Here is a 139,223-nt window from a genome sequence, read left to right as displayed (position 1 = left end):
CCCAGCAAGCTACCCAGGGGTCCACTTGTATCCCAGGACTTGCAGTATAGGCCCCAGGGTGTCCCCTGGCCCTCTACCTAGGGGCCTCTGACACCATCAAGCTACAAAGGGGTCCACCTCTCTCCCTGGACTTGCAGTATAGGCCCCAGGGTGCCCCATGGCCCTCCACCTAAGGGCCTCTGACCCCTGCAAGCTACCCAGGGGTCCACCTCTCTCCCTGGACTTGCAGCACAGGCCCCAGGGTGAGCCCTGGCCCTCCACATAGGGGCCCCTGACCCCAGCAAGCTACCCAGGGGTCCACCTGTCTCCCTGGACTTGCAGTAGAGAGCCCAGGGTGCCCCCCTGGAGCTCCACCTAGGGGCTTAAGACCCCTGCAAGCTACCCAGGTGTCCACCTTTCTCCCTGGACTTGCAATGGAGGCCCCAGGGTGCTCCCTTGCCCTCCACCTAGGGGCCTCTGACCCCAGCAAGCTACCCAGGTGTCCACATCTCTCCCTGGACTTGCAGTATAGGCCCCAGGGTGCCCCTTGGCCTTCCACCTAGGGGCCTCTGACCCCAGCAAGCTACCCACGGGTCCACCTCTCTCCCTGGACTTGCAGGATAGCCCCAAGGGTGCCCCCTGGAGCTTCACCTAGGGGCCTAAGTCCCCAGCAAGCTACCCAGGGGTCCACCTCTCTCCCTGGTCATGCAGTATAGGTCCCAAGTTGCCCCCTTGCCCTCCACCCAGGGGCCTCCGACCCCAGCAAGCTACCCAGGGGTCCATCTCTCTCCCTGGACTTGCAGTGTAGGCTCCAGGGTGCCTTTTGCCCCTCCACCTAGGGACCTAAGACCCCAGCAAGCTACCCAGGGGTCCGCATCTCTCCCTGGACTTGCAGTAGAGGCCCCAGGGTGCCCCCTGGCCCTCCACCTAGGGGCCTCTGACCCCAGCAATTTACTCAGGGGTCCACCTTTCTACCTGGACTTGCAGTATTGGCCCTAGGGTGCCCCCTGGCACTACACCTAGGGGCCTCTGACCCCAGCAAGCTACCCAGGGGTTCACTTGTATCCCTGGATTTGCAGTATAGGCCCCAGGGTGCCTCCTGGCCCTCTACCCAGGGGCCTCTGACCCTATCAAGCTACCAAGGGGTCCACCTCTCTCCCTGGACTTGCAGTATAGGCCACAGGGTGCCCCATGGCCCTCCACCTAAGGGCCTCTGACCCCTGCAAGCTACCCAGGGGTCCACCTCTCTCCCTGGACTTGCAGCACAGGCCCCAGGGTGAGCCCTGGCCCTCCACATAGGGGCCCCTGACCCAAGCAAGCTACCCAGGGGTCCACCTTTCTCCCTGGACTTGCAGTAGAGAGCCCAGGGTGCCCCCTTTAGCTCCACCTAGGGGCCTTAGACCCCTGAAAGCTACCCAGGTGTCCACGTTTCTCATTGGACTTGCAATAGAGGCCCCAGGGTGCTCCCTTGCCCTCCACCTAAGGGCGTCTGACCCCAGCAAGCTACCCAGGGGTCCACATCTATCCCTGGACTTGCAGTATAGGCCCCAACGGTGCCCCTTGGCCCTCCACCTAGGGGCATCTGACCCCAGCAAGCTACCCACGGGTCCACCTCTCTCCCTGGACTTGCAGGATAGCCCCAAGGGTGCCCCCTGGAGCTTCACCTAGGGGCCTAAGTCCCCAGCAAGCTACCCAGGGGTCCACCTCTCTCCCTGGTCATGCAGTATAGGTCCCAGGGTGCCCCCTTGCCCTCCACCCAGGGGCCTCTGACCCCAGCAAGCTACCCATGGGTCCATCTCTCTCCCTGGACATTCAGTATAGGCTCCAGGGTGCCTTTTGCCCCTCCACCTAGGGGCCTAAGACCCCAGCAAGCTACCCAGGGGTCCGCATCTCTCCCTGGACTTGCAGTGGAGGCCCCAAGGTGCCCACAAGCTCTCCTCCACCTAGGGGCCTCTGACGCCTGCAAGTTACCCAGGGCTCCACAACTCTCCCTGTACTTGCAGTAGAGGCCCCAGGGTGCCCCCTGACCCTCCAACCAGGGGCCTCTGTTCCCTGCAAGCTACCCAGGGGTCCAAGTCTCTCCCTGGACTTGCAGTATAGGTCCCAGGGTGCCCCCTTGCCCTCCACCCAGGGGCCTCTGACCCCAGCAAGCTACCCAGGGGTCCACCTCTCTCCCCGGACTTGCAGTATAGGTCCAAAGGTGCCCTCTGGCCCTCCAACTAGGGGCCTCTGACCCCTGCAAGCTACCCAGGGGTCCACCTTTCTACCTGGACTTGCAGTATAGGCTCCAGGGTGGCTTCTGCCCCTCTACCTAGGGGCCTAAGACCCCAGCAAGCTACCCAAGAGTCCACATCTCTCCCTTGACTTGCAGTAGAGGCCCCAGGGTGCCCACAGGCCCTCCACCTAGGGGCCTATGACCCCTGCAAGCTACCCAGGGTGCCACCTCTCTACTTGGACTTGCATTAGAGGCCCCAGGGTGCCCCCTGGCCCTCCACCTAGGGGCCTCTGACCCCTGCAATTTACCCAGGGCTCCACAACTCTCCCTGGACTTGCAGTAGAGGCCCCAGGGTGCACCCTGGCCCTCCACCTAGGGGCCTCTGACCCCAGCAGGCTACCCACGGGTCCACCTCTCTCCCTGGACTTGCAGGATAGGCCCCAGGGTGCCCCCTGGCCCTACACCTAGGGGCCTCTGACCCCAGCAAGCTACCCAGGGGTCCACCTCTCTCCCTGGACTTGCAGTATAGGCCCCTGGGTGCCCCCTGGCCCTCTACCTAGGGACCTCTGATCCCATCAAGCTACCAAGGGGTCCACCTCTCTTCCTGGACTTGCAGTATAGGCCCAGGGTGCCCCATGGCCCTCCATCTAACGGCCTCTGACCCCTGCAAGCTACCCAGGGTTCCACCTCTCTCCCTGGACTTGCAGTAGAGGCCCCAGTGTGCCCCCTTGCCCTCCACCTAGAGGCCTCTGACCCCAGCAAGCCACCCAGGGGTCCACCTCTCTCCCTGGACTTGCAGTAGAGGCCCCAGGGTGTGCCCTGGCCCTCTACCTAGGGGCCTCTGACCCCAGCAAGCTACCCAGGGGTCTACCTCTCTCCCTGGACTTGCAGTGTAGGCCCCAGGGTGCCCCATGGCCCTCAACCTAAGGGCCTCTGACCCCTGCAAGCTACCCAGGGGTCCACCTCTCTCCCTGGACTTGCAGTTGAGGCCCCAGGGTGCCCCCTTGCCCTCCACATAGGGGCCTCTGACCCCAGCAAGACACCCAGGGGTCCGCCTCTCTCCCTGGACTTGCAAGAGAGGCCCCAGGGTACCCCCTGGCTTTCTACCTAGGGGCCTCTGACCCCAGCAAGCTACCCAGGGGTCTACCTTTTTCGCTGGACATAAAGTATAGGCCTTAGGGTGCCCCCTGGCCCTCCACCTAGTGGCCTCTGACCCCAGCATGCTACCCAGGGGTCCACCTCTTTCCCTGGACTTGCAAGAGAGGCCCCAGGGTGCCCCCTGGCCCTCCACCTAGGGGCCTCTGACCCCTGCAAGTTACCCAGGGCTCCACAACTCTCCCTGGACTTGCAGTAGAGGCCCCAGGGTGCCCCCTGGCCCTCCACCTAGGGGACTCTGACCTCAGCAAGTTACTCAGGGGTCCACCTATCTCCCTGGACTTGCAGTATAGGCCCTGAGGTGCCCCCTGGCCCTCCACCTAGGGGCCTCTGACCCCAGCAGGCTACCCACGGGTCCACCTCTCTCCTTGGACTTGCAGGATAGGCCCCAGGGTGCCCCCTGGCCTTCTACCTAGGGGCATCTGACCCCAGCAAGCTACCCAGGGGTCTACCTCTTTCCCTGGACATAAAGTATAGGCCTAGGGGTGCCCCCTTGCCCTCCACCTAGGGGACTCTGACCTTAGCAAGTTACTCAGGGGTCCATCTCTCTCCCTGGACTTGCAGTATAGGCCCTGGGGTGCCCCCTGGCCCTCTACCTAGGGGCCTATGACCCCATCAAGCTACCAAGGTGTCCACCTCTCTCCCTGGACTTGCAGTAGAGGCCCCAGGGTGCCCCTGGCCTTCTACCTAAGGGCCTCTGACCCCAGCAAGCTACCCAGCGGTCTACCTCTCTCCCTGGACTTGCGGTATAGGCCCCAGGGTGCCCCATGGCCCTCCACCTAAGGGCCTCTGACCCCTGCAAGCAACCCAGGGGTCCACCTCTCTCCCTGGACTTGCAGTAGAGGCCCCAGGGTGCCCCCTGACCTTCTACCTAGGGGCATCTGACCCCAGCAAGCTACCCAGGGGTCTACCTCTTTCCCTGGACATAAAGTATAGGCCTTAGGGTGCCCCCTTGCCCTCCACCTAGTGACCTCTGACCCCAGCATGCTACCCAGGGGTCCACCTCTCTCCCTGGACTTGCAGCACAGGCCACAGAGTGAGCCCTGGCCCTCCACATAGGGGCCCTTGACCCCAGCAAGCTACCCAGGGGTCCACCTGTCTCCCTGGACTTACAGTATAGGCCCCAGGGTGCCCCCTGGCCCTCTACCTAGGGGCCTCTGACCCAAGCAAGCTACCCAGGGGTCCACCTCTCTCCCTGGACTTGCAGTAGAGGCCCCATGGTGCCCCCTTGCCCTCCACCTAGAGGCCTCTGACCCCAGCAAGCCACCCAGGGGTCCACCTCTCTCCCTGGACTTGCAGTAGAGGCCCCAGGGTGCCCCCTGGCCCTCTACCTAGGGGCCTCTGACCCCAGCAAGCTACCCAGGGGTCTACCTCTCTCCCTGGACTTGCAGTATAGGCCCCAGGGTGCCCCATGGCCCTCCACCCAAGGGCCTCTGACCACTGCAAGCTACCCAGGGGTCCACCTCTCTCCCTGGACTTGCAGTTGAGGCCCCAGGGTGCCCCCTTGCCCTCCACATAGGGGCCTCTGACCCCAGCAAGACACCCAGGGGTCCGCCTTTCTCCCTGGACTTGCAGTAGAGGCCCCAGGGTACCCCCTGGCTTTCTACCTAGGGGCCTCTGACCCCAGCAAGCTACCCAGGGGTCTACCTCTTTCGCTGGACATAAAGTATAGGCCTTAGGGTGCCCCCTGGCCCTCCACCTAGTGGCCTCTGACCCCAGCATGCTACTCAGGGGTCCACCTCTTTCCCTGGACTTGCAAGAGAGGCCCCAGGGTGCCCCCTGGCCCTCCACCTAGGGGCCTCTGACCCCTGCAAGTTACCCAGGGCTCCACAACTCTCCCTGGACTTGCAGTAGAGGCCCAAGGGTGCCCCCCTGGCCCTCCACCTAGGGGATTCTGACCTCAGCAAGTTACTCAGGGGTCCATCTCTCTCCCTGGACTTGCAGTATAGGCCCTGAGGTGCCCCCTGGCCCTCCACCTAGGGGCCTCTGACCCCAGCAGGCTACCCACGGGTCCACCTCTCTCCTTGGACTTGCAGGATAGGCCCCAGGGTGCCCCCTGGCCTTCTACCTAGGGGCATCTGACCCCAGCAAGCTACCCAGGGGTCTACCTCTTTCCCTGGACATAAAGTATAGGCCTAAGGGTGCCCCCTTGCCCTCCACCTAGGGGACTCTGACCTCAGCAAGTTACTCATGGGTCCACCTCTCTCCCTCGACTTGCGGTATAGGCCCAAGGGTGCGCCATGGCCCTCCACCTAAGGGCCTCTGACCCCTGCAAGCCACCCAGGGGTCCACCTCTCTCCCTGGACTTGCAGTAGAGGCCCCAGGGTGCCCCCTGACCTTCTACCTAGGGGCATCTGACCCCAGCAAGCTACCCAGGGGTCTACCTCTTTCCCTGGACATAAAGTATAGGCCTTAGGGTGCCCCCTTGCCCTCCACCTAGTGACCTCTGACCCCAGCATGCTACCCAGGGGTCCACCTCTCTCCCTGGACTTGCAGCACAGGCCACAGAGTGAGCCCTGGCCCTCCACATAGGGGCCCTTGACCCCAGCAAGCTACCCAGGGGTCCACCTGTCTCCCTGGACTTACAGTATAGGCCCCAGGGTGCCCCCTGGCCCTCTACCTAGGGGCCTCTGACCCAAGCAAGCTACCCAGGGGTCCACCTCTCTCCCTGGACTTGCAGGATAGGCCACAGGGTGCCCCCTGGCCCTACACCTAGGGGCCTCTGACCCCAGCAAGCTACCCAGGGGTCCACTTGTATCCCTGGACTTGCAGTATAGGCCCCAGGGTGCCCCCTGGCCCTCTACCTAGGGGCCTCTGACCACAGCAAGCTACCAAGGGGTCCACATCTCTCCCTGGACTTGCAGTATAGGCCCCAGGGTGCCCCCTGGCCCTCCACCTAGGGGCCTCTGACCCCAGCAAGCTACCCAATGGTCCACTTGTATCCCTGGACTTGCAGTATAGGCCCCAGGGTGCCCCCTGGCCTTCTACCTAGGGTTCCCTGACCCCATCAAGCTACCAAGCGGTCCACCTCTCTCCCTGGACTTGCAGTAGAGGCCCCAGGGTGCCCCCTCACCCTCCACCTAGGGGCCTCTGACCCCAGCAAGTTACTCAGGGGTCCACCTCTCTCCCTGGACTTGCAGTATAGGCCCTAGGGTGCCCCCTGGCCCTCCACCTAGGGGCCTCTGACCCCAGCAGGCTACCCAGGGGTCCACCTCTCTCCCTGGACTTGGAGTAGAAGCCCCAGGGTGCCCCCTTGCCCCCCACCTAGGGGCCTCTCACCCCTACAAGCTACCAAGGGGTCCACATCTCTCCCTGGACTTGCAGTAGAGGCCCCAGGGTGCCTCCTGGCCCTCCACCTGTGGGCCTCTGACCCCAGCATGCTACCCAGGGGTCCACCTCTCTCCCTGGACTTGCAGTAGAGGCCCCAGGGTGCCCCCTTGCCCTCCACCTAGGGGCCTCTGACCCCTGCAAGTTACCCAGGGCTCCAAAACTCTCCCTGGACTTGCAGTAGAGGCCCCAGGTTGCCCCCTGGCCCTCCACCTAGGGGCCTTTGACCCCAGCAAGTTACTCAGGGGTCCACCTCTATCCCTGGACTTGCAGTATAGGCCCTAGGGTGTCCCCTGGCCCTCCACCTAGGGGCCTCTGACCCCAGCAGGCTACCCTTGGGTCCACCTCTCTCCCTGGACTTGCAGGAAAGGCCCCAGGGTGCCCCCTGGCCCTACACCTAGGGGCCTCTGACCCCAGCAAGCTACCCAGGGGTCCACCTCTCTCCCTGGACTTGCAGTATAGGCCCCAGGGTGCCCCCTGGCCCTCTACCTAGGGGCCTCTGACCCCATCAAGCTACCTAGGGGTCCACCTCTTTCCCTGAACTTGCAGTATAGGCCCCAGGGTGCCCCATGGCCCTCCACCCAAGGGCCTCACCCCTGCAAGCTACACAGGGGTCCACCTCTCTCCCTGTACCTGCAGTAGAGGCTCCAGGGTGCCCACATGCCCTCCACCTAGGGGCCTCAGACCCCAGCAAACCACCCTGGGGTCTACCTCTTTCCTAGACTTAAATTATAGGCCTTAGGGTGCCTACAGGCCCTCCACCTAGGGGCCTCTGACCTCTGCAAGCTACCCAGGGGTCCACCTTTCTCATTGGACTTGCAATAGAGGCCCCAGGGTGCTCCCTGGTCCTCCACCTAGGGGCCTCTGACCCCAGCAATTTACTCAGGGGTCCACCTCTCTCCCTGGACTTGCAGTATAGGTCCAGGGTGCCCCCTGGCCCTTCACCTAGGGGCCTCTGACCCCAGCAGGCTACCCACGGGTCCACCTCTCTCCTTGAACTTGCAGGTTAGGCCCCAGGGTGCCCCCTGGCCATACACCTAGGGGCCTCTGACTACAGCAAGCTACCCAGGGGTCCATTTGTATCCCTGGACTTGCAGTATAGGCCCCTGGGTGTCTCCTGGCCCTCTACCTAGGGGCCTCTGACCCCATCAAGCTACCCAGGGGTCCACCTCTCTCCCTGGACTTGCAGTAGAGGCCCCAGGGTTCCCCCTGGCCTTATACCTAGGGGCCTCTGACCCCAGCAAGCTACCCAGGGGTCTACCTCTCTCCTTGGACTTGCAGTATAGAACCCAGGGTGCCCCATGGCCCTCCACCTAAGGGCCTGTGACCCCTGCAAGCTTCCCAGGGGTCCACTTCTCTCCCTGGACTTGCAGTAGAGGCCCCAGGGTGCCCCCTTGCCCTCCACCTAGGTGCCTCTGACCCCAGCAAGCCACCCAGGGGTCCACCTCTCTCCCTGGACTTGCAGTAGAGGCCCCTGGGTGCCCCCTGGCCTTCTACCTAAGGGCCTCTGACCCCAGCAAGCTACCCAGGGGTCTACCTCTTGCTTTGGACATAAAGTATAGGCCTTAGGGTGCCCCCTTGCCCTCTACCTAGTGGCCTCTGACCCCAGCAAGTTACCCAGGGGTCCACCTATCACCCTGGACTTGCAGTATAGGCCCTAGGGTGCTCCCTGGAGCTCCACCTAGGGGCCTAAGTCCCCTGCAAGCTACCCAGGTGTCCACCTCTCTCCCCGAACTTGCAGTGGAGGCCCTGGGGTGCTCCCATGCCCTACACCTACTGGCCTCTGACCCCAGCAAGCTACCCAGGGGTCCACTTGTATCCCTGGACTTGCAGTATAGGCCCAAGGGTGAGCCCTGGCCCTCCACATAGGGGCCCCTGACCCCAGCAAGCTACCCAGGGGTCCACCTGTCTCCCTGGACTTGCAGTAGAGATCCCAGGGTGCCCGCTGTCCCTCCACCTAGGGGCCTCTGACCCCAGCAAGTTACCCAGGGGTCCACCTCTCTCCCTGGACTTGCAGTATAGTCCCTAGGGTGCCCCCTGGAGCTCCACCTAGGGGCCTAAGACCCCTGCAAGCTACCCAGGTGTCCACCTCTCTCCCTGGACTTGCAATGGAGGCCCCAGGGTGCTCCCTTGCCCTCCACCTAGGGGCCTCTGACCCCAGCAAGCTACCCAGGGGTCCACCTCTCTCCCTGGACTTGCAGTTTAGGCCCCAGGGTGCCCCTTGGCCCTCCACCTAGGGGCCTCTGACCCCAGCAAGCTACCCAGGGGTCTACCTGTCTCCCTGGACTTGCAGTAGAGAGCCCAGGGTGCCCCCTGTCCCTCCACCTAGGGGCCTCTGACCCCAGCAATCTACCCAGGGGTCTACCTCTTTCCCTGGACTTGCAGTAGAGGCCCCAGGGTGCCCCCTTGCCCTCCACCTAGGGGCCCCTGACCCCAGCAAGCCACCCAGGGGTTCACCTCTCTCCTTGGACTTGCAGTAGAGGCCCCAGGGTGCCCCCTGGCCTTCTACCTAGGGGCCTCTGACCCCAGCAAGCTACCCAGGGGTCTACCTCTTTCCCTGGACATAAAGTATAGGCCTTAGGGTGCCCCCTGGCCCTCCACCTAGTGTCGTCTGACGCCAGCATGCTACCCAGGGGTCCACCTCTCTCCCTGGACTTGCAGTACAAGCCCCAGGATGAGCCCTGGCCCTCCGCATAGGGGCCCCTGACCCCAGCAAGCTACCCAGGAGTCCAACTATCTCCCTGGACTTGCAATAGAGAGCCCATGGTGCCCCCTGTCCCTCCACCTAGGGGCCTCTGACCCCAGCAAGTTACCCAGGGGTCCACCTCTCTCCCTGGACTTGCAGGATAGGCCCCAGGGTGCCCCCTGGCCCTACACCTAGGGGCCTCTGACCCCAGCAAGCTACCCAGTGGTCCACCTCTTACCCTGGACTTGCAGTATAGGCCTTAGGGTTCCCCCTGGAGCTCCACCTAGAGGCCTCTGACCCCAGCAAGCCACCCAGGGGTCCACCTCTCTCCCTGGACTTGCAGTAGAGGCCCCAGGGTGCGCCCTGGCCCTCTACCTAGGGGCCTCTGACCCCAGCAAGCTACCCAGGGGTCTACCTCTCTCCCTGGACTTGCAGTGTAGGCCCCAGGGTGCCCCATGGCCCTCCACCTAAGGGCCTCTGACCCCTGCAAGCTACCCAGGGGTCCACCTCTCTCCCTGGACTTGCAGTTGAGGCCCCAGTGTGCCCCCTTGCCCTCCACATAGGGGCCTCTGACCCCAGCAAGACACCCAGGGGTCCGCCTCTCTCCCTGGACTTGCAAGAGAGGCCCCAGGGTACCCCCTGGCTTTCTACCTAGGGGCCTCTGACCCCAGCAAGCTACCCAGGGGTCTACCTCTTTCGCTGGACATAAAGTATAGGCCTTAGGGTGCCCCCTGGCCCTCCACCTAGTGGCCTCTGACCCCAGCATGCTACCCAGGGGTCCACCTCTTTCCCTGGACTTGCAAGAGAGGCCCCAGGGTGCCTCCTGGCCCTCCACCTAGGGGCCTCTGACCCCTGCAAGTTACCCAGGGCTCCACAACTCTCCCTGGACTTGCAGTAGAGGCCCCAGGGTGCCCCCTGGCCCTCCACCTAGGGGACTCTGACCTCAGCAAGTTACTCAGGGGTCCACCTATCTCCCTGGACTTGCAATATAGGCCCTGGGGTGCCCCCTGGCCCTCCACCTAGGGGCCACTGACCCCAGCAGGCTACCCACGGGTCCACCTCTCTCCTTGGACTTGCAGGATAGGCCCCAGGGTGCCCCCTGGCCTTCTACCTAGGGGCATCTGACCCCAGCAAGCTACCCAGGGGTCTACCTCTTTCCCTGGACATAAAGTATAGGCCTAGGGGTGCCCCCTTGCCCTCCACCTAGGGGACTCTTACCTTAGCAAGTTACTCAGTGGTCCACCTCTCTCCCTGGACTTGCAGTATAGGCCCTGGGGTGCCCCCTGGCCCTCTACCTAGGGGCCTATGACCCCATCAAGCTACCAAGGTGTCCACCTCTCTCCCTGGACTTGCAGTAGAGGCCCCAGGGTGCCCCTGGCCTTCTACCTAAGGGCCTCTGACCCCAGCAAGCTACCCAGCGGTCTACCTCTCTCCCTGGACTTGTGGTATAGGCCCCAGGGTGAACCATGGCCCTCCACCTAAGGGCCTCTGACCCCTGCAAGCAACCCAGGGGTCCACCTCTCTCCCTGGACTTGCAATATAGGCCCAATGGTGCCCCCTGGAGCACCACCCAGGGGCCTAAGACCCCAGCAAGCTACCCTGTGGTCCACCTCTCACCCTGGACTTGCAGTATAGGCCTTAGGGTGCCCCCTGGAGCTTCACCTAGGGGCCTCTGACCCTAGCAAGCTACCCAGGGGTCCACCTCTCTCCCTGGACTTGCAGTATAGGCCCCAGGGTGCCCCTTGGCCTTCCACCTAGGGGCCTCTGACCCCAGCAAGCTACCCAGGGGTCCACCTGTCTCCCTTGACTTGCAGTGGAGAGCCCAGGGTGCCCCCTGTCCCTCCACCTAGGGGCCTCTGACCCCAGCAAGCCACCCAGGGGTCAACCTCTCTCCCTGGACTTGCAGTAGAAGCCCCAGGGTTCCCCCTTGCCTTCTACCTAAGTGCCTCTGATCCCAGCAAGCTACCCAGGGTTCTACGTCTCACCCTGGACTTGCAGTATAGGCCCTAGGGTGCCCCCTGGAGCTCCATATAGGGGCCTAAGACCCCAGCAAGCTACCCAGGGGTCCACCTCTCTCCCTGGACTTGCAGTAGAGGCCCCAGGGTGCCCCCTGGCCCTCCACCTAGGGGCCTCTGACCCCAGCATGCTACCCAGGGGTCCACCTCTCTTCTTGGACTTGCAGTAGAGGCCCCAGGGTGCCCCCTTGCCCTCCACCTAGGGGCCTCTGACCCCAGCAAGCCACCCAGGGGTCCACCTCTCTCCCTGGACTTGCAGTAGAGGCCTCAGTGTGCCCCCTGGCCTTCTACCTTGGGGCCTCTGACCCCAGCAAGCTACCCAGTGGTCTACCTCTCTCCCTGGACTTGCAGTATAGGCCCCAGTGTGCCCCATGGCCCTCCACCTAAGGGCCTCTGACCCCTGCAAGCTACCCAGGGGTCCACCTCTCTCCCTGGACTTGCAGTAGAGGCCCCAGGGTGACCCCTTGCCCTCCACCTAGTTGCCTCTGACCCCATCAAGCCACCCAGGGGTCCACCTCTCTCCATGGACTTGAAGTAGAGGCCCCAGGGTGCCCCCTGGCCTTCTACCTAAGGGCCTCTGACCCCCGCAAGCTACCCAGGGGTCTACCTCTTTCCCTGGACATAAAGAATAGGTATTAGGGTGCCCCCTGGCACTCCACCTAGTGGCCTCTGACCCCAGCATGCTACCCAGGGGTCCACCTGTCTCCCTGGACTTGCAGTAGAGAGCCCAGGGTGCCCCCTGTCCCTCCATCTAGGGGCCTCTGACCCCAGCAAGTTACCTAGGGGTCCACCTTTCTCCCTGGACTTGCAGTATAGGCCCCAGGGTGCCCCTTGACCCTCCACCTAGGGGCCTCTGACCCCAGCAAGCCACCCAGGGGTCCATCTTTCTCCCTGGACTTGCAGGAAAGGGGCCCAGGGTGCCCCCTGGCCTTCTACCTAGGAGACTCTGACCCCAGCAAACTACCCAGGGGTCCACCTCTCTCCCTGGACTTGCAGCATAGGCCCCAGTGTGAGCCCTGGCCCTCTACTTAGGGGCCTCTGACCCCAGCAAGCTACCCAGGGGTCCACCTGTCTCCCTGGACTTGCAGTAGAGAGCCCAGGGTGTCCCCTGTCCCTCCACCTAGGGGCCTCTGACCCCAGCAAGTTACCCAGGGGTCCACCTCTAACCCTGGACTTGCAGTATAGGCCCTAGGGTGCCCCCTGGAGCTCCACCTAGGGGCCTAAGACCCCTGCAAGCTACCCAGTTGTCCACCTCTCTCTCTGGACTTGCAGTAGAGGCCACAGGGTGCTCCCTTGCCCTCCAACTAGGGGCCTCTGACCCCAGCAGGCTACCCAGTGGTCCATCTCTCACCCTGGACTTGCAGTGTAGGCCCTAGGGTGCCCCCTGCAGCTCCACCTTGGGGCCTTAGACCCCTGCAAGCTACCCAGGTGTCCACCTCTCTCCCTGGACTTACAGTAGAGGACCCATTGTGCTCCCTTGCCCTCCACCTAGGGACCTCTGACCCCAGAAAGCTACCCAGGGGTCAACCTCTCTCCTTGCACTTGCAGTATAGGCCCCAGGGTGCCCCCTGGCCCTCCACCTATGGGCCTCTGACCCCTGCAAGCTACCAAGGGGTCAACCTCTCTCCTTGCACTTGCAGTATAGGCCCCAGGGTGCCCCTTGGCCCTCCACCTATGGGCCTCTGACCCCTGCAAGCTACCAAGGGGTCCACCTCTCTCCCTGGACTTGCAGTAGAGGCCCCAGGGTGCCCCCTTGCGCTCCACCTAGGGGCCTCTTACCCCAGCAAGCCACCCAGGGGTCCACCTCTCTCAATGGACTTGCAGTAGAGGCCCCAGGGTGCCCCCTGGTCTTCTTCCTAAGGGCCTCTGACCCCAGCAAGCTACCCAGGGGTCTACCTCTTTCCCTGGACTTAAAGTAAAGGCCTTAGGGTACCCCTGGCCCTCCACCTAGGGGCCTCTGACACCAGCATGCTACCCAGGGGTCCACCTCTCTCCCTAGACTTGCAGCATAGGCCCCAGGGTAAGCCCTGGCTCTCCACCTAGGGGCCTCTGACCCCTCAAGCTACCCAGGGGTCTACCTGTCTCCCTGGACTTGCAGCACAGGCCACAGAGTGAGCCCTGGCCCTCCACATAGGGGCCCTTGACCCCAGCAAGCTACCCAGGGGTCCACCTGTCTCCCTGGACTTACAGTATAGGCCCCAGGGTGCCCCCTGGCCCTCTACCTAGGGGCCTCTGACCCAAGCAAGCTACCCAGGGGTCCACCTCTCTCCCTGGACTTGCAGTAGAGGCCCCAGGGTGCCCCCTGGCCCTCTACCTAGGGGCCTCTGACCCCAGCAAGCTACCCAGGGGTCTACCTCTCTCCCTGGACTTGCAGTATAGGCCCCAGGGTGCCCCATGGCCCTCCACCCAAGGGCCTCTGACCACTGCAAGCTACCCAGGGGTCCACCTCTCTCCCTGGACTTGCAGTTGAGGCCCCAGGGTGCCCCCTTGCCCTCCACATAGGGGCCTCTGACCCCAGCAAGACACCCAGGGGTCCGCCTCTCTCCCTGGACTTGCAGTAGAGGCCCCAGGGTACCCCCTGGCTTTCTACCTAGGGGCCTCTGACCCCAGCAAGCTACCCAGGGGTCTACCTCTTTCGCTGGACATAAAGTATAGGCCTTAGGGTGCCCCCTGGCCCTCCACCTAGTGGCCTCTGACCCCAGCATGCTACTCAGGGGTCCACCTCTTTCCCTGGACTTGCAAGAGAGGCCCCAGGGTGCCCCCTGGCCCTCCACCTAGGGGCCTCTGACCCCAGCAAGCTACCCAGCGGTCTACCTCTCTCCCTGGACTTGCGGTATAGGCCCCAGGGTGCCCCATGGCCCTCCACCTAAGGGCCTCTGACCCCTGCAAGCAACCCAGGGGTCCACCTCTCTCCCTGGACTTGCAGTAGAGGCCCCAGGGTGCCCCCTGACCTTCTACCTAGGGGCATCTGACCCCAGCAAGCTACCCAGGGGTCTACCTCTTTCCCTGGACATAAAGTATAGGCCTTAGGGTGCCCCCTTGCCCTCCACCTAGTGACCTCTGACCCCAGCATGCTACCCAGGGGTCCACCTCTCTCCCTGGACTTGCAGCACAGGCCACAGAGTGAGCCCTGGCCCTCCACATAGGGGCCCTTGACCCCAGCAAGCTACCCAGGGGTCCACCTGTCTCCCTGGACTTACAGTATAGGCCCCAGGGTGCCCCCTGGCCCTCTACCTAGGGGCCTCTGACCCAAGCAAGCTACCCAGGGGTCCACCTCTCTCCCTGGACTTGCAGTAGAGGCCCCATGGTGCCCCCTTGCCCTCCACCTAGAGGCCTCTGACCCCAGCAAGCCACCCAGGGGTCCACCTCTCTCCCTGGACTTGCAGTAGAGGCCCCAGGGTGCCCCCTGGCCCTCTACCTAAGGGCCTCTGACCCCAGCAAGCTACCCAGGGGTCTACCTCTCTCCCTGGACTTGCAGTATAGGCCCCAGGGTGCCCCATGGCCCTCCACCCAAGGGCCTCTGACCACTGCAAGCTACCCAGGGGTCCACCTCTCTCCCTGGACTTGCAGTTGAGGCCCCAGGGTGCCCCCTTGCCCTCCACATAGGGGCCTCTGACCCCAGCAAGACACCCAGGGGTCCGCCTCTCTCCCTGGACTTGCAGTAGAGGCCCCAGGGTACCCCCTGGCTTTCTACCTAGGGGCCTCTGACCCCAGCAAGCTACCCAGGGGTCTACCTCTTTCGCTGGAAATAAAGTATAGGCCTTAGGGTGCCCCCTGGCCCTCCACCTAGTGGCCTCTGACCCCAGCATGCTACTCAGGGGTCCACCTCTTTCCCTGGACTTGCAAGAGAGGCCCCAGGGTGCCCCCTGGCCCTCCAAATAGGGGCCTCTGACCCCTGCAAGTTACCCAGGGCTCCACAACTCTCCCTGGACTTGCAGTAGAGGCCCAAGGGTGCCCCCTGGCCCTCCACCTAGGGGACTCTGACCTCAGCAAGTTACTCAGGGGTCCACCTCTCTCCCTGGACTTGCAGTATAGGCCCTGGGGTGCCCCCTGGCCCGCCACCTAGGGGCCTCTGACCCCAGCAGGCTACCCACGGGTCCACCTCTCTCCTTGGACTTGCAGGATAGGCCCCAGGGTGCCCCCTGGCCTTCTACCTAGGGGCATCTGACCCCAGCAAGCTACCCAGGGGTCTACCTCTTTCCCTGGACATAAAGTATAGGCCTAAGGGTGCCCCCTTGCCCTCCACCTAGGGGACTCTGACCTCAGCAAGTTACTCATGGGTCCACCTCTCTCCCTCGACTTGCGGTATAGGCCCAAGGGTGCGCCATGGCCCTCCACCTAAGGGCCTCTGACCCCTGCAAGCCACCCAGGGGTCCACCTCTCTCCCTGGACTTGCAGTAGAGGCCCCAGGGTGCCCACTGACCTTCTACCTAGGGGCATCTGACCCCAGCAAGCTACCCAGGGGTCTACCTCTTTCCCTGGACATAAAGTATAGGCCTTAGGGTGCCCCCTTGCCCTCCACCTAGTGACCTCTGACCCCAGCATGCTACCCAGGGGTCCACCTCTCTCCCTGGACTTGCAGCACAGGCCACAGAGTGAGCCCTGGCCCTCCACATAGGGGCCCTTGACCCCAGCAAGCTACCCAGGGGTCCACCTGTCTCCCTGGACTTACAGTATAGGCCCCAGGGTGCCCCCTGGCCCTCTACCTAGGGGCCTCTGACCCCAGCAAGTTACCCAGGGGTCCACCTCTAACCCTGGACTTGCAGTATAGGCCCTAGGGTGCCCCCTGGAGCTCCACCTAGGGGCCTAAGACCCCTGCAAGCTACCCAGTTGTCCACCTCTCTCTCTGGACTTGCAGTAGAGGCCACAGGGTGCTCCCTTGCCCTCCAACTAGGGGCCTCTGACCCCAGCAGGCTACCCAGTGGTCCATCTCTCACCCTGGACTTGCAGTGTAGGCCCTAGGGTGCCCCCTGCAGCTCCACCTTGGGGCCTTAGACCCCTGCAAGCTACCCAGGTGTCCACCTCTCTCCCTGGACTTACAGTAGAGGACCCATTGTGCTCCCTTGCCCTCCACCTAGGGACCTCTGACCCCAGAAAGCTACCCAGGGGTCAACCTCTCTCCTTGCACTTGCAGTATAGGCCCCAGGGTGCCCCCTGGCCCTCCACCTATGGGCCTCTGACCCCTGCAAGCTACCAAGGGGTCAACCTCTCTCCTTGCACTTGCAGTATAGGCCCCAGGGTGCCCCTTGGCCCTCCACCTATGGGCCTCTGACCCCTGCAAGCTACCAAGGGGTCCACCTCTCTCCCTGGACTTGCAGTAGAGGCCCCAGGGTGCCCCCTTGCGCTCCACCTAGGGGCCTCTTACCCCAGCAAGCCACCCAGGGGTCCACCTCTCTCAATGGACTTGCAGTAGAGGCCCCAGGGTGCCCCCTGGTCTTCTTCCTAAGGGCCTCTGACCCCAGCAAGCTACCCAGGGGTCTACCTCTTTCCCTGGACTTAAAGTAAAGGCCTTAGGGTACCCCTGGCCCTCCACCTAGGGGCCTCTGACACCAGCATGCTACCCAGGGGTCCACCTCTCTCCCTAGACTTGCAGCATAGGCCCCAGGGTAAGCCCTGGCTCTCCACCTAGGGGCCTCTGACCCCTCAAGCTACCCAGGGGTCTACCTGTCTCCCTGGACTTGCAGCACAGGCCACAGAGTGAGCCCTGGCCCTCCACATAGGGGCCCTTGACCCCAGCAAGCTACCCAGGGGTCCACCTGTCTCCCTGGACTTACAGTATAGGCCCCAGGGTGCCCCCTGGCCCTCTACCTAGGGGCCTCTGACCCAAGCAAGCTACCCAGGGGTCCACCTCTCTCCCTGGACTTGCAGTAGAGGCCCCAGGGTGCCCCCTGGCCCTCTACCTAGGGGCCTCTGACCCCAGCAAGCTACCCAGGGGTCTACCTCTCTCCCTGGACTTGCAGTATAGGCCCCAGGGTGCCCCATGGCCCTCCACCCAAGGGCCTCTGACCACTGCAAGCTACCCAGGGGTCCACCTCTCTCCCTGGACTTGCAGTTGAGGCCCCAGGGTGCCCCCTTGCCCTCCACATAGGGGCCTCTGACCCCAGCAAGACACCCAGGGGTCCGCCTCTCTCCCTGGACTTGCAGTAGAGGCCCCAGGGTACCCCCTGGCTTTCTACCTAGGGGCCTCTGACCCCAGCAAGCTACCCAAGGGTCTACCTCTTTCGCTGGACATAAAGTATAGGCCTTAGGGTGCCCCCTGGCCCTCCACCTAGTGGCCTCTGACCCCAGCATGCTACTCAGGGGTCCACCTCTTTCCCTGGACTTGCAAGAGAGGCCCCAGGGTGCCCCCTGGCCCTCCACCTAGGGGCCTCTGACCCCAGCAAGCTACCCAGCGGTCTACCTCTCTCCCTGGACTTGCGGTATAGGCCCCAGGGTGCCCCATGGCCCTCCACCTAAGGGCCTCTGACCCCTGCAAGCAACCCAGGGGTCCACCTCTCTCCCTGGACTTGCAGTAGAGGCCCCAGGGTGCCCCCTGACCTTCTACCTAGGGGCATCTGACCCCAGCAAGCTACCCAGGGGTCTACCTCTTTCCCTGGACATAAAGTATAGGCCTTAGGGTGCCCCCTTGCCCTCCACCTAGTGACCTCTGACCCCAGCATGCTACCCAGGGGTCCACCTCTCTCCCTGGACTTGCAGCACAGGCCACAGAGTGAGCCCTGGCCCTCCACATAGGGGCCCTTGACCCCAGCAAGCTACCCAGGGGTCCACCTGTCTCCCTGGACTTACAGTATAGGCCCCAGGGTGCCCCCTGGCCCTCTACCTAGGGGCCTCTGACCCAAGCAAGCTACCCAGGGGTCCACCTCTCTCCCTGGACTTGCAGTAGAGGCCCCATGGTGCCCCCTTGCCCTCCACCTAGAGGCCTCTGACCCCAGCAAGCCACCCAGGGGTCCACCTCTCTCCCTGGACTTGCAGTAGAGGCCCCAGGGTGCCCCCTGGCCCTCTACCTAAGGGCCTCTGACCCCAGCAAGCTACCCAGGGGTCTACCTCTCTCCCTGGACTTGCAGTATAGGCCCCAGGGTGCCCCATGGCCCTCCACCCAAGGGCCTCTGACCACTGCAAGCTACCCAGGGGTCCACCTCTCTCCCTGGACTTGCAGTTGAGGCCCCAGGGTGCCCCCTTGCCCTCCACATAGGGGCCTCTGACCCCAGCAAGACACCCAGGGGTCCGCCTCTCTCCCTGGACTTGCAGTAGAGGCCCCAGGGTACCCCCTGGCTTTCTACCTAGGGGCCTCTGACCCCAGCAAGCTACCCAGGGGTCTACCTCTTTCGCTGGAAATAAAGTATAGGCCTTAGGGTGCCCCCTGGCCCTCCACCTAGTGGCCTCTGACCCCAGCATGCTACTCAGGGGTCCACCTCTTTCCCTGGACTTGCAAGAGAGGCCCCAGGGTGCCCCCTGGCCCTCCAAATAGGGGCCTCTGACCCCTGCAAGTTACCCAGGGCTCCACAACTCTCCCTGGACTTGCAGTAGAGGCCCAAGGGTGCCCCCTGGCCCTCCACCTAGGGGACTCTGACCTCAGCAAGTTACTCAGGGGTCCACCTCTCTCCCTGGACTTGCAGTATAGGCCCTGGGGTGCCCCCTGGCCCGCCACCTAGGGGCCTCTGACCCCAGCAGGCTACCCACGGGTCCACCTCTCTCCTTGGACTTGCAGGATAGGCCCCAGGGTGCCCCCTGGCCTTCTACCTAGGGGCATCTGACCCCAGCAAGCTACCCAGGGGTCTACCTCTTTCCCTGGACATAAAGTATAGGCCTAAGGGTGCCCCCTTGCCCTCCACCTAGGGGACTCTGACCTCAGCAAGTTACTCATGGGTCCACCTCTCTCCCTCGACTTGCGGTATAGGCCCAAGGGTGCGCCATGGCCCTCCACCTAAGGGCCTCTGACCCCTGCAAGCCACCCAGGGGTCCACCTCTCTCCCTGGACTTGCAGTAGAGGCCCCAGGGTGCCCACTGACCTTCTACCTAGGGGCATCTGACCCCAGCAAGCTACCCAGGGGTCTACCTCTTTCCCTGGACATAAAGTATAGGCCTTAGGGTGCCCCCTTGCCCTCCACCTAGTGACCTCTGACCCCAGCATGCTACCCAGGGGTCCACCTCTCTCCCTGGACTTGCAGCACAGGCCACAGAGTGAGCCCTGGCCCTCCACATAGGGGCCCTTGACCCCAGCAAGCTACCCAGGGGTCCACCTGTCTCCCTGGACTTACAGTATAGGCCCCAGGGTGCCCCCTGGCCCTCTACCTAGGGGCCTCTGACCCAAGCAAGCTACCCAGGGGTCCACCTCTCTCCCTGGACTTGATGTAGAGGCCCCATGGTGCCCCCTTGCCCTCCACCTAGAGGCCTCTGACCCCAGCAAGCCACCCAGGGGTCCACCTCTCTCCCTGGACTTGCAGTAGAGGCCCCAGGATGCCCCCTGGCCCTCTACCTAGGGGCCTCTGACCCCAGCAAGCTACCCAGGGGTCTACCTCTCTCCCTGGACTTGCAATGGAGGCCCCAGGGTGCTCCCTTGCCATCCACCTAGGGGCCTCTGACCCCAGCAAGCTTCCCAGGGGTCCACCTCTCTCCCTCGACTTGCAGTATAGGCCCAATGGTGCCCCCTGGAGCACCACCTAGGGGCCTAAGACCCCAGCAAGCTACCCTGTGGTCCACCTCTCACCCTGGACTTGCAGTATAGGCCTTAGGGTGCCCCCTGGAGCTTCACCTAGGGGCCTCTGACCCCAGCAAGCTACCCAGGGGTCCACCTCTCTCCCTGGACTTGCAGTATAGGCCCCAGGGTGCCCCTTGGCCTTCCACCTAGGGGCCTCTGACCCCAGCAAGCTACCCAGGGGTCCACCTGTCTCCCTTGACTTGCAGTGGAGAGCCCAGGGTGCCCCCTGTCCCTCCACCTAGGGGCCTCTGACCCCAGCAAGCCACCCAGGGGTCAACCTCTCTCCCTGGACTTGCAGTAGAAGCCCCAGGGTTCCCCCTTGCCTTCTACCTAGGTGCCTCTGATCCCAGCAAGCTACCCAGGGTTCTACGTCTCAACCTGGACTTGCAGTATAGGCCCTAGGGTGCCCCCTGGAGCTCCATCTAGGGGCCTAAGACCCCAGCAAGCTACCCAGGGGTCCACCTCTCTCCCTGGACTTGCAGTAGAGGCCCCAGGGTGCCCCCTGGCCCTCCACCTAGGGGCCTCTGACCCCAGCATGCTACCCAGGGGTCCACCTCTCTTCTTGGACTTGCAGTAGAGGCCCCAGGGTGCCCCCTTGCCCTCCACCTAGGGGCCTCTGACCCCAGCAAGCCACCCAGGGGTCCACCTCTCTCCCTGGACTTGCAGTAGAGGCCTCAGTGTGCCCCCTGGCCTTCTACCTTGGGGCCTCTGACCCCAGCAAGCTACCCAGTGGTCTACCTCTCTCCCTGGACTTGCAGTATAGGCCCCAGTGTGCCCCATGGCCATCCACCTAAGGGCCTCTGACCCCTGCAAGCTACCCAGGGGTCCACCTCTCTCCCTGGACTTGCAGTAGAGGCCCCAGGGTGACCCATTGCCCTCCACCTAGTTGCCTCTGACCCCATCAAGCCACCCAGGGGTCCACCTCTCTCCCTGGACTTGAAGTAGAGGCCCCAGGGTGCCCCCTGGCCTTCTACCTAAGGTCCTCTGACCCCAGCAAGCTACCCAGGGGTCTACCTCTTTCCCTGGACATAAAGAATAGTTATTAGGGTGCCCCCTGGCACTCCACCTAGTGGCCTCTGACCCCAGCATGCTACCCAGGGGTCCACCTGTCTCCCTGGACTTGCAGTAGAGAGCCCAGGGTGCCCCCTGTCCCTCCATCTAGGGGCCTCTGACCCCAGCAAGTTACCCAGGGGTCCACCTTTCTCCCTGGACTTGCAGTATAGGCCCCAGGGTGCCCCTTGACCCTCCACCTAGGGGCCTCTGACCCCAGCAAGCCACCCAGGGGTCCATCTTTCTCCCTGGACTTGCAGGAAAGGGGCCCAGGGTGCCCCCTGGCCTTCTACCTAGGGGACTCTGACCCCAGCAAACTACCCAGGGGTCCACCTCTCTCCCTGTACCTGCAGTAGAGGCTCCAGGGTGCCCACATGCCCTCCACCTAGGGGCCTCTGACCCCAGCAAACCACCCTGGGGTCTACCTCTTTCCTAGACTTAAATTATAGGCCTTAGGGTGCCCACAGGCCCTCCACCTAGGGGCCTTTGACCTCTGCAAGCTACCCAGGGGTCCACCTTTCTCATTGGACTTGCAATAGAGGCCCCAGGGTGCCCCCTGGCCCTCCACCTAGGGGCCTCTGACCCCAGCAATTTACTCAGGGGTCCACCTCTCTCCCTGGACTTGCAGTATAGGTCCAGGGTGCCCCCTGGCCCTTCACCTAGGGGCCTCTGACCCCAGCAGGCTACCCACGGGTCCACCTCTCTCCTTGAACTTGCAGGTTAGGCCCCAGGGTGCCCCCTGGCCCTACACCTAGGGGCCTCTGACTACAGCAAGCTACCCAGGGGTCCATTTGTATCCCTGGACTTGCAGTATAGGCCCCAGGGTGTCTCCTGGCCCTCTACCTAGGGGCCTCTGACCCCATCAAGCTACCCAGGGGTCCACCTCTCTCCCTGGACTTGCAGTAGAGGCCCCAGGGTGCCCCCTGGCCTTATACCTAGGGGCCTCTGACCCCAGCAAGCTACCCAGGGGTCTACCTCTCTCCTTGGACTTGCAGTATAGAACCCAGGGTGCCCCATGGCCCTCCACCTAAGGGCCTGTGACCCCTGCAAGCTTCCCAGGGGTCCACTTCTCTCCCTGGACTTGCAGTAGAGGCCCCAGGGTGCCCCCTTGCCCTCCACCTAGGTGCCTCTGACCCCAGCAAGCCACCCAGGGGTCCACCTCTCTCCCTGGACTTGCAGTAGAGGCCCCTGGGTGCCCCCTGGCCTTCTACCTAGGGGCCTCTGACCCCAGCAAGCTACCCAGGGGTCTACCTCTTTCTTTGGACATAAAGTATAGGCCTTAGGGTGCCCCCTTGCCCTCTACCTAGTGGCCTCTGACCCCAGCAAGTTACCCAGGGGTCCACCTATCACCCTGGACTTGCAGTATAGGCCCTAGGGTGCTCCCTGGAACTCCACCTAGGGGCCTAAGACCCCTGCAAGCTACCCAGGTGTCCACCTCTCTCCCCGAACTTGCAGTGGAGGCCCTGGGGTGCTCCCATGCCCTACACCTACTGGCCTCTGACCCCAGCAAGCTACCCAGGGGTCCACTTGTATCCCTGGACTTGCAGTATAGGCCCAAGGGTGAGCCCTGGCCCTCCACATAGGGGCCCCTGACCCCAGCAAGCTACCCAGGGGTCCACCTGTCTCCCTGGACTTGCAGTAGAGATCCCAGGGTGCCCGCTGTCCCTCCACCTAGGGGCCTCTGACCCCAGCAAGTTACCCAGGGGTCCACCTCTCTCCCTGGACTTGCAGTATAGTCCCTAGGGTGCCCCCTGGAGCTCCACCTAGGGGCCTAAGACCCCTGCAAGCTACGCAGGTGTCCACCTCTCTCCCTGGACTTGCAATGGAGGCCCCAGGGTGCTCCCTTGCCCTCCACCTAGGGGCCTCTGACCCCAGCAAGCTACCCAGGGGTCCACCTCTCTCCCTGGACTTGCAGTTTAGGCCCCAGGGTGCCCCTTGGCCCTCCACCTAGGGGCCTCTGACCCCAGCAAGCTACCCAGGGGTCTACCTGTCTCCCTGGACTTGCAGTAGAGAGCCCAGGGAGCCCCCTGTCCCTCCACCTAGGGGCCTCTGACCCCAGCAATCTACCCAGGGGTCTACCTCTTTCCCTGGACTTGCAGTAGAGGCCCCAGGGTGCCCCCTTGCCCTCCACCTAGGGGCCCCTGACCCCAGCAAGCCACCCAGGGGTTCACCTCTCTCCCTGGACTTGCAGTAGAGGCCCCAGGGTGCCCCCTGGCCTTCTACCTAGGGGCCTCTGACCCCAGCAAGCTACCCAGGGGTCTACCTCTTTCCCTGGACATAAAGTATAGGCCTTAGGGTGCCCCCTGGCCCTCCACCTAGTGGCGTCTGACGCCAGCATGCTACCCAGGGGTCCACCTCTCTCCCTGGACTTGCAGTACAAGCCCCAGGATGAGCCCTGGCCCTCCGCATAGGGGCCCCTGACCCCAGCAAGCTACCCAGGGGTCCAACTATCTCCCTGGACTTGCAGTAGAGAGCCCATGGTGCCCCCTGTCCCTCCACCTAGGGGCCTCTGACCCCAGCAAGTTACCCAGGGGTCCACCTCTCTCCCTGGACTTGCAGGATAGGCCCCAGGGTGCCCCCTGGCCCTACACCTAGGGGCCTCTGACCCCAGCAAGCTACCCAGTGGTCCACCTATCACCCTGGACTTGCAGTATAGGCCATAGGGTTCCCCCTGGAGCTCCACCTAGGGGCCTAAGACCCCTACAAGCTACCCAGGTGTCCACCTCTCTCCCTGGACTTGCAATGGAGGCCCCAGGGTGCTCCCTTGCCATCCACCTAGGGGCCTCTGACCCCAGCAAGCTTCCCAGGGGTCCACCTCTCTCCCTCGACTTGCAGTATAGGCCCAATGGTGCCCCCTGGAGCACCACCTAGGGGCCTAAGACCCCAGCAAGCTACCCTGTGGTCCACCTCTCACCCTGGACTTGCAGTATAGGCCTTAGGGTGCCCCCTGGAGCTTCACCTAGGGGCCTCTGACCCTAGCAAGCTACCCAGGGGTCCACCTCTCTCCCTGGACTTGCAGTATAGGCCCCAGGGTGCCCCTTGGCCTTCCACCTAGGGGCCTCTGACCCCAGCAAGCTACCCAGTTGTCCACCTGTCTCCCTTGACTTGCAGTGGAGAGCCCAGGGTGCCCCCTGTCCCTCCACCTAGGGGCCTCTGACCCCAGCAAGCCACCCAGGGGTCAACCTCTCTCCCTGGACTTGCAGTAGAAGCCCCAGGGTTCCCCCTTGCCTTCTACCTAAGTGCCTCTGATCCCAGCAAGCTACCCAGGGTTCTACGTCTCACCCTGGACTTGCAGTATAGGCCCTAGGGTGCCCCCTGGAGCTCCATATAGGGGCCTAAGACCCCAGCAAGCTACCCAGGGGTCCACCTCTCTCCCTGGACTTGCAGTAGAGGCCCCAGGGTGCCCCCTGGCCCTCCACCTAGGGGCCTCTGACCCCAGCATGCTACCCAGGGGTCCACCTCTCTTCTTGGACTTGCAGTAGAGGCCCCAGGGTGCCCCCTTGCCCTCCACCTAGGGGCCTCTGACCCCAGCAAGCCACCCAGGGGTCCACCTCTCTCCCTGGACTTGCAGTAGAGGCCTCAGTGTGCCCCCTGGCCTTCTACCTTGGGGCCTCTGACCCCAGCAAGCTACCCAGTGGTCTACCTCTCTCCCTGGACTTGCAGTATAGGCCCCAGTGTGCCCCATGGCCCTCCACCTAAGGGCCTCTGACCCCTGCAAGCTACCCAGGGGTCCACCTCTCTCCCTGGACTTGCAGTAGAGGCCCCAGGGTGACCCCTTGCCCTCCACCTAGTTGCCTCTGACCCCATCAAGCCACCCAGGGGTCCACCTCTCTCCCTGGACTTGAAGTAGAGGCCCCAGGGTGCCCCCTGGCCTTCTACCTAAGGGCCTCTGACCCCCGCAAGCTACCCAGGGGTCTACCTCTTTCCCTGGACATAAAGAATAGGTATTAGGGTGCCCCCTGGCACTCCACCTAGTGGCCTCTGACCCCAGCATGCTACCCAGGGGTCCACCTGTCTCCCTGGACTTGCAGTAGAGAGCCCAGGGTGCCCCCTGTCCCTCCATCTAGGGGCCTCTGACCCCAGCAAGTTACCCAGGGGTCCACCTTTCTCCCTGGACTTGCAATATAGGCCCCAGGGTGCCCCTTGACCCTCCACCTAGGGGCCTCTGACCCCAGCAAGCCACCCAGGGGTCCATCTTTCTCCCTGGACTTGCAGGAAAGGGGCCCAGGGTGCCCCCTGGCCTTCTACCTAGGAGACTCTGACCCCAGCAAACTACCCAGGGGTCCACCTCTCTCCCTGGACTTGCAGCATAGGCCCCAGTGTGAGCCCTGGCCCTCTACTTAGGGGCCTCTGACCCCAGCAAGCTACCCAGGGGTCCACCTGTCTCCCTGGACTTGCAGTAGAGAGCCCAGGGTGTCCCCTGTCCCTCCACCTAGGGGCCTCTGACCCCAGCAAGTTACCCAGGGGTCCACCTCTAACCCTGGACTTGCAGTATAGGCCCTAGGGTGCCCCTTGGAGCTCCACCTAGGGGCCTAAGACCCCTGCAAGCTACCCAGTTGTCCACCTCTCTCTCTGGACTTGCAGTAGAGGCCACAGGGTGCTCCCTTGCCCTCCAACTAGGGGCCTCTGACCCCAGCAGGCTACCCAGTGGTCCATCTCTCACCCTGGACTTGCAGTGTAGGCCCTAGGGTGCCCCCTGCAGCTCCACCTTGGGGCCTTAGACCCCTGCAAGCTACCCAGGTGTCCACCTCTCTCCCTGGACTTACAGTAGAGGCCCCATTGTGCTCCCTTGCCCTCCACCTAGGGACCTCTGACCCCAGAAAGCTACCCAGGGGTCAACCTCTCTCCTTGCACTTGCAGTATAGGCCCCAGGGTGCCCCCTGGCCCTCCACCTATGGGCCTCTGACCCCTGCAAGCTACCAAGGGGTCAACCTCTCTCCTTGCACTTGCAGTATAGGCCCCAGGGTGCCCCTTGGCCCTCCACCTATGGGCCTCTGACCCCTGCAAGCTACCAAGGGGTCCACCTCTCTCCCTGGACTTGCAGTAGAGGCCCCAGGGTGCCCCCTTGCGCTCCACCTAGGGGTCTCTTACCCCAGCAAGCCACCCAGGGGTCCACCTCTCTCCCTGGACTTGCAGTAGAGGCCCCAGGGTGCCCCCTGGTCTTCTTCCTAAGGGCCTCTGACCCCAGCAAGCTACCCAGGGGTCTACCTCTTTCCCTGGACTTAAAGTAAAGGCCTTAGGGTACCCCTGGCCCTCCACCTAGGGGCCTCTGACACCAGCATGCTTCCCAGGGGTCCACCTCTCTCCCTAGACTTGCAGCATAGGCCCCAGGGTAAGCCCTGGCTCTCCACCTAGGGGCCTCTGACCCCTCAAGCTACCCAGGGGTCCACCTGTCTCCCTGGACTTGCAGCACAGGCCACAGAGTGAGCCCTGGCCCTCCACATAGGGGCCCTTGACCCCAGCAAGCTACCCAGGGGTCCACCTGTCTCCCTGGACTTACAGTATAGGCCCCAGGGTGCCCCCTGGCCCTCTACCTAGGGGCCTCTGACCCAAGCAAGCTACCCAGGGGTCCACCTCTCTCCCTGGACTTGCAGTAGAGGCCCCAGGGTGCCCCCTGGCCCTCTACCTAGGGGCCTCTGACCCCAGCAAGCTACCCAGGGGTCTACCTCTCTCCCTGGACTTGCAGTATAGGCCCCAGGGTGCCCCTTGGCCCTCCACCCAAGGGCCTCTGACCACTGCAAGCTACCCAGGGGTCCACCTCTCTCCCTGGACTTGCAGTTGAGGCCCCAGGGTGCCCCCTTGCCCTCCACATAGGGGCCTCTGACCCCAGCAAGACACCCAGGGGTCCGCCTCTCTCCCTGGACTTGCAGTAGAGGCCCCAGGGTACCCCCTGGCTTTCTACCTAGGGGCCTCTGACCCCAGCAAGCTACCCAGGGGTCTACCTCTTTCACTGGACATAAAGTATAGGCCTTAGGGTGCCCCCTGGCCCTCCACCTAGTGGCCTCTGACCCCAGCATGCTACTCAGGGGTCCACCTCTTTCCCTGGACTTGCAAGAGAGGCCCCAGGGTGCCCCCTGGCCCTCCACCTAGGGGCCTCTGACCCCAGCAAGCTACCCAGCGGTCTACCTCTCTCCCTGGACCTGCGGTATAGGCCCCAGGGTGCCCCATGGCCCTCCACCTAAGGGCCTCTGACCCCTGCAAGCAACCCAGGGGTCCACCTCTCTCCCTGGACTTGCAGTAGAGGCCCCAGGGTGCCCCCTGACCTTCTACCTAGGGGCATCTGACCCCAGCAAGCTACCCAGGGGTCTACCTCTTTCCCTGGACATAAAGTATAGGCCTTAGGGTGCCCCCTTGCCCTCCACCTAGTGACCTCTGACCCCAGCATGCTACCCAGGGGTCCACCTCTCTCCCTGGACTTGCAGCACAGGCCACAGAGTGAGCCCTGGCCCTCCACATAGGGGCCCTTGACCCCAGCAAGCTACCCAGGGGTCCACCTGTCTCCCTGGACTTACAGTATAGGCCCCAGGGTGCCCCCTGGCCCTCTACCTAGGGGCCTCTGACCCAAGCAAGCTACCCAGGGGTCCACCTCTCTCCCTGGACTTGCAGTAGAGGCCCCATGGTGCCCCCTTGCCCTCCACCTAGAGGCCTCTGACCCCAGCAAGCCACCCAGGGGTCCACCTCTCTCCCTGGACTTGCAGTAGAGGCCCCAGGGTGCCCCCTGGCCCTCTACCTAGGGGCCTCTGACCCCAGCAAGCTACCCAGGGGTCTACCTCTCTCCCTGGACTTGCAGTATAGGCCCCAGGGTGCCCCATGGCCCTCCACCCAAGGGCCTCTGACCACTGCAAGCTACCCAGGGGTCCACCTCTCTCCCTGGACTTGCAGTTGAGGCCCCAGGGTGCCCCCTTGCCCTCCACATAGGGGCCTCTGACCCCAGCAAGACACCCAGGGGTCCGCCTCTCTCCCTGGACTTGCAGTAGAGGCCCCAGGGTACCCCCTGGCTTTCTACCTAGGGGCCTCTGACCCCAGCAAGCTACCCAGGGGTCTACCTCTTTCGCTGGACATAAAGTATAGGCCTTAGGGTGCCCCCTGGCACTCCACCTAGTGGCCTCTGACCCCAGCATGCTACTCAGGGGTCCACCTCTTTCCCTGGACTTGCAAGAGAGGCCCCAGGGTGCCCCCTGGCCCTCCAAATAGGGGCCTCTGACCCCTGCAAGTTACCCAGGGCTCCACAACTCTCCCTGGACTTGCAGTAGAGGCCCAAGGGTGCCCCCTGGCCCTCCACCTAGGGGACTCTGACCTCAGCAAGTTACTCAGGGGTCCACCTCTCTCCCTGGACTTGCAGTATAGGCCCTGGGGTGCCCCCTGGCCCGCCACCTAGGGGCCTCTGACCCCAGCAGGCTACCCACGGGTCCACCTCTCTCCTTGGACTTGCAGGATAGGCCCCAGGGTGCCCCCTGGCCTTCTACCTAGGGGCATCTGACCCCAGCAAGCTACCCAGGGGTCTACCTCTTTCCCTGGACATAAAGTATAGGCCTAAGGGTGCCCCCTTGCCCTCCACCTAGGGGACTCTGACCTCAGCAAGTTACTCATGGGTCCACCTCTCTCCCTCGACTTGCGGTATAGGCCCAAGGGTGCGCCATGGCCCTCCACCTAAGGGCCTCTGACCCCTGCAAGCCACCCAGGGGTCCACCTCTCTCCCTGGACTTGCAGTAGAGGCCCCAGGGTGCCCACTGACCTTCTACCTAGGGGCATCTGACTCCAGCAAGCTACCCAGGGGTCTACCTATTTCCCTGGACATAAAGTATAGGCCTTAGGGTGCCCCCTTGCCCTCCACCTAGTGACCTCTGACCCCAGCATGCTACCCAGGGGTCCACCTCTCTCCCTGGACTTGCAGCACAGGCCACAGAGTGAGCCCTGGCCCTCCACATAGGGGCCCTTGACCCCAGCAAGCTACCCAGGGGTCCACCTGTCTCCCTGGACTTACAGTATAGGCCCCAGGGTGCCCCCTGGCCCTCTACCTAGGGGCCTCTGACCCAAGCAAGCAACCCAGGGGTCCACCTCTCTCCCTGGACTTGCAGTAGAGGCCCCATGGTGCCCCCTTGCCCTCCACCTAGAGGCCTCTGACCCCAGCAAGCCACCCAGGGGTCCACCTCTCTCCCTGGACTTGCAGTAGAGGCCCCAGGGTGCCCCCTGGCCCTCTACCTAGGGGCCTCTGACCCCAGCAAGCTACCCAGGGGTCTACCTCTCTCCCTGGACTTGCAGTATAGGCCCCAGGGTGCCCCATGGCCCTCCACCCAAGGGCCTCTGACCACTGCAAGCTACCCAGGGGTCCACCTCTCTCCCTGGACTTGCAGTTGAGGCCCCAGGGTGCCCCCTTGCCCTCCACATAGGGGCCTCTGACCCCAGCAAGACACCCAGGGGTCCGCCTCTCTCCCTGGACTTGCAGTAGAGGCCCCAGGGTACCCCCTGGCTTTCTACCTAGGGGCCTCTGACCCCAGCAAGCTACCCAGGGGTCTACCTCTTTCGCTGGACATAAAGTATAGGCCTTAGGGTGCCCCCTGGCCCTCCACCTAGTGGCCTCTGACCCCAGCATGCTACTCAGGGGTCCACCTCTTTCCCTGGACTTGCAAGAGAGGCCCCAGGGTGCCCCCTGGCCCTCCAAATAGGGGCCTCTGACCCCTGCAAGTTACCCAGGGCTCCACAACTCTCCCTGGACTTGCAGTAGAGGCCCAAGGGTGCCCCCTGGGCCTCCACCTAGGGGACTCTGACCTCAGCAAGTTACTCAGGGGTCCACCTCTCTCCCTGGACTTGCAGTATAGGCCCTGGGGTGCCCCCTGGCCCGCCACCTAGGGGCCTCTGACCCCAGCAGGCTACCCACGGGTCCACCTCTCTCCTTGGACTTGCAGGATAGGCCCCAGGGTGCCCCCTGGCCTTCTACCTAGGGGCATCTGACCCCAGCAAGCTACCCAGGGGTCTACCTCTTTCCCTGGACATAAAGTATAGGCCTAAGGGTGCCCCCTTGCCCTCCACCTAGGGGACTCTGACCTCAGCAAGTTACTCATGGGTCCACCTCTCTCCCTCGACTTGCGGTATAGGCCCAAGGGTGCGCCATGGCCCTCCACCTAAGGGCCTCTGACCCCTGCAAGCCACCCAGGGGTCCACCTCTCTCCCTGGACTTGCAGTAGAGGCCCCAGGGTGCCCACTGACCTTCTACCTAGGGGCATCTGACCCCAGCAAGCTACCCAGGGGTCTACCTCTTTCCCTGGACATAAAGTATAGGCCTTAGGGTGCCCCCTTGCCCTCCACCTAGTGACCTCTGACCCCAGCATGCTACCCAGGGGTCCACCTCTCTCCCTGGACTTGCAGCACAGGCCACAGAGTGAGCCCTGGCCCTCCACATAGGGGCCCTTGACCCCAGCAAGCTACCCAGGGGTCCACCTGTCTCCCTGGACTTACAGTATAGGCCCCAGGGTGCCCCCTGGCCCTCTACCTAGGGGCCTCTGACCCAAGCAAGCTACCCAGGGGTCCACCTCTCTCCCTGGACTTGCAGGATAGGCCACAGGGTGCCCCCTGGCCCTACACCTAGGGGCCTCTGACCCCAGCAAGCTACCCAGGGGTCCACTTGTATCCCTGGACTTGCAGTATAGGCCCCAGGGTGCCCCCTGGCCCTCTACCTAGGGGCCTCTGACCACAGCAAGCTACCAAGGGGTCCACATCTCTCCCTGGACTTGCAGTATAGGCCCCAGGGTGCCCCCTGGCCCTACACCTAGGGGCCTCTGACCCCAGCAAGCTACCCAGGGGTCCACTTGTATCCCTGGACTTGCAGTATAGGCCCCAGGGTGCCCCCTGGCCTTCTACCTAGGGTTCCCTGACCCCATCAAGCTACCAAGCGGTCCACCTCTCTCCCTGGACTTGCAGTAGAGGCCCCAGGGTGCCCCCTCACCCTCCACCTAGGGGCCTCTGACCCCAGCAAGCTACCCAGGGGTCCACCTCTCTCCCTGGACTTGCAGTAGAGGCCCCAGGGTGCCCCCTGGCCCTCCACCTGTGGGCCTCTGACCCCAGCATGCTACCCAGGGGTCCACCTCTCTCCCTGGACTTGCAGTAGAGGCCCCAGGTTGCCCCCTGGCCCTCCACCTAGGGGCCTCTGACCCCAGCAAGTTACTCAGGGGTCCACCTCTCTCCCTGGACTTGCAGTATAGGCCCTAGGGTGCCCCCTGGCCCTCCACCTAGGGGCCTCTGACCCCAGCAAGCTACCCAGGGGTCCACCTCTCTCCCTGGACTTGGAGTAGAAGCCCCAGGGTGCCCCCTTGCCCCCCACCTAGGGGCCTCTCACCCCTACAAGCTACCCAGGGGTCCACATCTCTCCCTGGACTTGCAGTAGAGGCCCCAGGGTGCCTCCTGGCCCTCCACCTGTGGGCCTCTGACCCCAGCATGCTACCCAGGGGTCCACCTCTCTCCCTGGACTTGCAGTAGAGGCCCCAGGGTGCCCCCTTGCCCTCCACCTAGGGGCCTCTGACCCCTGCAAGTTACCCAGGGCTCCAAAACTCTCCCTGGACTTGCAGTAGAGGCCCCAGGTTGCCCCCTGGCCCTCCACCTAGGGGCCTTTGACCCCAGCAAGTTACTCAGGGGTCCACCTCTATCCCTGGACTTGCAGTATAGGCCCTAGGGTGTCCCCTGGCCCTCCACCTAGGGGCCTCTGACCCCAGCAGGCTACCCTTGGGTCCACCTCTCTCCCTGGACTTGCAGGATAGGCCCCAGGGTGCCCCCTGGCCCTACACCTAGGGGCCTCTGACCCCAGCAAGCTACCCAGGGGTCCACCTCTCTCCCTGGACTTGCAGTATAGGCCCCAGGGTGCCCCCTGGCCCTCTACCTAGGGGCCTCTGACCCCATCAAGCTACCTAGGGGTCCACCTCTTTCCCTGAACTTGCAGTATAGGCCCCAGGGTGCCCCATGGCCCTCCACCCAAGGGCCTCACCCCTGCAAGCTACACAGGGGTCCACCTCTCTCCCTGTACCTGCAGTAGAGGCTCCAGGGTGCCCACATGCCCTCCACCTAGGGGCCTCAGACCCCAGCAAACCACCCTGGGGTCTACCTCTTTCCTAGACTTAAATTATAGGCCTTAGGGTGCCCACAGGCCCTCCACCTAGGGGCCTCTGACCTCTGCAAGCTACCCAGGGGTCCACCTTTCTCATTGGACTTGCAATAGAGGCCCCAGGGTGCCCCCTGGCCCTCCACCTAGGGGCCTCTGACCCCAGCAATTTACTCAGGGGTCCACCTCTCTCCCTGGACTTGCAGTATAGGTCCAGGGTGCCCCCTGGCCCTTCACCTAGGGGCCTCTGACCCCAGCAGGCTACCCACGGGTCCACCTCTCTCCTTGAACTTGCAGGTTAGGCCCCAGGGTGCCCCCTGGCCCTACACCTAGGGGCCTCTGACTACAGCAAGCTACCCAGGGGTCCATTTGTATCCCTGGACTTGCAGTATAGGCCCCAGGGTGTCTCCTGGCCCTCTACCTAGGGGCCTCTGACCCCATCAAGCTACCCAGGGGTCCACCTCTCTCCCTGGACTTGCAGTAGAGGCCCCAGGGTGCCCCCTGGCCTTATACCTAGGGGCCTCTGACCCCAGCAAGCTACCCAGGGGTCTACCTCTCTGCTTGGACTTGCAGTATAGAACCCAGGGTGCCCCATGGCCCTCCACCTAAGGGCCTGTGACCCCTGCAAGCTTCCCAGGGGTCCACTTCTCTCCCTGGACTTGCAGTAGAGGCCCCAGGGTGCCCCCTTGCCCTCCACCTAGGTGCCTCTGACCCCAGCAAGCCACCCAGGGGTCCACCTCTCTCCCTGGACTTGCAGTAGAGGCCCATGGGTGCCCCCTGGCCTTCTACCTAGGGGCCTCTGACCCCAGCAAGCTACCCAGGGGTCTACCTCTTTCTTTGGACATAAAGTATAGGCCTTAGGGTGCCCCCTTGCCCTCTACCTAGTGGCCTCTGACCCCAGCAAGTTACCCAGGGGTCCACCTATCACCCTGGACTTGCAGTATAGGCCCTAGGGTGCTCCCTGGAGCTCCACCTAGGGGCCTAAGACCCCTGCAAGCTACCCAGGTGTCCACCTCTCTCCCCGAACTTGCAGTGGAGGCCCTGGGGTGCTCCCATGCCCTACACCTACTGGCCTCTGACCCCAGCAAGCTACCCAGGTGTCCACTTGTATCCCTGGACTTGCAGTATAGGCCCAAGGGTGAGCCCTGGCCCTCCACATAGGGGCCCCTGACCCCAGCAAGCTACCCAGGGGTCCACCTGTCTCCCTGGACTTGCAGTAGAGATCCCAGGGTGCCCGCTGTCCCTCCACCTAGGGGCCTCTGACCCCAGCAAGTTACCCAGGGGTCCACCTCTCTCCCTGGACTTGCAGTATAGTCCCTAGGGTGCCCCCTGGAGCTCCACCTAGGGGCCTAAGACCCCTGCAAGCTACCCAGGTGTCCACCTCTCTCCCTGGACTTGCAATGGAGGCCCCAGGGTGCTCCCTTGCCCTCCACCTAGGGGCCTCTGACCCCAGCAAGCTACCCAGGGGTCCACCTCTCTCCCTGGACTTGCAGTTTAGGCCCCAGGGTGCCCCTTGGCCCTCCACCTAGGGGCCTCTGACCCCAGCAAGCTACCCAGGGGTCTACCTGTCTCCCTGGACTTGCAGTAGAGAGCCCAGGGTGCCCCCTGTCCCTCCACCTAGGGGCCTCTGACCCCAGCAATCTACCCAGGGGTCTACCTCTTTCCCTGGACTTGCAGTAGAGGCCCCAGGGTGCCCCCTTGCCCTCCACCTAGGGGCCCCTGACCCCAGCAAGCCACCCAGGGGTTCACCTCTCTCCCTGGACTTGCAGTAGAGGCCCCAGGGTGCCCCCTGGCCTTCTACCTAGGGGCCTCTGACCCCAGCAAGCTACCCAGGGGTCTACCTCTTTCCCTGGACATAAAGTATAGGCCTTAGGGTGCCCCCTGGCCCTCCACCTAGTGGCCTCTGACGCCAGCATGCTACCCAGGGGTCCACCTCTCTCCCTGGACTTGCAGTACAAGCCCCAGGATGAGCCCTGGCCCTCCGCATAGGGGCCCCTGACCCCAGCAAGCTACCCAGGGGTCCAACTATCTCCCTGGACTTGCAGTAGAGAGCCCATGGTGCCCCCTGTCCCTCCACCTAGGGGCCTCTGACCCCAGCAAGTTACCCAGGGGACCACCTCTCTCCCTGGACTTGCAGGATAGGCCCCAGGGTGCCCCCTGGCCCTACACCTAGGGGCCTCTGACCCCAGCAAGCTACCCAGTGGTCCACCTCTTACCCTGGACTTGCAGTATAGGCCTTAGGGTTCCCCCTGGAGCTCCACCTAGGGGCCTAAGACCCCTACAAGCTACCCAGGTGTCCACCTCTCTCCCTGGACTTGCAATGGAGGCCCCAGGGTGCTCCCTTGCCATCCACCTAGGGACCTCTGACCCCAGCAAGCTTCCCAGGGGTCCACCTCTCTCCCTCGACTTGCAGTATAGGCCCAATGGTGCCCCCTGGAGCACCACCTAGGGGCCTAAGACCCCAGCAAGCTACCCTGTGGTCCACCTCTCACCCTGGACTTGCAGTATAGGCCTTAGGGTGCCCCCTGGAGCTTCACCTAGGGGCCTCTGACCCCAGCAAGCTACCCAGGGGTCCACCTCTCTCCCTGGACTTGCAGTATAGGCCCCAGGGTGCCCTTTGGCCTTCCACCTAGGGGCCTCTGACCCCAGCAAGCTACCCAGGGGTCCACCTGTCTCCCTTGACTTGCAGTGGAGAGCCCAGGGTGCCCCCTGTCCCTCCACCTAGGGGCCTCTGACCCCAGCAAGCCACCCAGGGGTCAACCTCTCTCCCTGGACTTGCAGTAGAAGCCCCAGGGTTCCCCTTTGCCTTCTACCTAAGTGCCTCTGATCCCAGCAAGCTACCCAGGGTTATACGTCTCAACCTGGACTTGCAGTATAGGCCCTAGGGTGCCCTCTGGAGCTCCATCTAGGGGCCTAAGACCCCAGCAAGCTACCCAGGGGTCCACCTCTCTCCCTGGACTTGCAGTATAGGCCCCAGGGTGCCCCCTGGCCCTCCACCTAGGGGCCTCTGACCCCAGCATGCTACCCAGGGGTCCACCTCTCTTCTTGGACTTGCAGTAGAGGCCCCAGGGTGCCCCCTTGCCCTCCACCTAGGGGCCTCTGACCCCAGCAAGCCACCCAGGGGTCCACCTCTCTCCCTGGACTTGCAGTAGAGGCCTCAGTGTGCCCCCTGGCCTTCTACCTTGGGGCCTCTGACCCCAGCAAGCTACCCAGTGGTCTACCTCTCTCCCTGGACTTGCAGTATAGGCCCCAGTGTGCCCCATGGCCCTCCACCTAAGGGCCTCTGACCCCTGCAAGCTACCCAGGGGTCCACCTCTCTCCCTGGACTTGCAGTAGAGGCCCCAGGGTGCCCCCTGGCACTCCACCTAGTGGCCTCTGACCCCAGCATGCTACCCAGGGGTCCACCTGTCTCCCTGGACTTGCAGTAGAGAGCCCAGGGTGCCCCCTGTCCCTCCATCTAGGGGCCTCTGACCCCAGCAAGTTACCCAGGGGTCCACCTTTCTCCCTGGACTTGCAGTATAGGCCCCATGGTGCCCCTTGACCCTCCACCTAGGGGCCTCTGACCCCAGCAAGCCACCCAGGGGTCCATCTTTCTCCCTGGACTTGCAGGAAAGGGGCCCAGGGTGCCCCCTGGCCTTCTACCTAGGGGACTCTGACCCCAGCAAACTACCCAGGGGTCCACCTCTCTCCCTGTACCTGCAGTAGAGGCTCCAGGGTGCCCACATGCCCTCCACCTAGGGGCCTCTGACCCCAGCAAACCACCCTGGGGTCTACCTCTTTCCTAGACTTAAATTATAGGCCTTAGGGTGCCCACAGGCCCTCCACCTAGGGGCCTCTGACCTCTGCAAGCTACCCAGGGGTCCACCTTTCTCATTGGACTTGCAATAGAGGCCCCAGGGTGCCCCCTGGCCCTCCACCTAGGGGCCTCTGACCCCAGCAATTTACTCAGGGGTCCACCTCTCTCCCTGGACTTGCAGTATAGGTCCAGGGTGCCCCCTGGCCCTTCACCTAGGGGCCTCTGACCCCAGCAGGCTACCCACGGGTCCACCTCTCTCCTTGAACTTGCAGGTTAGGCCCCAGGGTGCCCCCTGGCCCTACACCTAGGGGCCTCTGACTACAGCAAGCTACCCAGGGGTCCATTTGTATCCCTGGACTTGCAGTATAGGCCCCAGGGTGTCTCCTGGCCCTCTACCTAGGGGCCTCTGACCCCATCAAGCTACCCAGGGGTCCACCTCTCTCCCTGGACTTGCAGTAGAGGCCCCAGGGTGCCCCCTGGCCTTATACCTAGGGGCCTCTGACCCCAGCAAGCTACCCAGGGGTCTACCTCTCTCCTTGGACTTGCAGTATAGAACCCAGGGTGCCCCATGGCCCTCCACCTAAGGGCCTGTGACCCCTGCAAGCTTCCCAGGGGTCCACTTCTCTCCCTGGACTTGCAGTAGAGGCCCCAGGGTGCCCCCTTGCCCTCCACCTAGGTGCCTCTGACCCCAGCAAGCCACCCAGGGGTCCACCTCTCTCCCTGGACTTGCAGTAGAGGCCCCTGGGTGCCCCCTGGCCTTCTACCTAGGGGCCTCTGACCCCAGCAAGCTACCCAGGGGTCTACCTCTTTCTTTGGACATAAAGTATAGGCCTTAGGGTGCCCCCTTGCCCTCTACCTAGTGGCCTCTGACCCCAGCAAGTTACCCAGGGGTCCACCTATCACCCTGGACTTGCAGTATAGGCCCTAGGGTGCTCCCTGGAACTCCACCTAGGGGCCTAAGACCCCTGCAAGCTACCCAGGTGTCCACCTCTCTCCCCGAACTTGCAGTGGAGGCCCTGGGGTGCTCCCATGCCCTACACCTACTGGCCTCTGACCCCAGCAAGCTACCCAGGGGTCCACTTGTATCCCTGGACTTGCAGTATAGGCCCAAGGGTGAGCCCTGGCCCTCCACATAGGGGCCCCTGACCCCAGCAAGCTACCCAGGGGTCCACCTGTCTCCCTGGACTTGCAGTAGAGATCCCAGGGTGCCCGCTGTCCCTCCACCTAGGGGCCTCTGACCCCAGCAAGTTACCCAGGGGTCCACCTCTCTCCCTGGACTTGCAGTATAGTCCCTAGGGTGCCCCCTGGAGCTCCACCTAGGGGCCTAAGACCCCTGCAAGCTACCCAGGTGTCCACCTCTCTCCCTGGACTTGCAATGGAGGCCCCAGGGTGCTCCCTTGCCCTCCACCTAGGGGCCTCTGACCCCAGCAAGCTACCCAGGGGTCCACCTCTCTCCCTGGACTTGCAGTTTAGGCCCCAGGGTGCCCCTTGGCCCTCCACCTAGGGGCCTCTGACCCCAGCAAGCTACCCAGGGGTCTACCTGTCTCCCTGGACTTGCAGTAGAGAGCCCAGGGTGCCCCCTGTCCCTCCACCTAGGGGCCTCTGACCCCAGCAATCTACCCAGGGGTCTACCTCTTTCCCTGGACTTGCAGTAGAGGCCCCAGGGTGCCCCCTTGCCCTCCACCTAGGGGCCCCTGACCCCAGCAAGCCACCCAGGGGTTCACCTCTCTCCCTGGACTTGCAGTAGAGGCCCCAGGGTGCCCCCTGGCCTTCTACCTAGGGGCCTCTGACCCCAGCAAGCTACCCAGGGGTCTACCTCTTTCCCTGGACATAAAGTATAGGCCTTAGGGTGCCCCCTGGCCCTCCACCTAGTGGCGTCTGACGCCAGCATGCTACCCAGGGGTCCACCTCTTTCCCTGGACTTGTAGTACAAGCCCCAGGATGAGCCCTGGCCCTCCGCATAGGGGCCCCTGACCCCAGCAAGCTACCCAGGGGTCCAACTATCTCCCTGGACTTGCAGTAGAGAGCCCATGGTGCCCCCTGTCCCTCCACCTAGGGGCCTCTGACCCCAGCAAGTTACCCAGGGGTCCACCTCTCTCCCTGGACTTGCAGGATAGGCCCCAGGGTGCCCCCTGGCCCTACACCTAGGGGCCTCTGACCCCAGCAAGCTACCCAGTGGTCCACCTCTCACCCTGGACTTGCAGTATAGGCCATAGGGTTCCCCCTGGAGCTCCACCTAGGGGCCTAAGACCCCTACAAGCTACCCAGGTGTCCACCTCTCTCCCTGGACTTGCAATGGAGGCCCCAGGGTGCTCCCTTGCCATCCACCTAGGGGCCTCTGACCCCAGCAAGCTTCCCAGGGGTCCACCTCTCTCCCTCGACTTGCAGTATAGGCCCAATGGTGCCCCCTGGAGCACCACCTAGGGGCCTAAGACCCCAGCAAGCTACCCTGTGGTCCACCTCTCACCCTGGACTTGCAGTATAGGCCTTAGGGTGCCCCCTGGAGCTTCACCTAGGGGCCTCTGACCCTAGCAAGCTACCCAGGGGTCCACCTCTCTCCCTGGACTTGCAGTATAGGCCCCAGGGTGCCCCTTGGCCTTCCACCTAGGGGCCTCTGACCCCAGCAAGCTACCCAGGGGTCCACCTGTCTCCCTTGACTTGCAGTGGAGAGCCCAGGGTGCCCCCTGTCCCTCCACCTAGGGGCCTCTGACCCCAGCAAGCCACCCAGGGGTCAACCTCTCTCCCTGGACTTGCAGTAGAAGCCCCAGGGTTCCCCCTTGCCTTCTACCTAAGTGCCTCTGATCCCAGCAAGCTACCCAGGGTTCTACGTCTCACCCTGGACTTGCAGTATAGGCCCTAGGGTGCCCCCTGGAGCTCCATCTAGGGGCCTAAGACCCCAGCAAGCTACCCAGGGGTCCACCTCTCTCCCTGGACTTGCAGTAGAGGCCCCAGGGTGCCCCCTGGCCCTCCACCTAGGGGCCTCTGACCCAGCATGCTACCCAGGGGTCCACCTCTCTTCTTGGACTTGCAGTAGAGGCCCCAGGGTGCCCCCTTGCCCTCCACCTAGGGGCCTCTGACCCCAGCAAGCCACCCAGGGGTCCACCTCTCTCCCTGGACTTGCAGTAGAGGCCTCAGTGTGCCCCCTGGCCTTCTACCTTGGGGCCTCTGACCCCAGCAAGCTACCCAGTGGTCTACCTCTCTCCCTGGACTTGCAGTATAGGCCCCAGTGTGCCCCATGGCCCTCCACCTAAGGGCCTCTGACCCCTGCAAGCTACCCAGGGGTCCACCTCTCTCCCTGGACTTGCAGTAGAGGCCCCAGGGTGACCCCTTGCCCTCCACCTAGTTGCCTCTGACCCCATCAAGCCACCCAGGGGTCCACCTCTCTCCCTGGACTTGAAGTAGAGGCCCCAGGGTGCCCCCTGGCCTTCTACCTAAGGGCCTCTGACCCCAGCAAGCTACCCAGGGGTCTACCTCTTTCCCTGGACATAAAGATCAGGTATTAGGGTGCCCCCTGGCACTCCACCTAGTGGCCTCTGACCCCAGCATGCTACCCAGGAGTCCACCTGTCTCCCTGGACTTGCAGTAGAGAGCCCAGGGTGCCCCCTGTCCCTCCATCTAGGGGCCTCTGACCCCAGCAAGTTACCCAGGGGTCCACCTTTCTCCCTGGACTTGCAGTATAGGCCCCAGGGTGCCCCTTGACCCTCCACCTAGGGGCCTCTGACCCCAGCAAGCCACCCAGGGGTCCATCTTTCTCCCTGGACTTGCAGGAAAGGGGCCCAGGGTGCCCCCTGGCCTTCTACCTAGGAGACTCTGACCCCAGCAAACTACCCAGGGGTCCACCTCTCTCCCTGGACTTGCAGCATAGGCCCCAGTGTGAGCCCTGGCCCTCTACTTAGAGGCCTCTGACCCCAGCAAGCTACCCAGGGGTCCACCTGTCTCCCTGGACTTGCAGTAGAGAGCCCAGGGTGTCCCCTGTCCCTCCACCTAGGGGCCTCTGACCCCAGCAAGCTACCCAATGGTCCACTTGTATCCCTGGACTTGCAGTATAGTCCCTAGGGTGCCCCCTGGCCTTCTACCTAGGGTTCCCTGACCCCATCAAGCTACCAAGCGGTCCACCTCTCTCCCTGGACTTGCAGTAGAGGCCCCAGGGTGCCCCCTCACCCTCCACCTAGGGGCCTCTGACCCCAGCAAGCTACCCAGGGGTCCACCTCTCTCCCTGGACTTGCAGTAGAGGCCCCAGGGTGCCCCCTGGCCCTCCACCTGTGGGCCTCTGACCCCAGCATGCTACCCAGGGGTCCACCTCTCTCCCTGGACTTGCAGTAGAGGCCCCAGGTTGCCCCCTGGCCCTCCACCTAGGGGCCTCTGACCCCAGCAAGTTACTCAGGGGTCCACCTCTCTCCCTGGACTTGCAGTATAGGCCCTAGGGTGCCCCCTGGCCCTCCACCTAGGGGCCTCTGACCCCAGCAAGCTACCCAGGGGTCCACCTCTCTCCCTGGACTTGGAGTAGAAGCCCCAGGGTGCCCCCTTGCCCCCCACCTAGGGGCCTCTCACCCCTACAAGCTACCAAGGGATCCACATCTCTCCCTGGACTTGCAGTAGAGGCCCCAGGGTGCCTCCTGGCCCTCCACCTGTGGGCCTCTGACCCCAGCATGCTACCCAGGGGTCCACCTCTCTCCCTGGACTTGCAGTAGAGGCCCCAGGGTGCCCCCTTGCCCTCCACCTAGGGGCCTCTGACCCCTGCAAGTTACCCAGGGCTCCAAAACTCTCCCTGGACTTGCAATTAGGCCCCAGGTTGCCCCCTGGCCCTCCACCTAGGGGCCTTTGACCCCAGCAAGTTACTCAGGGGTCCACCTCTATCCCTGGACTTGCAGTATAGGCCCTAGGGTGTCCCCTGGCCCTCCACCTAGGGGCCTCTGACCCCAGCAGGCTACCCTTGGGTCCACCTCTCTCCCTGGACTTGCAGGAAAGGCCCCAGGGTGCCCCCTGGCCCTACACCTAGGGGCCTCTGACCCCAGCAAGCTACCCAGGGGTCCACCTCTCTCCCTGGACTTGCAGTATAGGCCCCAGGGTGCCCCCTGGCCCTCTACCTAGGGGCCTCTGACCCCATCAAGCTACCTAGGGGTCCACCTCTTTCCCTGAACTTGCAGTATAGGCCCCAGGGTGCCCCATGGCCCTCCACCCAAGGGCCTCACCCCTGCAAGCTACACAGGGGTCCACCTCTCTCCCTGTACCTGCAGTAGAGGCTCCAGGGTGCCCACATGCCCTCCACCTAGGGGCCTCAGACCCCAGCAAACCACCCTGGGGTCTACCTCTTTCCTAGACTTAAATTACAGGCCTTAGGGTGCCTACAGGCCCTCCACCTAGGGGCCTCTGACCTCTGCAAGCTACCCAGGGGTCCACCTTTCTCATTGGACTTGCAATAGAGGCCCCAGGGTGCCCCCTGGTCCTCCACCTAGGGGCCTCTGACCCCAGCAATTTACTCAGGGGTCCACCTCTCTCCCTGGACTTGCAGTATAGGTCCAGGGTGCCCCCTGGCCCTTCACCTAGGGGCCTCTGACCCCAGCAGGCTACCCACGGGTCCACCTCTCTCCTTGAACTTGCAGGTTAGGCCCCAGGGTGCCCCCTGGCCCTACACCTAGGGGCCTCTGACTACAGCAAGCTACCCAGGGGTCCATTTGTATCCCTGGACTTGCAGTATAGGCCCCTGGGTGTCTCCTGGCCCTCTACCTAGGGGCCTCTGACCCCATCAAGCTACCCAGGGGTCCACCTCTCTCCCTGGACTTGCAGTAGAGGCCCCAGGGTTCCCCCTGGCCTTATACCTAGGGGCCTCTGACCCCAGCAAGCTACCCAGGGGTCTACCTCTCTCCTTGGACTTGCAGTATAGAACCCAGGGTGCCCCATGGCCCTCCACCTAAGGGCCTGTGACCCCTGCAAGCTTCCCAGGGGTCCACTTCTCTCCCTGGACTTGCAGTAGAGGCCCCAGGGTGCCCCCTTGCCCTCCACCTAGGTGCCTCTGACCCCAGCAAGCCACCCAGGGGTCCACCTCTCTCCCTGGACTTGCAGTAGAGGCCCCTGGGTGCCCCCTGGCCTTCTACCTAAGGGCCTCTGACCCCAGCAAGCTACCCAGGGGTCTACCTCTTGCTTTGGACATAAAGTATAGGCCTTAGGGTGCCCCCTTGCCCTCTACCTAGTGGCCTCTGACCCCAGCAAGTTACCCAGGGGTCCACCTATCACCCTGGACTTGCAGTATAGGCCCTAGGGTGCTCCCTGGAGCTCCACCTAGGGGCCTAAGTCCCCTGCAAGCTACCCAGGTGTCCACCTCTCTCCCCGAACTTGCAGTGGAGGCCCTGGGGTGCTCCCATGCCCTACACCTACTGGCCTCTGACCCCAGCAAGCTACCCAGGGGTCCACTTGTATCCCTGGACTTGCAGTATAGGCCCAAGGGTGAGCCCTGGCCCTCCACATAGGGGCCCCTGACCCCAGCAAGCTACCCAGGGGTCCACCTGTCTCCCTGGACTTGCAGTAGAGATCCCAGGGTGCCCGCTGTCCCTCCACCTAGGGGCCTCTGACCCCAGCAAGTTACCCAGGGGTCCACCTCTCTCCCTGGACTTGCAGTATAGTCCCTAGGGTGCCCCCTGGAGCTCCACCTAGGGGCCTAAGACCCCTGCAAGCTACCCAGGTGTCCACCTCTCTCCCTGGACTTGCAATGGAGGCCCCAGGGTGCTCCCTTGCCCTCCACCTAGGGGCCTCTGACCCCAGCAAGCTACCCAGGGGTCCACCTCTCTCCCTGGACTTGCAGTTTAGGCCCCAGGGTGCCCCTTGGCCCTCCACCTAGGGGCCTCTGACCCCAGCAAGCTACCCAGGGGTCTACCTGTCTCCCTGGACTTGCAGTAGAGAGCCCAGGGTGCCCCCTGTCCCTCCACCTAGGGGCCTCTGACCCCAGCAATCTACCCAGGGGTCTACCTCTTTCCCTGGACTTGCAGTAGAGGCCCCAGGGTGCCCCCTTGCCCTCCACCTAGGGGCCCCTGACCCCAGCAAGCCACCCAGGGGTTCACCTCTCTCCCTGGACTTGCAGTAGAGGCCCCAGGGTGCCCCCTGGCCTTCTACCTAGGGGCCTCTGACCCCAGCAAGCTACCCAGGGGTCTACCTCTTTCCCTGGACATAAAGTATAGGCCTTAGGGTGCCCCCTGGCCCTCCACCTAGTGTCGTCTGACGCCAGCATGCTACCCAGGGGTCCACCTCTCTCCCTGGACTTGCAGTACAAGCCCCAGGATGAGCCCTGGCCCTCCGCATAGGGGCCCCTGACCCCAGCAAGCTACCCAGGAGTCCAACTATCTCCCTGGACTTGCAATAGAGAGCCCATGGTGCCCCCTGTCCCTCCACCTAGGGGCCTCTGACCCCAGCAAGTTACCCAGGGGTCCACCTCTCTCCCTGGACTTGCAGGATAGGCCCCAGGGTGCCCCCTGGCCCTACACCTAGGGGCCTCTGACCCCAGCAAGCTACCCAGTGGTCCACCTCTTACCCTGGACTTGCAGTATAGGCCTTAGGGTTCCCCCTGGAGCTCCACCTAGAGGCCTCTGACCCCAGCAAGCCACCCAGGGGTCCACCTCTCTCCCTGGACTTGCAGTAGAGGCCCCAGGGTGCGCCCTGGCCCTCTACCTAGGGGCTTCTGACCCCAGCAAGCTACCCAGGGGTCTACCTCTCTCCCTGGACTTGCAGTGTAGGCCCCAGGGTGCCCCATGGCCCTCCACCTAAGGGCCTCTGACCCCTGCAAGCTACCCAGGGGTCCACCTCTCTCCCTGGACTTGCAGTTGAGGCCCCAGTGTGCCCCCTTGCCCTCCACATAGGGGCCTCTGACCCCAGCAAGACACCCAGGGGTTCGCCTCTCTCCCTGGACTTGCAAGAGAGGCCCCAGGGTACCCCCTGGCTTTCTACCTAGGGGCCTCTGACCCCAGCAAGCTACCCAGGGGTCTACCTCTTTCGCTGGACATAAAGTATAGGCCTTAGGGTGCCCCATGGCCCTCCACCTAGTGGCCTCTGACCCCAGCATGCTACCCAGGGGTCCACCTCTTTCCCTGGACTTGCAAGAGAGGCCCCAGGGTGCCTCCTGGCCCTCCACCTAGGGGCCTCTGACCCCTGCAAGTTACCCAGGGCTCCACAACTCTCCCTGGACTTGCAGTAGAGGCCCCAGGGTGCCCCCTGGCCCTCCACCTAGGGGACTCTGACCTCAGCAAGTTACTCAGGGGTCCACCTATCTCCCTGGACTTGCAGTATAGGCCCTGGGGTGCCCCCTGGCCCTCCACCTAGGGGCCACTGACCCCAGCAGGCTACCCACGGGTCCACCTCTCTCCTTGGACTTGCAGGATAGGCCCCAGGGTGCCCCCTGGCCTTCTACCTAGGGGCATCTGACCCCAGCAAGCTACCCAGGGGTCTACCTCTTTCCCTGGACATAAAGTATAGGCCTAGGGGTGCCCCCTTGCCCTCCACCTAGGGGACTCTGACCTTAGCAAGTTACTCAGTGGTCCACCTCTCTCCCTGGACTTGCAGTATAGGCCCTGGGGTGCCCCCTGGCCCTCTACCTAGGGGCCTATGACCCCATCAAGCTACCAAGGTGTCCACCTCTCTCCCTGGACTTGCAGTAGAGGCCCCAGGGTGCCTCTGGCCTTCTACCTAAGGGCCTCTGACCCCAGCAAGCTACCCAGCGGTCTACCTCTCTCCCTGGACTTGCGGTATAGGCCCCAGGGTGCCCCATGGCCCTCCACCTAAGGGCCTCTGACCCCTGCAAGCAACCCAGGGGTCCACCTCTCTCCCTGGACTTGCAATATAGGCCCAATGGTGCCCCCTGGAGCACCACCTAGGGGCCTAAGACCCCTACAAGCTACCCAGGTGTCCACCTCTCTCCCTGGACTTGCAATGGAGGCCCCAGGGTGCTCCCTTGCCATCCACCTAGGGACCTCTGACCCCAGCAAGCTTCCCAGGGGTCCACCTCTCTCCCTCGACTTGCAGTATAGGCCCAATGGTGCCCCCTGGAGCACCACCTAGGGGCCTAAGACCCCAGCAAGCTACCCTGTGGTCCACCTCTCACCCTGGACTTGCAGTATAGGCCTTAGGGTGCCCCCTGGAGCTTCACCTAGGGGCCTCTGACCCCAGCAAGCTACCCAGGGGTCCACCTCTCTCCCTGGACTTGCAGTATAGGCCCCAGGGTGCCCTTTGGCCTTCCACCTAGGGGCCTCTGACCCCAGCAAGCTACCCAGGGGTCCACCTGTCTCCCTTGACTTGCAGTGGAGAGCCCAGGGTGCCCCCTGTCCCTCCACCTAGGGGCCTCTGACCCCAGCAAGCCACCCAGGGGTCAACCTCTCTCCCTGGACTTGCAGTAGAAGCCCCAGGGTTCCCCTTTGCCTTCTACCTAAGTGCCTCTGATCCCAGCAAGCTACCCAGGGTTATACGTCTCAACCTGGACTTGCAGTATAGGCCCTAGGGTGCCCTCTGGAGCTCCATCTAGGGGCCTAAGACCCCAGCAAGCTACCCAGGGGTCCACCTCTCTCCCTGGACTTGCAGTATAGGCCCCAGGGTGCCCCCTGGCCCTCCACCTAGGGGCCTCTGACCCCAGCATGCTACCCAGGGGTCCACCTCTCTTCTTGGACTTGCAGTAGAGGCCCCAGGGTGCCCCCTTGCCCTCCACCTAGGGGCCTCTGACCCCAGCAAGCCACCCAGGGGTCCACCTCTCTCCCTGGACTTGCAGTAGAGGCCTCAGTGTGCCCCCTGGCCTTCTACCTTGGGGCCTCTGACCCCAGCAAGCTACCCAGTGGTCTACCTCTCTCCCTGGACTTGCAGTATAGGCCCCAGTGTGCCCCATGGCCCTCCACCTAAGGGCCTCTGACCCCTGCAAGCTACCCAGGGGTCCACCTCTCTCCCTGGACTTGCAGTAGAGGCCCCAGGGTGACCCCTTGCCCTCCACCTAGTTGCCTCTGACCCCATCAAGCCACCCAGGGGTCCACCTCTCTCCCTGGACTTGAAGTAGAGGCCCCAGGGTGCCCCCTGGCCTTCTACCTAAGGTCCTCTGACCCCAGCAAGCTACCCAGGGGTCTACCTCTTTCCCTGGACATAAAGAATAGTTATTAGGGTGCCCCCTGGCACTCCACCTAGTGGCCTCTGACCCCAGCATGCTACCCAGGGGTCCACCTGTCTCCCTGGACTTGCAGTAGAGAGCCCAGGGTGCCCCCTGTCCCTCCATCTAGGGGCCTCTGACCCCAGCAAGTTACCCAGGGGTCCACCTTTCTCCCTGGACTTGCAGTATAGGCCCCATGGTGCCCCTTGACCCTCCACCTAGGGGCCTCTGACCCCAGCAAGCCACCCAGGGGTCCATCTTTCTCCCTGGACTTGCAGGAAAGGGGCCCAGGGTGCCCCCTGGCCTTCTACCTAGGGGACTCTGACCCCAGCAAACTACCCAGGGGTCCACCTCTCTCCCTGTACCTGCAGTAGAGGCTCCAGGGTGCCCACATGCCCTCCACCTAGGGGCCTCTGACCCCAGCAAACCACCCTGGGGTCTACCTCTTTCCTAGACTTAAATTATAGGCCTTAGGGTGCCCACAGGCCCTCCACCTAGGGGCCTCTGACCTCTGCAAGCTACCCAGGGGTCCACCTTTCTCATTGGACTTGCAATAGAGGCCCCAGGGTGCCCCCTGGCCCTCCACCTAGGGGCCTCTGACCCCAGCAATTTACTCAGGGGTCCACCTCTCTCCCTGGACTTGCAGTATAGGTCCAGGGTGCCCCCTGGCCCTTCACCTAGGGGCCTCTGACCCCAGCAGGCTACCCACGGGTCCACCTCTCTCCTTGAACTTGCAGGTTAGGCCCCAGGGTGCCCCCTGGCCCTACACCTAGGGGCCTCTGACTACAGCAAGCTACCCAGGGGTCCATTTGTATCCCTGGACTTGCAGTATAGGCCCCAGGGTGTCTCCTGGCCCTCTACCTAGGGGCCTCTGACCCCATCAAGCTACCCAGGGGTCCACCTCTCTCCCTGGACTTGCAGTAGAGGCCCCAGGGTGCCCCCTGGCCTTATACCTAGGGGCCTCTGACCCCAGCAAGCTACCCAGGGGTCTACCTCTCTCCTTGGACTTGCAGTATAGAACCCAGGGTGCCCCATGGCCCTCCACCTAAGGGCCTGTGACCCCTGCAAGCTTCCCAGGGGTCCACTTCTCTCCCTGGACTTGCAGTAGAGGCCCCAGGGTGCCCCCTTGCCCTCCACCTAGGTGCCTCTGACCCCAGCAAGCCACCCAGGGGTCCACCTCTCTCCCTGGACTTGCAGTAGAGGCCCCTGGGTGCCCCCTGGCCTTCTACCTAGGGGCCTCTGACCCCAGCAAGCTACCCAGGGGTCTACCTCTTTCTTTGGACATAAAGTATAGGCCTTAGGGTGCCCCCTTGCCCTCTACCTAGTGGCCTCTGACCCCAGCAAGTTACCCAGGGGTCCACCTATCACCCTGGACTTGCAGTATAGGCCCTAGGGTGCTCCCTGGAACTCCACCTAGGGGCCTAAGACCCCTGCAAGCTACCCAGGTGTCCACCTCTCTCCCCGAACTTGCAGTGGAGGCCCTGGGGTGCTCCCATGCCCTACACCTACTGGCCTCTGACCCCAGCAAGCTACCCAGGGGTCCACTTGTATCCCTGGACTTGCAGTATAGGCCCAAGGGTGAGCCCTGGCCCTCCACATAGGGGCCCCTGACCCCAGCAAGCTACCCAGGGGTCCACCTGTCTCCCTGGACTTGCAGTAGAGATCCCAGGGTGCCCGCTGTCCCTCCACCTAGGGGCCTCTGACCCCAGCAAGTTACCCAGGGGTCCACCTCTCTCCCTGGACTTGCAGTATAGTCCCTAGGGTGCCCCCTGGAGCTCCACCTAGGGGCCTAAGACCCCTGCAAGCTACCCAGGTGTCCACCTCTCTCCCTGGACTTGCAATGGAGGCCCCAGGGTGCTCCCTTGCCCTCCACCTAGGGGCCTCTGACCCCAGCAAGCTACCCAGGGGTCCACCTCTCTCCCTGGACTTGCAGTTTAGGCCCCAGGGTGCCCCTTGGCCCTCCACCTAGGGGCCTCTGACCCCAGCAAGCTACCCAGGGGTCTACCTGTCTCCCTGGACTTGCAGTAGAGAGCCCAGGGTGCCCCCTGTCCCTCCACCTAGGGGCCTCTGACCCCAGCAATCTACCCAGGGGTCTACCTCTTTCCCTGGACTTGCAGTAGAGGCCCCAGGGTGCCCCCTTGCCCTCCACCTAGGGGCCCCTGACCCCAGCAAGCCACCCAGGGGTTCACCTCTCTCCCTGGACTTGCAGTAGAGGCCCCAGGGTGCCCCCTGGCCTTCTACCTAGGGGCCTCTGACCCCAGCAAGCTACCCAGGGGTCTACCTCTTTCCCTGGACATAAAGTATAGGCCTTAGGGTGCCCCCTGGCCCTCCACCTAGTGGCGTCTGACGCCAGCATGCTACCCAGGGGTCCACCTCTTTCCCTGGACTTGTAGTACAAGCCCCAGGATGAGCCCTGGCCCTCCGCATAGGGGCCCCTGACCCCAGCAAGCTACCCAGGGGTCCAACTATCTCCCTGGACTTGCAGTAGAGAGCCCATGGTGCCCCCTGTCCCTCCACCTAGGGGCCTCTGACCCCAGCAAGTTACCCAGGGGTCCACCTCTCTCCCTGGACTTGCAGGATAGGCCCCAGGGTGCCCCCTGGCCCTACACCTAGGGGCCTCTGACCCCAGCAAGCTACCCAGTGGTCCACCTCTCACCCTGGACTTGCAGTATAGGCCATAGGGTTCCCCCTGGAGCTCCACCTAGGGGCCTAAGACCCCTACAAGCTACCCAGGTGTCCACCTCTCTCCCTGGACTTGCAATGGAGGCCCCAGGGTGCTCCCTTGCCATCCACCTAGGGGCCTCTGACCCCAGCAAGCTTCCCAGGGGTCCACCTCTCTCCCTCGACTTGCAGTATAGGCCCAATGGTGCCCCCTGGAGCACCACCTAGGGGCCTAAGACCCCAGCAAGCTACCCTGTGGTCCACCTCTCACCCTGGACTTGCAGTATAGGCCTTAGGGTGCCCCCTGGAGCTTCACCTAGGGGCCTCTGACCCTAGCAAGCTACCCAGGGGTCCACCTCTCTCCCTGGACTTGCAGTATAGGCCCCAGGGTGCCCCTTGGCCTTCCACCTAGGGGCCTCTGACCCCAGCAAGCTACCCAGGGGTCCACCTGTCTCCCTTGACTTGCAGTGGAGAGCCCAGGGTGCCCCCTGTCCCTCCACCTAGGGGCCTCTGACCCCAGCAAGCCACCCAGGGGTCAACCTCTCTCCCTGGACTTGCAGTAGAAGCCCCAGGGTTCCCCCTTGCCTTCTACCTAAGTGCCTCTGATCCCAGCAAGCTACCCAGGGTTCTACGTCTCACCCTGGACTTGCAGTATAGGCCCTAGGGTGCCCCCTGGAGCTCCATCTAGGGGCCTAAGACCCCAGCAAGCTACCCAGGGGTCCACCTCTCTCCCTGGACTTGCAGTAGAGGCCCCAGGGTGCCCCCTGGCCCTCCACCTAGGGGCCTCTGACCCAGCATGCTACCCAGGGGTCCACCTCTCTTCTTGGACTTGCAGTAGAGGCCCCAGGGTGCCCCCTTGCCCTCCACCTAGGGGCCTCTGACCCCAGCAAGCCACCCAGGGGTCCACCTCTCTCCCTGGACTTGCAGTAGAGGCCTCAGTGTGCCCCCTGGCCTTCTACCTTGGGGCCTCTGACCCCAGCAAGCTACCCAGTGGTCTACCTCTCTCCCTGGACTTGCAGTATAGGCCCCAGTGTGCCCCATGGCCCTCCACCTAAGGGCCTCTGACCCCTGCAAGCTACCCAGGGGTCCACCTCTCTCCCTGGACTTGCAGTAGAGGCCCCAGGGTGACCCCTTGCCCTCCACCTAGTTGCCTCTGACCCCATCAAGCCACCCAGGGGTCCACCTCTCTCCCTGGACTTGAAGTAGAGGCCCCAGGGTGCCCCCTGGCCTTCTACCTAAGGGCCTCTGACCCCAGCAAGCTACCCAGGGGTCTACCTCTTTCCCTGGACATAAAGAATAGGTATTAGGGTGCCCCCTGGCACTCCACCTAGTGGCCTCTGACCCCAGCATGCTACCCAGGAGTCCACCTGTCTCCCTGGACTTGCAGTAGAGAGCCCAGGGTGCCCCCTGTCCCTCCATCTAGGGGCCTCTGACCCCAGCAAGTTACCCAGGGGTCCACCTTTCTCCCTGGACTTGCAGTATAGGCCCCAGGGTGCCCCTTGACCCTCCACCTAGGGGCCTCTGACCCCAGCAAGCCACCCAGGGGTCCATCTTTCTCCCTGGACTTGCAGGAAAGGGGCCCAGGGTGCCCCCTGGCCTTCTACCTAGGAGACTCTGACCCCAGCAAACTACCCAGGGGTCCACCTCTCTCCCTGGACTTGCAGCATAGGCCCCAGTGTGAGCCCTGGCCCTCTACTTAGAGGCCTCTGACCCCAGCAAGCTACCCAGGGGTCCACCTGTCTCCCTGGACTTGCAGTAGAGAGCCCAGGGTGTCCCCTGTCCCTCCACCTAGGGGCCTCTGACCCCAGCAAGCTACCCAATGGTCCACTTGTATCCCTGGACTTGCAGTATAGTCCCTAGGGTGCCCCCTGGCCTTCTACCTAGGGTTCCCTGACCCCATCAAGCTACCAAGCGGTCCACCTCTCTCCCTGGACTTGCAGTAGAGGCCCCAGGGTGCCCCCTCACCCTCCACCTAGGGGCCTCTGACCCCAGCAAGCTACCCAGGGGTCCACCTCTCTCCCTGGACTTGCAGTAGAGGCCCCAGGGTGCCCCCTGGCCCTCCACCTGTGGGCCTCTGACCCCAGCATGCTACCCAGGGGTCCACCTCTCTCCCTGGACTTGCAGTAGAGGCCCCAGGTTGCCCCCTGGCCCTCCACCTAGGGGCCTCTGACCCCAGCAAGTTACTCAGGGGTCCACCTCTCTCCCTGGACTTGCAGTATAGGCCCTAGGGTGCCCCCTGGCCCTCCACCTAGGGGCCTCTGACCCCAGCAAGCTACCCAGGGGTCCACCTCTCTCCCTGGACTTGGAGTAGAAGCCCCAGGGTGCCCCCTTGCCCCCCACCTAGGGGCCTCTCACCCCTACAAGCTACCAAGGGATCCACATCTCTCCCTGGACTTGCAGTAGAGGCCCCAGGGTGCCTCCTGGCCCTCCACCTGTGGGCCTCTGACCCCAGCATGCTACCCAGGGGTCCACCTCTCTCCCTGGACTTGCAGTAGAGGCCCCAGGGTGCCCCCTTGCCCTCCACCTAGGGGCCTCTGACCCCTGCAAGTTACCCAGGGCTCCAAAACTCTCCCTGGACTTGCAATTAGGCCCCAGGTTGCCCCCTGGCCCTCCACCTAGGGGCCTTTGACCCCAGCAAGTTACTCAGGGGTCCACCTCTATCCCTGGACTTGCAGTATAGGCCCTAGGGTGTCCCCTGGCCCTCCACCTAGGGGCCTCTGACCCCAGCAGGCTACCCTTGGGTCCACCTCTCTCCCTGGACTTGCAGGAAAGGCCCCAGGGTGCCCCCTGGCCCTACACCTAGGGGCCTCTGACCCCAGCAAGCTACCCAGGGGTCCACCTCTCTCCCTGGACTTGCAGTATAGGCCCCAGGGTGCCCCCTGGCCCTCTACCTAGGGGCCTCTGACCCCATCAAGCTACCTAGGGGTCCACCTCTTTCCCTGAACTTGCAGTATAGGCCCCAGGGTGCCCCATGGCCCTCCACCCAAGGGCCTCACCCCTGCAAGCTACACAGGGGTCCACCTCTCTCCCTGTACCTGCAGTAGAGGCTCCAGGGTGCCCACATGCCCTCCACCTAGGGGCCTCAGACCCCAGCAAACCACCCTGGGGTCTACCTCTTTCCTAGACTTAAATTACAGGCCTTAGGGTGCCTACAGGCCCTCCACCTAGGGGCCTCTGACCTCTGCAAGCTACCCAGGGGTCCACCTTTCTCATTGGACTTGCAATAGAGGCCCCAGGGTGCCCCCTGGTCCTCCACCTAGGGGCCTCTGACCCCAGCAATTTACTCAGGGGTCCACCTCTCTCCCTGGACTTGCAGTATAGGTCCAGGGTGCCCCCTGGCCCTTCACCTAGGGGCCTCTGACCCCAGCAGGCTACCCACGGGTCCACCTCTCTCCTTGAACTTGCAGGTTAGGCCCCAGGGTGCCCCCTGGCCCTACACCTAGGGGCCTCTGACTACAGCAAGCTACCCAGGGGTCCATTTGTATCCCTGGACTTGCAGTATAGGCCCCTGGGTGTCTCCTGGCCCTCTACCTAGGGGCCTCTGACCCCATCAAGCTACCCAGGGGTCCACCTCTCTCCCTGGACTTGCAGTAGAGGCCCCAGGGTTCCCCCTGGCCTTATACCTAGGGGCCTCTGACCCCAGCAAGCTACCCAGGGGTCTACCTCTCTCCTTGGACTTGCAGTATAGAACCCAGGGTGCCCCATGGCCCTCCACCTAAGGGCCTGTGACCCCTGCAAGCTTCCCAGGGGTCCACTTCTCTCCCTGGACTTGCAGTAGAGGCCCCAGGGTGCCCCCTTGCCCTCCACCTAGGTGCCTCTGACCCCAGCAAGCCACCCAGGGGTCCACCTCTCTCCCTGGACTTGCAGTAGAGGCCCCTGGGTGCCCCCTGGCCTTCTACCTAAGGGCCTCTGACCCCAGCAAGCTACCCAGGGGTCTACCTCTTGCTTTGGACATAAAGTATAGGCCTTAGGGTGCCCCCTTGCCCTCTACCTAGTGGCCTCTGACCCCAGCAAGTTACCCAGGGGTCCACCTATCACCCTGGACTTGCAGTATAGGCCCTAGGGTGCTCCCTGGAGCTCCACCTAGGGGCCTAAGTCCCCTGCAAGCTACCCAGGTGTCCACCTCTCTCCCCGAACTTGCAGTGGAGGCCCTGGGGTGCTCCCATGCCCTACACCTACTGGCCTCTGACCCCAGCAAGCTACCCAGGGGTCCACTTGTATCCCTGGACTTGCAGTATAGGCCCAAGGGTGAGCCCTGGCCCTCCACATAGGGGCCCCTGACCCCAGCAAGCTACCCAGGGGTCCACCTGTCTCCCTGGACTTGCAGTAGAGATCCCAGGGTGCCCGCTGTCCCTCCACCTAGGGGCCTCTGACCCCAGCAAGTTACCCAGGGGTCCACCTCTCTCCCTGGACTTGCAGTATAGTCCCTAGGGTGCCCCCTGGAGCTCCACCTAGGGGCCTAAGACCCCTGCAAGCTACCCAGGTGTCCACCTCTCTCCCTGGACTTGCAATGGAGGCCCCAGGGTGCTCCCTTGCCCTCCACCTAGGGGCCTCTGACCCCAGCAAGCTACCCAGGGGTCCACCTCTCTCCCTGGACTTGCAGTTTAGGCCCCAGGGTGCCCCTTGGCCCTCCACCTAGGGGCCTCTGACCCCAGCAAGCTACCCAGGGGTCTACCTGTCTCCCTGGACTTGCAGTAGAGAGCCCAGGGTGCCCCCTGTCCCTCCACCTAGGGGCCTCTGACCCCAGCAATCTACCCAGGGGTCTACCTCTTTCCCTGGACTTGCAGTAGAGGCCCCAGGGTGCCCCCTTGCCCTCCACCTAGGGGCCCCTGACCCCAGCAAGCCACCCAGGGGTTCACCTCTCTCCCTGGACTTGCAGTAGAGGCCCCAGGGTGCCCCCTGGCCTTCTACCTAGGGGCCTCTGACCCCAGCAAGCTACCCAGGGGTCTACCTCTTTCCCTGGACATAAAGTATAGGCCTTAGGGTGCCCCCTGGCCCTCCACCTAGTGTCGTCTGACGCCAGCATGCTACCCAGGGGTCCACCTCTCTCCCTGGACTTGCAGTACAAGCCCCAGGATGAGCCCTGGCCCTCCGCATAGGGGCCCCTGACCCCAGCAAGCTACCCAGGAGTCCAACTATCTCCCTGGACTTGCAATAGAGAGCCCATGGTGCCCCCTGTCCCTCCACCTAGGGGCCTCTGACCCCAGCAAGTTACCCAGGGGTCCACCTCTCTCCCTGGACTTGCAGGATAGGCCCCAGGGTGCCCCCTGGCCCTACACCTAGGGGCCTCTGACCCCAGCAAGCTACCCAGTGGTCCACCTCTTACCCTGGACTTGCAGTATAGGCCTTAGGGTTCCCCCTGGAGCTCCACCTAGAGGCCTCTGACCCCAGCAAGCCACCCAGGGGTCCACCTCTCTCCCTGGACTTGCAGTAGAGGCCCCAGGGTGCGCCCTGGCCCTCTACCTAGGGGCTTCTGACCCCAGCAAGCTACCCAGGGGTCTACCTCTCTCCCTGGACTTGCAGTGTAGGCCCCAGGGTGCCCCATGGCCCTCCACCTAAGGGCCTCTGACCCCTGCAAGCTACCCAGGGGTCCACCTCTCTCCCTGGACTTGCAGTTGAGGCCCCAGTGTGCCCCCTTGCCCTCCACATAGGGGCCTCTGACCCCAGCAAGACACCCAGGGGTTCGCCTCTCTCCCTGGACTTGCAAGAGAGGCCCCAGGGTACCCCCTGGCTTTCTACCTAGGGGCCTCTGACCCCAGCAAGCTACCCAGGGGTCTACCTCTTTCGCTGGACATAAAGTATAGGCCTTAGGGTGCCCCCTGGCCCTCCACCTAGTGGCCTCTGACCCCAGCATGCTACCCAGGGGTCCACCTCTTTCCCTGGACTTGCAAGAGAGGCCCCAGGGTGCCTCCTGGCCCTCCACCTAGGGGCCTCTGACCCCTGCAAGTTACCCAGGGCTCCACAACTCTCCCTGGACTTGCAGTAGAGGCCCCAGGGTGCCCCCTGGCCCTCCACCTAGGGGACTCTGACCTCAGCAAGTTACTCAGGGGTCCACCTATCTCCCTGGACTTGCAGTATAGGCCCTGGGGTGCCCCCTGGCCCTCCACCTAGGGGCCACTGACCCCAGCAGGCTACCCACGGGTCCACCTCTCTCCTTGGACTTGCAGGATAGGCCCCAGGGTGCCCCCTGGCCTTCTACCTAGGGGCATCTGACCCCAGCAAGCTACCCAGGGGTCTACCTCTTTCCCTGGACATAAAGTATAGGCCTAGGGGTGCCCCCTTGCCCTCCACCTAGGGGACTCTGACCTTAGCAAGTTACTCAGTGGTCCACCTCTCTCCCTGGACTTGCAGTATAGGCCCTGGGGTGCCCCCTGGCCCTCTACCTAGGGGCCTATGACCCCATCAAGCTACCAAGGTGTCCACCTCTCTCCCTGGACTTGCAGTAGAGGCCCCAGGGTGCCCCTGGCCTTCTACCTAAGGGCCTCTGACCCCAGCAAGCTACCCAGCGGTCTACCTCTCTCCCTGGACTTGCGGTATAGGCCCCAGGGTGCCCCATGGCCCTCCACCTAAGGGCCTCTGACCCCTGCAAGCAACCCAGGGGTCCACCTCTCTCCCTGGACTTGCAATATAGGCCCAATGGTGCCCCCTGGAGCACCACCTAGGGGCCTAAGACCCCAGCAAGCTACCCTGTGGTCCACCTCTCACCCTGGACTTGCAGTATAGGCCTTAGGGTGCCCCCTGGAGCTTCACCTAGGGGCCTCTGACCCTAGCAAGCTACCCAGGGGTCCACCTCTCTCCCTGGACTTGCAGTATAGGCCCCAGGGTGCCCCTTGGCCTTCCACCTAGGGGCCTCTGACCCCAGCAAGCTACCCAGGGGTCCACCTGTCTCCCTTGACTTGCAGTGGAGAGCCCAGGGTGCCCCCTGTCCCTCCACCTAGGGGCCTCTGACCCCAGCAAGCCACCCAGGGGTCAACCTCTCTCCCTGGACTTGCAGTAGAAGCCCCAGGGTTCCCCCTTGCCTTCTACCTAAGTGCCTCTGATCCCAGCAAGCTACCCAGGGTTCTACGTCTCACCCTGGACTTGCAGTATAGGCCCTAGGGTGCCCCCTGGAGCTCCATATAGGGGCCTAAGACCCCAGCAAGCTACCCAGGGGTCCACCTCTCTCCCTGGACTTGCAGTAGAGGCCCCAGGGTGCCCCCTGGCCCTCCACCTAGGGACCTCTGACCCCAGCATGCTACCCAGGGGTCCACCTCTCTTCTTGGACTTGCAGTAGAGGCCCCAGGGTGCCCCCTTGCCCTCCACCTAGGGGCCTCTGACCCCAGCAAGCCACCCAGGGGTCCACCTCTCTCCCTGGACTTGCAGTAGAGGCCTCAGTGTGCCCCCTGGCCTTCTACCTTGGGGCCTCTGACCCCAGCAAGCTACCCAGTGGTCTACCTCTCTCCCTGGACTTGCAGTATAGGCCCCAGTGTGCCCCATGGCCCTCCACCTAAGGGCCTCTGACCCCTGCAAGCTACCCAGGGGTCCACCTCTCTCCCTGGACTTGCAGTAGAGGCCCCAGGGTGACCCCTTGCCCTCCACCTAGTTGCCTCTGACCCCATCAAGCCACCCAGGGGTCCACCTCTCTCCCTGGACTTGAAGTAGAGGCCCCAGGGTGCCCCCTGGCCTTCTACCTAAGGGCCTCTGACCCCCGCAAGCTACCCAGGGGTCTACCTCTTTCCCTGGACATAAAGAATAGGTATTAGGGTGCCCCCTGGCACTCCACCTAGTGGCCTCTGACCCCAGCATGCTACCCAGGGGTCCACCTGTCTCCCTGGACTTGCAGTAGAGAGCCCAGGGTGCCCCCTGTCCCTCCATCTAGGGGCCTCTGACCCCAGCAAGTTACCCAGGGGTCCACCTTTCTCCCTGGACTTGCAGTATAGGCCCCAGGGTGCCCCTTGACCCTCCACCTAGGGGCCTCTGACCCCAGCAAGCCACCCAGGGGTCCATCTTTCTCCCTGGACTTGCAGGAAAGGGGCCCAGGGTGCCCCCTGGCCTTCTACCTAGGAGACTCTGACCCCAGCAAACTACCCAGGGGTCCACCTCTCTCCCTGGACTTGCAGCATAGGCCCCAGTGTGAGCCCTGGCCCTCTACTTAGGGGCCTCTGACCCCAGCAAGCTACCCAGGGGTCCACCTGTCTCCCTGGACTTGCAGTAGAGAGCCCAGGGTGTCCCCTGTCCCTCCACCTAGGGGCCTCTGACCCCAGCAAGTTACCCAGGGGTCCACCTCTAACCCTGGACTTGCAGTATAGGCCCTAGGGTGCCCCCTGGAGCTCCACCTAGGGGCCTAAGACCCCTGCAAGCTACCCAGTTGTCCACCTCTCTCTCTGGACTTGCAGTAGAGGCCACAGGGTGCTCCCTTGCCCTCCAACTAGGGGCCTCTGACCCCAGCAGGCTACCCAGTGGTCCATCTCTCACCCTGGACTTGCAGTGTAGGCCCTAGGGTGCCCCCTGCAGCTCCACCTTGGGGCCTTAGACCCCTGCAAGCTACCCAGGTGTCCACCTCTCTCCCTGGACTTACAGTAGAGGACCCATTGTGCTCCCTTGCCCTCCACCTAGGGACCTCTGACCCCAGAAAGCTACCGAGGGGTCAACCTCTCTCCTTGCACTTGCAGTATAGGCCCCAGGGTGCCCCCTGGCCCTCCACCTATGGGCCTCTGACCCCTGCAAGCTACCAAGGGGTCAACCTCTCTCCTTGCACTTGCAGTATAGGCCCCAGGGTGCCCCTTGGCCCTCCACCTATGGGCCTCTGACCCCTGCAAGCTACCAAGGGGTCCACCTCTCTCCCTGGACTTGCAGTAGAGGCCCCAGGGTGCCCCCTTGCGCTCCACCTAGGGGCCTCTTACCCCAGCAAGCCACCCAGGGGTCCACCTCTCTCAATGGACTTGCAGTAGAGGCCCCAGGGTGCCCCCTGGTCTTCTTCCTAAGGGCCTCTGACCCCAGCAAGCTACCCAGGGGTCTACCTCTTTCCCTGGACTTAAAGTAAAGGCCTTAGGGTACCCCTGGCCCTCCACCTAGGGGCCTCTGACACCAGCATGCTACCCAGGGGTCCACCTCTCTCCCTAGACTTGCAGCATAGGCCCCAGGGTAAGCCCTGGCTCTCCACCTAGGGGCCTCTGACCCCTCAAGCTACCCAGGGGTCTACCTGTCTCCCTGGACTTGCAGCACAGGCCACAGAGTGAGCCCTGGCCCTCCACATAGGGGCCCTTGACCCCAGCAAGCTACCCAGGGGTCCACCTGTCTCCCTGGACTTACAGTATAGGCCCCAGGGTGCCCCCTGGCCCTCTACCTAGGGGCCTCTGACCCAAGCAAGCTACCCAGGGGTCCACCTCTCTCCCTGGACTTGCAGTAGAGGCCCCAGGGTGCCCCCTGGCCCTCTACCTAGGGGCCTCTGACCCCAGCAAGCTACCCAGGGGTCTACCTCTCTCCCTGGACTTGCAGTATAGGCCCCAGGGTGCCCCATGGCCCTCCACCCAAGGGCCTCTGACCACTGCAAGCTACCCAGGGGTCCACCTCTCTCCCTGGACTTGCAGTTGAGGCCCCAGGGTGCCCCCTTGCCCTCCACATAGGGGCCTCTGACCCCAGCAAGACACCCAGGGGTCCGCCTCTCTCCCTGGACTTGCAGTAGAGGCCCCAGGGTACCCCCTGGCTTTCTACCTAGGGGCCTCTGACCCCAGCAAGCTACCCAGGGGTCTACCTCTTTTGCTGGACATAAAGTATAGGCCTTAGGGTGCCCCCTGGCCCTCCACCTAGTGGCCTCTGACCCCAGCATGCTACTCAGGGGTCCACCTCTTTCCCTGGACTTGCAAGAGAGGCCCCAGGGTGCCCCCTGGCCCTCCACCTAGGGGCCTCTGACCCCAGCAAGCTACCCAGCGGTCTACTTCTCTCCCTGGACTTGCGGTATAGGCCCCAGGGTGCCCCATGGCCCTCCACCTAAGGGCCTCTGACCCCTGCAAGCAACCCAGGGGTCCACCTCTCTCCTTGGACTTGCAGTAGAGGCCCCAGGGTGCCCCCTGACCTTCTACCTAGGGGCATCTGACCCCAGCAAGCTACCCAGGGGTCTACCTCTTTCCCTGGACATAAAGTATAGGCCTTAGGGTGCCCCCTTGCCCTCCACCTAGTGACCTCTGACCCCAGCATGCTACCCAGGGGTCCACCTCTTTCCCTGGACTTGCAGCACAGGCCACAGAGTGAGCCCTGGCCCTCCACATAGGGGCCCTTGACCCCAGCAAGCTACCCAGGGGTCCACCTGTCTCCCTGGACTTACAGTATAGGCCCCAGGGTGCCCCCTGGCCCTCTACCTAGGGGCCTCTGACCCAAGCAAGCTACCCAGGGGTCCACCTCTCTCCCTGGACTTGCAGTAGAGGCCCCATGGTGCCCCCTTGCCCTCCACCTAGAGGCCTCTGACCCCAGCAAGCCACCCAGGGGTCCACCTCTCTCCCTGGACTTGCAGTAGAGGCCCCAGGGTGCCCCCTGGCCCTCTACCTAAGGGCCTCTGACCCCAGCAAGCTACCCAGGGGTCTACCTCTCTCCCTGGACTTGCAGTATAGGCCCCAGGGTGCCCCATGGCCCTCCACCCAAGGGCCTCTGACCACTGCAAGCTACCCAGGGGTCCACCTCTCTCCCTGGACTTGCAGTTGAGGCCCCAGGGTGCCCCCTTGCCCTCCACATAGGGGCCTCTGACCCCAGCAAGACACCCAGGGGTCCGCCTCTCTCCCTGGACTTGCAGTAGAGGCCCCAGGGTACCCCCTGGCTTTCTACCTAGGGGCCTCTGACCCCAGCAAGCTACCCAGGGGTCTACCTCTTTCGCTGGAAATAAAGTATAGGCCTTAGGGTGCCCCCTGGCCCTCCACCTAGTGGCCTCTGACCCCAGCATGCTACTCAGGGGTCCACCTCTTTCCCTGGACTTGCAAGAGAGGCCCCAGGGTGCCCCCTGGCCCTCCAAATAGGGGCCTCTGACCCCTGCAAGTTACCCAGGGCTCCACAACTCTCCCTGGACTTGCAGTAGAGGCCCAAGGGTGCCCCCTGGCCCTCCACCTAGGGGACTCTGACCTCAGCAAGTTACTCAGGGGTCCACCTCTCTCCCTGGACTTGCAGTATAGGCCCTGGGGTGCCCCCTGGCCCGCCACCTAGGGGCCTCTGACCCCAGCAGGCTACCCACGGGTCCACCTCTCTCCTTGGACTTGCAGGATAGGCCCCAGGGTGCCCCCTGGCCTTCTACCTAGGGGCATCTGACCCCAGCAAGCTACCCAGGGGTCTACCTCTTTCCCTGGACATAAAGTATAGGCCTAAGGGTGCCCCCTTGCCCTCCACCTAGGGGACTCTGACCTCAGCAAGTTACTCATGGGTCCACCTCTCTCCCTCGACTTGCGGTATAGGCCCAAGGGTGCGCCATGGCCCTCCACCTAAGGGCCTCTGACCCCTGCAAGCCACCCAGGGGTCCACCTCTCTCCCTGGACTTGCAGTAGAGGCCCCAGGGTGCCCACTGACCTTCTACCTAGGGGCATCTGACCCCAGCAAGCTACCCAGGGGTCTACCTCTTTCCCTGGACATAAAGTATAGGCCTTAGGGTGCCCCCTTGCCCTCCACCTAGTGACCTCTGACCCCAGCATGCTACCCAGGGGTCCACCTCTCTCCCTGGACTTGCAGCACAGGCCACAGAGTGAGCCCTGGCCCTCCACATAGGGGCCCTTGACCCCAGCAAGCTCCCCAGGGGTCCACCTGTCTCCCTGGACTTACAGTATAGGCCCCAGGGTGCCCCCTGGCCCTCTACCTAGGGGCCTCTGACCCAAGCAAGCTACCCAGGGGTCCACCTCTCTCCCTGGACTTGCAGTAGAGGCCCCATGGTGCCCCCTTGCCCTCCACCTAGAGGCCTCTGACCCCAGCAAGCCACCCAGGGGTCCACCTCTCTCCCTGGACTTGCAGTAGAGGCCCCAGGGTGCCCCCTGGCCCTCTACCTAGGGGCCTCTGACCCCAGCAAGCTACCCAGGGGTCTACCTCTCTCCCTGGACTTGCAGTATAGGCCCCAGGGTGCCCCATGGCCCTCCACCCAAGGGCCTCTGACCACTGCAAGCTACCCAGGGGTCCACCTCTCTCCCTGGACTTGCAGTTGAGGCCCCAGGGTGCCCCCTTGCCCTCCACATAGGGGCCTCTGACCCCAGCAAGACACCCAGGGGTCCGCCTCTCTCCCTGGACTTGCAGTAGAGGCCCCAGGGTACCCCCTGGCTTTCTACCTAGGGGCCTCTGACCCCAGCAAGCTACCCAGGGGTCTACCTCTTTCGCTGGACATAAAGTATAGGCCTTAGGGTGCCCCCTGGCCCTCCACCTAGTGGCCTCTGACCCCAGCATGCTACTCAGGGGTCCACCTCTTTCCCTGGACTTGCAAGAGAGGCCCCAGGGTGCCCCCTGGCCCTCCAAATAGGGGCCTCTGACCCCTGCAAGTTACCCAGGGCTCCACAACTCTCCCTGGACTTGCAGTAGAGGCCCAAGGGTGCCCCCTGGGCCTCCACCTAGGGGACTCTGACCTCAGCAAGTTACTCAGGGGTCCACCTCTCTCCCTGGACTTGCAGTATAGGCCCTGGGGTGCCCCCTGGCCCGCCACCTAGGGGCCTCTGACCCCAGCAGGCTACCCACGGGTCCACCTCTCTCCTTGGACTTGCAGGATAGGCCCCAGGGTGCCCCCTGGCCTTCTACCTAGGGGCATCTGACCCCAGCAAGCTACCCAGGGGTCTACCTCTTTCCCTGGACATAAAGTATAGGCCTAAGGGTGCCCCCTTGCCCTCCACCTAGGGGACTCTGACCTCAGCAAGTTACTCATGGGTCCACCTCTCTCCCTCGACTTGCGGTATAGGCCCAAGGGTGCGCCATGGCCCTCCACCTAAGGGCCTCTGACCCCTGCAAGCCACCCAGGGGTCCACCTCTCTCCCTGGACTTGCAGTAGAGGCCCCAGGGTGCCCACTGACCTTCTACCTAGGGGCATCTGACCCCAGCAAGCTACCCAGGGGTCTACCTCTTTCCCTGGACATAAAGTATAGGCCTTAGGGTGCCCCCTTGCCCTCCACCTAGTGACCTCTGACCCCAGCATGCTACCCAGGGGTCCACCTCTCTCCCTGGACTTGCAGCACAGGCCACAGAGTGAGCCCTGGCCCTCCACATAGGGGCCCTTGACCCCAGCAAGCTACCCAGGGGTCCACCTGTCTCCCTGGACTTACAGTATAGGCCCCAGGGTGCCCCCTGGCCCTCTACCTAGGGGCCTCTGACCCAAGCAAGCTACCCAGGGGTCCACCTCTCTCCCTGGACTTGCAGGATAGGCCACAGGGTGCCCCCTGGCCCTACACCTAGGGGCCTCTGACCCCAGCAAGCTACCCAGGGGTCCACTTGTATCCCTGGACTTGCAGTATAGGCCCCAGGGTGCCCCCTGGCCCTCTACCTAGGGGCCTCTGACCACAGCAAGCTACCAAGGGGTCCACATCTCTCCCTGGACTTGCAGTATAGGCCCCAGGGTGCCCCCTGGCCCTACACCTAGGGGCCTCTGACCCCAGCAAGCTACCCAGGGGTCCACTTGTATCCCTGGACTTGCAGTATAGGCCCCAGGGTGCCCCCTGGCCTTCTACCTAGGGTTCCCTGACCCCATCAAGCTACCAAGCGGTTTACCTCTCTCCCTGGACTTGCAGTAGAGGCCCCAGGGTGCCCCCTCACCCTCCACCTAGGGGCCTCTGACCCCAGCAAGCTACCCAGGGGTCCACCTCTCTCCCTGGACTTGCAGTAGAGGCCCCAGGGTGCCCCCTGGCCCTCCACCTGTGGGCCTCTGACCCCAGCATGCTACCCAGGGGTCCACCTCTTTCCCTGGACTTGCAGTAGAGGCCCCAGGTTGCCCCCTGGCCCTCCACCTAGGGGCCTCTGACCCCAGCAAGTTACTCAGGGGTCCACCTCTCTCCCTGGACTTGCAGTATAGGCCCTAGGGTGCCCCCTGGCCCTCCACCTAGGGGCCTCTGACCCCAGCAAGCTACCCAGGGGTCCACCTCTCTCCCTGGACTTGGAGTAGAAGCCCCAGGGTGCCCCCTTGCCCCCCACCTAGGGGCCTCTCACCCCTACAAGCTACCCAGGGGTCCACATCTCTCCCTGGACTTGCAGTAGAGGCCCCAGGGTGCCTCCTGGCCCTCCACCTGTGGGCCTCTGACCCCAGCATGCTACCCAGGGGTCCACCTCTCTCCCTGGACTTGCAGTAGAGGCCCCAGGGTGCCCCCTTGCCCTCCACCTAGGGGCCTCTGACCCCTGCAAGTTACCCAGGGCTCCAAAACTCTCCCTGGACTTGCAGTAGAGGCCCCAGGTTGCCCCCTGGCCCTCCACCTAGGGGCCTTTGACCCCAGCAAGTTACTCAGGGGTCCACCTCTATCCCTGGACTTGCAGTATAGGCCCTAGGGTGTCCCCTGGCCCTCCACCTAGGGGCCTCTGACCCCAGCAGGCTACCCTTGGGTCCACCTCTCTCCCTGGACTTGCAGGATAGGCCCCAGGGTGCCCCCTGGCCCTACACCTAGGGGCCTCTGACCCCAGCAAGCTACCCAGGGGTCCACCTCTCTCCCTGGACTTGCAGTATAGGCCCCAGGGTGCCCCCTGGCCCTCTACCTAGGGGCCTCTGACCCCATCAAGCTACCTAGGGGTCCACCTCTTTCCCTGAACTTGCAGTATAGGCCCCAGGGTGCCCCATGGCCCTCCACCCAAGGGCCTCACCCCTGCAAGCTACACAGGGGTCCACCTCTCTCCCTGTACCTGCAGTAGAGGCTCCAGGGTGCCCACATGCCCTCCACCTAGGGGCCTCAGACCCCAGCAAACCACCCTGGGGTCTACCTCTTTCCTAGACTTAAATTATAGGCCTTAGGGTGCCCACAGGCCCTCCACCTAGGGGCCTCTGACCTCTGCAAGCTACCCAGGGGTCCACCTTTCTCATTGGACTTGCAATAGAGGCCCCAGGGTGCCCCCTGGCCCTCCACCTAGGGGCTTCTGACCCCAGCAATTTACTCAGGGGTCCACCTCTCTCCCTGGACTTGCAGTATAGGTCCAGGGTGCCCCCTGGCCCTTCACCTAGGGGCCTCTGACCCCAGCAGGCTACCCACGGGTCCACCTCTCTCCTTGAACTTGCAGGTTAGGCCCCAGGGTGCCCCCTGGCCCTACACCTAGGGGCCTCTGACTACAGCAAGCTACCCAGGGGTCCATTTGTATCCCTGGACTTGCAGTATAGGCCCCAGGGTGTCTCCTGGCCCTCTACCTAGGGGCCTCTGACCCCATCAAGCTACCCAGGGGTCCACCTCTCTCCCTGGACTTGCAGTAGAGGCCCCAGGGTGCCCCCTGGCCTTATACCTAGGGGCCTCTGACCCCAGCAAGCTACCCAGGGGTCTACCTCTCTGCTTGGACTTGCAGTATAGAACCCAGGGTGCCCCATGGCCCTCCACCTAAGGGCCTGTGACCCCTGCAAGCTTCCCAGGGGTCCACTTCTCTCCCTGGACTTGCAGTAGAGGCCCCAGGGTGCCCCCTTGCCCTCCACCTAGGTGCCTCTGACCCCAGCAAGCCACCCAGGGGTCCACCTCTCTCCCTGGACTTGCAGTAGAGGCCCCTGGGTGCCCCCTGGCCTTCTACCTAGGGGCCTCTGACCCCAGCAAGCTACCCAGGGGTCTACCTCTTTCTTTGGACATAAAGTATAGGCCTTAGGGTGCCCCCTTGCCCTCTACCTAGTGGCCTCTGACCCCAGCAAGTTACCCAGGGGTCCACCTATCACCCTGGACTTGCAGTATAGGCCCTAGGGTGCTCCCTGGAGCTCCACCTAGGGGCCTAAGACCCCTGCAAGCTACCCAGGTGTCCACCTCTCTCCCCGAACTTGCAGTGGAGGCCCTGGGGTGCTCCCATGCCCTACACCTACTGGCCTCTGACCCCAGCAAGCTACCCAGGGGTCCACTTGTATCCCTGGACTTGCAGTATAGGCCCAAGGGTGAGCCCTGGCCCTCCACATAGGGGCCCCTGACCCCAGCAAGCCACCCAGAGGTCAACCTCTCTCCCTGGACTTGCAGTAGAAGCCCCAGGGTTCCCCCTTGCCTTCTACCTAGGGGCCTCTGACCCCAGCAAGCCACCCAGGGGTCCACCTCTCTCCCTGGACTTGCAGTAGAGGCCCCAGGGTGCCCCCTGGCCTTCTACCTAGGGGCCTCTGACCCCAGCAAGCCACCCAGGGGTCCACCTCTCTCCCTGGACTTGTAGTAGAGGCCCCAGTGTGCCCCCTGGCCTTCTACCTAGGGGCCTCTGACCCCAGCAAGCTACCCAGGGGTCTACCTGTCTCCCTGGACTTGCAGTATAGGCCCCAGGGTGCCCCTTGGCCTTCCACCTAGGGGCCTCTGACCCCAGCAAGCTACCCAGGGGTCCACCTGTCTCCCTTGACTTGCAGTGGAGAGCCCAGGGTGCCCCCTGTCCCTCCACCTAGGGGCCTCTGACCCCAGCAAGCCACCCAGGGGTCAACCTCTCTCCCTGGACTTGCAGTAGAAGCCCCAGGGTGCCCCCTGGCCTTCTACCTAAGGGCCTCTGATCCCAGCAAGCTACCCAGGGTTCTACATCTCACCCTGGACTTGCAGTATAGGCCCTAGGGTGCCCCCTGGAGCTCCACCTAGGGGCCTAAGACCCCAGCAAGCTACCCAGGGGTCCACCTCTCTCCCTGGACTTGCAGTAGAGGCCCCAGGGTGCCCCCTGGCCCTCCACCTAGGGGCCTCTGACCCCAGCATGCTACCCAGGGGTCCACCTCTCTTCTTGGACTTGCAGTAGAGGCCCCAGGGTGCCCCCTTGCCCTCCACCTAGGGGCCTCTGACCCCAGCAAGCCACCCAGGGGTCCACCTCTCTCCCTGGACTTGCAGTAGAGGCCCCAGGGTGCCCCCTGGCCTTCTACCTAGGGGCCTCTGACCCCAGCAAGCCACCCAGGGGTCCACCTCTCTCCCTGGACTTGCAGTAGAGGCCCCAGTGTGCCCCCTGGCTTTCTACCTTGGGGCCTCTGACCCCAGCAAGCTACCCAGTGGTCTACCTCTCTCCCTGGACTTGCAGTATAGGCCCCAGTGTGCCCCATGGCCCTCCACCTAAGGGCCTCTGACCCCTGCAAGCTACCCAGGGGTCCACCTCTCTCCCTGGACTTGCAGTAGAGGCCCCAGGGTGACCCCTTGCCCTCCACCTAGTTGCCTCTGACCCCAGCAAGCCACCCAGGGGTCCACCTCTCTCCCTGGACTTGAAGTAGAGGCCCCAGGGTGCCCCCTGGCCCTCTACCTAAGGGCCTCTGACCCCAGCAAGCTACCCAGGGGTCTACCTCTTTCCCTGGACATAAAGTATAGGCCTTAGGGTGCCCCCCGGCACTCCACCTAGTGGCCTCTGACCCCAGCATGCTACCCAGGGGTCCACCTTTCTCCCTGGACTTGCAGTATAGGCCCCAGGGTGCCCCTTGACCCTCCACCTAGGGGCCTCTGACCCCAGCAAGCCACCCAGGGGTCCATCTTTCTCCCTGGACTTGCAGGAAAGGGGCCCAGGGTGCCCCCTGGCCTTCTACCTAGGGGACTCTGACCCCAGCAAGCTATCCAGGGGTCCACCTCTCTACCTGGACTTGCAGCATAGGCCCCAGTGTGAGCCCTGGCCCTCTACTTAGGGGCCTCTGACCCCAGCAAGCTACCCAGGGGTCCACCTGTCTCCCTGGACTTGCAGTAGAGAGCCCAGGGTGTCCCCTGTCCCTCCACCTAGGGGCCTCTGACCCCAGCAAGTTACCCAGGGGTCCACCTCTAACCCTGGACTTGCAGTATAGGCCCTAGGTTGCCCCCTGGAGCTCCACCTAGGGGCCTAAGACCCCTGCAAGCTACCCAGTTGTCCACCTCTCTCTCTGGACTTGAAGTAGAGGCCACAGGGTGCTCCCTTGCCCTCCACCTAGGGGCCTCTGACCCCAGCAAGCTACCCAGGGGTCCACCTCTCTCCCTGGACTTGCAGTATAATCTCCAGGGTGCCTTCTGCCCCTCCACCTAGGGGCCTCTGACCGCTGCAAGCTACTCAGGGGTCCACCTCTCTCCTTGCACTTGCAGTATAGGCCCCAGGGTGCCCCCTGGCCCTCTACCCAGGGACCTCTGACACCAGCAAGTTACTCAGGGGTCCACCTCTCTCCCTGGACTTGCAGTATAGGCCCCAGGGTGCCCCCTGGCCCTCCACCTAAGGGCCTCTGGCCCCTGCAAGCTACCAAGGGGTCCAACTCTCTCCCTGGACTTGCAGTGTAGGCCCCAGGGTGCCCCCTGGCCCTCCACCTAAGGGTCTCTGACCCCTGCAAGCTACCCAGGGGTCCACCTCTTTCCCTGGACTTGCAGTAGAGGCCCCCAGGGTGCCCCCTTGCCCTCCACCTTGGGGCCTCTGACCCCAGCAAGCCACCCAGGGGTCCACCTCTCTCCCTAGACTTGCAGTAGAGGCCCCAGGGTGTCCTCTGGCCTTCTACCTAAGGGCCTCTGACCCCAGCAAGCTACCGAGGGGTCTACCTCTTTTCCTGGACTTAAAGTATAGGCCTTAGGATGCCCCCTGGCCCTCCACCTAGGGGCCTCTGACCCCAGCATGCTACCTAGGGGTCCACCTCTCTCCCTGGACTTGCAGCATAGGCCCCAGGGTGAGCCTTGGCCCTCCACCTAGGGGCCTCTGACCCCAGCAAGCTACCCAGGGGTCCACCTGTCTCCCTCGACTTGCAGTAGAGAGCCCAGTGTGCCCCCTGTCTCTCCACCTAGGGGCCTCTGACCCCAGCATCTTACCCAGGGGTCCACCTCTCACCCTGGACTTGCAGTATAGGCGCTGGGGTGCCCCCTGGAGCTCCACCTAGGGGCAAAAGACCCCAGCAAGCAACCCAGGTGTCCACCTCTCTCCCTGCACTTGCAGTAGAGGCCCCGGGGTGCCCCCTTGCCCTACACCTAGTTGCCTCTGACCCCTGCAAGCTACCCAGGGGATCACCTCTCTCCCTGGACTTGCAGTAGAGATGCCCAGGGTGCCCCCTGGCCCTCCACCTAGGGGCCTCTGACCCCAGCATGCTACCCAGGGGTCCACCTCTCTCCTTGGACTTGCAGTATAGGCCCCAGGATGCCACTTGGCCCTCCACCTAGGGGCCTCTGACCCCAGCAGGCTACCCAGGGGTCCAAATCTCTCCCTGGACTTGCAGGATAGGCCCCAGGGTGCCCCCTGGCCCTACACCTAGGGGCCTCTGACCCCAGCAAGCTACCCAGTGGTCCAGCTCTCTCCCTGGACTTGCAATATAGGACCTAGGGTGCCCCCTGGAGCTCCTCCTAGGGGCCTAAGACCCCAGCAAGCTACCCAGGTGTCCACCTCTCTCTCTGGACTTGCAGTAGAGGCCACAGGGTGCTCCCTTGCCCTCCAACTAGGGGCCTCTGACCCCAGCAGGCTACCCAGTGGTCCATCTCTCACCCTGGACTTGCAGTGTAGGCCCTAGGGTGCCCCCTGCAGCTCCACCTTGGGGCCTTAGACCCCTGCAAGCTACCCAGGTGTCCACCTCTCTCCCTGGACTTACAGTAGAGGCCCCATTGTGCTCCCTTGCCCTCCACCTAGGGACCTCTGACCCCAGAAAGCTACCCAGGGGTCAACCTCTCTCCTTGCACTTGCAGTATAGGCCCCAGGGTGCCCCCTGGCCCTCCACCTATGGGCCTCTGACCCCTGCAAGCTACCAAGGGGTCAACCTCTCTCCTTGCACTTGCAGTATAGGCCCCAGGGTGCCCCTTGGCCCTCCACCTATGGGCCTCTGACCCCTGCAAGCTACCAAGGGGTCCACCTCTCTCCCTGGACTTGCAGTAGAGGCCCCAGGGTGCCCCCTTGCGCTCCACCTAGGGGCCTCTTACCCCAGCAAGCCACCCAGGGGTCCACCTCTCTCCCTGGACTTGCAGTAGAGGCCCCAGGGTGCCCCCTGGTCTTCTTCCTAAGGGCCTCTGACCCCAGCAAGCTACCCAGGGGTCTACCTCTTTCCCTGGACTTAAAGTAAAGGCCTTAGGGTACCCCTGGCCCTCCACCTAGGGGCCTCTGACACCAGCATGCTACCCAGGGGTCCACCTCTCTCCCTAGACTTGCAGCATAGGCCCCAGGGTAAGCCCTGGCTCTCCACCTAGGGGCCTCTGACCCCTCAAGCTACCCAGGGGTCCACCTGTCTCCCTGGACTTGCAGTAAAGAGCCCAGGGTGCCCCCTGTCCCTCCACCTAGGGGCCTCTGACCCCAGCAAGTTACCCAGGGGTCCACCTCTCACCCTGGACTTGCAGTATTGGCCTAGGGTTCCCCCTGGAGCTCCACCTAGGGGCCTCTGACCCCAGCAAGCTACCCAGGGGTCCACCTGTCTCCCTGGACTTGCAGTAGAGAGCCCAGGGTGCCCCCTGTCCCTCCACCTAGGGGCCTCTGACCCCAGCAAGCTACCCAGGGGTCCACCTCTCTCCCTGGACTTGCAGTAGAGGCCCCAGGGTGCCCCCTTGCCCTCCACCTAGGGGCCTCTTACCCCTGCAAGCTACCCAGGGGTCCACCTCTCTCCCTGGACTTGCAGTAGAGGCCCCAAGGTGCCCCTTTGCCCTCCACTTAGGGGCCTCTGACCCCAGCATGCTACCCAGGGGTCCACCTCTCTCCTTGGACTTGCAGTATAGGCCCCAGGGTGCTCCTTGGCCCTCCACCTAGGGGCCTCTGACCCCAGCAGGCTACCCAAGGGTCCACTTCTCTCCCTGGACTTGCAGTATAGACCCCAGGGTGCCCCCTGGCCCTACACCTAAGGGCCTCTGACCCCAGCAAGCTACCCAGTGGTCCTCCTCTCTCCCTGGACTTGCAGTATAGGCCCTAGGGTGCCCCCTGGAGCTCCACCTAGGGGCCTAAGACCCCAGCAAGCTACCCAGTTGTCCACCTCTCTCCCTGTACTTGCAGTAGAGGCCCTTAGGGTGTCCCCTGGCCCTCTACCTAGGGGCCTCTGACCCCAGCAAGCTACCCAGGGGTCCACCTCTCTCCCTGTACTTGCAGTATAGGCCCTTAGGGTGCCCCCTGGCCCTCTACCAAGGGGCCTCTGACCCCATCAAGCTAAAAAGGGGTCTACCTCTCTCCCTGGACTTGCAGTATAGGCCCCAGGGTGCCCCCTGGAGCTCCATCTAAGGGCCTAAGTCCCCAGCAAGCTACCCAGGGGTCCACCTCTCTCCCTGGACTTGCATTTAGGCCCTAGGGTGCCCCCTTGCCCTCCACCTAGGAACCTCTGACACCAGCAAGTTACCCAGGGGTCCACCTCTCTCCCTGGACTTGCAGGATAGGCCCCAGGGTGCCCCTGGCCCTACACCTAGGGGCCTCTGACCCCTGCAAGCTACCCAGGGGTCCACCTCTCTCCCTGGACTTGCAGTAGAGGCCCCAGGGTGCCCCCTTGCCCTCCACCTAGGGGCCTCTGACCCCTGCAAAATACCCAGGGGTCCGCCTCTCTCCCTGGACTTGCAGTAGAGGCCCCAGGGTGCCCCCTGGCCCTCCACCTAGTGGCCTCTGACCCCAGCATGCTACCCAGGGGTCCACCTCTCTCCCTGGACTTGCAGCATAAGCCCCAGGGTGAGCCCTGGCCCTCCACATAGGGGCCCCTGACCCCAGCAAGCTACCCAGGGGTCCACCTGTCTCCCTGGACTTGCAGTAGAGAGCCCATGGTGCCCCCTGTCCCTCCACCTAGGGGCCTCTGACCCCAGCAAGTTACCCAGGGGTCCACCTCTCTCCCTGGACTTGCAGTATAGACCCCAGGGTGCCCCCTGGCCCTACACCTAGGGGCCTCTGACCCCAGCAAGCTACCCAGTGGTCCTCCTCTCTCCCTGGACTTGCAGTATAGGCCCAAGGGTGCCCCCTGGAGCTCCACCTAGGGGCCTAAGACCCCAGCAAGCTACCCAGGTGTCCACCTCTCTCCCTGTACTTGCAGTAGAGGCCCTTAGGGTGCCCCCTGGCCCTCTACCTAGGGGCCTCTGACCCCAGCAAGCTACCCAGGGGTTCACCTCTCTCCCTGTACTTGCAGTATAGGCCCTTAGGGTGCCCCCTGGCCCTCTACCTAGGGGCCTCTGACCCCATCAAGCTAAAAAGGGGTCTACCTCTCTCCCTGGACTTGCAGTATAGGCCCCAGGGTGCCCCCTGGAGCTCCATCTAAGGGCCTAAGTACCCAGCAAGCTACCCAGGGGTCCACCTCTCTCCCTGGACTTGCAGTAGAGGCCCCAGGGTGCCCCCTGGCCCTCCACCTAGGGGCCTCTGACCCCAGCATGCTACCCAGGGGTCCACCTCTCTTCTTGGACTTGCAGTAGAGGCCCCAGGGTGCCCCCTTGCCCTCCACCTAGGGGCCTCTGACCCCAGCAAGCCACCCAGGGGTCCACCTCTCTCCCTGGACTTGCAGTAGAGGCCCCAGGGTGCCCCCTGGCCTTCTACCTAGGGGCCTCTGACCCCAGCAAGCTACCCAGTGGTCTACCTCTCTCCCTGGACTTGCAGTATAGGCCCCAGTGTGCCCCATGGCCCTCCACCTAAGGGCCTCTGACCCCTGCAAGCTACCCAGGGGTCCACCTCTCTCCCTGGACTTGCAGTAGAGGCCCCAGGGTGACCCCTTGCCCTCCACCTAGTTGCCTCTGACCCCATCAAGCCACCCAGGGGTCCACCTCTCTCCCTGGACTTGAAGTAGAGGCCCCAGGGTGCCCCCTGGCCTTCTACCTAAGGGCCTCTGACCCCCGCAAGCTACCCAGGGGTCTACCTCTTTCCCTGGACATAAAGAATAGGTATTAGGGTGCCCCCTGGCACTCCACCTAGTGGCCTCTGACCCCAGCATGCTACCCAGGGGTCCACCTGTCTCCCTGGACTTGCAGTAGAGAGCCCAGGGTGCCCCCTGTCCCTCCATCTAGGGGCCTCTGACCCCAGCAAGTTACCCAGGGGTCCACCTTTCTCCCTGGACTTGCAGTATAGGCCCCAGGGTGCCCCTTGACCCTCCACCTAGGGGCCTCTGACCCCAGCAAGCCACCCAGGGGTCCATCTTTCTCCCTGGACTTGCAGTAGAGGCCTCAGTGTGCCCCCTGGCCTTCTACCTTGGGGCCTCTGACCCCAGCAAGCTACCCAGTGGTCTACCTCTCTCCCTGGACTTGCAGTATAGGCCCCAGTGTGCCCCATGGCCCTCCACCTAAGGGCCTCTGACCCCTGCAAGCTACCCAGGGGTCCACCTCTCTCCCTGGACTTGCAGTAGAGGCCCCAGGGTGACCCCTTGCCCTCCACCTAGTTGCCTCTGACCCCATCAAGCCACCCAGGGGTCCACCTCTCTCCCTGGACTTGAAGTAGAGGCCCCAGGGTGCCCCCTGGCCTTCTACCTAAGGTCCTCTGACCCCAGCAAGCTACCCAGGGGTCTACCTCTTTCCCTGGACATAAAGAATAGTTATTAGGGTGCCCCCTGGCACTCCACCTAGTGGCCTCTGACCCCAGCATGCTACCCAGGGGTCCACCTGTCTCCCTGGACTTGCAGTAGAGAGCCCAGGGTGCCCCCTGTCCCTCCATCTAGGGGCCTCTGACCCCAGCAAGTTACCCAGGGGTCCACCTTTCTCCCTGGACTTGCAGTATAGGCCCCAGGGTGCCCCTTGACCCTCCACCTAGGGGCCTCTGACCCCAGCAAGCCACCCAGGGGTCCATCTTTCTCCCTGGACTTGCAGGAAAGGGGCCCAGGGTGACCCCTGGCCTTCTACCTAGGGGACTCTGACCCCAGCAAACTACCCAGGGGTCCACCTCTCTCCCTGTACCTGCAGTAGAGGCTCCAGGGTGCCCACATGCCCTCCACCTAGGGGCCTCTGACCCCAGCAAACCACCCTGGGGTCTACCTCTTTCCTAGACTTAAATTATAGGCCTTAGGGTGCCCACAGGCCCTCCACCTAGGGGCCTCTGACCTCTGCAAGCTACCCAGGGGTCCACCTTTCTCATTGGACTTGCAATAGAGGCCCCAGAGTGCCCCCTGGCCCTCCACCTAGGGGCCTCTGACCCCAGCAATTTACTCAGGGGTCCACCTCTCTCCCTGGACTTGCAGTATAGGTCCAGGGTGCCCCCTGGCCCTTCACCTAGGGGCCTCTGACCCCAGCAGGCTACCCACGGGTCCACCTCTCTCCTTGAACTTGCAGGTTAGGCCCCAGGGTGCCCCCTGGCCCTACACCTAGGGGCCTCTGACTACAGCAAGCTACCCAGGTGTCCATTTGTATCCCTGGACTTGCAGTATAGGCCCCAGGGTGTCTCCTGGCCCTCTACCTAGGGGCCTCTGACCCCATCAAGCTACCCAGGGGTCCACCTCTCTCCCTGGACTTGCAGTAGAGGCCCCAGGGTGCCCCCTGGCCTTATACCTAGGGGCCTCTGACCCCAGCAAGCTACCCAGGGGTCTACCTCTCTCCTTGGACTTGCAGTATAGAACCCAGGGTGCCCCATGGCCCTCCACCTAAGGGCCTGTGACCCCTGCAAGCTTCCCAGGGTCCACTTCTCTCCCTGGACTTGCAGTAGAGGCCCCAGGGTGCCCCCTTGCCCTCCACCTAGGTGCCTCTGACCCCAGCAAGCCACCCAGGGGTCCACCTCTCTCCCTGGACTTGCAGTAGAGGCCCCTGGGTGCCCCCTGGCCTTCTACCTAGGGGCCTCTGACCCCAGCAAGCTACCCAGGGGTCTACCTCTTTCTTTGGACATAAAGTATAGGCCTTAGGGTGCCCCCTTGCCCTCTACCTAGTGGCCTCTGACCCCAGCAAGTTACCCAGGGGTCCACCTATCACCCTGGACTTGCAGTATAGGCCCTAGGGTGCTCCCTGGAACTCCACCTAGGGGCCTAAGACCCCTGCAAGCTACCCAGGTGTCCACCTCTCTCCCCGAACTTGCAGTGGAGGCCCTGGGGTGCTCCCATGCCCTACACCTACTGGCCTCTGACCCCAGCAAGCTACCCAGGGGTCCACTTGTATCCCTGGACTTGCAGTATAGGCCCAAGGGTGAGCCCTGGCCCTCCACATAGGGGCCCCTGACCCCAGCAAGCTACCCAGGGGTCCACCTGTCTCCCTGGACTTGCAGTAGAGATCCCAGGGTGCCCGCTGTCCCTCCACCTAGGGGCCTCTGACCCCAGCAAGTTACCCAGGGGTCCACCTCTCTCCCTGGACTTGCAGTATAGTCCCTAGGGTGCCCCCTGGAGCTCCACCTAGGGGCCTAAGACCCCTGCAAGCTACCCAGGTGTCCACCTCTCTCCCTGGACTTGCAATGGAGGCCCCAGGGTGCTCCCTTGCCCTCCACCTAGGGGCCTCTGACCCCAGCAAGCTACCCAGGGGTCCACCTCTCTCCCTGGACTTGCAGTTTAGGCCCCAGGGTGCCCCTTGGCCCTCCACCTAGGGGCCTCTGACCCCAGCAAGCTACCCAGGGGTCTACCTGTCTCCCTGGACTTGCAGTAGAGAGCCCAGGGTGCCCCCTGTCCCTCCACCTAGGGGCCTCTGACCCCAGCAATCTACCCAGGGGTCTACCTCTTTCCCTGGACTTGCAGTAGAGGCCCCAGGGTGCCCCCTTGCCCTCCACCTAGGGGCCCCTGACCCCAGCAAGCCACCCAGGGGTTCACCTCTCTCCCTGGACTTGCAGTAGAGGCCCCAGGGTGCCCCCTGGCCTTCTACCTAGGGGCCTCTGACCCCAGCAAGCTACCCAGGGGTCTACCTCTTTCCCTGGACATAAAGTATAGGCCTTAGGGTGCCCCCTGGCCCTCCACCTAGTGGCGTCTGACGCCAGCATGCTACCCAGGGGTCCACCTCTTTCCCTGGACTTGCAGTACAAGCCCCAGGATGAGCCCTGGCCCTCCGCATAGGGGCCCCTGACCCCAGCAAGCTACCCAGGGGTCCAACTATCTCCCTGGACTTGCAGTAGAGAGCCCATGGTGCCCCCTGTCCCTCCACCTAGGGGCCTCTGACCCCAGCAAGTTACCCAGGGGTCCACCTCTCTCCCTGGACTTGCAGGATAGGCCCCAGGGTGCCCCCTGGCCCTACACCTAGGGGCCTCTGACCCCAGCAAGCTACCCAGTGGTCCACCTCTCACCCTGGACTTGCAGTATAGGCCATAGGGTTCCCCCTGGAGCTCCACCTAGGGGCCTAAGACCCCTACAAGCTACCCAGGTGTCCACCTCTCTCCCTGGACTTGCAATGGAGGCCCCAGGGTGCTCCCTTGCCATCCACCTAGGGGCCTCTGACCCCAGCAAGCTTCCCAGGGGTCCACCTCTCTCCCTCGACTTGCAGTATAGGCCCAATGGTGCCCCCTGGAGCACCACCTAGGGGCCTAAGACCCCAGCAAGCTACCCTGTGGTCCACCTCTCACCCTGGACTTGCAGTATAGGCCTTAGGGTGCCCCCTGGAGCTTCACCTAGGGGCCTCTGACCCTAGCAAGCTACCCAGGGGTCCACCTCTCTCCCTGGACTTGCAGTATAGGCCCCAGGGTGCCCCTTGGCCTTCCACCTAGGGGCCTCTGACCCCAGCAAGCTACCCAGGGGTCCACCTGTCTCCCTTGACTTGCAGTGGAGAGCCCAGGGTGCCCCCTGTCCCTCCACCTAGGGGCCTCTGACCCCAGCAAGCCACCCAGGGGTCAACCTCTCTCCCTGGACTTGCAGTAGAAGCCCCAGGGTTCCCCCTTGCCTTCTACCTAAGTGCCTCTGATCCCAGCAAGCTACCCAGGGTTCTACGTCTCACCCTGGACTTGCAGTATAGGCCCTAGGGTGCCCCCTGGAGCTCCATCTAGGGGCCTAAGACCCCAGCAAGCTACCCAGGGGTCCACCTCTCTCCCTGGACTTGCAGTAGAGGCCCCAGGGTGCCCCCTGGCCCTCCACCTAGGGGCCTCTGACCCAGCATGCTACCCAGGGGTCCACCTCTCTTCTTGGACTTGCAGTAGAGGCCCCAGGGTGCCCCCTTGCCCTCCACCTAGGGGCCTCTGACCCCAGCAAGCCACCCAGGGGTCCACCTCTCTCCCTGGACTTGCAGTAGAGGCCTCAGTGTGCCCCCTGGCCTTCTACCTTGGGGCCTCTGACCCCAGCAAGCTACCCAGTGGTCTACCTCTCTCCCTGGACTTGCAGTATAGGCCCCAGTGTGCCCCATGGCCCTCCACCTAAGGGCCTCTGACCCCTGCAAGCTACCCAGGGGTCCACCTCTCTCCCTGGACTTGCAGTAGAGGCCCCAGGGTGACCCCTTGCCCTCCACCTAGTTGCCTCTGACCCCATCAAGCCACCCAGGGGTCCACCTCTCTCCCTGGACTTGAAGTAGAGGCCCCAGGGTGCCCCCTGGCCTTCTACCTAAGGGCCTCTGACCCCAGCAAGCTACCCAGGGGTCTACCTCTTTCCCTGGACATAAAGAATAGGTATTAGGGTGCCCCCTGGCACTCCACCTAGTGGCCTCTGACCCCAGCATGCTACCCAGGAGTCCACCTGTCTCCCTGGACTTGCAGTAGAGAGCCCAGGGTGCCCCCTGTCCCTCCATCTAGGGGCCTCTGACCCCAGCAAGTTACCCAGGGGTCCACCTTTCTCCCTGGACTTGCAGTATAGGCCCCAGGGTGCCCCTTGACCCTCCACCTAGGGGCCTCTGACCCCAGCAAGCCACCCAGGGGTCCATCTTTCTCCCTGGACTTGCAGGAAAGGGGCCCAGGGTGCCCCCTCGCCTTCTACCTAGGAGACTCTGACCCCAGCAAACTACCCAGGGGTCCACCTCTCTCCCTGGACTTGCAGCATAGGCCCCAGTGTGAGCCCTGGCCCTCTACTTAGAGGCCTCTGACCCCAGCAAGCTACCCAGGGGTCCACCTGTCTCCCTGGACTTGCAGTAGAGAGCCCAGGGTGTCCCCTGTCCCTCCACCTAGGGGCCTCTGACCCCAGCAGGTTACCCAGGGGTCCACCTCTAACCCTGGACTTGCAGTATAGGCCCTAGGGTGCCCCCTGGAGCTCCACCTAGGGGCCTAAGACCCCTGCAAGCTACCCAGTTGTCCACCTCTCTCTCTGGACTTGCAGTAGAGGCCACAGGGTGCTCCCTTGCCCTCCAACTAGGGGCCTCTGACCCCAGCAGGCTACCCAGTGGTCCATCTCTCACCCTGGACTTGCAGTGTAGGCCCTAGGGTGCCCCCTGCAGCTCCACCTTGGGGCCTTAGACCCCTGCAAGCTACCCAGGTGTCCACCTCTCTCCCTGGACTTACAGTAGAGGCCCCATTGTGCTCCCTTGCCCTCCACCTAGGGACCTCTGACCCCAGAAAGCTACCCAGGGGTCAACCTCTCTCCTTGCACTTGCAGTATAGGCCCCAGGGTGCCCCCTGGCCCTCCACCTATGGGCCTCTGACCCCTGCAAGCTACCAAGGGGTCAACCTCTCTCCTTGCACTTGCAGTATAGGCCCCAGGGTGCCCCTTGGCCCTCCACCTATGGGCCTCTGACCCCTGCAAGCTACCAAGGGGTCCACCTCTCTCCCTGGACTTGCAGTAGAGGCCCCAGGGTGCCCCCTTGCGCTCCACCTAGGGGCCTCTTACCCCAGCAAGCCACCCAGGGGTCCACCTCTCTCCCTGGACTTGCAGTAGAGGCCCCAGGGTGCCCCCTGGTCTTCTTCCTAAGGGCCTCTGACCCCAGCAAGCTACCCAGGGGTCTACCTCTTTCCCTGGACTTAAAGTAAAGGCCTTAGGGTACCCCTGGCCCTCCACCTAGGGGCCTCTGACACCAGCATGCTACCCAGGGGTCCACCTCTCTCCCTAGACTTGCAGCATAGGCCCCAGGGTAAGCCCTGGCTCTCCACCTAGGGGCCTCTGACCCCTCAAGCTACCCAGGGGTCCACCTGTCTCCCTGGACTTGCAGTAAAGAGCCCAGGGTGCCCCCTGTCCTCCACCTAGGGGCCTCTGACCCCAGCAAGTTACCCAGGGGTCCACCTCTCACCCTGGACTTGCAGTATTGGCCTAGGGTTCCCCCTGGAGCTCCACCTAGGGGCCTCTGACCCCAGCAAGCTACCCAGGGGTCCACCTGTCTCCCTGGACTTGCAGTAGAGAGCCCAGGGTGCCCCCTGTCCCTCCACCTAGGGGCCTCTGACCCCAGCAAGCTACCCAGGGGTCCACCTCTCTCCCTGGACTTGCAGTAGAGGCCCCAGGGTGCCCCCTTGCCCTCCACCTAGGGGCCTCTTACCCCTGCAAGCTACCCAGGGGTCCACCTCTCTCCCTGGACTTGCAGTAGAGGCCCCAAGGTGCCCCTTTGCCCTCCACTTAGGGGCCTCTGACCCCAGCATGCTACCCAGGGGTCCACCTCTCTCCTTGGACTTGCAGTATAGGCCCCAGGGTGCTCCTTGGCCCTCCACCTAGGGGCCTCTGACCCCAGCAGGCTACCCAAGGGTCCACTTCTCTCCCTGGACTTGCAGTATAGACCCCAGGGTGCCCCCTGGCCCTACACCTAAGGGCCTCTGACCCCAGCAAGCTACCCAGTGGTCCTCCTCTCTCCCTGGACTTGCAGTATAGGCCCTAGGGTGCCCCCTGGAGCTCCACCTAGGGGCCTAAGACCCCAGCAAGCTACCCAGTTGTCCACCTCTCTCCCTGTACTTGCAGTAGAGGCCCTTAGGGTGTCCCCTGGCCCTCTACCTAGGGGCCTCTGACCCCAGCAAGCTACCCAGGGGTCCACCTCTCTCCCTGTACTTGCAGTATAGGCCCTTAGGGTGCCCCCTGGCCCTCTACCAAGGGGCCTCTGACCCCATCAAGCTAAAAAGGGGTCTACCTCTCTCCCTGGACTTGCAGTATAGGCCCCAGGGTGCCCCCTGGAGCTCCATCTAAGGGCCTAAGTCCCCAGCAAGCTACCCAGGGGTCCACCTCTCTCCCTGGACTTGCATTTAGGCCCTAGGGTGCCCCCTTGCCCTCCACCTAGGAACCTCTGACACCAGCAAGTTACCCAGGGGTCCACCTCTCTCCCTGGACTTGCAGGATAGGCCCCAGGGTGCCCCTGGCCCTACACCTAGGGGCCTCTGACCCCTGCAAGCTACCCAGGGGTCCACCTCTCTCCCTGGACTTGCAGTAGAGGCCCCAGGGTGCCCCCTTGCCCTCCACCTAGGGGCCTCTGACCCCTGCAAAATACCCAGGGGTCCGCCTCTCTCCCTGGACTTGCAGTAGAGGCCCCAGGGTGCCCCCTGGCCTTCTACCTAGGGGCCTCTGACCCCAGCAAGCTACCCAGGGGTCTACCTGTCTCCCTGGACTTGCAGTAGAGAGCCCAGGGTGCCCCCTGTCCCTCCACCTAGGGGCCTTTGACCCCAGCAAGCTACCCAGGGGTCTACCTCTTTCCCTGGACTTGCAGTAGAGGCCCCATGGTGCCCCCTTGCCCTCCACCTAGGGGCCTCTGACGCCAGCAAGCCACCCAGGGGTTCACCTCTCTCCCTGGACTTGCAGTAGAGGCCCCAGGGTGCCCCCTGGCCTTCTACCTAGGGGCCTCTGACCCCAGCAAGCTACCCAGGGGTCTACCTCTTTCCCTGGACATAAAGTATAGGCCTTATGGTGCCCCCTGGCCCTCCACCTAGTGGCCTCTGACCCCAGCATGCTACCCAGGGGTCCACCTCTCTCCCTGGACTTGCAGCATAAGCCCCAGGGTGAGCCCTGGCCCTCCACATAGGGGCCCCTGACCCCAGCAAGCTACCCAGGGGTCCACCTGTCTCCCTGGACTTGCAGTAGAGAGCCCATGGTGCCCCCTGTCCCTCCACCTAGGGGCCTCTGACCCCAGCAAGTTACCCAGGGGTCCACCTCTCTCCCTGGACTTGCAGTATAGACCCCAGGGTGCCCCCTGGCCCTACACCTAGGGGCCTCTGACCCCAGCAAGCTACCCAGTGGTCCTCCTCTCTCCCTGGACTTGCAGTATAGGCCCAAGGGTGCCCCCTGGAGCTCCACCTAGGGGCCTAAGACCCCAGCAAGCTACCCAGGTGTCCACCTCTCTCCCTGTACTTGCAGTAGAGGCCCTTAGGGTGCCCCCTGGCCCTCTACCTAGGGGCCTCTGACCCCAGCAAGCTACCCAGGGGTTCACCTCTCTCCCTGTACTTGCAGTATAGGCCCTTAGGGTGCCCCCTGGCCCTCTACCTAGGGGCCTCTGACCCCATCAAGCTAAAAAGGGGTCTACCTCTCTCCCTGGACTTGCAGTATAGGCCCCAGGGTGCCCCCTGGAGCTCCATCTAAGGGCCTAAGTACCCAGCAAGCTACCCAGGGGTCCACCTCTCTCCCTGGACTTGCAGTAGAGGCCCCAGGGTGCCCCCTGGCCCTCCACCTAGGGGCCTCTGACCCCAGCATGCTACCCAGGGGTCCACCTCTCTTCTTGGACTTGCAGTAGAGGCCCCAGGGTGCCCCCTTGCCCTCCACCTAGGGGCCTCTGACCCCTGCAAGCCACCCAGGGGTCCACCTCTCTCCCTGGACTTGCAGTAGAGGCCCCAGGGTGCCCCCTGGCCTTCTACCTAGGGGCCTCTGACCCCAGCAAGCTACCCAGTGGTCTACCTCTCTCCCTGGACTTGCAGTATAGGCCCCAGTGTGCCCCATGGCCCTCCACCTAAGGGCCTCTGACCCCTGCAAGCTACCCAGGGGTCCACCTCTCTCCCTGGACTTGCAGTAGAGGCCCCAGGGTGACCCCTTGCCCTCCACCTAGTTGCCTCTGACCCCATCAAGCCACCCAGGGGTCCACCTCTCTCCCTGGACTTGAAGTAGAGGCCCCAGGGTGCCCCCTGGCCTTCTACCTAAGGGCCTCTGACCCCCGCAAGCTACCCAGGGGTCTACCTCTTTCCCTGGACATAAAGAATAGGTATTAGGGTGCCCCCTGGCACTCCACCTAGTGGCCTCTGACCCCAGCATGCTACCCAGGGGTCCACCTGTCTCCCTGGACTTGCAGTAGAGAGCCCAGGGTGCCCCCTGTCCCTCCATCTAGGGGCCTCTGACCCCAGCAAGTTACCCAGGGGTCCACCTTTCTCCCTGGACTTGCAGTATAGGCCCCAGGGTGCCCCTTGACCCTCCACCTAGGGGCCTCTGACCCCAGCAAGCCACCCAGGGGTCCATCTTTCTCCCTGGACTTGCAGGAAAGGGGCCCAGGGTGCCCCCTGGCCTTCTACCTAGGAGACTCTGACCCCAGCAAACTACCCAGGGGTCCACCTCTCTCCCTGGACTTGCAGCATAGGCCCCAGTGTGAGCCCTGGCCCTCTACTTAGGGGCCTCTGACCCCAGCAAGCTACCCAGGGGTCCACCTGTCTCCCTGGACTTGCAGTAGAGAGCCCAGGGTGTCCCCTGTCCCTCCACCTAGGGGCCTCTGACCCCAGCAAGTTACCCAGGGGTCCACCTCTAACCCTGGACTTGCAGTATAGGCCCTAGGGTAACCCCTGGAGCTCCACCTAGGGGCCTAAGACCCCTGCAAGCTACCCAGTTGTCCACCTCTCTCTCTGGACTTGCAGTAGAGGCCACAGGGTGCTCCCTTGCCCTCCAACTAGGGGCCTCTGACCCCAGCAGGCTACCCAGTGGTCCATCTCTCACCCTGGACTTGCAGTGTAGGCCCTAGGGTGCCCCCTGCAGCTCCACCTTGGGGCCTTAGACCCCTGCAAGCTACCCAGGTGTCCACCTCTCTCCCTGGACTTACAGTAGAGGCCCCATTGTGCTCTCTTGCCCTCCACCTAGGGACCTCTGACCCCAGAAAGCTACCCAGGGGTCAACCTCTCTCCTTGCACTTGCAGTATAGGCCCCAGGGTGCCCCCTGGCCCTCCACCTATGGGCCTCTGACCCCTGCAAGCTACCAAGGGGTCAACCTCTCTCCTTGCACTTGCAGTATAGGCCCCAGGGTGCCCCTTGGCCCTCCACCTATGGGCCTCTGACCCCTGCAAGCTACCAAGGGGTCCACCTCTCTCCCTGGACTTGCAGTAGAGGCCCCAGGGTGCCCCCTTGCGCTCCACCTAGGGGCCTCTTACCCCAGCAAGCCACCCAGGGGTCCACCTCTCTCCCTGGACTTGCAGTAGAGGCCCCAGGGTGCCCCCTGGTCTTCTTCCTAAGGGCCTCTGACCCCAGCAAGCTACCCAGGGGTCTACCTCTTTCCCTGGACTTAAAGTAAAGGCCTTAGGGTACCCCTGGCCCTCTACCTAGGGGCCTCTGACACCAGCATGCTACCCAGGGGTCCACCTCTCTCCCTAGACTTGCAGCATAGGCCCCAGAGTGCCCCATGGCCCTCCACCCAAGGGCCTCACCCCTGCAAGCTACACAGGGGTCCACCTCTCTCCCTGTACCTGCAGTAGAGGCTCCAGGGTGCCCACATGCCCTCCACCTAGGGGCCTCAGACCCCAGCAAACCACCCTGGGGTCTACCTCTTTCCTAGACTTAAATTATAGGCCTTAGGGTGCCCACAGGCCCTCCACCTAGGGGCCTCTGACCTCTGCAAGCTACCCAGGGGTCCACCTTTCTCATTGGACTTGCAATAGAGGCCCCAGGGTGCCCCCTGGCCCTCCACCTAGGGGCCTCTGACCCCAGCAATTTACTCAGGGGTCCACCTCTCTCCCTGGACTTGCAGTATAGGTCCAGGGTGCCCCCTGGCCCTTCACCTAGGGGCCTCTGACCCCAGCAGGCTACCCACGGGTCCACCTCTCTCCTTGAACTTGCAGGTTAGGCCCCAGGGTGCCCCCTGGCCCTACACCTAGGGGCCTCTGACTACAGCAAGCTACCCAGGGGTCCATTTGTATCACTGGACTTGCAGTATAGGCCCCAGGGTGTCTCCTGGCCCTCTACCTAGGGGCCTCTGACCCCATCAAGCTACCCAGGGGTCCACCTCTCTCCCTGGACTTGCAGTAGAGGCCCCAGGGTGCCCCCTGGCCTTATACCTAGGGGCCTCTGACCCCAGCAAGCTACCCAGGGGTCTACCTCTCTCCTTGGACTTGCAGTATAGAACCCAGGGTGCCCCATGGCCCTCCACCTAAGGGCCTGTGACCCCTGCAAGCTTCCCAGGGGTCCACTTCTCTCCCTGGACTTGCAGTAGAGGCCCCAGGGTGCCCCCTTGCCCTCCACCTAGGTGCCTCTGACCCCAGCAAGCCACCCAGGGGTCCACCTCTCTCCCTGGACTTGCAGTAGAGGCCCCTGGGTGCCCCCTGGCCTTCTACCTAGGGGCCTCTGACCCCAGCAAGCTACCCAGGGGTCTACCTCTTTCTTTGGACATAAAGTATAGGCCTTAGGGTGCCCCCTTGCCCTCTACCTAGTGGCCTCTGACCCCAGCAAGTTACCCAGGGGTCCACCTATCACCCTGGACTTGCAGTATAGGCCCTAGGGTGCTCCCTGGAGCTCCACCTAGGGGCCTAAGACCCCTGCAAGCTACCCAGGTGTCCACCTCTCTCCCCGAACTTGCAGTGGAGGCCCTGGGGTGCTCCCATGCCCTACACCTACTGGCCTCTGACCCCAGCAAGCTACCCAGGGGTCCACTTGTATCCCTGGACTTGCAGTATAGGCCCAAGGGTGAGCCCTGGCCCTCCACATAGGGGCCCCTGACCCCAGCAAGCCACCCAGGGGTCAACCTCTCTCCCTGGACTTGCAGTAGAAGCCCCAGGGTTCCCCCTTGCCTTCTACCTAGGGGCCTCTGACCCCAGCAAGCCACCCAGGGGTCCACCTCTCTCCCTGGACTTGCAGTAGAGGCCCCAGGGTGCCCCCTGGCCTTCTACCTAGGGTCCTCTGACCCCAGCAAGCCACCCAGGGGTCCACCTCTCTCCCTGGACTTGTAGTAGAGGCCCCAGTGTGCCCCCTGGCCTTCTACCTAGGGGCCTCTGACCCCAGCAAGCTACCCAGGGGTCTACCTGTCTCCCTGGACTTGCAGTATAGGCCCCAGGGTGCCCCTTGGCCTTCCACCTAGGGGCCTCTGACCCCAGCAAGCTACCCAGGGGTCCACCTGTCTCCCTTGACTTGCAGTGGAGAGCCCAGGGTGCCCCCTGTCCCTCCACCTAGGGGCCTCTGACCCCAGCAAGCCACCCAGGGGTCAACCTCTCTCCCTGGACTTGCAGTAGAAGCCCCAGGGTGCCCCCTGGCCTTCTACCTAAGGGCCTCTGATCCCAGCAAGCTACCCAGGGTTCTACATCTCACCCTGGACTTGCAGTATAGGCCCTAGGGTGCCCCCTGGAGCTCCACCTAGGGGCCTAAGACCCCAGCAAGCTACCCAGGGGTCCACCTCTCTCCCTGGACTTGCAGTAGAGGCCCCAGGGTGCCCCCTGGCCCTCCACCTAGGGGCCTCTGACCCCAGCATGCTACCCAGGGGTCCACCTCTCTTCTTGGACTTGCAGTAGAGGCCCCAGGGTGCCCCCTTGCCCTCCACCTAGGGGCCTCTGACCCCAGCAAGCCACCCAGGGGTCCACCTCTCTCCCTGGACTTGCAGTAGAGGCCCCAGGGTGCCCCCTGGCCTTCTACCTAGGGGCCTCTGACCCCAGCAAGCCACCCAGGGGTCCACCTCTCTCCCTGGACTTGCAGTAGAGGCCCCAGTGTGCCCCCTGGCTTTCTACCTTGGGGCCTCTGACCCCAGCAAGCTACCCAGTGGTCTACCTCTCTCCCTGGACTTGCAGTATAGGCCCCAGTGTGCCCCATGGCCCTCCACCTAAGGGCCTCTGACCCCTGCAAGCTACCCAGGGGTCCACCTCTCTCCCTGGACTTGCAGTAGAGGCCCCAGGGTGACCCCTTGCCCTCCACCTAGTTGCCTCTGACCCCAGCAAGCCACCCAGGGGTCCACCTCTCTCCCTGGACTTGAAGTAGAGGCCCCAGGGTGCCCCCTGGCCCTCTACCTAAGGGCCTCTGACCCCAGCAAGCTACCCAGGGGTCTACCTCTTTCCCTGGACATAAAGTATAGGCCTTAGGGTGCCCCCCGGCACTCCACCTAGTGGCCTCTGACCCCAGCATGCTACCCAGGGGTCCACCTTTCTCCCTGGACTTGCAGTATAGGCCCCAGGGTGCCCCTTGACCCTCCACCTAGGGGCCTCTGACCCCAGCAAGCCACCCAGGGGTCCATCTTTCTCCCTGGACTTGCAGGAAAGGGGCCCAGGGTGCCCCCTGGCCTTCTACCTAGGGGACTCTGACCCCAGCAAGCTATCCAGGGGTCCACCTCTCTACCTGGACTTGCAGCATAGGCCCCAGTGTGAGCCCTGGCCCTCTACTTAGGGGCCTCTGACCCCAGCAAGCTACCCAGGGGTCCACCTGTCTCCCTGGACTTGCAGTAGAGAGCCCAGGGTGTCCCCTGTCCCTCCACCTAGGGGCCTCTGACCCCAGCAAGTTACCCAGGGGTCCACCTCTAACCCTGGACTTGCAGTATAGGCCCTAGGTTGCCCCCTGGAGCTCCACCTAGGGGCCTAAGACCCCTGCAAGCTACCCAGTTGTCCACCTCTCTCTCTGGACTTGAAGTAGAGGCCACAGGGTGCTCCCTTGCCCTCCACCTAGGGGCCTCTGACCCCAGCAAGCTACCCAGGGGTCCACCTCTCTCCCTGGACTTGCAGTATAATCTCCAGGGTGCCTTCTGCCCCTCCACCTAGGGGCCTCTGACCGCTGCAAGCTACTCAGGGGTCCACCTCTCTCCTTGCACTTGCAGTATAGGCCCCAGGGTGCCCCCTGGCCCTCTACCCAGGGACCTCTGACACCAGCAAGTTACTCAGGGGTCCACCTCTCTCCCTGGACTTGCAGTATAGGCCCCAGGGTGCCCCCTGGCCCTCCACCTAAGGGCCTCTGGCCCCTGCAAGCTACCAAGGGGTCCAACTCTCTCCCTGGACTTGCAGTGTAGGCCCCAGGGTGCCCCCTGGCCCTCCACCTAAGGGTCTCTGACCCCTGCAAGCTACCCAGGGGTCCACCTCTTTCCCTGGACTTGCAGTAGAGGCCCCCAGGGTGCCCCCTTGCCCTCCACCTTGGGGCCTCTGACCCCAGCAAGCCACCCAGGGGTCCACCTCTCTCCCTAGACTTGCAGTAGAGGCCCCAGGGTGTCCTCTGGCCTTCTACCTAAGGGCCTCTGACCCCAGCAAGCTACCGAGGGGTCTACCTCTTTTCCTGGACTTAAAGTATAGGCCTTAGGATGCCCCCTGGCCCTCCACCTAGGGGCCTCTGACCCCAGCATGCTACCTAGGGGTCCACCTCTCTCCCTGGACTTGCAGCATAGGCCCCAGGGTGAGCCTTGGCCCTCCACCTAGGGGCCTCTGACCCCAGCAAGCTACCCAGGGGTCCACCTGTCTCCCTCGACTTGCAGTAGAGAGCCCAGTGTGCCCCCTGTCTCTCCACCTAGGGGCCTCTGACCCCAGCATCTTACCCAGGGGTCCACCTCTCACCCTGGACTTGCAGTATAGGCGCTGGGGTGCCCCCTGGAGCTCCACCTAGGGGCAAAAGACCCCAGCAAGCAACCCAGGTGTCCACCTCTCTCCCTGCACTTGCAGTAGAGGCCCCGGGGTGCCCCCTTGCCCTACACCTAGTTGCCTCTGACCCCTGCAAGCTACCCAGGGGATCACCTCTCTCCCTGGACTTGCAGTAGAGATGCCCAGGGTGCCCCCTGGCCCTCCACCTAGGGGCCTCTGACCCCAGCATGCTACCCAGGGGTCCACCTCTCTCCTTGGACTTGCAGTATAGGCCCCAGGATGCCACTTGGCCCTCCACCTAGGGGCCTCTGACCCCAGCAGGCTACCCAGGGGTCCAAATCTCTCCCTGGACTTGCAGGATAGGCCCCAGGGTGCCCCCTGGCCCTACACCTAGGGGCCTCTGACCCCAGCAAGCTACCCAGTGGTCCAGCTCTCTCCCTGGACTTGCAATATAGGACCTAGGGTGCCCCCTGGAGCTCCTCCTAGGGGCCTAAGACCCCAGCAAGCTACCCAGGTGTCCACCTCTCTCTCTGGACTTGCAGTAGAGGCCACAGGGTGCTCCCTTGCCCTCCAACTAGGGGCCTCTGACCCCAGCAGGCTACCCAGTGGTCCATCTCTCACCCTGGACTTGCAGTGTAGGCCCTAGGGTGCCCCCTGCAGCTCCACCTTGGGGCCTTAGACCCCTGCAAGCTACCCAGGTGTCCACCTCTCTCCCTGGACTTACAGTAGAGGCCCCATTGTGCTCCCTTGCCCTCCACCTAGGGACCTCTGACCCCAGAAAGCTACCCAGGGGTCAACCTCTCTCCTTGCACTTGCAGTATAGGCCCCAGGGTGCCCCCTGGCCCTCCACCTATGGGCCTCTGACCCCTGCAAGCTACCAAGGGGTCAACCTCTCTCCTTGCACTTGCAGTATAGGCCCCAGGGTGCCCCTTGGCCCTCCACCTATGGGCCTCTGACCCCTGCAAGCTACCAAGGGGTCCACCTCTCTCCCTGGACTTGCAGTAGAGGCCCCAGGGTGCCCCCTTGCGCTCCACCTAGGGGCCTCTTACCCCAGCAAGCCACCCAGGGGTCCACCTCTCTCCCTGGACTTGCAGTAGAGGCCCCAGGGTGCCCCCTGGTCTTCTTCCTAAGGGCCTCTGACCCCAGCAAGCTACCCAGGGGTCTACCTCTTTCCCTGGACTTAAAGTAAAGGCCTTAGGGTACCCCTGGCCCTCCACCTAGGGGCCTCTGACACCAGCATGCTACCCAGGGGTCCACCTCTCTCCCTAGACTTGCAGCATAGGCCCCAGGGTAAGCCCTGGCTCTCCACCTAGGGGCCTCTGACCCCTCAAGCTACCCAGGGGTCCACCTGTCTCCCTGGACTTGCAGTAAAGAGCCCAGGGTGCCCCCTGTCCCTCCACCTAGGGGCCTCTGACCCCAGCAAGTTACCCAGGGGTCCACCTCTCACCCTGGACTTGCAGTATTGGCCTAGGGTTCCCCCTGGAGCTCCACCTAGGGGCCTCTGACCCCAGCAAGCTACCCAGGGGTCCACCTGTCTCCCTGGACTTGCAGTAGAGAGCCCAGGGTGCCCCCTGTCCCTCCACCTAGGGGCCTCTGACCCCAGCAAGCTACCCAGGGGTCCACCTCTCTCCCTGGACTTGCAGTAGAGGCCCCAGGGTGCCCCCTTGCCCTCCACCTAGGGGCCTCTTACCCCTGCAAGCTACCCAGGGGTCCACCTCTCTCCCTGGACTTGCAGTAGAGGCCCCAAGGTGCCCCTTTGCCCTCCACTTAGGGGCCTCTGACCCCAGCATGCTACCCAGGGGTCCACCTCTCTCCTTGGACTTGCAGTATAGGCCCCAGGGTGCTCCTTGGCCCTCCACCTAGGGGCCTCTGACCCCAGCAGGCTACCCAAGGGTCCACTTCTCTCCCTGGACTTGCAGTATAGACCCCAGGGTGCCCCCTGGCCCTACACCTAAGGGCCTCTGACCCCAGCAAGCTACCCAGTGGTCCTCCTCTCTCCCTGGACTTGCAGTATAGGCCCTAGGGTGCCCCCTGGAGCTCCACCTAGGGGCCTAAGACCCCAGCAAGCTACCCAGTTGTCCACCTCTCTCCCTGTACTTGCAGTAGAGGCCCTTAGGGTGTCCCCTGGCCCTCTACCTAGGGGCCTCTGACCCCAGCAAGCTACCCAGGGGTCCACCTCTCTCCCTGTACTTGCAGTATAGGCCCTTAGGGTGCCCCCTGGCCCTCTACCAAGGGGCCTCTGACCCCATCAAGCTAAAAAGGGGTCTACCTCTCTCCCTGGACTTGCAGTATAGGCCCCAGGGTGCCCCCTGGAGCTCCATCTAAGGGCCTAAGTCCCCAGCAAGCTACCCAGGGGTCCACCTCTCTCCCTGGACTTGCATTTAGGCCCTAGGGTGCCCCCTTGCCCTCCACCTAGGAACCTCTGACACCAGCAAGTTACCCAGGGGTCCACCTCTCTCCCTGGACTTGCAGGATAGGCCCCAGGGTGCCCCTGGCCCTACACCTAGGGGCCTCTGACCCCTGCAAGCTACCCAGGGGTCCACCTCTCTCCCTGGACTTGCAGTAGAGGCCCCAGGGTGCCCCCTTGCCCTCCACCTAGGGGCCTCTGACCCCTGCAAAATACCCAGGGGTCCGCCTCTCTCCCTGGACTTGCAGTAGAGGCCCCAGGGTGCCCCCTGGCCTTCTACCTAGGGGCCTCTGACCCCAGCAAGCTACCCAGGGGTCTACCTGTCTCCCTGGACTTGCAGTAGAGAGCCCAGGGTGCCCCCTGTCCCTCCACCTAGGGGCCTTTGACCCCAGCAAGCTACCCAGGGGTCTACCTCTTTCCCTGGACTTGCAGTAGAGGCCCCATGGTGCCCCCTTGGCCTCCACCTAGGGGCCTCTGACGCCAGCAAGCCACCCAGGGGTTCACCTCTCTCCCTGGACTTGCAGTAGAGGCCCCAGGGTGCCCCCTGGCCTTCTACCTAGGGGCCTCTGACCCCAGCAAGCTACCCAGGGGTCTACCTCTTTCCCTGGACATAAAGTATAGGCCTTATGGTGCCCCCTGGCCCTCCACCTAGTGGCCTCTGACCCCAGCATGCTACCCAGGGGTCCACCTCTCTCCCTGGACTTGCAGCATAAGCCCCAGGGTGAGCCCTGGCCCTCCACATAGGGGCCCCTGACCCCAGCAAGCTACCCAGGGGTCCACCTGTCTCCCTGGACTTGCAGTAGAGAGCTCATGGTGCCCCCTGTCCCTCCACCTAGGGGCCTCTGACCCCAGCAAGTTACCCAGGGGTCCACCTCTCTCCCTGGACTTGCAGTATAGACCCCAGGGTGCCCCCTGGCCCTACACCTAGGGGCCTCTGACCCCAGCAAGCTACCCAGTGGTCCTCCTCTCTCCCTGGACTTGCAGTATAGGCCCAAGGGTGCCCCCTGGAGCTCCACCTAGGGGCCTAAGACCCCAGCAAGCTACCCAGGTGTCCACCTCTCTCCCTGTACTTGCAGTAGAGGCCCTTAGGGTGCCCCCTGGCCCTCTACCTAGGGGCCTCTGACCCCAGCAAGCTACCCAGGGGTTCACCTCTCTCCCTGTACTTGCAGTATAGGCCCTTAGGGTGCCCCCTGGCCCTCTACCTAGGGGCCTCTGACCCCATCAAGCTAAAAAGGGGTCTACCTCTCTCCCTGGACTTGCAGTATAGGCCCCAGGGTGCCCCCTGGAGCTCCATCTAAGGGCCTAAGTACCCAGCAAGCTACCCAGGGGTCCACCTCTCTCCCTGGACTTGCAGTAGAGGCCCCAGGGTGCCCCCTGGCCCTCCACCTAGGGGCCTCTGACCCCAGCATGCTACCCAGGGGTCCACCTCTCTTCTTGGACTTGCAGTAGAGGCCCCAGGGTGCCCCCTTGCCCTCCACCTAGGGGCCTCTGACCCCAGCAAGCCACCCAGGGGTCCACCTCTCTCCCTGGACTTGCAGTAGAGGCCCCAGGGTGCCCCCTGGCCTTCTACCTAGGGGCCTCTGACCCCAGCAAGCTACCCAGTGGTCTACCTCTCTCCCTGGACTTGCAGTATAGGCCCCAGTGTGCCCCATGGCCCTCCACCTAAGGGCCTCTGACCCCTGCAAGCTACCCAGGGGTCCACCTCTCTCCCTGGACTTGCAGTAGAGGCCCCAGGGTGACCCCTTGCCCTCCACCTAGTTGCCTCTGACCCCATCAAGCCACCCAGGGGTCCACCTCTCTCCCTGGACTTGAAGTAGAGGCCCCAGGGTGCCCCCTGGCCTTCTACCTAAGGGCCTCTGACCCCCGCAAGCTACCCAGGGGTCTACCTCTTTCCCTGGACATAAAGAATAGGTATTAGGGTGCCCCCTGGCACTCCACCTAGTGGCCTCTGACCCCAGCATGCTACCCAGGGGTCCACCTGTCTCCCTGGACTTGCAGTAGAGAGCCCAGGGTGCCCCCTGTCCCTCCATCTAGGGGCCTCTGACCCCAGCAAGTTACCCAGGGGTCCACCTTTCTCCCTGGACTTGCAGTATAGGCCCCAGGGTGCCCCTTGACCCTACACCTAGGGGCCTCTGACCCCAGCAAGCCACCCAGGGGTCCATCTTTCTCCCTGGACTTGCAGTAGAGGCCTCAGTGTGCCCCCTGGCCTTCTACCTTGGGGCCTCTGACCCCAGCAAGCTACCCAGTGGTCTACCTCTCTCCCTGGACTTGCAGTATAGGCCCCAGTGTGCCCCATGGCCCTCCACCTAAGGGCCTCTGACCCCTGCAAGCTACCCAGGGGTCCACCTCTCTCCCTGGACTTGCAGTAGAGGCCCCAGGGTGACCCCTTGCCCTCCACCTAGTTGCCTCTGACCCCATCAAGCCACCCAGGGGTCCACCTCTCTCCCTGGACTTGAAGTAGAGGCCCCAGGGTGCCCCCTGGCCTTCTACCTAAGGTCCTCTGACCCCAGCAAGCTACCCAGGGGTCTACCTCTTTCCCTGGACATAAAGAATAGTTATTAGGGTGCCCCCTGGCACTCCACCTAGTGGCCTCTGACCCCAGCATGCTACCCAGGGGTCCACCTGTCTCCCTGGACTTGCAGTAGAGAGCCCAGGGTGCCCCCTGTCCCTCCATCTAGGGGCCTCTGACCCCAGCAAGTTACCCAGGGGTCCACCTTTCTCCCTGGACTTGCAGTATAGGCCCCAGGGTGCCCCTTGACCCTCCACCTAGGGGCCTCTGACCCCAGCAAGCCACCCAGGGGTCCATCTTTCTCCCTGGACTTGCAGGAAAGGGGCCCAGGGTGACCCCTGGCCTTCTACCTAGGGGACTCTGACCCCAGCAAACTACCCAGGGGTCCACCTCTCTCCCTGTACCTGCAGTAGAGGCTCCAGGGTGCCCACATGCCCTCCACCTAGGGGCCTCTGACCCCAGCAAACCACCCTGGGGTCTACCTCTTTCCTAGACTTAAATTATAGGCCTTAGGGTGCCCACAGGCCCTCCACCTAGGGGCCTCTGACCTCTGCAAGCTACCCAGGGGTCCACTTTTCTCATTGGACTTGCAATAGAGGCCCCAGAGTGCCCCCTGGCCCTCCACCTAGGGGCCTCTGACCCCAGCAAGCTACCCAGGGGTCTACCTGTCTCCCTGGACTTGCAGTAGAGAGCCCAGGGTGCCCCCTGTCCCTCCACCTAGGGGCCTCTGACCCCAGCAATCTACCCAGGGGTCTACCTCTTTCCCTGGACTTGCAGTAGAGGCCCCAGGGTGCCCCCTTGCCCTCCACCTAGGGGCCCCTGACCCCAGCAAGCCACCCAGGGGTTCACCTCTCTCCCTGGACTTGCAGTAGAGGCCCCAGGGTGCCCCCTGGCCTTCTACCTAGGGGCCTCTGACCCCAGCAAGCTACCCAGGGGTCTACCTCTTTCCCTGGACATAAAGTATAGGCCTTAGGGTGCCCCCTGGCCCTCCACCTAGTGGCGTCTGACGCCAGCATGCTACCCAGGGGTCCACCTCTTTCCCTGGACTTGCAGTACAAGCCCCAGGATGAGCCCTGGCCCTCCGCATAGGGGCCCCTGACCCCAGCAAGCTACCCAGGGGTCCACCTCTTTCCCTGAACTTGCAGTATAGGCCCCAGGGTGCCCCATGGCCCTCCACCCAAGGGCCTCACCCCTGCAAGCTACACAGGGGTCCACCTCTCTCCCTGTACCTGCAGTAGAGGCTCCAGGGTGCCCACATGCCCTCCACCTAGGGGCCTCAGACCCCAGCAAACCACCCTGGGGTCTACCTCTTTCCTAGACTTAAATTATAGGCCTTAGGGTGCCCACAGGCCCTCCACCTAGGGGCCTCTGACCTCTGCAAGCTACCCAGGGGTGCACCTTTCTCATTGGACTTGCAATAGAGGCCCCAGGGTGCCCCCTGGCCCTCCACCTAGGGGCCTCTGACCCCAGCAATTTACTCAGGGGTCCACCTCTCTCCCTGGACTTGCAGTATAGGTCCAGGGTGCCCCCTGGCCCTTCACCTAGGGGCCTCTGACCCCAGCAGGCTACCCACGGGTCCACCTCTCTCCTTGAACTTGCAGGTTAGGCCCCAGGGTGCCCCCTGGCCCTACACCTAGGGGCCTCTGACTACAGCAAGCTACCCAGGGGTCCATTTGTATCACTGGACTTGCAGTATAGGCCCCAGGGTGTCTCCTGGCCCTCTACCTAGGGGCCTCTGACCCCATCAAGCTACCCAGGGGTCCACCTCTCTCCCTGGACTTGCAGTAGAGGCCCCAGGGTGCCCCCTGGCCTTATACCTAGGGGCCTCTGACCCCAGCAAGCTACCCAGGGGTCTACCTCTCTCCTTGGACTTGCAGTATAGAACCCAGGGTGCCCCATGGCCCTCCACCTAAGGGCCTGTGACCCCTGCAAGCTTCCCAGGGGTCCACTTCTCTCCCTGGACTTGCAGTAGAGGCCCCAGGGTGCCCCCTTGCCCTCCACCTAGGTGCCTCTGACCCCAGCAAGCCACCCAGGGGTCCACCTCTCTCCCTGGACTTGCAGTAGAGGCCCCTGGGTGCCCCCTGGCCTTCTACCTAGGGGCCTCTGACCCCAGCAAGCTACCCAGGGGTCTACCTCTTTCTTTGGACATAAAGTATAGGCCTTAGGGTGCCCCCTTGCCCTCTACCTAGTGGCCTCTGACCCCAGCAAGTTACCCAGGGGTCCACCTATCACCCTGGACTTGCAGTATAGGCCCTAGGGTGCTCCCTGGAGCTCCACCTAGGGGCCTAAGACCCCTGCAAGCTACCCAGGTGTCCACCTCTCTCCCCGAACTTGCAGTGGAGGCCCTGGGGTGCTCCCATGCCCTACACCTACTGGCCTCTGACCCCAGCAAGCTACCCAGGGGTCCACTTGTATCCCTGGACTTGCAGTATAGGCCCAAGGGTGAGCCCTGGCCCTCCACATAGGGGCCCCTGACCCCAGCAAGCCACCCAGGGGTCAACCTCTCTCCCTGGACTTGCAGTAGAAGCCCCAGGGTTCCCCCTTGCCTTCTACCTAGGGGCCTCTGACCCCAGCAAGCCACCCAGGGGTCCACCTCTCTCCCTGGACTTGCAGTAGAGGCCCCAGGGTGCCCCCTGGCCTTCTACCTAGGGGCCTCTGACCCCAGCAAGCCACCCAGGGGTCCACCTCTCTCCCTGGACTTGTAGTAGAGGCCCCAGTGTGCCCCCTGGCCTTCTACCTAGGGGCCTCTGACCCCAGCAAGCTACCCAGGGGTCTACCTGTCTCCCTGGACTTGCAGTATAGGCCCCAGGGTGCCCCTTGGCCTTCCACCTAGGGGCCTCTGACCCCAGCAAGCTACCCAGGGGTCCACCTGTCTCCCTTGACTTGCAGTGGAGAGCCCAGGGTGCCCCCTGTCCCTCCACCTAGGGGCCTCTGACCCCAGCAAGCCACCCAGGGGTCAACCTCTCTCCCTGGACTTGCAGTAGAAGCCCCAGGGTGCCCCCTGGCCTTCTACCTAAGGGCCTCTGATCCCAGCAAGCTACCCAGGGTTCTACATCTCACCCTGGACTTGCAGTATAGGCCCTAGGGTGCCCCCTGGAGCTCCACCTAGGGGCCTAAGACCCCAGCAAGCTACCCAGGGGTCCACCTCTCTCCCTGGACTTGCAGTAGAGGCCCCAGGGTGCCCCCTGGCCCTCCACCTAGGGGCCTCTGACCCCAGCATGCTACCCAGGGGTCCACCTCTCTTCTTGGACTTGCAGTAGAGGCCCCAGGGTGCCCCCTTGCCCTCCACCTAGGGGCCTCTGACCCCAGCAAGCCACCCAGGGGTCCACCTCTCTCCCTGGACTTGCAGTAGAGGCCCCAGGGTGCCCCCTGGCCTTCTACCTAGGGGCCTCTGACCCCAGCAAGCCACCCAGGGGTCCACCTCTCTCCCTGGACTTGCAGTAGAGGCCCCAGTGTGCCCCCTGGCTTTCTACCTTGGGGCCTCTGACCCCAGCAAGCTACCCAGTGGTCTACCTCTCTCCCTGGACTTGCAGTATAGGCCCCAGTGTGCCCCATGGCCCTCCACCTAAGGGCCTCTGACCCCTGCAAGCTACCCAGGGGTCCACCTCTCTCCCTGGACTTGCAGTAGAGGCCCCAGGGTGACCCCTTGCCCTCCACCTAGTTGCCTCTGACCCCAGCAAGCCACCCAGGGGTCCACCTCTCTCCCTGGACTTGAAGTAGAGGCCCCAGGGTGCCCCCTGGCCCTTTACCTAAGGGCCTCTGACCCCAGCAAGCTACCCAGGGGTCTACCTCTTTCCCTGGACATAAAGTATAGGCCTTAGGGTGCCCCCCGGCACTCCACCTAGTGGCCTCTGACCCCAGCATGCTACCCAGGGGTCCACCTTTCTCCCTGGACTTGCAGTATAGGCCCCAGGGTGCCCCTTGACCCTCCACCTAGGGGCCTCTGACCCCAGCAAGCCACCCAGGGGTCCATCTTTCTCCCTGGACTTGCAGGAAAGGGGCCCAGGGTGCCCCCTGGCCTTCTACCTAGGGGACTCTGACCCCAGCAAGCTATCCAGGGGTCCACCTCTCTACCTGGACTTGCAGCATAGGCCCCAGTGTGAGCCCTGGCCCTCTACTTAGGGGCCTCTGACCCCAGCAAGCTACCCAGGGGTCCACCTGTCTCCCTGGACTTGCAGTAGAGAGCCCAGGGTGTCCCCTGTCCCTCCACCTAGGGGCCTCTGACCCCAGCAAGTTACCCAGGGGTCCACCTCTAACCCTGGACTTGCAGTATAGGCCCTAGGTTGCCCCCTGGAGCTCCACCTAGGGGCCTAAGACCCCTGCAAGCTACCCAGTTGTCCACCTCTCTCTCTGGACTTGAAGTAGAGGCCACAGGGTGCTCCCTTGCCCTCCACCTAGGGGCCTCTGACCCCAGCAAGCTACCCAGGGGTCCACCTCTCTCCCTGGACTTGCAGTATAATCTCCAGGGTGCCTTCTGCCCCTCCACCTAGGGGCCTCTGACCGCTGCAAGCTACTCAGGGGTCCACCTCTCTCCTTGCACTTGCAGTATAGGCCCCAGGGTGCCCCCTGGCCCTCTACCCAGGGACCTCTGACACCAGCAAGTTACTCAGGGGTCCACCTCTCTCCCTGGACTTGCAGTATAGGCCCCAGGGTGCCCCCTGGCCCTCCACCTAAGGGCCTCTGGCCCCTGCAAGCTACCAAGGGGTCCAACTCTCTCCCTGGACTTGCAGTGTAGGCCCCAGGGTGCCCCCTGGCCCTCCACCTAAGGGTCTCTGACCCCTGCAAGCTACCCAGGGGTCCACCTCTTTCCCTGGACTTGCAGTAGAGGCCCCCAGGGTGCCCCCTTGCCCTCCACCTTGGGGCCTCTGACCCCAGCAAGCCACCCAGGGGTCCACCTCTCTCCCTAGACTTGCAGTAGAGGCCCCAGGGTGTCCTCTGGCCTTCTACCTAAGGGCCTCTGACCCCAGCAAGCTACCGAGGGGTCTACCTCTTTTCCTGGACTTAAAGTATAGGCCTTAGGATGCCCCCTGGCCCTCCACCTAGGGGCCTCTGACCCCAGCATGCTACCTAGGGGTCCACCTCTCTCCCTGGACTTGCAGCATAGGCCCCAGGGTGAGCCTTGGCCCTCCACCTAGGGGCCTCTGACCCCAGCAAGCTACCCAGGGGTCCACCTGTCTCCCTCGACTTGCAGTAGAGAGCCCAGTGTGCCCCCTGTCTCTCCACCTAGGGGCCTCTGACCCCAGCATCTTACCCAGGGGTCCACCTCTCACCCTGGACTTGCAGTATAGGCGCTGGGGTGCCCCCTGGAGCTCCACCTAGGGGCAAAAGACCCCAGCAAGCAACCCAGGTGTCCACCTCTCTCCCTGCACTTGCAGTAGAGGCCCCGGGGTGCCCCCTTGCCCTACACCTAGTTGCCTCTGACCCCTGCAAGCTACCCAGGGGATCACCTCTCTCCCTGGACTTGCAGTAGAGATGCCCAGGGTGCCCCCTGGCCCTCCACCTAGGGGCCTCTGACCCCAGCATGCTACCCAGGGGTCCACCTCTCTCCTTGGACTTGCAGTATAGGCCCCAGGATGCCACTTGGCCCTCCACCTAGGGGCCTCTGACCCCAGCAGGCTACCCAGGGGTCCAAATCTCTCCCTGGACTTGCAGGATAGGCCCCAGGGTGCCCCCTGGCCCTACACCTAGGGGCCTCTGACCCCAGCAAGCTACCCAGTGGTCCAGCTCTCTCCCTGGACTTGCAATATAGGACCTAGGGTGCCCCCTGGAGCTCCTCCTAGGGGCCTAAGACCCCAGCAAGCTACCCAGGTGTCCACCTCTCTCCCTGGACTTGCAGTAGAGGCCCAAGGGTGCCCCCTTGCCCTCCACCTAATGGCCTCTGACCCCAGCAAGGCTACCCAGGGGTCCACCTCTCTCTCTTGACTTGCAGTATAGGCTCCAGGGTGCCTTCTGCCCCTCCACCTAAGGCCTAAGACCCCAGCAAGCTACCCAGGGGTTCACATCTCTCCCCGGACTTGCAGTAGAGGCCCCAGGGTGCCCACAGGCCCTCCACCTAGGGGCATCTGACCCCTACAAGCTACCCAGGGGTCCACCTCTCTCCCTGGACATGCAGTATAGGTCCCAGGGTGCCCCCTGGCCCTCCACCTAGGGGCCTCTGACCCCTGCAAGCTACCTAGGGGTCCACTTTTCTCCTTGGACTTGCAGTATAGGACCCAGGGTGCCCCCTGCCCCTCCACCTAGGGGCCTAAGACCCAAGCAAGCTACCCAGGGGTCCACCTCTCTCCCTGGACTTGCAGTAGAGGCCCCAGGGTGCCCACAGGCCCTCCACCTAGGGGCCTCTGACCCTTCCAAGTGACCCAGGGGTCCACAACTCTCCCTGGACTTGCAGTAGAGGCCCCAGGGTGCCCCCTTGCCCTCCACCTAGGGGCCTCTGACCCCAGCAAGCCACCCAGGGGTCCAACTCTCTTCCTGGACTTGCAGTAGAGGCCACAGGGTGCCCTCTGGCCTTTTACCTAAGGGCCTCTGACCCCAGCAAGCTACCCAGGGGTCTACCTCTTTCCCTGGACTTAAAGTATAGGCCTTAGGATGCCCCCTGTCCCTCCACCTAGGGGCCTCTGACCCCAGCACGTTACCCAGGGGTCCACCTCTCTCCCTGGACTTGCAGTATAGGCCCCAGGGTGCCCCCTGCCCCTCCACCTAGGGGCCTAAGACCCAAGCAAGCTACCCAGGGGTCTACCTCTCTCCCTGGACTTGCAGTAGAGGCCCCAGGGTGCCCACAGGCCCTCCACCTGAGGGCCTCTGACCCCTCCAAGTGACCCAGGGGTCCACAACTCTAACTGGACTTGCAGTAGAGAACCCAGGGTGCCCCAGGCCCTCCACCTAGGGGCCTCTGACCCCTGCAAGTTACCCAGGGGTCCACCTCTCTCCATTGACTTGCAGTAGAGGCCCCAGGGTGCCCCTGGCCCTCCACCTAGGGGCCTCTGACCCCTGCAAGCTACCCAGGGGTCCACCTCTTTCCCTGGACTTAAAATATAGGCCCCAGGGTGAGCTCTGGCCCTCCACCTAGAGGCCTCTGACCATAGCAAGTTACTCTGGGGTCCACCTCTCTCCCTGGACTTGCAGTATTAGCCCTAGGGTGCCCCCTGGTCCCCCTCCTAGGGGCCTTAGACCCCAGCAAGCTACCCAGGGGTCCACCTCTCTCCCTGGACTTGCAGCATAGGCCCCAGGGTGAGCCCTAGCCCTCCACCTAGGGGCCTCTGACCCCAGCAAGCTACCCAGGGGTCCACCTGTCTCACTGGACTTGCAGTAGAGAGCCAAGGGTGCCCCCTGTCCATCGACCTAGGGGCCTCTGACCCTAGCAAGCTACCCAGGGGTCACTCTCCCTCCCTGGACTTGCAGTATGGGCCCCAGGGTGCCCCCTGCCCCTCCACCTAGGGGCCTAAGACCCCAGCAAGCTACCCAGGGGTCCACATCTCTCCCTGGACTTGTAGTAGAGGCCCCAGGGTGCCCACAGGCCCTCCACCTAGGGGCCTGTGTTACCAGCAAGTTACCAAGGGGTCCACCTCTAGCCCTGGACTTGCAGTATAGGCCGTAGGGTGCCCACAGGCCCTCCACCTAGGGGCATCTGACCCCTGCAAGCTACCCAGTGGTCCACCTCTCTCCCTGGACTTGCAATAGAGGCCCCAGGGTGCCCCCTGGCCCTCCACCTTGGGGCCTCTGACCCCTGGATGCTACCCAGGGGTCCAAATCTCACCCTGGACTTGCAGTATAGACCCCAGGGTGCCCCTTGGCCCTCCACCTAGGGGCCTCTGACACCAGCAGGCTACCCACGGGTCCACCTCTCTCCCTGGACTTGCAGGATAAGCCCTAGGGCGCCCCTGGCCCTACACCTAGGGGCCTCTGACCCCAGCAAGCTACCCAGTGGTCCACCTCTCACCCTGGACTTGCAGTGTAGGCCCTAGGGTGCCCCCTGCAGCTCCACCTAGGGGCCTTAGACCCCTGCAAGCTACCCAGGTGTCCACCTCTCTCCCTGGACTTACAGTAGAGGCCCCATTGTTCTCCCTTGCCCTCCACCTAGGGACCTCTGACCCCAGCAAGCTACACAGGGGTCCACCTCTATCCTTGCACTTGCAGTATAGGCCCCGGAGTGCCCCCTGGCCCTCCACTTAGGGGCCTCTGACCCCAGCAAGTTACTCAGGGGTCTACCTCTCTCCCTGGACTTGCAGTATAGGCCCCAGGGTGCCCCCTGGCCCTCCACCTATGGGCCTCTGACCCCTGCAAGCTACCAAGGGGTCCACCTCTCTCCCTAGACTTGCAGTTTAGGCCCCAGGGTGCCCCTTGGCCCTCCACCTAAGGGCCTCTGACCTCAGCAAGCTACCCAGGGGTCCACATTTCTCCCTGGACTTGCAGTAGAGGTCACAGGGTGACCTCTTGCCCTCCACTCAGGGGTCTCTGACCCCAGCAAGCTACCCAGGAGTCCACCTCTCTCCCTGGACTTGCAGCATAGGCCCCAGGGTGAGCCCTGGCCCTCCACCTAGGGGCCTCTGTCCCCTGCAAGCTACCCAGGGGTCCACTTTTCTCCCTGGACTTGCAGTATAGGCCCCAGGGTGCCCCCTGCCCCTCCACCTAGGGGCCTAAGACCCAAACAAGCTACCCAGGGGTCCACATCTCTCCTTGGACTTGCAGAATAGGCCCCTGGGTGCCCCCTGGCCCTCCACCTAGGGGCCTCTGACCCCAGCAGGTTACTCTGGGGTCCACCTCTCTCCCTGGACTTGCAGTATTATCCCTAGGGTGCCCCCTGAACCTCCTCCTAGGGGCCTAAGACCCCAGCAAGCTACCCAGGGGTCCACCTCTCTCCCTGGACTTGCAGTAGAGGCCCAAGGGAGCCCCCTGGCCTTCTACCTAGGGGCCTCTGACCCCAGCAAGCCACCCAGGGGTCCACCTCTCTCCCTGGACTTGCAGTAGAGGCCCCAGGGTGCCCCCTGGCCTTCTACCTAGGGGCCTCTGACCCCAGCAAGCTACACAGGGGTCCACCTCGCTCCCTGGACTTGCATTAGAGAGCCCAGGGAGCCCCCTGGCCTTCTACCTATGGGCCTCTGACCCCAGCAAGCTACCCAGGGGTCCACCTCTCTCCCTGGAATTGCAGCATAGGCCCCAGGGTGAGCCCTAGCCCTCCACCTAGGGGCCTCTGACCCTAGCAAGCTACCCAGGGGTCCACCTCTCTCCCTGGACTTGCAGTAGAGGCCCCAAGGTGCCCCCTTGCCCTCCACTTAGGGGCCTCTGACCCCAGCATGCTACCCAGGGGTCCACCTCTCTCCTTGGACTTGCAGTATAGGCCCCAGGGTGCTCCTTGGCCCTCCACCTAGGGGCCTCTGACCCCAGCAGGCTACCCAAGGGTCCACCTCTCTCCCTGGACTTGCAGTATAGACCCCAGGGTGCCCCCTGGCCCTACACCTAGGGGCCTCTGACCCCAGCAAGCTACCCAGTGGTCCTCCTCTCTCCCTGGACTTGCAGTATAGGCCCTAGGGTGCCCCCTGGAGCTCCACCTAGGGGCCTAAGACCCCAGCAAGCTACCCATGTGTCCACCTCTCTCCCTGTACTTGCAGTAGAGGCCCTTAGGGTACCCCCTGGCCCTCTACCTAGGGGCCTCTGACCCCAGCAAGCTACCCAGGGGTCACCCTCTCTCCCTAGACTTGCAGTATAGGCCTTAGGGTGCCCCCTGGAGCTCCACCTAGGGGCATAAGACCCCAGCAAGCTACCCAGGGGTCCACCTCTCTCCCTGGACTTGCAGTAGAGGCCCCGGGGTGCCCCCTTGCCCTACACCTTGTGGCCTCTGACCCCTGCAAGCTACCCAGGGGTCCACCTCTCTCCCTGGCCTTGAAGTAGAGGCTCCCGGGTGCCCCCTGGCCCTCCACCTAGGGGCCTCTGACCCCAGCATGCTACCCAGGGGTCCACCTCTCTCCTTGGACTTGTAGTAAATCCCCCAGGATGCCCCTTGGCCCTCCACCTAGGGGCCTCTGACCCCAGCAGGCTACCCAGGGGTCCACCTCTCTCCCTGGACTTGCAGGATAGGCCTCAGGGTGCCCCCTGGCCCTACACCTAGGGGCCTCTGACCCCAGCAAGCTACCCAGTGGTCCACCTCTCTCCCTGGACTTGCAGTATAGGCCCTAGGGTGCCCCCTGGAGCTCCTCCTAGGGGCCTAAGACCCCAGCAAGCTACCCAGGTGTCCACCTCTCTCCCTGGACTTGCAGTAGAAGCCCAATGGTACCTTCTGCCCCTCCACCTAAGTGCCTAAGACCCCAGCAAGCTACCCAGGGGTTCACATCTCTCCCTGGACATGCAGTAGAGGCCCCAAGTTGCCCACAGGCCCTCCACCTAGGGGCGTCTGACCCCTACAAGCTACCCAGGGGTCCACCTCTCTCCCTGGATATGCAGTATAGGTCCCAGGGTGCCCCCTGGCCCTCCACCTAGGGACCTCTGACCCCTGCAAGCTACCCAGGGGTCCACTTTTCTCGATGGACTTGCAGTAGAGGCCCCAGGGTGCCCACAGGCCCTCCACCTAGGGGCCTCTGACCCCTCCAAGTGACCCAGGGGTCCACAACTCTCCCTGGACTTGCAGTAGAGAACCCAGGGTGCCCCCTGGCCCTCCACCTAGGGGCCTCTGACCCCTGCAAGATACCCAGGGGTCCACCTCTTTCTCTGGAATTAAAATATAGGCCCCAGGGTGAGCTCTGGCCCTCCACCTAGAGGCCTCTGACCCTAGCAAGCCACCCAGGGGTCCACCTCTCTCCATGGACTTGCAGTAGAGGCCCCAGGGTGCCCCCTGGCCCTCCACCTTGGGGCCTCTGACCCCTGCAACCTACCCAGGGTTCCACCTCTCTCCTTGTACTTGCAGTATAGGCCCCGGGGTGCCCCCTGGCCCTCCACCTAGGGGCCTCTGACCCCAGCAAGTTACTCTGGGGTCCACCTCTCTTCCTGGACTTGCAGTAGAGGCCCCAGGGTGCCCCCTGGCCCTCCACCTAGGGGCTTCTGACCCTAGCATGCTACCCAGGGGTCCACCTCTCTTCTTGGACTTGCAGTAGAGGCCCCAGGGTGCCCCCTTGCCCTCCACCTAGGGGCCTCTGACCCCAGCAAGCCACCCAGGGGTCCACCTCTCTCCCTGGACTTGCAGTAGATTCCCCAGGGTGCCCCCTGGCCTTCTACCTAGGGGCCTCCGACCCCAGCAAGCTACCCAGTGGTCCAACTCTCTACCTGGAACTGCAGCATAGGCCCCAGGGTGAGCCCTGGCCCTCCACCTAGGGGCCTCTGACCCCAGCAAGCTACCCAGGGGTCCACCTGTCTCCCTGGACTTGCAGTAGAGAGCCAAGGGTGCCCCCTGTCCCTCCACCTAGGGGCCTCTGACCCTAGCAAGCTACCCAGGGGTCACCCTCCCTCCCTGGACTTGCAGTATAGGCCCCAGAGTGCCCCCTGCCCCTCCACCTAGGTGCCTAAGACCCCAGCAAGCTACCCAGGGGTCCACATCTCTCCCTGGACTTGTAGTAGAGGCCCCAGGGTGCCCACAGGCCCTCATCCTAGGGGCCTGTGACACCAGCAAGTTACCCAGGGGTCCACCTCTCACCCTGGACTTCCAGTATAGGCCCTAGGGTGCCCACAGGCCCTCCACCTAGGGGCATCTGACCCCTGCAAGCTACCCAGTGGTCCACCTCTCTCCCTGGACTTGCAGTAGAGGCCCTAGGGTACCCCCTGCAGCTCCACCTAGGGGCCTTAGACCCCTGCAAGCTACCCAGGTGTCCACCTCTCTCCCTGGACTTACAGTAGAGGCCCCATTGTGCTCCCCTGCCCTCCACCTAGGGACCTCTGACCCCAGCAAGCTACGCAGGATTCCACCTCTCTCTTTGCACTTGCAGTATAGGCCCCGGGGTGCCCCTTGGCCCTCCACCTAGGGGCCTCTGACCCCAGCAAGTTACTCAGGGGTCCACTTCTCTCCCTGGACTTGCAGTGTAGGCCACAGGGTGCCCCCTGGCCCTACACCTATGGGCCTCTGACCCCTGCAAGCTACCCAGGGGTCCACCTCTCTCCCTGGACTTGCAGTAGAGGCCCCAGGGTGCCCCCTTGCGCTCCACCTAGGGGCCTCTTACCCCAGCAAGCCACCCAGGGGTCCACCTCTCTCCCTGGACTTGCAGTAGAGGCCCCAGGGTGCCCCCTGGCCTTCTACCTAAGGGCCTCTGACCTCAGCAAGCTACCCAGGGGTCTACCTCTTTCCCTGGACTTAAAGTATAGGCTTTAGGGTAACCCTGGCCCTCCACTTAGGGGCCTCTGAGACCAGCATGCTACCTAGGGGTCCACCTCTCTCCATAGACTTGCAGCATAGGCCCCAGGGTAAGCCCTGGCTCTCCACCTAGGGGCCTCTGACCCCAGCAAGCTACCCAGGGGTCCACCTGTCTCCCTGGACTTGCAGTAGAGAGCCCAGGGTGCCCCCTGTCCCTCCACCTAGTGGCCTCTGACCCCAGCAAGTTACCCAGGGGTCCACCTCTCACCCTGGACTTGGAGTATTGGCCTAGGGTACCGCCTGGACCTCCACCTAGGGGCCTCTGACCCCAGCAAGCTACCCAGGGGTCCACCTGTCTCCCTGGACTTGCAGTAGAGAGCCCATGGTGCCCCCTGTCCCTCCACCTAGGGGCCTCTGACCCCAGCAAGTTACCCAGGGGTCCACCTCTCTCCCTGGACTTGCAGGATAGGCCCCAGGGTGCCCCATAGCCCTACACCTAGGGGCCTCTGACCCCAGCAAGCTACCCAGTGGTCCTTCTCTGACCCTGGACTTGCAGTATAGGCCCTAGGGTGCCCCCCGGAGCTCCACCTAGGGGCCTAAGACCCCTACAAGCTACCCAGGTGTCCACCTCTCTCCCTGGACTTGCAATGGAGGCCCCAGGGTGCTCCCTTGCCCTCCACCTAGGGGCCTCTGACCCCAGCAGGCTACCCAGGGGTCCAAATCTCTCCCTGGACTTGCAGGATAGGCTCCAGGGTGCCCCCTGGCCCTACACCTAGGGGCCTCTGACCCCAGCAAGCTACCCAGTGGTCCAGCTCTCTCCCTGGACTTGCAGTATAGGCCCTAGGGTGCCCCCTGGAGCTCCTCCTAGGGGCCTAAGACCCCAGCAAGCTACCCAGGTGTCCACCTCTCTCCCTGGACTTGCAGTAGAGGCCCAAGGGTGCCCCCTTGCCCTCCACCTAAAGGCCTCTGACCCCAGCAAGGCTACCCAGTTGTCCACCTCTCTCCCTGGACTTGCAGTATATGCTCCAGGGTGCCTTCTGTCCCTCCACCTAAGGCCTAAGACCCCAGCAAGCTACCCAGGGGTTCACATCTCTCCCCGGACTTGCAGTAGAGGCCCCAGGGTGCCCACAGGCCCTCCACCTAGGGGCGTCTGACCCCTACAAGCTACCCAGGGGTCCACCTCTCTCCCTGGACATGCAGTATAGGTCCCAGGGTGCCCCCTGGCCCTCCACCTAGGGGCCTCTGACCCCTGCAAGCTACCCAGGGGTCCACTTTTCTCCCTGGACTTGCAGTATAGGACCCAGGGTGCCCCCTGCCCCTCCACCTAGGGGCCTAAGACCCAAGCAAGCTACCCAGGGGTCCACCTCTCTCCCTGGACTTGCAGTAGAGGCCCCAGGGTGCCCACAGGCCCTCCACCTAGGGGCCTCTGACCCTTCCAAGTGACCCAGGGGTCCACAACTTTTCCTGGACTTGCAGTAGAGGCCCCAGGGTGCCCCCTTGCCCTCCACCTATGGGCCTCTAACCCCTTTAAGCCACCCAGGGGTCCACCTCTCTCCCTGGACTTGCAATAGAGGCCACAGGGTGCCCTCTGGCCTTCTACCTAAGGGCCTCTGACCCCAGCAAGCTACCCAGGGGTCTACCTCTTTCCCTGGACTTAAAGTATAGGCCTTAGGATGCCCCCTGTCCCTCCACCTAGGGGCCTCTGACCCCAGCACGTTACCCAGGGGTCCACCTCTCTCCCTAGACTTGCAGTATAGGCCTTAGGGTGCCCCCTGGAGCTCCACCTAGGGGCCTCTGACCCCAGCAAGCTACCCAGGGGTCCACCTGTCTCCCTGGACTTGCAGTAGAGAGCCCAGGGTGCCCCCTGTCCCTCCACCTAGGGGCCTCTGACCCCAGCAAGTTACCCAGGGGTCCACCTCTCACCCTGGACTTGGAGAATTGGCCTAGGGTACCGCCTGGACCTCCACCTAGGGGCCTCTGACCCCAGCAAGCTACCCAGGGGTCCACCTGTCTCCCTGGACTTGCAGTAGAGAGCCCATGGTGCCCCCTGTCCCTCCACCTAGGGGCCTCTGACCCCAGCAAGTTACCCAGGGGTCCACCTCTCTCCCTGGACTTGCAGGATAGGCCCCAGGGTGCCCCATAGCCCTACACCTAGGGGCCTCTGACCCCAGCAAGCTACCCAGTGGTCCTTCTCTGACCCTGGACTTGCAGTATAGGCCCTAGGGTGCCCCCCGGAGCTCCACCTAGGGGCCTAAGACCCCTACAAGCTACCCAGGTGTCCACCTCTCTCCCTGGACTTGCAATGGAGGCCCCAGGGTGCTCCCTTGCCCTCCACCTAGGGGCCTCTGACCCCAGCAGGCTACCCAGGGGTCCAAATCTCTCCCTGGACTTGCAGGATAGGCTCCAGGGTGCCCCCTGGCCCTACACCTAGGGGCCTCTGACCCCAGCAAGCTACCCAGTGGTCCAGCTCTCTCCCTGGACTTGCAGTATAGGCCCTAGGGTGCCCCCTGGAGCTCCTCCTAGGGGCCTAAGACCCCAGCAAGCTACCCAGGTGTCCACCTCTCTCCCTGGACTTGCAGTAGAGGCCCAAGGGTGCCCCCTTGCCCTCCACCTAAAGGCCTCTGACCCCAGCAAGGCTACCCAGTTGTCCACCTCTCTCCCTGGACTTGCAGTATATGCTCCAGGGTGCCTTCTGTCCCTCCACCTAAGGCCTAAGACCCCAGCAAGCTACCCAGGGGTTCACATCTCTCCCCGGACTTGCAGTAGAGGCCCCAGGGTGCCCACAGGCCCTCCACCTAGGGGCGTCTGACCCCTACAAGCTACCCAGGGGTCCACCTCTCTCCCTGGACATGCAGTATAGGTCCCAGGGTGCCCCCTGGCCCTCCACCTAGGGGCCTCTGACCCCTGCAAGCTACCCAGGGGTCCACTTTTCTCCCTGGACTTGCAGTATAGGACCCAGGGTGCCCCCTGCCCCTCCACCTAGGGGCCTAAGACCCAAGCAAGCTACCCAGGGGTCCACCTCTCTCCCTGGACTTGCAGTAGAGGCCCCAGGGTGCCCACAGGCCCTCCACCTAGGGGCCTCTGACCCTTCCAAGTGACCCAGGGGTCCACAACTTTTCCTGGACTTGCAGTAGAGGCCCCAGGGTGCCCCCTTGCCCTCCACCTATGGGCCTCTAACCCCTTTAAGCCACCCAGGGGTCCACCTCTCTCCCTGGACTTGCAATAGAGGCCACAGGGTGCCCTCTGGCCTTCTACCTAAGGGCCTCTGACCCCAGCAAGCTACCCAGGGGTCTACCTCTTTCCCTGGACTTAAAGTATAGGCCTTAGGATGCCCCCTGTCCCTCCACCTAGGGGCCTCTGACCCCAGCACGTTACCCAGGGGTCCACCTCTCTCCCTAGACTTGCAGTATAGGCCTTAGGGTGCCCCCTGGAGCTCCACCTAGGGGCATAAGACCCCAGCAAGCTACCCAGGGGTCCACCTCTCTCCCTGGACTTGCAGTAGAGGCCTCGGGGTGCCCCCTTGCCCTACACCTCGTGGCCTCTGACCCCTGCAAGCTACCCAGGGGTCCACCTCTCTCCCTGGACTTGAAGTAGAGGCTCCCAGGTGCCCCCTGGCCCTCCACCTAGGGGCCTCTGACCCCAGCATGCTACCCAGGGGTCCACCTCTCTCCTTGGACTTGCAGTATATCCCCCAGGATGCCCCTTGGCCCTCCACCTAGGGGCCTCTGACCCCAGCAGGCTACCCAGGGGTCCACCTCTCTCCCTGGACTTGCAGGATAGGCCTCAGGGTGCCCCCTGGCCCTACACCTAGGGGCCTCTGACCCCAGCAAGCTACCCAGTGGTTCACCTCTCTCCCTGGACTTGCAGTATAGGCCCTAGGGTGCCCCCTGGAGCTCCTCCTAGGGGCCTAAGACCCCAGCAAGCTACCCAGGTGTCCACCTCTCTCCCTGGACTTGCAGTAGAGGCCCAAGGGTACCTTCTGCCCCTCCACCTAAGTGCCTAAGACCCCAGCAAGCTACCCAGGGGTTCACATCTCTCCCTGGATATGCAATAGAGGCCCCAAGTTGCCCACAGGCCCTCCACCTAGGGGCGTCTGACCCCTACAAGCTACCCAGGGGTCCACCTCTCTCCCTGGACATGCAGTATAGGTCCCAGGGTGCCCCCTGGCCCTCCACCTAGGGACCTCTGACCCCTGCAAGCTACCCAGGGGTCCACTTTTCTTGATGGACTTGCAGTATAGGCCCCAGGGTGCCCCCTGCCCCTCCACCTAGGGGCCTAAGACCCAAGCAAGCTACCCAGGGGTCTACCTCTCTCCCTGGACTTGCAGTAGAGGCCCCAGGGTGCCCACAGGCCCTCCACCTAGGGGCCTCTGACCCCTCCAAGTGACCCAGGGGTTCACAACTCTCCCTGGACTTGCAGTAGAGAACCCAGGGTGCCCCCTGGCCCTCCACCTAGGGGCCTCTGACCCCTGCAAGTTACCCAGGGGTCCACCTCTCTCCATTGACTTGCAGTAGAAGCCCCAGGGAGCCCCTGGCCCTCCAACTAGGGGCCTCTGACCCCTGCAAGCTACCCAGGGGTCCACCTCTTTCCCTGGACTTAAAATATAGGCCCCAGGGTGAGCTCTGGCCCTCCACCTAGAGGCCTCTGACCCTAGCAAGCCACCCAGGGGTCCACCTCTCTCCATGGACTTGCAGTAGAGGCCCCAGGGTGCCCCCTGGCCCTCCACCTTGGGGCCTCTGACCCCTGCAACCTACCCAGGGTTCCACCTCTCTCCTTGTACTTGCAGTATAGGCCCCGGGGTGCCCCCTGGCCCTCCACCTAGGGGCCTCTGACCCCAGCAAGTTACTCTGGGGTCCACCTCTCTTCCTGGACTTGCAGTAGAGGCCCCAGGGTGCCCCCTGGCCCTCCACCTAGGGGCTTCTGACCCCAGCATGCTACCCAGGGGTCCACCTCTCTTCTTGGACTTGCAGTAGAGGCCCCAGGGTGCCCCCTTGCCCTCCACATAGGGGCCTCTGACCCCAGCAAGCCACCCAGGGGTCCACCTCTCTCCCTGGACTTGCAGTAGAGGCCCCAGGGTGCCCCCTGGCCTTCTACCTAGGGGCCTAAGACCCCTACAAGCTACCCAGGTGTCCACCTCTCTCCCTGGACTTGCAATGGAGGCCCCAGGGTGCTCCCTTGCCCTCCACCTAGGGGCCTCTGACCCCAGCAAGCTACCCAGGGGTCCACCTCTCACCCTGGACTTGCAGTATAGGCCCTAGGGTAACCCCTGGAGCTCCACCTAGGGGCCTCTGACCCCAGCAAGCTACCCTGTGGTCCACCTCTCACCCTGGACTTGCAGTATAGGCCTTAGGGTGCCCCCTGGAGCTTCACCTAGGGGCCTCTGACCCCAGCAATCTACCCAGGGGTCCACCTTTCTCCCTGGACTTGCATGATAGGCCCCAGGGTGCCCCTTGGCCTTCCACCTAGGGGCCTCTGACCCCAGCAAGCTACCCAGGGGTCCACCTGTCTCCCTTGACTTGCAGTAGAAAGCCCAGGGTGCTCCCTGTCCCTCCACCTAGGGGCCTATGACCCCAGCAAGCTACCCAGGGGTCCACCTCTCACCCTGGACTTGCAGTATAGGCCCGAGGGTGCCCCCTGGAGCTTCACCTAGGGGCCTCTGACCCCAGCAAGCTACCCAGGGGTCCACCTTTCTCTCTGGACTTGCAGTAGAGGCCCCAGGGTGCCCCTGGCCCTCCACCTAGGGGCCTCTGACCCCAGCTTGCTACCCAGGGGTCCACCTCTCTTCTTGGACTTGCAGTAGAGGCCCCAGGGTGCCCCCTGGCCCTACACCTAGGGGCCTCTGACCCCAGCAAGCTACCCAGGGGTCCACTTCTCTCCCTGGACTTGCAGTAGAGGCCCCAGGGTGCCCCCTTGCGCTCCACCTAGGGGCCTCTTACCCCAGCAAGCCACCCAGGGGTCGACCTCTCTCCCTGGACTTGCAGTAGAGACCCAGGGTGCCCCCTGGCCTTCTACCTAAGGGCCTCTTACCCCAGCAAGCTACCCAGGGGTCTACCTCTGTCCCTGGACTTAAAGTATAGGCCTTAGGGTACCCCTGGCCCTCCACCTAAGGGCCTCTGACACCAGCATGCTACCTAGGGGTCCACCTCTCTCCCTAGACTTGCAGCAGAGGCCCCAGGGTAAGCCCTGGCTCTCCACCTAGGGGCCTCTGACCCCAGCAAGCTACCCAGGGGTCCACCTGTCTCCCTGGACTTGCAGTAGAGAGCCCAGGGTGCCCCCTGTCCCTCCACCTAGGGGCCTCTGACCCCAGCAAGTTACCCAGGGGTCCACCTCTCACCCTGGACTTGCAGTATTGGCCTAGGGTGCCCACTGGAGCTCCACCTAGGGGCCTCTGACCCCAGCAAGCTACCCAGGGGTCCACCTGTCTCCCTGGACTTGCAGTAGAGAGCCCAGGGTGCCCCCTGTCCCTCCACCTAGGGGCCTCTGACCCCAGCAAGCTACCCAGGGGTCCACCTCTCTCCCTGGACCTGCAGTAGAGGCCCCAGGGTACCCCCTTGCCCTCCACCTAGGGGCCTCTGACCCCAGCAAGCTACCCAGGGGTCTACCTTTTCCCTGGACATAAAGTATAGGCCTTAGGGTGCCCCCTGGCCCTCCACCTAGTGGCCTCTGACCCCAGCATGCTACCCAGGGGTCCACCTCTCTCCCTGGACTTGCAGCACAAGCCCCAGGGTGAGCCCTGGCCCTCCACATAGGGGCCTCTGACCCCAGCAAGCTACCCAGGGGTCCACCTGTCTCCCTGGACTTGCAGTAGAGAGCCCAGGGCGCCCCCTGTCCCTCCACCTAGGGGCCTGTGACCCCAGCAAGCCACCCAAGGGTCCACCTCTCTCCCTGGACTTGCAGTAGAGGCCCCAGGGTGCCCCCTGGCCTTCTACCTAGGGGCCTCTGACCCCAGCAAGCTACCCAGGGGTCTACCTCTCTCCCTGGACTTGCAGTATAGGCCCCAGTGTGCCCCATGGCCCTCCACCTAAGGGCCTCTGGCCCCTGCAAGCTACCCAGGGGTCCACCTCTCTCCCTGGACTTGCAGTAGAGGCCCCAGGGTGCCCCCTTGCCCTCCTGCTAGTTGCCTCTGACCCCAGCAAGCCACCCAGGGGTCCACCTCTCTCCCTGGACTTGCAGTAGAGAACCCAGGGTGCCCCCTGGCCTTCTACCTAGGGGCCTCTGACCCCAGCAAGCTACCCAGGCGTCTACCTCTTTCCCTGGACATAAAGTATAGGCCTTAGGGTGCCCCCTGGCCCTCCACCTAGTGGCCTCTGACCCAAGCATGCTACCCAGGGTTCCACCTGTCTCCCTGGACTTGCAGTAGAGAGCCCAGGTTGCCTCCTGTCCCTCCATCTAGGGGCCTCTGACCCCAGCAAGTACCGCGGGGTCCACCTCTCTCCCTGGACTTGCAGTATAGGCCCCAGGGTGCCCCTTGACCCTCCACCTAGGGGCCTCTGACCCCAGCATGCTACCCAGGGGTCCACCTCTCTCCCTGGACTTGCAGTAGAGGCCCCAGGGAGCCTCCTGGCCCTCCACCTAGGGGCCTCTGACCTCAGCAAGTTACTCAGGGGTCCACCTCTCTCCCTGGACTTGCAGTATAGGCCCTAGGGTGCCCCCTGGCCCTCCACCTAGGGGCCTCTGACCCCAGCAGGCTACCCACGGGTCCACCTCTCTCCCTGGACTTGCAGGATAGGCCCCAGGGTGCCCCTGGCCCTACACCTAGGGGCCTCTGACCCCTGCAAGCTACCCAGGGGTCCACCTCTCTCCCTGGACTTGCAGTAGAGGCCCCAGGGTGCCCCCTTGCCCTCCACCTAGGGGCCTAAGACCCAAGCAAGCTACCCAGGGGTCTACCTCTCTCCCTGGACTTGCAGTAGAGGCCCCAGGGTGCCCACAGGCCCTCCACCTAGAGGCCTTTGACCCCTCCAAGTGACCCAGGGGTCCACAACTCTCCCTGGACTTGCAGTAGAGAACCCAGGGTGCCCCCTGGCCCTCCACCTAGGGCCCTCTGACCCCTGCAAGTTACCCAGGGGTCCACCTCTCTCCATTGACTTGCAGTAGAGGCCCCAGGGTGCCCCCTGGCCCTCCACCTAGGGGCCTCTGACCCCTGCAAGCTACCCAGGGGTCCACCTCTTTCCCTGGACTTAAAATATAGGCCCCAGGGTGAGCTCTGGCCCTCCACCTAAGGGCCTCTGACCCTAGCAAGCCACCCAGGGGTCCACCTCTCTCCATGGACTTGCAGTAGAGGCCCCAGGGTGCCCCCTGGCCCTCCACCTTGGGGCCTCTGACCCCTGCAACCTATCCAGGGTTCCACCTCTCTCCTTGGACTTGCAGTATAGGCCCCGGGGTGCCCCCTGGCCCTACACCTAGGGGCCTCTGACCCCAGCAAGTTACTCTGGGGTCAACATCTCTCCCTGGACTTGCAGTATAGGCTTCAGGGTGCCCCCTTGCCCTCCACTCATTGGTCTCTGACCCCAGCAAGCTACCCAGGGGTCCACCTCTCTCCCTTGACTTGCAGCATAGGCCCCAGGGTGAGCCCTGGCCCTCCACCTAGGGGCCTCTGACCCCTGCAAGATACCCAGGGGTCCACTTTTCTCCCTGGACTTGCAGTATAGGCCCCAGGGTGCCCCCTGCCCCTCCACCTAGGGGCCTAAGACCCAAGCAAGCTACCCAGGGGTCCACCTCTCTCCTTGGACTTGCAGTATAGGCCCCGGGGTGCCCCCTGGCCCTCCTTCTAGGGGCCTCTGACCCCAGCAAGTTACTCTGGGGTCCACCTCTCTCCCTGGACTTGCAGTATAGGCCCTAGGGTGCTACCTGGCCCTCCTCCTAGGGGCTTTAGACCCCAGCAAGCTACCCAGGGGTCCACCTCTCTCCCTGGACTTGCAGTAGAGGCCCAAGGGTGCCCCCTGGCCTTCTACCTAGGGGCCTCTGACCCCAGCAAGCCACCCAGGGGTCCACCTCTCTCCCTGGACTTGCAGTAGAGGCCCCAGGGTGAGCCCTGGCCTTCCACCTAGGGGCCTCTGACCCCAACAAGCTACCCAGGGGTCCACATGTCTCCCTGGACTTGCAGTAGAGAGCCCAGGGAGCCCCCTGGCCTTCTACCTATGGGCCTCTGACCCCAGCAAGCTACCCAGGGGTCCACCTCTCTCCCTGGAATTGCAGCATAGGCCCCAGGGTGAGCCCTGGCCCTCCACCTAGGGGCCTCTGACCCCAGCAAGCTACCCAGGGGTCCACCTGTCTCCCTGGACTTGCAGTAGAGAGCCAAGGGTGCCCCCTGTCCATCCACCTAGGGGCCTCTGACCCTAGCAAGCTACCCAGGGATCACCCTCCCTCCCTGGACTTGCAGTATAGGCCCCAGGGTGCCCACTGCCCCTCCACCTAGGGGCCTAAGACCCCAGCAAGCTACCCAGGGGTCCACATCTCTCCCTGGACTTGTAGTAGAGGCCCCAGGGTGCCCACAGGCCCTCCACGTAGGGGCCTGTGACATCAGCAAGTTACCCAGGGGTCCACCTCTCACCCTGGACTTGCAGAATAGGCCCTAGGGTGCCCACAGGCCCTCCACCTAGGGGCCTCTGACCCCTGCAAGCTGCCCAGTGGTCCACCTCTCTCCCTGGACTTGCAGTAGAGGCCCCAGGGTGCCCCCTGGCCCTCCACCTAGGGGCCTCTGACCCCAGGATGCTACCCAGGGGTCCACTTCTCACCCTGGACTTGCAGTATAGGCCCAGGGTGCCCCTTGGCCCTCCACCTAGGGGCCTCTGACACCAGCTGGCTATCCACGGGACCACCTCTCTCCCTGGACTTGTAGGATAGGCCCCAGGGCGCCCCCTGGCCCTACACCTAGGGGCCTCTGACCCCAGCAAGCTACCCAGTGGTCCACCTCTCACCCTGGACTTGCAGTGTAGGCCCTAGGGTGCCCCCTGCAGCTCCACCTAGGGGCCTTAGACCCCTGCAAGCTACCCAGGTGTCCCTCTCTCTCCCTGGACTTACAGTAGAGGCCCTATTGTGCTCCCTTGCCCTCCACCTAGGGACCTCTGACCCCAGCAAGCTACCCAGGGGTCCACCTCTCTCCTTGCACTTGCAGTATAGGCCTCGGGTTGCCCCCTGGCCCTCCACCTAGGGGCCTCTGACCCCAGCAAGTTACTCAGGGGTCCACCTCTCTCCCTGGACTTGCAGTATAGGCCCCAGGGTGCCCCTTGACCCTCCACCTAGGGGCCTCTGAACCCAGCATGCTACCCAGGGGTCCACCTCTCTCCCTGGACTTGCAGTAGAGGCCCCAGGGTGCCCCCTGGCCTTCTACCTAGGGGCCTCTGACCCCAGCAAGCTATCCAGGGGTCTACCTCTCTCCCTGGACTTGCAATATAGGCCCCAGGGTGCCCCCTTGACCTCCACCTAAGGGCCTCTGACTCCTGCAAGCTACCCAGGGGTCCACCTGTCTCCCTGGACTTGCAGTAGAGAGCCCAGGGTGCCCCGTGGAGCTCCACTTAGGGGCCTAAGACCCCTGCAACCTGCCCAGGTGTCCACCTCTCTCCCTGGACTTGCAGTGGAGGCCCCAGGGTGCTCCCTTGCCCTCCACCTAGGGGCCTAAGACCCCTGCAAGCTACCCAGGTGTCTACCTCTCTCCCTGGACTTGCAGTGGAAGCCCCAGGGTGCTCCTTTGCCCTCCACCTAGGGGCCTCTGACCCCAGCAAGCTACCAAGGGGTCCACCTCTCTCCCTGGACTTTCAGTATAGTCCCCAGGGTGCTCCCTTGCCCTCCACCTAAGGGCCCCTGACCCCAACAAGCTACCCAGGGAACCACCTGTCTCCCTGGACTTGCAGTAGAGAGCCCAGGGTGCCCCCTGGAGCTCCACCTAGGGGCCTAAGACCCCTGCAAGCTACCCAGGTGTCCACCTCTCTCCCTGGACTTGCAGTGGAGGCCCCAGGGTGCTCCCTTGCCCTCCACCTAGGGGCCTCTGACCCCAGCAAGCTACCCAGGGGTCCACCTCTCTCCCTGGACTTGTAGTATAGGCCACAGGGTGCCCCCTGGCCCTACACCTAGGGGCCTCTGACCCCAGCAAGCTACCCATGGGTCCACCTCTCTCCCTGGACTTGCAGAATAGGCCCCAGGGTGCTCCCTTGCCCTCCACCTAGGGGCCTCTGACCCCAGCAAGCTACCCAGGGGTCCACCTCTCACCCTGCACTTGCAGTATAGGCCCTAGGGTGCCCCTTGGAGCTCCACTTGGGGCCTAAGACCCCAGCAAGCTAACCTGTGGTCCACCTCTCACCCTGGACTTGCAGTATAGGCCTTAGGGTGCCCCCTGGAGCTTCACCTAGGGGCCTCTGACCCCAGCAAGGTACCCAGGGGTCCACCTCTCTCCCTGGACTTGCAGTATAGGCCCCAGGGTGCCGCTTGGCCTTCCACCTAGGGGCCTCTGACGCCAGCAAGCTACCCAGGGGTCCACCTGTCTCCCTTGACTTGCAGTAGAGAGCCCAGGGTGCTCCCTGTCCCTCCACCTTGGGGCCTCTAACCCCAGCAAGCCACCAGGGGTCAACCTCTTTCCCTGGACTTGCAGTAGAAGCACCAGGGTGCCCCCTGGCCTTCTACCTAAGGGCCTCTGATCCCAGCAAGCTACCCAGTGTTCTACATCCCACACTGGACTTGCAGTATAGGCCCTAGGGTGCCCCCTGGAGCTCCACCTAGGGGCCTAAGACCCCAGCAAGCTACCCAGGGGTCCAACTCTCTCCCTGGACTTGCAGTAGAGGCCCCAGGGTGCCCCTTGGCCCTCCACCTAGAGGCCTCAGACCCCAGCATGCTACCCAGGGTTCCACCACTCTTCTTGGACTTGCAGTAGAGGCCCCAGGGTGCCCCCTTACCCTCCACCTAGGGGCGTCTGACCCCAGCAAGCCACCCAGGGGTCCACCTCTCTCCCTGGACTTGCAGTAGAGGCCCCAGTGTGCCCCCTGGCCTTCTACCTAGGGGCCTCTGACCCCAGCAAGCTACCCAGGGGTCTACCTCTCTCCCTGGACTTGCAGTATAGGCCCCAGTGTGCCCCATGGCCCTCCACCTAAGGGCCTCTGACCCCTGCAAGCTACCCAGGGGTCCACCTCTCTCCCTGGACTTGCAGTAGAGGCCCCAGGGTGCCCTCTTTGCCCTCCACCTAGTTGCCTCTGACCCCAGCAAGCCACCCAGGGGTCCACCTCTCTCCCTGGACTTGCAGTAGAGGCCCCAGGGTGCCCTCTTTGCCCTCCACCTAGTTGCCTCTGACCCCAGCAAGCTACCCAGGGGTCTACGTATTTTCCTGGAAATAAAGTATAGGCCTTAGGGTGCCCCCTGGCCCTCCACCTAGTGGCCTCTGACCCCAGCATGCTACCCAGGGTTCCACCTGTCTCCCTGGACTTGCAGTAGAGAGCCCAGGGTGCCCCTTGACCCTCCACCTAGGGGCCTCTGACCCCAGCATGCTACCCAGGGGTCCACCTCTCTCCCTGGACTTGCAGTAGAGGCCCCAGGGTGCCCTCTGGCCCTCCACTTAGGGGTCTCTGACCCCTGCAAGTTACCCAGGGCTCCACAACTCTCCCTGGACTTGCAGTGAGGCCACAGGGTGCCCCCTGGCCCTCCACCTAGGGGCCTCTGAGCTCAGCAAGTTACTCAGGGGTCCACCTCTCTCCCTGGACTTGCAGTATAGGCCCTAGGGTGCCCCCTGGCCCTCCACCTAGGGGCCTCTGACCCTAGCAGGCTACCCACGGGTCCACCTCTCTCCCTGGACTTGCAGGATAGGCCCCAGGGTGCCCCCTGGCCCTCTATATAGGGGCCTCTGACCCCATCAAGCTACCAATGGGTCCAACTATCACCTTGGACTTGCAGTAGAGGCCCCAGGGTGCCCCCTGGCCTTCTACCTAGGGGCCTCTGACCCCAGCATGCTACCCAGGGGTCTACCTCTCTCCCTGGACTTGCAGTATAGGCCCCAGGGTGCCCCCTGCCCTTCTACCTAGGGGCATCTGACCCCAGCAAGCTACCCAGGGGTCTACTTCTATCCCTGGACATAAAGTATAGGCCTTAGGGTGCCCCCTTGCCCTCCACCTAGTAGCCTCTGACCCCAGCATGCTACCCAGGGGTCCACCTCTCTCCCTGGACTTGCAGCACAGGCCCCAGGGTGAGCCCTGGCCCTCCACATAGGGGCCCCTGACCCCAACAAGCTACCCAGGGGTCCACCTGTCTCCCTGTACTTGCAGTAGAGAGCCCAGAGTGCCCCCTGGAGCTCCACCTAGGGGCCTAAGACCCCTGCAAGCTACCCAGGTGTCCACCTCTCTCCCTGGACTTGCAGTGGAGGCCCCAGGGTGCTCCCTTGCCCTCCTCCTAGGGGCCTCTGACCCCAGCAAGCTACCCAGGGGTCCACCTCTCTCCCTGGACTTGCAGTATAGGCCACAGGGTGCCCCCTGGCCCTACACCTAGGGGCCTTTGACCCCAGCAAGCTACCCATGGGTCCACCTCTCTCCCTGGACTTGCAGAAGAGGCCCCAGGGTGCCCCCTGGCCCTCCACCTAAGGGCCTCTGACCCCTGCAAGCTACCCAGGGGTCCACCTCTCTCCCTGGACTTGCAGTAGAGGCCCCAGGGTGCCCCCTTGACCTCCACCTAGCGGCCTCCGACCCCAGCAAGCCATCCAGGGGTCCATCTCTCTCCCTGGACTTGCAGTAGAGGCCCCAGGGTGCTCCCTGGCCTTCTACCTAGGGGCCTCTGACCCCAGCAAGCTATCCAGGGGTCTACCTCTCTCCCTGGACTTGCAGTATAGGCCCCAGGGTGCCCCCTTGCCCTCCACCTAAGGGCCTCTGACTCCTGCAAGCTACCCAGGGGTCCACCTGTCTCCCTGGACTTGCAGTAGAGATCCCAGGGTGCCCCTTGGAGCTCCACCTAGGGGCCTAAGACCCCTGCAAGCTACCCAGGTGTCCACCTCTCTCCCTGGACTTGCAGTGGAGGCCCCAGAGTGCTCCCTTGCCCTCCACCTAGGGGCCTAAGACCCCTGCAAGCTACCCAGGTGTCCACCTCTCTCCCTGGACTTGCAATGGAGGCCCCAGGGTGCTCCCTTGCCCTCCACCTAGGGGCCTCTGACCCCAGCAAGCTACCAAGGGGTCCACCTCTCTCCCTGGACTTGCAGTATAGGCCCCAGGGTGCCCCCTTGCCCTCCACCTAAGGGCCCCTGACCCCAACAAGCTACCCAGGGGTCCACCTGTCTCCCTGGACTTGCAGTAGAGAGCCCAGGGTGCCCCCTGGAGCTCCACCTAGGGGCCTAAGAACCCTGCAAGCTACCCAGGTGTCCACCTCTCTCCCTGGACTTGCAGTGGAGGCCCCAGGGTGCTCCCTTGCCCTCCACCTAGGGGCCTCTGACCCCAGCAAGCTACCCAGGGGTCCACCTCTCTCCCTGGACTTGCAGTATAGGCCGCAGGGTGCCCCCTGGCCCTACACCTAGGGGCCTCCGACCCCAGTAAGCCACCCAGGGGTCCACCTCTCTCCCTGGACTTGCAGTAGAGGCCCCAGGGTGCCCCCTGCCCTTCTACCTAGGGGCCTCTGACCCCAGCAAGCTATCCAGGGGTCTACCTCTTTCCCTGGACTTGCAGTATAGGCCCCAGGGTGCCCCCTGGCCCTACACCTAGGGGCCTCTGACCCCAGCAAGCTACCCAGGGGTCCACTTGTATCCCTGGACTTGCAGTATAGGCCCCAGGGTGCCCCCCGGAGCTCCACCTAGGGGCCTAAGACCCCTACAAGCTACCCAGGTGTCCACCTCTCTCCCTGGACTTGCAGTGGAGGCCCCAGGGTGCTCCCTTGCCCTCCACCTAGGGGCCTCTGACCCCAGCAAGCTACCCAGGGGTCCACCTCTCTCCCTGGACTTGCAGTAGAGGCCCCAGGGTGCCCCCTGCCCTTCTACCTAGGGGCCTCTGACCCCAGCAAGCTACCCAGGGGTCCACCTCTCTCCTTGGACTTGCAGTATAGGCCCCAGGATGCCACTTGGCCCTCCACCTAGGGGCCTCTGACCCCAGCAGGCTACCCAGGGGTCCAAATCTCTCCCTGGACTTGCAGGATAGGCCCCAGGGTGCCCCCTGGCCCTACACCTAGGGGCCTCTGACCCCAGCAAGCTACCCAGTGGTCCAGCTCTCTCCCTGGACTTGCAGTATAGGCCCTAGGGTGCCCCCTGGAGCTCCTCCTAGGGGCCTAAGACCCCAGCAAGCTACCCAGGTGTCCACCTCTCTCCCTGGACTTGCAGTAGAGGCCCAAGGGTGCCCCCTTGACCTCCACCTAAAGGCCTCTGACCCCAGCAAGGCTACCCAGGGGTCCACCTCTCTCCCTGGACTTGCAGTATAGGCTCCAGGGTGCCTTCTGTCCCTCCACCTAAGGCCTAAGACCCCAGCAAGCTACCCAGGGGTTCACATCTCTCCCCGGACTTGCAGTAGAGGCCCCAGGGTGCCCACAGGCCCTCCACCTAGGGGCGTCTGACCCCTACAAGCTACCCAGGGGTCCACCTCTCTTCCTGGACATGCAGTATAGGTCCCAGGGTGCCCCCTGGCCCTCCACCTAGGGGCCTCTGACCCCTGCAAGCTACCCAGGGGTCCACTTTTCTCCCTGGACTTGCAGTATAAGACCCAGGGTGCCCCCTGCCCCTCCACCTAGGGGCCTAAGACCCAAGCAAGCTACCCAGGGGTCCACCTCTCTCCCTGGACTTGCAGTAGAGGCCCCAGGGTGCCCACAGGCCCTCCACCTAGGGGCCTCTGACCCTTCCAAGTGACCCAGGGGTCCACAACTTTTCCTGGACTTGCAGTAGAGGCCCCAGGGTGCCCCCTTGCCCTCCACCTATGGGCCTCTAACCCCAGTAAGCCACCCAGGGGTCCACCTCTCTCCCTGGACTTGCAGTAGAGGCCACAGGGTGCCCTCTGGCCTTCCACCTAAGGGCCTCTGACCCCAGCAAGCTACCCAGGGGTCTACCTCTTTCCCTGGACTTAAAGTATAGGCCTTAGGATGCCCCCTGTCCCTCCACCTAGGGGCCTCTGACTCCAGCACGTTACCCAGGGGTCCACCTCTCTCCCTAGACTTGCAGTATAGGCCTTAGGGTGCCCCCTGGAGCTCCACCTAGGGGCATAAGACCCCAGCAAGCTACCCAGGGGTCCACCTCCCTCCCTGGACTTGCAGTAGAGGCCTCGGGGTGCCCCCTTGCCCTACACCTTGTGGCCTCTGACCCCTGCAAGCTACCCAGGGGTCCACCTCTCTCCCTGGACTTGAATTAGAGGCTCCCGGGTGCCCCCTGGCCCTCCACCTAGGGGCCTCTGACCCCAGCATGCTACCCAGGGGTCCACCTCTCTCCTTGGACTTGCAGTATATCCCCCAGGATGCCCCTTGGCCCTCCACCTAGGGGCCTCTGACCCCAGCAGGCTACCCAGGGGTCCACCTCTCTCCCTGGACTTGCAGGATAGGCCTCAGGGTGCCCCCTGGCCCTACACCTAGGGGCCTCTGACCCCAGCAAGCTACCCAGTGGTCCACCTCTCTCCCTGGACTTGCAGTATAGGCCCTAGGGTGCCCCCTGGAGCTCCTCCTAGGGGCCTAAGACCCCAGCAAGCTACCCAGGTGTCCACCTCTCTCCCTGGACTTGCAGTAGAGGCCCAAGGGTACCTTCTGCCCCTCCACCTAAGTGCCTAAGACCCCAGCAAGCTACCCAGGGGTTCACATCTCTCCCTGGATATGCAGTAGAGGCCCCAAGTTGCCCACAGGCCCTCCACCTAGGGGCGTCTGACCCCTACAAGCTACCCAGGGGTCCACCTCTCTCCCTGGACATGCAGTATAGGTCCCAGGGTGCCCCCTGGCCCTCCACCTAGGGACCTTTGACCCCTGCAAGCTACCCAGGGGTCCACTTTTCTCGATGGACTTGCAGTATAGGCCCCAGGGTGCCCCCTGCCCCTCCACCTAGGGGCCTAAGACCCAAGCAAGCTACCCAGGGGTCTATCTCTCTCCCTGGACTTGCAGTAGAGGCCCCAGGGTGCCCACAGGCCCTCCACCTAGGGGCCTCTGACCCCTCCAAGTGACCCAGGGGTCCACAACTCTCCCTGGACTTGCAGTAGAGAACCCAGGGTGCCCCCTGGCCCTCCACCTAGGGGCCTCTGACCCCTGCAAGTTACCCAGGGGTCCACCTTTCTCCATTGACTTGCAGTAGAAGCCCCAGGGAGCCCCTGGCCCTCCAACTAGGGGCCTCTGACCCCTGCAAGCTACCCAGGGGTCCACCTCTTTCCCTGGACTTAAAATATAGGCCCCAGGGTGAGCTCTGGCCCTCCACCTAGAGGCCTCTGACCCTAGCAAGCCACCCAGGGGTCCACCTCTCTCCATGGACTTGCAGTAGAGGCCCCAGGGTGCCCCCTGGCCCTCCACCTTGGGGCCTCTGACCCCTGCAACCTACCCAGGGTTCCACCTCTCTCCTTGTACTTGCAGTATAGGCCCCGGGGTGCCCCCTGGCCCTCCACCTAGGGGCCTCTGACCCCAGCAAGTTACTCTGGGGTCCACCTCTCTTCCTGGACTTGCAGTAGAGGCCCCAGGGTGCCCCCTGGCCCTCCACCTAGGGGCTTCTGACCCCAGCATGCTACCCAGGGGTCCACCTCTCTTCTTGGACTTGCAGTAGAGGCCCCAGGGTGCCCCCTTGCCCTCCACATAGGGGCCTCTGACCCCAGCAAGCCACCCAGGGGTCCACCTCTCTCCCTGGACTTGCAGTAGAGGCCCCAGGGTGCCCCCTGGCCTTCTACCTAGGGGCCTAAGACCCCTACAAGCTACCCAGGTGTCCACCTCTCTCCCTGGACTTGCAATGGAGGCCCCAGGGTGCTCCCTTGCCCTCCACCTAGGGGCCTCTGACCCCAGCAAGCTACCCAGGGGTCCACCTCTCACCCTGGACTTGCAGTATAGGCCCTAGGGTAACCCCTGGAGCTCCACCTAGGGGCCTCTGACCCCAGCAAGCTACCCTGTGGTCCACCTCTCACCCTGGACTTGCAGTATAGGCCTTAGGGTGCCCCCTGGAGCTTCACCTAGGGGCCTCTGACCCCAGCAATCTACCCAGGGGTCAACCTCTCTCCCTGGACTTGCATGATAGGCCCCAGGGTGCCCCTTGGCCTTCCACCTAGGGGCCTCTGACCCCAGCAAGCTACCCAGGGGTCCACATGTCTCCCTTGACTTGCAGTAGAAAGCCCAGGGTGCTCCCTGTCCCTCCACCTAGGGGCCTATGACCCCAGCAAGCTACCCAGGGGTCCACCTCTCACCCTGGACTTGCAGTATAGGCCCTAGGGTGCCCCCTGGAGCTTCACCTAGGGGTCTCTGACCCCAGCAAGCTACCCAGGGGTCCACCTCTCTCTCTGGACTTTCAGTAGAGGCCCCAGGGTGCCCCTGGCCCTCCACCTAGGGGCCTCTGACCCCAGCATGCTACCCAGGGGTCCACCTCTCTTCTTGGACTTGCAGTAGAGGCCCCAGGGTGCCCCCTAGCCCTCCACCTAGGGGCCTCTGACCCCAGCAAGCCACCCAGGGGTCCACCTCTCTCCCTGGACTTGCAGTAGAGGCCCCAGGGTGCCCCCTTGCCCTCCACCTAGGTCCTCTAACCCCTGCAAGCTACCCAAGGGTCCACCTCTCTCCCTGGACTCGCAGTAGAGGCACCAAGGTGCCCCCTTGCCTTCCACCTAGGGGCCTCTGACCCCAGCATGCTACCCAGGGGTCCACCTCTCTCCTTGGACTTGCAGTATAGGCCCCAGGGTGCTCCTTGGCCCTCCACCTAGGGGCCTCTGACCCCAGCAGGCTACCCACGGGTCCACCTCTCTCCCTGGACTTGCAGGATAGGCCCCAGGGTGCCCCCTGGCCCTACACCTAGGGGCCTCTGACCCCAGAAAGCTACCCAGGGGTCCACTTCTCTCCCTGGACTTGCAGTAGAGGCCCCAGGGTGCCCCCTGGCCTTCTACCTAAGGGCCTCTGACCCCAGCAAGCTACCCAGGGGTCTACCTCTTTCCCTGGACTTAAAGTATAGGCCTTAGGGTACCCCTGGCCCTCCACCTAAGGGCCTCTGACACCAGCATGCTACCTAGGGGTCCACCTCTCACCCTAGACTTGCAGCAGAGGCCCCAGGGTAAGCCCTGGCTCTCCACCTAGGGGCCTCTGACCCCAGCAATCTACCCAGGGGTCCACCTGTCTCCCTGGACTTGCAGTAGAGAGCCCAGCGTGCCCCCTGTCCCTCCACCTAGGGGCCTCTGACCCCAGCAAGTTACCCAGGGGTCCACCTCTCACCCTGGACTTGCAGTATTGGCCTAGGGTGCCCACTGGAGCTCCACCTAGGGGCCTCTGACCCCAGCAAGCTACCCAGGGGTCCACCTGTCTCCCTGGACTTGCAGTAGAGAGCCCAGGGTGCCCCCTGTCCCTCCACCTAGGGGCCTCTGACCCCAGCAAGCTACCCAGGGGTCCACCTCTCTCCCTGGACCTGCAGTAGAGGCCCCAGGGTACCCCCTTGCCCTCCACCTAGGGGCCTCTGACCCCAGCAAGCTACCCAGGGGTCTACCTTTTCCCTGGACATAAAGTATAGGCCTTAGGGTGCCCCCTGGCCCTCCACCTAGTGGCCTCTGACCCCAGCATGCTACCCAGGGGTCCACCTCTCTCCCTGGACTTGCAGCACAAGCCCCAGGGTGAGCCCTGGCCCTCCACATAGGGGCCTCTGACCCCAGCAAGCTACCCAGGGGTCCACCTGTCTCCCTGGACTTGCAGTAGAGAGCCCAGGGCGCCCCCTGTCCCTCCACCTAGGGGCCTGTGACCCCAGCAAGCCACCCAAGGGTCCACCTCTCTCCCTGGACTTGCAGTAGAGGCCCCAGGGTGCCCCCTGGCCTTCTACCTAGGGGCCTCTGACCCCAGCAAGCTACCCAGGGGTCTACCTCTCTCCATGGACTTGCAGTATAGGCCCCAGTGTGCCCCATGGCCCTCCACCTAAGGGCCTCTGGCCCCTGCAAGCTACCCAGGGGTCCACCTCTCTCCCTGGACTTGCAGTAGAGGCCCCAGGGTGCCCCCTTGCCCTCCTGCTAGTTGCCTCTGACCCCAGCAAGCCACCCAGGGGTCCACCTCTCTCCCTGGACTTGCAGTAGAGAACCCAGGGTGCCCCCTGGCCTTCTACCTAGGGGCCTCTGACACCAGCAAGCTACCCAGGGGTCTACCTCTTTCCCTGGACATAAAGTATAGGCCTTAGGGTGCCCCCTGGCCCTCCACCTAGTGACCTCTGACCCCAGCATGCTACCCAGGGTTCCACCTGTCTCCCTGGACTTGCAGTAGAGAGCCCAGGGTGCCCCCTGTCCCTCCATCTAGGGGCCTCTGACCCCAGCAAGTACCCCGGGGTCCACCTCTCTCCCTGGACTTGCAGTATAGGCCCCAGGGTGCCCCTTGACCCTCCACCTAAGGGCCTCTGACCCCAGCATGCTACCCAGGGGTCCACCTCTCTCCCTGGACTTGCAGTAGAGGCCCCAGGGAGCCCCCTGGCCCTCCACCTAGGGGCCTCTGACCTCAGCAAGTTACTCAGGGGTCCACCTCTCTCCCTGGACTTGCAGTATAGGCCCTAGGGTGCCCCCTGGCCCTCCACCTAGGGGCCTCTGACCCCAGCAGGCTACCCACGGGTCCACCTCTCTCCCTGGACTTTGCAGGATAGGCCCCAGGGTGCCCCTGGCCCTACACCTAGGGGCCTCTGACCCCTGCAAGCTACCCAGGGGTCCGCCTCTCTCCCTGGACTTGCAGTAGAGGCCCCAGTGTGCCCCCTTGCCCTCCACCTAGGGGCCTAAGACCCAAGCAAGCTACCCAGGGGTCTACCTCTCTCCCTGGACTTGCATTTGAGGCCCCAGGGTGCCCACAGGCCCTCCACCTAGAGGCCTTTGACCCCTCCAAGTGACCCAGGGGTCCACAACTCTCCCTGGACTTGCAGTAGAGAACCCAGGGTGCCCCCTGGCCCTCCACCTAGGGCCCTCTGACTCCTGCAAGTTACCCAGGGGTCCACCTCTCTCCATTGACTTGCAGTAGAGGCCCCAGGGTGCCCCCTGGCCCTCCACCTAGGGGCCTCTGACCCCTGCAAGCTACCCAGGGGTCCACCTCTTTCCCTGGACTTAAAATATAGGCCCCAGGGTGAGCTCTGGCCCTCCACCTAGAGGCCTCTGACCCTAGCAAGCCACCCAGGGGTCCACCTCTCTCCATGGACTTGCAGTAGAGGCCCCAGGGTGCCCCCTGGCCCTCCACCTTGGGGCCTCTGACCCCTGCAACCTATCCAGGGTTCCACCTCTCTCCTTGGACTTGCAGTATAGGCCCCGGGGTGCCCCCTGGCCCTACACCTAGGGGCCTCTGACCCCAGCAAGTTACTCTGGGGTCAACATCTCTCCCTGGACTTGCAGTATAGGCTTCAGGGTGCCCCCTTGCCCTCCACTCAGGGGTCTCTGACCCCAGCAAGCTACCCAGGGGTCCACCTCTCTCCCTTGACTTGCAGCATAGGCCCCAGGGTGAGCCCTGGCCCTCCACCTAGGGGCCTCTGACCCCTGCAAGGTTCCCAGGGGTCCACTTTTCTCCCTGGACTTGCAGTATAGGCCCCAGGGTGCCCCCTGCCCCTCCACCTAGGGGGATAAGACCCAAGCAAGCTACCCAGGGGTCCACCTCTCTTCTTGGACTTTCAGTATAGGCCCCGGGGTGCCCCCTGGCCCTCCTTCTAGGGGCCTCTAACCCCAGCAAGTTACTCTGGGGTCCACCTCTCTCCCTGGACTTGCAGTATAGGCCCTAGGGTGCCCCCTGGCCCTCCACCTAGGGGCCTCTGACCCCAGCAAGTTACTCAGGGGTCCACCTCTCTCCCTGGACTTGCAGTATAGGTCCCAGGGTGCCCACAGGCCCTCCACCTATGGGCCTCTGACCCCTGCAAGTTACCCAGGGCTTCACAACTCTCCCTGGACTTGCAGTGGAGGCCCCAGGGTGCTCCCCTGGCCCTCAACCTAGGGGCCTCTGACCCCTGCAAGCTACCCAGGGGTCCACTTCTCTCCCTGGACTTGCAGTATAGGTCCGAGGGTGCCCCCTTGCCCTCCACCTAGGGGCCTCTGACCGCAGCAAGCTACCCAGTGGTCTACATCTTTCCCTGGACATAAAGTATAGGCCTTAGGGTGCCCCCTGGCCCTACACCTAGTGGCCTCTGACCCCAGCATGCTACCCAGGGGTCCACCTCTCTCCCTGGACTTGCAGCACAAGCCCCAGGGTGAGCCCTGGCCCTCCACACAGGGGCCCCTGACCCCAGCAAGCTACCAAGGGGTCCACCTTTCTTGCTGGACTTGCAGTAGAGAGCCCAGGGTGCCCCCTGGAGCTCCATCTAGGGGCCTCTGACCCCAGCAAGCTACCCAGGAGTCCACCTGTCTCCCTGGACTTGCATTAAAGAGCCCAGGGCGCCCCTTGTCCCTCCACCTAGGGGCCTCTGACCCCAGCAAGCTACCCAGGGGTCCACCTCTCTCCCTGGACTTGCAGTAGAGGCCCCAGGGTGCCCCCTTGCCCTCCACCTAGGGGCCTCTGACCCCAGCAAGCTACCCAGTGGTCTACCTCTTTCCCTGGACCTAAAGTATAGGCCTTAGGTTGCCCCCTGGCCCTACACCTGGTGGCCTCTGACCCCAGCATGCTACCCAGGGGTCCACCTCTCTCCCTGGACTTGCAGCACAAGCCCCAGGGTGAGCCCTGGCCCTCCACATAGGGGCCCCTGACCCCAGCAAGCTACCCAGGGGTCCACCTGTCTCCCTGGACTTGCAGTAGAGAGCTCTTGGTGCCCCCTGTCCCTCCATCTAGGGGCCTCTGACCCCAGCAAGTTACCCAGGGGTCCACCTCTCTCCTTGGACTTGCAGGATAGGCCCCAGGGTGCTCCCTGGCCCTACACCTAGGGGTCTCTGACCCCAGCAAGCTACCCAGGGGTCAACCTCTCACCCTGGACTTGCAGTATAGGCCCCAGGGTGAGCCCTGGCCCTCCACCTAGGGTCCTCTGACCCCAGCAAGCTATCCAGGGGTCCACCTGTCTCCCTGGACTTGCAGTAGAGAGCCAAGGGTGCCCACTGTCCCTCCACCTAGGGGCCTCTGACCCTAGCAAGCTACCCAGGGGTCACCCTCCCTCCCTGGACTTGAAGCATAGGCCCAAGGGTGCCCCCTGTCCCTCCACCTAGGGGCCTAAGACTCCAGCAAGCTACCCAGGGGTCCACATCTCACCCTGGACTTGTGGTAGAGGCCCCAGGGTGCCCACAGGCCCTCATCCTAGGGGTCTGTGACACCAGCAAGTTACCCAGGGGTCCACCTCTCACCCTGGACTTGCAGTATAGGCCCTAGGGTGCCCATATGCCCTCCATTAGGTGCCTCTGACCCCTGCAAGCTACCCAGTGGTCCACCTCTCTCCCTGGACTTGCAGTAGAGGCCCCAGGGTGCCCCCTGGCCCTCCACCTAGGGGTCTCTGACCCCAGGATGCTACCCAGGGGTCCACCTCTCTCCCTGGACTTGCAGGATAGGCCCCAGGGTGCCCCCTGGCCCTACACCTAGGGGTCTCTGACCCCAGCAAGCTACCCAGTGGTCCACCTCTCACCCTGGACTTGCAGTGTAGGCCCTAGGGTGCCCTCTGCAGCTCCACCTAGGGGCCTTAGACCCCTGCAAGCTACCCAGGTGTCCACCTCTCTCCCTGGACTTACATTAGAGGCCCCATTGTGCTCCCTTACCCTCCACCTAGGGACCTCTGACCCCAGCAAGCTACCCAGGAGTCCACCTCTCTCCCTGGACTTGCAGCATAGGCCCCAGGGTGAGCCCTGGCCCTCCACCTAGGGGCCTCTGACCCCTGCAAGCTACCCAGGGGTCCACTTTTCTCCCTGGACTTGCAGTATAGGCCCCAGGGTGCCCCCTGCCCCTCCACCTAGGGGCCTAAGACCCAAGCAAGCTACCCAGGGGTCCACCTCTCTCCTTGGACTTGCAGTAGAGGCCCGAGGTGCCCCCTGGCCCTCGACCTAGTTGTCTCTGACCCCAGCAAGTTACTCTGGGGTCCACCTCTCTCCCTGGACTTGCAGTATTAGCCCTAGGGTGCCCCCTGGCCCTCCTCCTAGGGGCCTAAGACCCCAGCAAGCTACCCAGTGGTCCACCTCTCTCCCTGGACTTGCAGGATAGGCCCCAGGGTGCCCCCTGGCCTTATACCTAGGGGCCTATGACCCCAGCAAGCTACCCAGGGGTCCACCTCTCACCCTGGACTTGCAGTATAGGCCCCAGGGTGCCCCCTGCCCCTCCACCTAGGGGCCTCTGACCCAAGCAAGCTACCCAGGGGTCCACCTCTCTCCTTGGACTTGCAGTAGAGGCCCGAGGTGCCCCCTGGCCCTCGACCTAGTTGTCTCTGACCCCAGCAAGTTACTCTGGGGTCCACCTCTCTCCCTGGACTTGCAGTATTAGCCCTAGGGTGCCCCCTGGCCCTCCTCCTAGGGGCCTAAGACCACAGCAAGCTACCCAGTGGTCCACCTCTCTCCCTGGACTTGCAGGATAGGCCCCAGGGTGCCCCCTGGCCCTATACCTAGGGGACTATGACCCCAGCAAGCTACCCAGGGGTCCACCTCTCACCCTGGACTTGCAGTATAGGCCCTAGGGTGGCCCCTGGAGCTCCACCTAGGGGAATAAGACCCCAGCAAGCTACCCAGGGGTCCACCTCTCCCACTGGACTTGCAGTAGAGGCCCCAGGGTGCACACAGGCCCTCCACCTAGGGGCCTCTAACCCCAGCAAAATACCCAGGGCTCCACAACTCTCCCTGGACTTGCAGTAGAGGCCCCAGGGTGCCCACTGGCCCTCCACCTAGGGGCCTCTGACCCCTGCAAGCTACCCAGGGGTCTACCTCTCTCCCTGGACTTGCAGTATAGGTCCCAGGGTGCCCCCTTGCCCTCCACCCAGGGGCCTCTGACCCCAGCAAGCTACCCAGGGGTCCACCTCTCTCCCCAGACTTGCAGTATAGGCCCAAAGGTGCCCCCTGGCCCTCAACCTAGGGGCCTCTGACCCATGCAAGCTACCCAGGGGTCCACCTTTCTCCCTGGACTTGCAGTATAGGCTCCAGGGTGCCTTCTGCCCCTCCACCTAGGGGCCTAAGACCCCAGCAAGCTACCCAGGGGTCCACATCTCTCCCTGGACTTGCAGTAGAGGCACCAGGGTGCCCACAGGCCCTCCACCTAGGGGCCTATGACCCCTGCAAGCTACCCAGGGGTCCACCTCTCTCCCTGGACTAGCAGATGAGGTCCCAGGGTGCCCCCTTGCCCTCCACCCAGGGGCCTCTGACCCCAGCAAGCTACCCAGGGGTCCACCTCTCTCCCTGGACTTGCAGTATAGGCCCCAAGGGTCCCCCTGGCCCTCCATCTAGGGGCCTAAGACCCCAGCAAGCTACCCAGGGGTCCACCTCTCTCCCTGGACTTGCAGTAGTGGCCCCAGGGTGCCCCCTTGCCCTCCACCTAGGGGCCTCTGACCCCTACAAGCTACCCAGGGGTCCACATTTCTCCCTGGACTTGCAGTAGAGGCCCAAGGGTGCTCCCTGGCCCTCCACCTGTGGGCCTCTGACCCCAGCATGCTACCCAGGGGTCCACCTCTCACCCTGGACTTGCATTAGAGGCCCCAGGGTGCCCCCTGGCCCTCCACCTAAGGGACTCTGACCCCTGCAAGTTACCCAGGGCTCCACAACTCTCCCTGGACTTGCAGTAGAGGCCCCAGGGTGCCCCCTGGCCCTCCACCTAGGGGCCACTGAACCCAGCAAGCTACCCAGTGGTAGACCTCTCACCCTGGACTTGCAGTATAGGCCCTAGGGCACCCCCTGCAGCTCCAACTAGGGGCCTCTGACCCCTGCAAGCTACCCAGGGGTCCACCTCTCTCCCTGGACTTGCAGTATAGGTCCCAGGGTGCCCCCTTGCCCTCCACCCAGGGGCCTCTGACCCCAGCAAGCTACCCAGGGGTCCACCTCTCTCCCCAGACTTGCAGTATAGGCCCAAAGGTGCCCCCTGGCCCTCAACCTAGGGGCCTCTGACCCATGCAAGCTACCCAGGGGTCCACCTTTCTCCCTGGACTTGCAGTATAGGCTCCAGGGTGCCTTCTGCCCTCCACCTAGGGGCCTATGACCCCTGCAAGCTACCCAGGGGTCCACCTCTCTCCCTGGACCAGCAGATGAGGTCCCAGGGTGCCCCCTTGCCCTCCACCCAGGGGCCTCTGACCCCAGCAAGCTACCCAGGGGTCCACCTCTCTCCCTGGACTTGCAGTATAGGCCCCAAGGGTCCCCCTGGCCCTCCATCTAGGGGCCTAAGACCCCAGCAAGCTACCCAGGGGTCCACCTCTCTCCCTGGATTTGCAGAAGAGGCCCCAGGGTGCCCCCTGGCCCTCCACCTAGGGGCATCTGACCCCTGCTAGTTACTCAGGGATCCACCTCTCTCCCTGGACTTGCAGTAGTGGCTCCAGGGTGCCCCCTTGCCCTCCACCTAGGGGCCTCTGACCCCTACAAGCTACCCAGGGGTCCACGTCTCTCCCTGGACTTGCAGTAGAGGCCCCAGGGTGCTCCCTGGCCCTCCACCTGTGGGCCTCTGACCCCAGCATGCTACCCAGGGGTCCACCTCTCACCCTGGACTTGCATTAGAGGCCCCAGGGTGCCCCCTGGCCCTCCACCTTGGGGACTCTGACCCCTGCAAGTTACCCAGGGCTCCACAACTCTCCCTGGACTTGCAGTAGAGGCCCCAGGGTGCCCCCTGGCCCTCCACCTAGGGGCCACTGAACCCAGCAAGCTACCCAGTGGTAGACCTCTCACCCTGGACTTGCAGTATAGGCCCTAGGGTGCCCCCTGCTGCTCCAACTAGGGGCCTAAGACTCCTGCAAGCTACCCAGGTGTCCACCTCTCTCCCTGGACTTGCAGTGGAGGCCCCAGGGTGCTCCCTTGCCCTCCACCTAGGGGCCTCTGACCCCAGCAAGCTACCCAGGGGTCCACCTCTCTCCCTGGACTTGCAGTATAGGCTCCAGGGTGCCTTCTGCCCCTCCACCTAAGGGCCTCTGACCCCAGCAAGTTACTCAGGGGTCCACCTCTCTCCCTGGACTTGCAGTATAGGACCCAGGGTGCCCCCTGGCCCTCTACCTAGGGGCCTCTGACCCCAGCAAGCTACCAAGGGGTCACCTCTCTCCCTGGACTTGCAGTATAGGCCCCAGGGTGCCCCCTGACCCTCCACCTAAGGGCCTCTGACCCCTGCAAGCTACCTAGGGGTCCACCTCTCTCCCTGGACTTGCAGTATAGGCCCCAGGGTGCCCCCTGGCCCTCCACCTAAGCGCCTCTGACCCCTGCAAGCTACCCAGGGGTCCACTTCTCTCCCTGGACTTGCACTAGAGGCCCCAGGGTGCCCCCTGACGCTCCACCTAGGGGCCTCTGACCCCAGCAAGCTACCCAGGGGTCCACATCTCTCCCTGGACTTGCAGTAGAGGCCCCAGGGTGCCCACAGGCCCTCCACCTAGGGGCCTATGACCCCTGCAAGCTACCCAGGAGTCCACCTCTCTCCCTGGACTAGCAGATGAGGTCCCAGGGTGCCCCCTTGCCCTCCACCCAGGGGCCTCTGACCCCAGCAAGCTACCCAGGGGTCCACCTCTCTAACTGGACTTGCAGTATAGGCCCCAAGGTTCCCCCTGGCCCTCCACCTAGGGGCCTAAGACCCCAGCAAGCTACCCAGGGGTCCACCTCTCTCCCTGGACTTGCAAAAGAGGCCCCAGGGTGCCCCCTGGCCCTCCACCTAGGGGCCTCTGACCCCTGCTCGTTACTCAGGGATCCACCTCTCTCCCTGGACTTGCAGTAGTGGCCCCAGGGTGCCCCCTTGCCCTCCACCTAGGGGCCTCTGACCCCTACAAGCTACCCAGGGGTCCACATCTCTCCCTGGACTTGCAGTAGAGGCCCCAGGGTGCTCCCTGGCCCTCCACCTGTGGGCCTCTGACCCCAGCATGCTACCCAGGGGTCCACCTCTCACCCTGGACTTGCAGTATAGGCCCCAGGGTGCCCCTTGGCCCTCCACCTAGGGGACTCTGACCCCTGCAAGTTACCCAGGGCTCCACAACTCTCCCTGGACTTGCAGTAGAGGCCCCAGGGTGCCCCCTGGCCCTCCACCTAGGGGCCTCTGACCCCTGCTAGTTACTCAGGGATCCACCTCTCTCCCTGGACTTGCAGTAGTGGCCCCAGGGTGCCCCCTTGCCCTCCACCTAGGGGCCTCTGACCCCTAAAAGCTACCCAGGGGTCCACATCTCTCCCTGGACTTGCAGTAGAGGCCCCAGGGTGCCCCCTGGCCCTCCACCTGTGGGCCTCTGACCCCAGCATGCTACCCAGGGGTCCACCTCTCACCCTGGACTTGCATTAGAGGCCCCAGGGTGCCCCCTGGCCCTCCACCTAGGGGACTCTGACCCCTGCAAGTTACCCAGGGCTCCACAACTCTCCCTGGACTTGCAGTAGAGGCCCCAGGGTGCCCCCTGGCCCTCCACCTAGGGGCCACTGAACCCAGCAAGCTACCCAGTGGTAGACCTCTCACCCTGGACTTGCAGTATAGGCCCTAGGGTGCCCCCTGCTGCTCCAACTAGGGGCCTAAGACTCCTGCAAGCTACCCAGGTGTCCACCTCTCTCCCTGGACTTGCAGTGGAGGCCCCAGGGTGCTCCCTTGCCCTCCACCTAGGGGCCTCTGACCCCAGCAAGCTACCCAGGGGTCCACCTCTCTCCCTGGACTTGCAGTATAGGCTCCAGGGTGCCTTCTGCCCCTCCACCTAAGGGCCTCTGACCCCAGCAAGTTACTCAGGGGTCCAACTCTCTCCCTGGACTTGCAGTATAGGACCCAGGGTGCCCCCTGGCCCTCTACCTAGGGGCCTCTGACCCCAGCAAGCTACCAAGGGGTCACCTCTCTCCCTGGACTTGCAGTATAGGCCCCAGGGTGCCCCCTGACCCTCCACCTAAGGGCCTCTGACCCCTGCAAGCTACCTAGGGGTCCACCTCTCTCCCTGGACTTGCAGTATAGGCCCCAGGGTGCCCCCTGGCCCTCCACCTAAGGGACTCTGACCCCTGCAAGTTACCCAGGACTCCACAACTCTCCCTGGACTTGCAGTAGAGGCCCCAGGGTGCCCCCTGGCCCTCCACCTAGGGGCCTCTGACCCCTGCTAGTTACTCAGGGATCCACCTCTCTCCCTGGACTTGCAGTAGTGGCCCCAGGGTGCCCCCTTGCCCTCCACCTAGGGGCCTCTGACCCCTAAAAGCTACCCAGGGGTCCACATCTCTCCCTGGACTTGCAGTAGAGGCCCCAGGGTGCCCCCTGGCCCTCCACCTGTGGGCCTCTGACCCCAGCAGGCTACCCACGGGTCCACCTCTCTCCCTGGACTTGCAGGATAGGCCCCAGGGTGCCCCCTGGCCCTACACCTAGGGGCCTCTGAACCCAGCAAGCTACCCAGTGGTAGACCTCTCACCCTGGACTTGCAGTATAGGCCCTAGGGTGCCCCCTGCAGCTCCAACTAGGGGCCTAAGACTCCTGCAAGCTACCCAGTTGTCCACCTCTCTCCCTGGACTTGCAGTGGAGGCCCCAGGGTGCTCCCTTGCCCTCCACCTAGGGGCCTCTGACCCCAGCAAGCTACCCAGGGGTCCACCTCTCTCCCTGGACTTGCAGTATAGGCTCCAGGGTGCCCCCTGGCCCTCCACCTGTGGGCCTCTGACCCCAGCAGGCTACCCACGGGTCCACCTCTCTCCCTGGACTTGTAGTATAGGCCCCAGGGTGCCCCTTAGCCCTCCACCTAGGGGTCTCTGACACCAGCAGGCTACCCACGGGTCCACTTTTCTCCCTGGACTTGCAGGATAGGCCCCAGGGTGCCCCCTGGAGCTCCACCTAGGGGCCTAAGACCCCAGCAAGCTACTCAGGTGTCCACCTATCTCCCTGGATTTGCAGTAAAGGCCCCAGGGTGCCCCTTTGCCCTCCACCTTGGGGCCTCTTAGCCCAGCAAGCTGCCCAGGGGTCCACCTCTCTCCCTGGACTTGCAGTATAGGCTCCAGGGTGCGTTCTGCCCCTCCACCTAGGGGCCTAAGACCCCAGCAAGCTACCCAGGGGTCCACATCTCTCCCTGGACTTGCAGTATAGGCCCCAAGGTGCCCCCTGGCCCTCCACATAGGGGCCTATGACCCCTGCAAGCTACCCAAGGATCCACCCCTCTCCCTGGACTTGCCGTATAGGCCCCAAGGTGCCCCCTGGCACTCCACCCGGGGGCCTCTGACCCCTGCAAGCTACCCAGGGGTCCACCTTTCTCCCTGGACTTGCAGTATAGGCCCTTGTGTGCCCCCTGCCCCTCCACCAAGGGGCCTAGGACCCCAGCAAGCTACCCAGGGGTCCACCTCTCTCCCTGGACTTGCAGTAGAGGCCCCAGGGTGCCCACAGGCCCTCCACCTAGGGGCTTCTGACCCCTGCAAGTTACCCAGGGGTCCACATCTCTCCCTGGACTTGCAGAAGAGACCCCAGGGTGCCCCCTGGCCCTCCACCTAGGGGCCTCTGACCCCTGCAAGCTACCCAGGGGTCCACCTCTCTCCTTGCACTTGCAGTATAGGCCCCGTGGTCCCTGGCCCACCACCTAGGGGCCTCTGACCCCAGCAAGTTACTCAGGGGTCCACCTCTCTCCCTGGACTTGCAGTATAGGCCCTAAGGTGCCCCCTGGCCCTCCACCTAGGGGCCTAAGACCCCAGCAAGCTACCCTGGTGTCCACCTCTCTCCCTAGACTTGCAGTAGAGGCCCCAGGGTGCCACCTGGCCACCCACCTAGGGGCCTCTGACCCCAGCAAGTTACTCAGGGGTCCACCTCTCTCCCTGGACTTGCAGTATAGGCCCTAAGGTGCCCCCTGGCCCTCCACCTAGGGGCCTAAGACCCCAGCAAGCTACCCTGGTGTCCACCTCTCTCCCTAGACTTGCAGTAGAGGCCCCAGGGTGCCCCCTGGCCTTCTACCTAGTGGCCTCTGACCCCAGCAAGCTACCCAGGGGTCCACCTCTCTCCCTGGACTTGCAGTATAGGCCCCAGGGTGCCCCCTGGCCCTCTACCTAGGGGCCTCTGACCCCAGCAAGCTACCCAGGGGTCCACCTCTCTCATTGGACTTGCAGTATAGGCCCTAGGGTGCCCCCTGGCCCTCCACCTAGGGGCCTCTGACCCCTGCTAGTTACTCAGGGATCCACCTCTCTCCCTGGACTTGCAGTAGTTGCCCCAGGGTGCCCCCTTGCCCTCCACCTAGGGGCCTCTGACCCCTACAAGCTACCCAGGGGTCCACATCTCTCCCTGGACTTGCAGTATAGGCCCCAGGGTGCCCCCTGGCCCTCCACCTAAGGGCCTCTGACCCCAGCAAGCTACCCAGGGGTCCACATCTCTCCCTGGACTTGCAGTAGAGGCCCCAGGGTGCCCACAGGCCCTCCACCTAGGGGCCTATGACCCCTGTAAGCTACCCAGGGGTCCACCTCTCTCCCTGGACTAGCAGATGAGGTCCCAGGGTGCCCCCTTGCCCTCCTCCCAGGGGCCTCTGACCCCAGCAAGCTACCCAGGGGTCCACCTCTCTCCCTCGACTTGCAGTATAGGCCCCAAGGTTCCCCCTGGCCCTCCACCTAGGGGCCTAAGACCCCAGCAAGCTACCCAGGGGTCCACCTCTCTCCCTGGACTTGCAGTAGAGGCCCCAGGGTGCCCCTGGCCCTCCACCTAGGGGCCTCTGACCCCTGCTAGCTACTCAGGGATCCACCTCTCTCCCTGGACTTGCAGTAGTGGCCCCAGGGTGCAACCTTGCCCTCCACCTAGGGGCCTCTGACCCCTACAAGCTACCCAGGGGTCCACATCTCTCCCTGGACTTGCAGTAGAGGCCCCAGGGTGCTTCCTGGCCCTCCACCTGTGGGCCTCTGACCCCAGCATGCTACCCAGGGGTCCACCTCTCACCCTGGACTTGCAGTATAGGCCCCAGGGTGCCCCTTGGCCCTCCACCTAGGGGACTCTGACCCCTGCAAGTTACCCAGGGCTCCACAACTCTCCCTGGACTTGCAGTAGAGGCCCCAGGGTGCCCCCTGGCCCTCCACCTAGGGGCTTCTGACCCCAGCAAGCTACCCAGGGGTCCACCTCTCTCCCTGGACTTGTAGTAGAGGCCCCAGGGTGCCCCCTGGCCTTTTACCTAGGGGCCTCTGACCCCAGCAGGCTACCCACGGGTCCACCTCTCTCCCTAGACTTGCAGTATAGGCCCCAGGGTGCCCCCTGGAGCTCCACCTAGGGGCCTAAGACCCGAGCAAGCTACCCAGGGGTCCACTTCTCTCCCTGGACTTGCACTAGAGGTCCCAGGGTGCCCCCTGACGTTCCACCTAGGGGCCTCTGACCCCAGCAAGCTACCCAGGGGTCCACCTCTCTCATTGGACTTGCAGTATAGGCCCTAGGGTGCCCCCTGGCCCTCCACCTAAGGGCCTCTGACCCCAGCATGCTACCCAGGCGTCCACCTCTCTCCCTGGACTTGCAGTAGAGACCCCAGGGTGCCCCTGGCCCTCCACCTAGGGGCCTCTGTACCCAGCAAGCTACCCAAGGGTCAACCTCTCTCCTTGGACTTGCAGTAGAGACCCCAGGGTGCCCCTGGCCCTCCACCTAGGGGCCTCTGTACCCAGCAAGCTACCCAGGGGTCAACCTCTCTCTTTGGACTTTCAGGAAAGGCCCCAGGGAGCCCACTTGCCCTAAACCCAGGGGCCTCTGACACAAGCAAGCTACCCAGGAGTACACAACACTCCCTGGACTTGCAGTAGAGGCCCTAGGGTGCCCCCTGGCACTCTGCCTAGGGGCATCTGACCCCTGCAAGCTACCCGGGGGTCCACCTCTCTCATTGGACTTGCAGTATAGGCCCTAGGGTGCCCCCTGGCCCTCCACCTAGGGGCCTCTGACCCCAGCATGCTACCCAGGGGTCCACCTCTCTCCCTGGACTTGCAGCATAGGCCCCAGGGTGAGCCCTGGCCCTCCACCTAGGGTTCTCTGACCCCAGCAAGCTACCCAGGGGTCCACCTCTCTCCCTGGACTTGCAGTAGAGGCCCCAGGGTGCCCACAGGCCCTCTACCTAGGGGCCTATGACCCATACAAGCTACCCAGGGGTCCACCTCTCACCCTGGACTTGCAGTATAGGCTCAAGGGTGCCCCCTTGAGCTCCACCTAGGGGCTTAAGACCCCAGCAAGCTACCCAGGGGTCCACATCTCTCCCTGGACTTGCAGTAGAGGCCCTAGGGTGCCCCCTGGCCCTCCACCTAGGGGCCTTTGACCCCAGTATGCTACCCAGGGGTCCACCTCTCTCCCTGGACTTGCAATATTGGCCATAGGGTGCCCCCTGGAGCTCCTCCTAGGGGCCTAAGACCCCAGCAAGATACCCAGGGGTCCACCTCTCTCTCTGGACTTGCAGTAGAGGCCCCAGGGTGCCCCCTTGCCCTCCAACTACGGGCCTCTCACACCAGCAAGCTACCCAGGGGTCCACCTCTCTCCCTAGACTTGCAGTATAGGCCCTAGGGTGCCCCCTGGAGCTCCTCCTAGGGGCCTCTGACCCCAGAAAGCTACCCAGGGGTCCACCTCTCTCCCTGAACTTGCAGTAGAGGCCCCAGGGTGCCCACAGGCCCTCCACCTAGGGGCCTCTGACCCCTGCAAGCTACCCAGGGGTCCACCTCTCTCCCTGGACTTGCAGGATAGGCCCCAGGGTGCCCCCTGGCCCTACACCTAGGGGCCTCTGAACCCAGCAAGCTACCCAGTGGTAGACCTCTCACCCTGGACTTGCAGTATAGGCCCTAGGGTGCCCCCTGCAGCTCCAACTAGGGGCCTAAGACTCCTGCAAGCTACCCAGGTGTCCACCTCTCTCCCTGGACTTGCAGTAGAAGCCCCAGGGTGCCCCCTGGCCCTCCACCTGTGGGCCTCTGACCCCAGCATGCTACCCAGGGGTCCACCTCTAAATCTGGACTTGTAGTATAGGCCCCAGGGTGCCCCTTAGCCCTCCACCTAGGGGTCTCTGACACCAGCAGGCTACCCACGGGTCCACCTTTCTCCCTGGACTTGCAGGATAGGCCCCAGGGTGCCCCCTGGAGCTCCACCTAGGGGCCTAAGACCCCAGGATGCTACCCAGGGGTCCACCTCTCACCCTGGACTTGCAGCATAGGCCCCAGGATGAGCACTGGCTCTCCACCTAGGGGCCTCTGACCCCAGGATGCTACCCAGGGGTCCACCTCTCACCCTGGACTTGCAGCATAGGCCCCAGGATGAGCACTGGCTCTCCACCTAGGGGCTTCTGACCCCAGCAAGATACCCAGGGGTCCGCCTCTCTCCCTGGACTTGCAGTAGAGAGCCCAGGGTGCCCCCTGGCCTTCTACCTAGGGGCCTCTGACCCCAGCAAGCTACCCAGGTGTCCACCTCTTTCCCTGGACTTGCAGCAAAGGCCCCAGGGTGAGCCCTGGCCCTCCACCCAGGGGACTCTGACCCCAGCAAGTTACTTAGGTGTCCACCTCTCTCCCTGGACTTGCAGTAGTGGCCCCAGGGTGCCCCATTGCCCTCCACCTGTGGGCCTCTGACCCCAGCATGCTACCCAGGGGTCCACCTCTCACCCTGGACTTGCAGTATAGGCCCCAGGGTGCCCCTTGGCCCTCCACCTAGGGGCCTCTGACCCCTGCTAGTTACTCAGGGATCCACCTCTCTCCCTGGACTTGCAGTAGTGGCCCCAGGGTGCCCCCTTGCCCTCCACCTAGGGGCCTCTGACCTCTAAAAGCTACCCAGGGGTCCACATCTCTCCCTGGACTTGCAGTAGAGGCCCTAGGGTGCCCACTGGCCCTCCACCTAGGGGCCTCTGTCCCCAGCAAGCTACCCAGGGGTCCACCTCTCTCCCTGGACTTGCAGTATAGGCCCCAGAGTGCCCCCTGGCCCTCCACCTAGGTGCCGAGGACCTCAACAAGCTACCCAGGGGTCCTCCTCTCTCCCAGGACTTGCAGTAGAGGTTCCAGTGTGCTCCCTGGCCCTCCACCTAAAGGCTTCTGACCCCAGCAGGCTACCCAGGGGACCACCTCTCTCCCTGGACTTGCAGTAGAGGCCCCAGGGTGCCCCCCTGGCCCTCCACCTAGGGGCCTGACCCCAGCAAGCTACCCAGGGGTCCACCTCTCTCCCTGGACTTGCAGTTGAGACACCAGGATGCCCCCTGGCCCTCCACCTAGGGGCCTCTGACCCCTACAAGCTACCCAGGGGTCCACCTCTCTCCCTGGACTTGCAGTAGAGGCCCCAGGGTGCCCCTGGCCCTCCACCTAGGGGCCTCTGACCCCTGCAAGCTACCCAGGGGTCCACCTCTCTCCTTGCACTTGCAGTATAGGCCCCAGAGTGCCCCCTGGCACTCCACCTAGGGGCCTCTGACCCCAGCAAGTTACTCAGGGGTCCACCTCTCTCCCTGGATATGCAGTATAGGCCCCAGGGTGCCCCCTGGCCTTCTACCTAGGAGCCACTGACCCCAGCAAGCTACCCAGGGGTCCACCTCTCTCCCTGGACTTGCAGTTTAGGCCCCAGGGTGCCCCCTGGCCCTCCACATAGGGGGCTCTGACCCAGCAAGCTACCCAGGGGTCCACCTCTCTCCCTGGATTTGCAATATAGGCCATAGGGTGCCCCCTGGAGCTCCTCCTAAGGGCCTAAGACCCCAGCAATATACCCAGGGGTCCACCCCTCTCCCTGGACTTGCCGTATAGGCCCCAAGGTGCCCCCTGGCACTCCACCCGGGGGCCTCTGACCCCTGCAAGCTACCCAGGGGTCCACCTTTCTCCCTTGACTTGCAGTATAGGCCCTTGTGTGCCCCCTGCCCCTCCACCAAGGGGCCTAGGACCCCAG

This window comes from Danio rerio, chromosome 8 (genome assembly GCF_049306965.1).
Source record: "Danio rerio strain Tuebingen ecotype United States chromosome 8, GRCz12tu, whole genome shotgun sequence".
NCBI lineage: Eukaryota > Metazoa > Chordata > Actinopteri > Cypriniformes > Danionidae > Danio > Danio rerio.
This window is presented reverse-complemented; position numbering follows the sequence as displayed.